Below are 144,179 nucleotides of genomic sequence, written 5' to 3' on the forward strand. Positions count from 1 at the left end.
TCCGCAGGTGGCTAGATCTGAGGAGGATGGTAGCTTGAAGCTAAACCCAGGTAGGTAATTCTGTGAGACTTTAACCAGTGAAAAAAAAAATGCCACAAGTGGGACTGAGGCTCAAGTGGTAGAATACTAGCTAGCCATAAGCCCCAGTACCCACTAAATAAATAAATAGGACACCCAGTTAAACTTGTATTTCAGGTAAATAATGGATTTTGTTGTTGTTGCCAGTTCTGGAGCTAGAACTCAGGGGCTGGGCACTGTCCTTGGGCTTTCTCAAGACTAGCACTCTTATTACTTGAGCCATAGTACCACTTCTGGCTTTTTCTGTATATATGGTCCCAAGGAATTAAACCCAGGGCTTTGAGCATGCTAGGTAAGCACTGTACTACTAGGCCAAACTCCTGGCCCTTGGACCTTTTTTTTGTTTTTGTTTTTTGAATGTATTAGTATGGTCCATGCAATATTTGGAATATACTTATGCTTTAAAAAATGTTTAGAGTTGGAATTTGGTTTATTTGGCCAACCTCTGCCCTGGCAACAGAGTAGTAGAATTGAGAGCAGTCTGGTCTAGATATCTTTCTAATTCCATCTCTCTCTGTTTTTATTTTGCCTTTCCTGTTTCAATATGAATGTGATTGGAATGTGTATAGTATTTATAACTTTTACTTTAAAGAAATCAACTGTATTTCTACGTCTATCCATGTAGCTATGTCTTCCTCCATGTTGTATATTATCCCTCCATTTTTCTTTCTTTTTTAGTTCCAGTTCTGAGGCTTGAACTCAAGGCCTTGGTGCTGCTGCCTCTGAGCTTTTTGGCTCAAGGCTGGCATTCTACCACTTGAACCACAGCTTCACTTCTGGCCTCTTGCTGATTAAGTAGGCCTAGCTAATATTTCTAATTAATTCTACCCAGGTTGACTTTGATTAATGATCCTCAGATCTCAGCCTCTGGAATAGGCCACATGCCTGGCCAGGCTATACCACCAATTTTTTAACAACATATTGAAATGCATTTAGATGGGAAAATACTTTAAAAAAAAGTTCTCTTCAAGTGAGAAAATCTTACTAGGATAAGTTCTATTTTAATTGTCTTAGGCATTTAATTATACTAAATTATCATACATTCTATACTTCTGACAGCTTGAAATTCTTTGTGCGTGATGCTATTTACATGCTCTAAAGAGGGACAGAGGGTTTCAGAACACTTTCCCCCCATTTGCTCTTCCATTCCAAAATGAAAGAAAGATCTGAATATTTTGACAAAGCAGGAACAAGTCACAGCATTTCTGTAGGTCACTTGGTAGCCGCCAGCAAAAGGAGATTTCTACACTAACATTGATGAAGATCATTTCTGCAAAAGTCATTTTTCTTTTAATAACCCAAAGGGAAGTCACTTGTAAATTTTTGAAATATTTATGCTAAATCTTGGGGAAGCAATGAGTATGGAAGATTTGTTTTTCAAAGATGATTACCTATGTGCATCTAATCATATAAAATTATATTTATTGAAATGAACTCCAGGAAATGGAAATAAGAGGGGTTTTTTTCCTTTGTTGCTGTTTTGGTTTGTTTCCTTTTTGTCTTGTGTGTCTTTGGGTAGGTTAGGGAGAGCACAAAAATGGAGGAACAAAACTGAACAAATGCAGAAGTGGTACAAACTAGACACTGTGTTGAAAAGGAATTGTACTTGTGAGTGCGGACAGGAGGGAAAAACTAGGAGAGAACAAGGGAAGGGATGACATTGTCTAAAAAAATATACTTGTTGCCAGACTTATGTAACTGTAACCTTTATAATAACAATAAAAGATTTTCTAATATAACTAGCTAAGAGAAACCAGGAGGTCCAGCATAGAAAAACTCTGAAGAATCTGGGAATGTGGCCTAATGGTAGAGGGCTCACCTAGTATGCACCAAGCCCTAGGTTCAATTACTCAGTACCACATATACAGGAAAAGCCAGAAATGGTGTTGTGGCTCAAGTATAGAGTGCTAGCTTTAAGAAAGCTCACAGACAGTGCATAGGCCCTGAGTTCAAGCCCCAGGACTGGCAAAAACAAAACAGAACAGCAACAAAAACACTAAGAGTCTTTTAAGATTAAACTTGGTCTCCTTGCCTAAAATTACTGAATTAATAAAGTATCTAAATAATATACTAACAAAACCAAATGAAAATGAAGCGCGAACATGTGTATTGTAAAATGGTGAACCAGAATGATCAATTTAGAAAAAAGAAAAGGAGAGGAGGGTGGGATGAGGGAATGAAAGATTATACGTGGAATTTTTTTTAATGCTAAAGATTAAAAGGAAAGCTCAATAGACTCTTAATGATTCTATCAACAACAGAGGATGTCAGTCCAAAGCCAGCCTGAGGAAGTCCTTGAGATTCTGTCTTCAAAATGACAGGCAGTTCTTGGGCTAGGAGTGTGGTTTAAGTGTTAGCGTACTAGCAAAGGCATACAAGACAAGCACGCATGAGGTTCTGAGTTGAAGTGCAAACACCAATACCAGCAAAAAAGAGCTGTTAGAAAGAATGAAAAGTGCCCTGCTTTGAGATATACAGGCTAAATTAAATAAAATATCACTAAGGAATAGGCCAAAAGAACATACTGCGGGCGGGTTGCTCATGCCTGTAATCTTAACTCATCAGGAGGCTTAGCCCAGTTAGGAACATCTCTGAGGCTCTTATTTTCCCATTACACACACACACATACACACACACACACACTTAAAAAATCCAGAACTCCAGCTGTGGTGCCAATCAAGTGTCCTTTGAGTGAAAAAGCAAAAGGACAGTACCCAGGCCCTGGGTACTGTTCAGTATCCGCACAAAATAAGACATACTTGTCAGTAAAAGAGAAAGAAAAAGATAAGCATGTTGGAAATTTAAAAATAATATTTATACAAAAAAGGTGTGATAGACTGGGAAGAATAAACTTGCTGGAAATGTGTGATTTCTCAAGTATGAGAAAAATGTCAACAGGCAAATGACAATACTTGTATAGTCATATGCAGAGGTCTCTAAATGGCTGTTCTCACTAACCTGAAATTCAATAAGTGCTTTAAAACCTGCCCAGGTGCTCTTGATAACCGCCCAAAGAACTCAGTGTAATGGGTGAGCAGACAATCGCACAGCAGAGAAATGTGAAGAGCTCTATGGGGTGGTGAGATTGGAAGGTTTCACTGGGTGCTAGGACCCAAGTTGTAGAATGCCAGGCCAAAAATCACGAGGAAAAATCAGCAAAGATTTGGCAAAAAAAAGACTTCTTTTTTCTTTCTTTCTTTTTTTCTTTCTTCTTTTTGAAATGTTCTGAAGAACAAAAGAGCAAAGATAAACAGGTGCTTTGTAAAGCTGAGGCTCAAGGCTAGCAGAGCCTGGAGATTGCAGACTGTGGTTCTCAGCGGAGTGTCACTGCCCCCAGTGGGCATTTTAAGTATTTCTGGTTGTCAGCAGTAATTGAGGTTCCAGAATTTAGTGGGTGGAGCCAGGGATAGTAGAAATCCTATAATTTACCTGGTGCATACCTCTAATCCTAAACTACTGAGGAGGCTGAGATCTGATGGCCTAGGTTTGAAGCCAGCCTGGGCAGATAAATCCAAGATACTCTATCTCCAATTAACCAGAAAAAAAGCTGGCAATGGAGACAGTGCTCAAGCTGTGAGTGAAAAAGCCAAGTGAAAGTGTGAGGCCCTGAGTTTTTTCACTTAGTATAATTAATTTAAGATTCATGCATGTGCTTACAAGTAGCAATAATTCATTACTCTTTCTTTGTTGGCACAGTCTTTCATAATATCGACGTAGGACATTTTGTCCATCTTGTTGATGGATTTTGACCATTTTCATTTTGGGACGTTCACATAGAAGTCTGGGCCATGACAGGCATATATATTTAAGTTTTTGCATGGACGTAGGTTTTCATTTCCCTTGGATAAATACCAAAAGGTAGAACCATTAGGTAGACTTACTTTTAGCGATTTGCATTCCATTTGGGCAACATTGGACTTAATCTGGGTTGGATATGGATAGAAGATCAGCTAGTCTGGACTTGCTCAGACTCCTTTGGACTGCCTAGTAGACTCTAATTCTACTGTGTTTGACTGGCAGGTAAACCATGTTTGGAGATATTTCTATTCCCAGTGGCATTCCCTCCTTTCTTGACTGAAATAAGAAGTATGAGTCTCGGTCTGCAGTCTAAGCACAGGAACAAGGATGCCTCCTCCAGGAAGGACCCTTGAAGATCCAGCATGTACGATGTCTGTGAAACTCCAATAAAACAGCAGATCACCACAATGGAATTCTATACTGCTGTCAGAAAGAACAACATCGCCCCATTTGTTAGGAAATGGAAAGACTTAGAAAAAAATCATATTAAGTGAAATAAGCCAGACTCAAAGGAACTTAGGCTCAATGGTTTCCCTCATTTGTCATAATCAGTAGAAACCTTGGGCTCTCCTAGCAGAGATTTGCAATAGAGCAAAACCTTGATACATAAGGCCTTATAGTATGACGCTAAATGAAAGGACCTCTAGGATATAGAAACAAAAACCATATAATGAGTGATTGTTGTCCTTAATGTCCTTTGTCATCTCTCATCTCTTCTCCTGTCCCTTGGTTATCTCATATTGTTACAGTATCTCACTTTGTTATCTGATATATCGGATGTATTTGTATTTGGTTATTTGAAATTGGATAGGGAAGGGGGGAAAACAAGATAAGGGGTGGGGGGGAGGGAAATGGGGACCAAGACATGTGAAAGGGTATCAATGTATATGAATTAATGCACCTTCTATCGGGCAAATATCATGTAACCCTTCTATTAATTACAATAAAAATATAGGAAAAAAAGAACAGACACAGAAAAAGGAACCATTGTGAAAAGTCTCATCTTGTCCAGTTTGCACATGGAAAACCCACCTGAGTATTTATCAAGTTTTATTAAGGATAAAGTAAAAGCCTTTGGCCCAGGGGGGGGGGGGGGGGAAAACAGCAGATCACACGCTGAAGTGAAAAAGTAGGGAAACATCTGCCCCTAGGATCTGGCGATTAGCAGTGTGGCATGGGAAGAAGCTTTTGTTAAAGGGAGGTCTGAGGAAATGGAGATCTTGACACAATAGGTGCACCATCATTTACTCAGGTCCTCCCTTATCGTGTCACCTGCCATCACAAACCGTCCACCAACCACTGCATACCTGTGCCAACTTCCTCATATGCCAGACTCCCCATAACATAGATCCTTAGAAACAAAATTCATTGGGTTGGAGGCATGGCTCAGGTGGTAGAGCGCCAGCCAATGAGCAAAAGCATCAGATACTGAGTTTGACTTCTAGTCTCAGATTGAAAATAAATAAGTTAATTAATTTACTTATTATTAAAGAATAGGATATGGAAAAAAGAATAGGATGTGGGCTATTGTTTGAAAGCTATTGCTACAGCACTGTTCAAAGGCAAAGTCCTTGTAGTAATTCAGAGTCTCACCAGCATTTAGGGACTAGGTTATCATATTTTACAAAATTCTTTGTCACATTCAAAACTAATTGCTTTTAACTTTAAGTTTTATTTCCTCATTATAACTTTGATGACCTTTTGTGTACTTTACAGTCATTTATGTCAAAAAAGTTTTGCTGTTCTTATATCATTCTTATTTGTTAAGAAATATCTCATTTATATAATTTTCTTTAATCTTTCTAATTCAACTTTTGCCCATTTTGTTCCAGTGAACTTTTTTTAGGGTTTCCCAATTTATTTGTATATATTAAAGAAATTAGCACTTGATTGAAGCTTCACTTAAGATGAGATGAGAGTGCGAAATTTACCCACAGAGGAATAACTGGACAAGAATCAAAAATCAATGAATCTAACCTCAAAGGCCTAACACGTTCTTTTCTAGATCAAAGGGGCCAGTTTTCTCCCTCTGTATCTCAGAGGGGGTTGGGTCTGGATTAGGAAGAAAGAATACAAAACCATCCAACACAGAGTTGATTATTACTGGCTTTTCAAGGAAGGGACCTTCCACTAGGACCTGTCCAAAACCAGGAGCTTCTCTGTCGATAGAGGGGAATGATGGTGATGACTCATGCCTGGAATCCTAGCCTACTTAAGAGGCTGAGATCAGAGGATTATGGTTCAAAGACAAGCACAGGCAGGAAAGACTGTGACACCAAAAAAGCCAGACATGGTGCTGTGGCTCAAGTGAGAATGTGCTAACCTACCAGACCAAGCTCAGGGACAAGGCCCTAGCCCTGAGTTTAAGCTTCAGAACTGGCATAAAGAAGAAAAGAAACAAAACAAAGGAAGTGGTGCTGTGATTCAAGGGGTAGGGCAGTAGCCTTGAGCTAAAAAAGCTCAGGGACAGCACCCAGGCCCAGAGTTTAATCCCCACAACCAAGCAAAAGAAAAAAAAAAGAAACAAAACAGCATAAGTATGTGTAAATAGTTAACAATATTCAACCTCCTAGTAGAAAATACTCTAACCCCTAAAAATAGAAGGCACCAAACACAAAACAACAAAACCAGCTAACATGGCGCTTAACATTGAAATTTCAATTAAGTCATTCACAGAGTCTATAGAGACCCAGCAATGATTTTTGTGTCCTACAACCTTGCTGAACTCTTATTTGAACAAGGAGATTTTTTAAAAATAAATTTTCTGGGAAAGATTTGGTGGCTCACACCTTTAATCCTAGCTACTAAGAGGCTGGGATTTGAGGATCGTGGTTTGAAAACAACGCAGGCAGGAAGTTTGTAAGATATTTCCAATTAACTTTGGAAAATAAAGGAAGAGGAAGGAAGGAAGGATGGAGGGAGGGAGGAGGAAGGCATGGGACTTTTCTCCCCACATTGGCTTAAACTATGATTTTCAGATCTCAGCCTCCTAAGTACCTAGGACTACAGGCGTGTGCCACCGAGCCGAGCAGTAATACACTGTGCATGACATAGATTCTCCGTGGGGCAGTCACTATATCAAGAGATAATTTTTTTTTTTTTGCCAGTCCTGGGCTTCAGGTCAAGGCCTGAGCACTGTCCTTGGACTTTCTCAAGGCTAGATCTCTACCATTTGAGCCTCAGCACCACTTCCAGTTTTTTTCTATGTATGTGATACCGACGAATTGAACCCAGGTCATTGTGCATGCAAGGCAAGCACTCTACCACTAGGCCAAACTCCTGGCACCAAGAGATAAATTTTTTAACACAGGGCTCCTGCAGCCTGTTGAGTGGCTCCAAAATCAAAATGGGGCTTATCAAAGGTCATACAATGAAAAACATGGAACCAAGCGCTGGTGGTAGTTCTTGTCTCTAATCCTAGCTACCTGGAAGGCTGAATGAAATCAGAGGACTGCTGTTTGAAATGGGAGGACTGTTGTTTGAAGCCTGCCCTCTAGAATACATTTTGTTCTAAATATATAAGGTGGGTCTAAATATAGGGATTAAAAAAAATCAGCAGTTCATTATAATTTTTTTTGTCTTTGACAGAAGGAAAGAGTATACTCATTAAATTACAGGTTGCATCTACTATGAAAAGTACAAAGTAGTTTGCGATATGAACAGGAAATATGATTTATTATCATTTCTAGTAGCTTTGCTGAACTTGATTTTCTATTATATTTTATTATAAATTCTTCCATGTGCATAACCTTATTATAACTTGATTTTTAATTAAAAGACAAAGTACACAATATGTAATATTCCATTTTTTGATAAAGTGCTTATTGATAAACCATCTTTAATTTAAGAAAACCATATGTTGTTGACCAAATCACTGCAATAGTTTTGTTAACAGTGCTTTCTTTTAAGTTTTAAAAGGTGTATTGTTTAAAACTAGGTCACAGTGCCTTAAGTATTCTGTCTTGTCTGTTGAAGATATTTTTAAGAACCCAATGGAGTTGTCACCAAAGTGAAAACAACTTCCCTGAAACCTTTCTGTCTTTTCTAAGGCCTAATCTGCTTTTACTAACTCTTAGCTGGGTGGGCTAGGTTCCATCTCTTTTTTTAGGCTATGGGTATAGCTCAGCATATGAGATCACGGCTTTGACCCTTAGTACTGAAAAAGAAAAGAAGGAAGGAAAGGAGGAAAAATGTAGAGAATGGATTATGGCTAGGTTTTGTTATTATCCCAAGAAATTGTAAATGTATCATTATCATTATTATTATTAAATAGCAATGTATATTATTGCACAAGTAAATATTGCATAAATAATTTCTCAGTCTTAAAATGTGTACAGAACTGATAGCTTTTACCTCTTTGTCTTATGATTATTTATATAGATTGTGTGTAAGGGATCAGTTTTACTAAAGTGCTTTTTTAGTTTTGTTTTTGGGGCTTTCTTTTGTGCTAGTCCTAGAGCTTGAACTCTGAGACTGGGCGCTGTCCCTGAACTTTTTTGCTCAAGGCTAGCACTCCACCACTTGAGCCATCCTCAGATCTCAGCCTCCTGAGATTAGAAATGTGTGCCACCAGCTTCAAGTGTTTAAAACAAAACAAAATCTCGTAGCCTTTTTATTACAAAGGCCTAGCACATAGGAGGTACCTATTTGACAGCGACTGAATGTCAAATGTTGAGTTAATTTATCTAAATTTGGATATAGAATTATTCAGAGAAAAATGAATAAAAGAATTTATTATAAATACATCACAGATACCAGAAGCTGCTCTGTAGGGGAATGTATGTGCCTCTCTCCAGCACACTGGCGTGAGACCAGTGCAGTAACTCCTGTGTGGAGCCATCCCTGTTGTAGTCTCAGGTCTCCAGTGGATGTGGATGCCTGGAGAGTAGGCAGGGGCCTCCTGAACCCAGTTTTGCATTGGAGGCAAAGGATGGTGTGACTTGAGACAGGTGGCACATGTTCACAGGACTGAGGCTGGTTTGGGCAGAGTAGAGAGCTCAGACCTCCAAGGACTAGACCACTGGCTTCCCACTCAGAGCTGCTCATTCATCAGACACCCTGAGACAAACCGGCTGACCTGCACAGTGTAGCAACAAAACACTAGAGGTTTTACTTACACACTGTCTATCCACATATAAAGGAAATAATACTTTGTGGACATTCAATACAAAGACTGCCAAAATATGCTTCTTGGTATATCCTGAGGCAAGACTAGGAGAGGCTGGCGCTCCAGCATTCCTTTCATTTCTCCATTCAAATAATCCATTACTAGGCCTAACCCAACCTGATCTGATTGGTTACTAAACGTGACTTAACCATAACCATCACCAACATTGTTCTGCAGCTGCCTGCTAGGCCCATGTGAATTCCCCTCCCCTGAGACTGCAGCATCTCTCCCCTTCCTGCTTCATTGTCACCACGGGAACTTTCTGTGTCATAGCCAGGGCTATGAAGTGGGGGAAAGCTAGTGCCAGCAGAGACAACCATTGAGCAACAGGGCATGTAGAGTAGAAAATGAAGGCCTGGAGCAGGTGACTCACCCCTGTAATTCTAGCTACTCAGAAGGCTCCTATCTGAAAATGATGGTTTAAAGCCAGCCTGGGCAATCCAGGAGATGCTATCTCCAAATAACCAACAAAAAGCCAGAATGAAGGTGTGACTCAAGTGGTTCCTTCATCACCAAGCAAAACAAGCAAACAAGGAAGAGCTCCAGACCCTGAGTTCAAAACCCAGTATCAGCCTCTGCATCCTCTAAAAAGGAAAGATCCACTTGCCCCAAAGACTGAGTAAGATGAAGGCTGAAGTTTGAGCCTGGTGGAACTAGGTGATAGTGGGCTTCAGTGTGTTGGCGGGTGCTGTACGCCCTGAGAATTACCCCCAGCCACTAGGCATGGCCTGTGGAAGAGAACCGGACTGTCTCATAACAAGCCAGCCGCCTCTCTCAGTGGGTGGAACAGTGGAATGTACTGATTCTCTCCAAGCCCCAGTGTGCAGTCTCCTCTGTTCAAAGGAGACTACCAACAAGACCTCCCCGGACTCTTGGAAGAGAGAAATAGATACACACCAGTTGCCCCATGCCTGGCACTCAACAAATGCTAACTATTACTATGGAGGGGGTGAAGGGGCGATGAGAAGAGTATTTAAATGTTCATTTGCTCAACTTCAGTTGGAGCAACAATTGCTTAGAGAAACAGGAGACTGTTGGAAGATGGTGGGAAGAAACGGACACATGAACCATCTGAGCGAATTAAACTATATGAAAGCAAGGTTTAGAATCCTGAAATTGCCTCATATTTATGTGGACCTTGAAGTTGTCTGTTCCTCATCAGAATGCTGTAGCTCCTAAGTGTCCGATCGTGGCCTTTGCACTTCCTCCAACAAAGTGGAGCTTGGTCACACCTCTCTATTTGAATCTCAAGGCTCCATGCCAATGCTTTTGTATCATTGATCTTGCCACTCAAGCTGCATTGATCAGAATTCCTGTCGCTCTTCTTCCCAATGATAACTGTTCAGTCTTTCACGCTGACAGTCTTGATTGGGAGATTTCTTTGGGGATGAGATTTTTACAGAAGGGAAGCACTTATTCCTTTCTGGGTCGAACAGAGGAGCCTATGTGAAGTTTTGTATATTTGCTTCTTTTGGTGTTGCCCCATGGTAAAAGAAATAAATCGCCTCACTATTTCAAGATTCTAAGTCAGAGCCCGGTGCCAGTGGCTCACACCTATAATCCTAGCTACTCAGGATGCTGAGATCTAAGAATCAAGGTTCAAACACAGCCCAGAAGGAAAATCCAAGGGGCTCTTTTCTTCAATTAACCACCAGAAAACCTGAAGTGGCACTGTGGCTCAAAGTGATGGAGCACTAGCCTTGAGCTGAAGAGCTCAGAAACTGCACCCAGGCACAGAGTTCAAGCCAGTTCATGACTGACAGACAAAAGCAAAAGAAATCCCAGGATTCTGGACCAGGAGTTTGGCCTAGTGGTAGAGTGCTTGCCTAGCATTCATGAAGACCCAGATTCGATTCCTCAGTACCACATACATAGAGAAAAGCTGGAAGTGGTGCGATGGTAGAGTGCTTACCTAGCATGCACGAAGACCCAGGTTCAATTCCTCGGTACCACATATATAGAGAAAAGCTGGAAGTGGTGCTGAAGCTCAAGTAGTAGAGCTCTAGCCTTGAGAAAAGTCCAACGACAGTGCTCAGGCCCAGGACTGGCAAAAAAAAATACCCAAAAACAAAAAAACCAAGATTTTAAGTGAGCATCTTCTCACAAATTCAGCTAGGAAACTCCAACGTTTATATATATGTAAACATATGCATATATATAATACTATGTATAGTATATATATATATATACTATATACAATATGTACTATACATGTAGACATAAGTATATGTATACATATATACATAGTATATATGCTATATATGTATATATACAATATAGGATATATATATCATTAATTACTATTAATGAAAAGATTACAGCTAGCTGTGGGAAAAAATAGGATGTTAGAAAACACATTTTTTAAGGAATTTTTGAGGCATAAAAAAGACATATTTCCTCCATTTTGATAGGAAACATTGTCCAAGGAGAGTCCTTTTTTTCTAGGATAAAGGCTTGAATATGTTTTTAGACCGAAGAGAAAGAGCCAGTTGAATAGAAATAATACTGTTTTAAGAAATAGAAAGTTTTTTATTTGGAGAATAATATGACAAATTCAATAAATCAATATTAGAAGGTAACATGTGGATTGAAACATCTCAGGATGAATCTCATTTATGAAACCACCTACAATTCGTTGGAAAGTGAGTGTTTCTTTCTTGGGTATTTTCAACTTACATTTCTTCACTGCTTCTGTAATGTGAATTTGTAGACAATGTAGCTAAAGACTATCAGCAGGTGTACCTCCTTTCCAACAGCTTTTCTAGTGTTGAGGGGGATAGAGACAGACAGACAGACAGACAGACAGACAGACAGACAAAGATAGTCAAGTCTCCTCATGTACCCTGAGGGGATTTCAGGCTGCAGTAGAGGGTACTGGAGAAAACAAACTGCCTTGTGTCCATAAAATTCGCAGCAGTCAACAACCCTCTTCCAAAATGGGCAGAGAGAGTGGCCCCATAGTGGTTATGGAACTGGGAAGACAGAGCAGGGGTATGCTCATTTGAGCCTGGATCAAAAACTAGTTTATTCCCAGCCCTGAACTTCAAGGAAGTGTGATGAGACACTTTTGACTGCTATCCATGGCCTTTGCCAAACCTACTAATCATTCAGAAAAATGTCACAGCTGTCTTTGGACAGAGTTCACCCTGCAAGCAAAGGGAAGAAAACCATTGGCTCTATTCCTTACATCTTTCCTGTCCTAGAACTTCTTATTCTAAAGGGAGCCAGAGCCTTTAGGTCAGCAAGGGAGGTAGAGGCTGGGAGAAAGTGCCTTGCCTGGAGGCAGAGCCCAGCTGACATCCATGAAAGCTGCTCTAAGGAATCCTCCCCTTGGCCATCCACTGTCACCAGAGGCACCTCTAATGGGTCCATACACTGGGAGTTGCAGATGACTGATAATGGTTTATTATGATATCCCTTTAGGCTATTTACATTTGAGGCTGAAAATTCACAAAAGTTTTGCCTCTGAAGCTAAGAATTTTAAGTACCTTGGAATGCTGTGAGAGAGATGTGTGAAGACTTAGAACTCTTCCTAACACTTCACCAATTATATCATGTAAACAACAGCCTACCCTCCGCTCTGACAATTCTTGGCAGGCTACAAAGCTGAGAGTACTAAGAATAATAACCATGTGACCAAAGTCTCAATCCTAAACTCTGCCTTTGAAAGAAAAGTCTTCACAAACTTAAAAAGCAAGATAAAATTGCCTCTTTCCTTTAGATACCTTTTATCATAGATAGTAATTGTCAGTGATAAACAAAGCTAGTCTTGTACTGACTTGTTTTCAAATCCACTGGATTTATAGACATGGCTTCACAGCAATGGAGACCGTCAGGCCACCTGCAGGAAATAAAGAATTTTCATTGATGAGAAATTAGCCTTAAAACAGCCAAATGAATGAACATGTGTTAGTCAGGTAGACTTGTTCATAGAAAACACCATAGTAACTAAGGTGGGGAAATAGAAGGGAAAAGATAACAGGAAATTACTAAAAATATACAACATGAACATAGGAGAAACAGCCATATAGCCTTGTATAAGTAAGAGGCCATACACTGGGGTAGAGGATATCATAATGAAGTTTCAAGGAAATATTTTCCTCCTATCTCCATCTGTCATTGCTGGGTAATAATATTCTATGGGCTTCATTTTGCAGACTGCCTGAAGATAATTTCTGACAGCACTTACATAGCCTTTATAGTTCAGGACTTGAAATGAGTAAATAACCATCTCTCCCAAACCATCCACACAGGTCCTTAGAAGTCACACTGGCTCTGCTTGGATAATACACTCATCCTTGAACTAATATTTTAGAGAAAGTGTAATCTACTTGTTGGCTAGCCTGAGGATCACCTCTAGTGCCAATGGTGAGGCCATGTGAGTGACAGCTCTAATGGTTCTATAAAGAGCTTACCCTCAAACCAAAGGAAACAGAACATGCATGCATGCATACATACATAAATAGAACAAAATAGGAAAGTTTCAAGGGTACAAGAGCTCTTTAGCTCAAGACTACTGCCCTACCCTTGAGCCAAGCCCCACTTCCCATTTTCTAGAGGTTATTTGGAGATAAGAGTCTCAGGTCCTTTTGTTCCCCGGGACTGGCTTTGAACCTTGATCTTCAGATCTCAGCCTCCTGAGTAGCTAGGATTACAGGCGTGAGCCACCGCACCCAGCCTAAAGTATTATTTTTAAGCTGTAGAACAATGGTGCTGGAAAAATCACTTCTTTTTCAAAAGCTTCCTCTTCTTTTTCACATGAAAATCATGGATCTATATAAACATCACAGCCTTGCGATCACAGCCATCACATCACTACCTTGCAAACAAAAACTGCTCGAAGAATAATTATTACCATGTTCCTACATGGAAAAGAGAGAGGAAATATCAGTATCTCAAGTCAAAGTCTGCTAAGGTGAAACCAAGCTTTCTGTACCTTGGAAACTGTGATGGCAGATTTCACAACTGGCATCTCTGCCAGGAGGGTGTCTCCATTTTCATCCTGTGGGTCCTTCTCCACTCCTCCCTCTGACCACCCATGCCCAGGATATTTGTATGAAAAAGGTAGTACTATAGATAAGCCAGGGCCTTCCGCCCTTCTTCATTCCCTTCCCCTTCTTCCTTCAACCACTTGGGCAGCTACACTTCCAAATTATGCTCAACTAGCATCCCTTCTGTGTCCTATCAGCGAAAGAACTTTTCCTACCTTGTTTCATTTTTGTTGTGTGTTATCTTTCCCCCATTTTCTTTGATTCTCTCTCATTGGCAAGATAATGATGCTTGATTTATTCAAGTTTGTTTCATGGGAGTTTTTGCTTGTCTAATGTGTAATAGGCACATGATAAACTTTGAATGAATGGAGAACTTGAACATCATTTGTACAACAGTGATTCTCTTGCTTAAGAGACAAGTAATGTTTCTGCAAAACACATGAACTATGGATGTTGAATTTAGACAGCTAAATACACAACTACATACTGAAGCCTCAGATCTTATTATGGAAAAGCAGTGATATCCTCAAATGTTTAGGAAGGCAGGACAATTCATAATTTTAAATAAATTTTAGAGCCCAACAACCCAGATCCTATTACTAACTGTTCTGATTGTTACTAGTACCTAAGGAATGACCCCACACACACGGTGATGTAAAACAGACCCCACGGGATGTGTGTTTGAATCTCTCATGCAACTTAGCTACACATGGGATTGTCGGCTCTGCCCTGCTGGGCATGCCATTGGTTCAATCCCGTGCCTGATAGATGCCAGGTAGCTGACCCGTGGCCTCGGTGTGCCCTGCTTAGCATGGTCTCAAGAGGTCAGCTTTCTGCTCATTAGTGTCTAGTAGGAAAAATACAAGTGAGCTGGTAGAAACGCCATGTTCTTTTCTAATCTAACTTCAATAGTCACATAGTGTAGGCAAGGAAAGAGAAATGGTCTGGTGGCCGGAAGGCTATTCACCAGGAGAGTGAATAAAGATGAATTTCTGCATGCATGAAAGTGGACAAGGAGACCTACTGGCACTATTTGAGGAAGGAGGTAAGGGAAATTGACAGAGGGGTTGAGACCAGTGGGGACGTGTTATACACATGTAAATATCACAATGAATACTACCCTTATATTACTAATGTATACTAATAAACATGGACAGAATCTGGAAAATGAATAGGAAAGTGACACAGTCATACCCTTTAGCTTCTGTGATTTACAAGTGAGTCACCAAGGCCAGGTGAGTTTCCAGGGAAAGGAAAATGTTTTCAGTTCAGCACCCAACCTCTGTTACTAAGTATGTGAATAGCCCAAGGGAAGTTATTCATTTGAATTTTTCTATCCAGGAAATGTGATCATTGAAGGATTAGATAAGATGATATATGTGCCCCACTCACAATCAGGTTTCAGATTCTCCTTTATTGCTGAGAGAAAATATGTAGTGGACATGCTTAGAATAAGGGGAATGGCATGCATAAGCTATATATACATCTAGAATGGTTCTGAAAAGGGGCATTATTCTCTTTCACTTTTCTGTAAGAATTCCTTGTGGTACACCAGTCCTCCATTACAGCTGATTATTGTAAACATTTGATTCTAGGCCTGGAGGCATGGCAGAGTACCTCACAAGAAAGTGTGAGGCTTGAGTTCAATCCCAAGATCACCAAATAACCCCCACCCCCCAAAATTACAATCTAACAATATTTTAGGTACAGATATGACCAAATTCATGTGATTTTTAACAGAAAAGTAGCCTCTATATATGTGTATGTATAACTAACTATAGTCATGTACATCACTGTTTGTCAGAAGAATAAAAGAAAAAAGCCTGCCAGAAAAAAGCACCTATTAGTTATTGAATAATGTGCCTTTCTGGTTCTCTAAAAATATGTACCAGAAGAGAGACTGATGGATGATCTACATTTAACATGAAAGCAAGAACTCAAAAGGAAAAAAGATGTCCAGAGCATGTGCTAAAGTATCACACCACTTCAATAGCCAGAAATACAATTAGCGAAGAATAGAAAACTAACTAATATTGATGGGAACAATCATCCTTATAATCTTTAACAAATTCCCTGTGGACAAAGGGAAAAGAGAGAGAGAAACACAGAAGGAAAAATAAATGACAAAGGACCCTAATACTTCTCCACAATTTCCCTAGATGCGAATGGGCTGAGCAATCCAATCAAACGACACAGAACAGCAGATTGGCTTAAGAAACACGACCCATCAATATGCTGTCTCCAAGAGACCCACCTCACTGCCAAAGACAGAAACAAAGACAGAAAGGATAGAAAATCATTTTCCACTCCAACGCACAGTGCCAAAAAAGAAGGAGTAGCAATCTTAATCTCTGACAATAGTAACTTCTCAGTAAAATTGGTACATAAAGATTAAAATGGCCACTACTTATTAGTAAAGGGGTCAATTTACAACCAGAATATTACAGTTATAAACATTTACTCCTCCAACATGGGAGCACCTAAGTAAGTCAAGCAAATTCTCTTAGAGTTACAGGATAAAATAGACTCACAGTCATAGTGGGAAACTTCAATATGCCACTCTCACCAAAAGACAGATCAACTCAGCAAAAGATAAGCAAAGACACCTCTGTGTTAAATGACACCATAGCCCAGCTGGGCTTAACAGACATACACAGTCTTTCACCCAATGGCAAAACACTGTACATTTTTCTCAGCAGTCCACGGAACATACTCCAAAATAGATCATTTAATAGTCCACACTAAGAACTTAAGCAGATACAAGAGAACTGATTTATCCCCTGCATTCTATCTGATCACAGTGGAATCAGACTAGTTCTAAACAACATAGTAAAGGGTAAAAAATATTGAAACACTTGGAAGCTGAACAATACACTTCTGAATAAATCCTGGGTTACAGAACAAACCAAAGAAGAAATTCAAAACTTTCTTGAATGTAATGATAATCAAGGTACATCACAATGAAACTTATGGGACACAGCAAAAGCAGTCTTAAGGGGCAAATTTATCACACTAGAAGCCCACATTAAAAAGACAGAAGAAGGGCCGGGAGTTTGGCCTAGTGGTAGAGTGCTTGCCTAGCATGCACAAAGACCCGCGTTCGATTCCTCGGTACCACATACATAGAAAAAAGCTGGAAGTGGTGCTGAGGCTCAAGTGGTAGAGTGCTTGAGAAAGTACAAGGACAGTGCTCAGGCCCTGAGCTCAAGCCCAGGACTGGCAAAAAAAAAAAAGACAGAAGAAACTCATGTATTGCTGGTATCTTCTGTATCTGTGGACTCCCAGGGTTTTCATATGAATTATTTCTATTAGAATTTTAAATTTCCTTTCAATTAGGCTTTTGGAAAACCAGAAGTATAAATGTTGTTGGTAGAAACTTTTACTCTCCCGATTTTCACAAAAATTAAACAGATATGCCTGAGACACAAATGTCCAATGAATCTCAGCCATATTATAATTTTAATTAGATTGCTAAACTTTAGTTCACATTATTTCATTTCAAAATTATCAAAACTACATATTAAATGTTAAGAAATCTTTTATGCTTAAAATACTTAAGTTAATATTGTTATACTAGCATATACTTACCAAATATAGAAGGCTAATAATTCTTTCAGATCTTGGAACAATAATGGTCATTGTCAAACTATCATGGAATTTTTTGGGGGGTGTCATGGGGCTTGCACTCTGGCTTGGGAGCTGTCCTTGAGCCCTTCAGCTCAAGGCTACCTCCCTACCCCTTGAGCCACAGCCCCACTTCCTGTTTTCTGGAGATTGATTGGAGATAAGAGTCTCACCGCTTTGTATTGCCTGGGTTGGCTTTGAACCTTGATCCTCAGATCTCAGCTTCCTGAGTAGATAGGATTACAGCCATGAGCCACCATGCCTGGCCATCATGGAAAATTTTAAAGGCAAAAAACTCTAAGTGTATTTGGATATTGCTTTCTTTTTTTTGGTCATGTATTTGTGTATTCTTTCATTGTGGAGGCGCAGCAGCGGTGGCGGCGACTCCTCCTCCTCCTCCTCCTCCTCCTCCTCCTCCTCCTCTTCTTATTCTTATTCTTATTCTTATTCTTATTCTTATTCTGTCATAGGGCTTGAACTCAGGGCCTGGGCACTGTTCCTTAGCACTTTCACTCAAGGCTAGTGCTTTACCACTTGGAGCCACAGCACCACTTCTGGCTTTTGAGTGGTTAATTGGAAATAAGAGTGTCATGGGGACTTTTCTGCCTGGGCTGGCTTTGAACCTAGATGCTCCTGAACCTAAATTCTCCTGACTAGTTAGGATTACAGGTGTGAGCCACTTGCACCCCACTTTGAATATTGCTTTTGAAGCAAGCAAGATCAAAATGATTTTAGAGATGAGTAAGGTAAAATATTTCCTTCATCTTTTCAAAGTTTTCCTTATGAAAATAAAGAACTTGTCATCTATGGTACCAAAGGAAAGCCTATGAGCTTAATTATAAGTTCCTAGGGGGAATCCCATGTTAATGAAATCACGTTGGGAGAGGGGAGTGTACAGGTGTGTATGCATGCATGTACTCACAGGTATGTGTTTAGGGAGTCATAGTCTCCTTTGGGGGCTCCTTTTATTTTCTGAATCCAGCTCTTGGCAAGCACATCTCCTCTGAGCAGACCCATCATGGATAGCCAGGTCTGGAAGAGGAATATAATGTAGAGTAGTAGTGAACATACAATTGTGGGCTAGAGCGCTGATGAAGATGCCCAGAGAAGAACAGGAAGATTTCCCAGGGCAGTGATCATGTCCAGCTATCTGGCAAGTGGCGAGAACCAACAGAAAGTGGTTAATAGTTGCCAGGTGCTGGCCTGGCCCATGGCCCCTTTTAAGCCCTGCCTCTGGGCAGAAGGCAAAGGGGTGCGCTATATCCCAGGAGTGAGCCAGTAAGTGGACGAACATAAAACACTTCAGACGTTATTTTAGCTAGCCAGTTAAGTGTCTGTGGTCCTGCCACTGGCCTGTACACTTCAAAAACCACTGAGGATGTTATATGTGCTTTATCAGATGATTTTACTGTGCCTTATGTATTACTTTCAGCTCTGGACAGATTTAATGGGGTGAAAACTGCACCAAGTGCCACTTAGGGGAGGGAGAAGAAACCAGCCACGTTAGCCCAGCAGACAGGGATGGTGTTTCCTCTAGAAAGGGTGAGGAAAAGGCAGCTCACCCCAAAGCTCCTGGTCTTCATCTGAGCCAGGCACAAAGTACAGGGCAAGGTATCAAGATAGGGTTGGTTTTAATAGAGATGTTGTCAGGCGTCTCCCTCCCCCAACCTCTCTCTCTCTCCCTCTCTTTCTCTCTCTCTCTCTCTCTCACACACACACACACACACACACGTCCTCACTCACCACACCCTCTGAATACATCCTTCTACAGGAACAAGTGCTATTCAGGGGATTTAGCAGGGCCTGTAGCCAGGTTTCCATGGCCCATGCCTAACCCTGCTCGGTCAGGACATAAGGCTGGCCTGGGGCCTTTAGGCTTCTGTGGACTTCTCCACGCCTTCTATCTCTCATTCTTTCACTCCCCTCCCCCAGTTATAAAAACTAAACAAGCTTGCATATGTGATTATAATCGAGCTAAAGTTCTAACCTTGAGCATCACCCAAATACACAGATGCATTTTCTACTAAAATTCCTAAGGCTTTTTTTTTTGCCAACTTTCCTTTCTTTCAAGGGTTCTTCTTCCCATGGAGTAGTTTTAGGTTTTAGACAGGACTTGAGGCTGGAAGGATTTCTTCTGAGTCTCCAAACATGACATAACCCTATCCACTCTCATCTCACTAAGAAATACAATGAGAACATGAGACACTAGCTTTTTGTCCCTACAAATCTCCTTCTAAAACAAGGGCACCAAAGTTAGCCATGGAACTCCAAGCTCCTGCTAACACTCAGTTTTCTTCAGACAATCCCTTCTTTCTCTGAAAACCCTGTACCAGGGATGATGACTTAGTCCCAGCAACGATAACATTCTCCTTGTGGATAAGCAAATGAGAATTACTGCTTGTCCTTGCTTCTGCATGCATATTTCTCTCTACCCTTTGTGTATCAACCCACGTTTATAGAGAATTAATTAAGGGCCAAGCACTATGCTTGATGCTGTGGATGCAAAGAGATAAATGAGAAAAGAGAAATCTGTGTAGAGCTGGTCATATGAAATAATATCAAAATGAATTTCAGGAGATGGAAACAGGAGGATTTTTTCTTGGTTGCTGTTTTTCTTTTCTTTTTGTCTTGTTTGTTCATCTGTCTGTCTTTGGGAGGGACAAAGGTGAACAAATGCAGCAGTGGAACTTACTAGACACGATGTTGAAAATCAGCTACAAAACTTGTGGGTGGAGATGGGAGGGGAAAACTGGGAGACAGGGAGGAAGGGGGGACACTGTCCAAAAAAAATGTACTCATTATTCATTACCTGACTAATGTAACTATAACTCTGCTGTACATCACGTTTATAATAAAATAAATAATTTTTAAAAGAATGACATGATATGTGCTGGTGGCTCAGGCTTGTCATCTTAGCTACTCAAGAGGCTGAGATCTGAGGATCATGGTTCAAAACCAGTCCAAGCAGGAAAGTCCGTGAGACTCTTATCTCTAGTGAACCAGCAGAAAATTAAAGTGGCGCTGTGGCTTCAAGTGGTAGAGCATTAGCCTAGAGCAAAAAAGCACAGGGACCGTAACCAGGCCCTGAGTTCCAGCCCTAAAGAATGGAGGAATTCAGAAGAGGGTGTCAGGAGGTTGCTGTGACAGAATCAACCAACTTTGTCTTGTAGGCCTTTGGGGTGCAGACAGGCAGTAGCAGCATGGAGGATCAAAGATGGGGGATCAGGTGGGAGGGAAAGTGCTCAGATGAGGAGTTGAGGTTTGGGATAGAGGGATTCATTTCACACTCTACCAATCTTCACTTTTTCTTCCTCAAAATTTCAGTCTCACAAAGTATTTCCCAGGTATTCTTTAAAAAAAAAAAATCCTTGTTGGGTGCTAGTGCCTCACACTGGAAAACCTAGCCACTCAGGAGGCTGAAATCTGAGGATCAAGCGTTAGAGCCACCTCCTCCCCCGACCCCCACCGAAAATCCCATGGGACTCTTACCTGCAATTGATCAGCAAAAGGCTGAAAGTGGAGGTGTGGTTCAAGTGGTAGAGCACCAGCCTTGAGTGATAAAAGGTCAGGAATATTGCACAGGCCCTAAGTTCAAGTCCCAGTACCAGTTTAATAAAAGAGAAAACAGTGTTCATTTAAAAATTCAACTACGATTACTTTCATTTTTAATTAGTGGAGATATCACTGTTTCATTACCCTTCGTCATCTGGATGTTAGGTGGTAGTTGAACAGATTGTGGACACTTTAGTAACTCTCTGCACTATGTTTATTCACCACAGCATCTATTTTCCAAGGGCAAACAGAGTGATAATTGATCGTAAAAAGTCAATTTATTTTTCCAGTGCTGGTGCCTCCTAGTCTCTCTTAGAGCCCTCATAAATTCATCCACACCATCTATCCTTGAGCCTCTTGCACAACCCTCTGCCAGCTCTCCATGTCATAAAATTCAGCATTCACATCTCATTTCCCTGCAAAATTATGAGATGTGTTGAATGAATTCACATTAATAATATTTTAACTAACAACGCTTTGAAGAGTCGACAGAGCATTTACCAAGGGAACTAAATTATTTCAACTACTTATGTCAAAATAAATGAACCAAAGTAGTTGTAAAGTACTAGCCGAAGGTTTTATTGGGAGTTATAAACACAATTCACTAATCCCCCCCAAATTCAACAATCCTTATTAAGTTCTTTCTTCATTAGTGAGAAGGGGAAACATTGTTCTGCCATGGGTTTTTCCTTAACTTGCACGAATAAAAGAGGCCGTTGCTTTGTTAAAGTAATTCAAATGAATGAGACTCTTTTCTAATATAACAAATGTCTTTGGAATATCTTGGAGTTATTGAAAATGATAAGTTGAATTTATTAAGGTGATGAGTCAGAGAAAAATGTTACTTTTGGTCACCTAAAAAACATTTAGACATTCATCTTTTCCTAATTTTTTTGGCTTAGCAATGTCTGTTTTTCCTTGTTTGTTCTCTTTTTAATTCTCTTGTCTTCATAGGTTCTCTTTGGTTCCAAGGTATTCCCAGCCGCTGAGTGTCGCAAATTCTGTCTGAATAGCAGGGTGACCTTTACAGAGAGCAGCCAATGTTTGTGAGCTAAAATACAAAAGGGAGGAAAAGAAAGCGTATTGACTAAATGTGTAGTAGAAGCAGAAAGCTTGTTAAATCAGTCCTCTTCTACCCCTCCACCAAGTCCTCCCTCCTCCCTGATCTTAGTAATGGATGGGTGGGACTACAGGACTGCTATCTAGTCAAGCTGTCCTTGTTCTTTACAATTCTCCCTGGGTGTCAGCAAGTGGAAAACAGCCCACTGCTCCAGGGACAGGGAGAAAGCAGCCCACGTTCCTTAGGAAGGCAGGTGACCTGGGCTAGCCCTACCACCCCCAGTCACAGACCGTATTTCATCTGGGAATCACAGATGTCTTCAGTTGTTAACAGCTTCCTAGGTTTCTCTTCTCCTCCTCCTCCTCCTCCTCCCCCTCCTCCTCCTCCTCCTCCTCTCCTTCTGCCTCTTCTCCTTCCCTTCCCCCCTCCTCTTCCTCGTCCTCTTTCTTCTTTCTTTTGTCAGTTGTGGGGCTTGAACTCAGGAACTGAGCATTGTCCCTGAGCTTTTGTGCTCAGGCTAGCACTCTACCACTTTGAGCCACAGTGCTACTTATGGTTTTCTGGTGGCTCATTGGAGATAAAAGTCTCACAGACTTTCCTGCCCGGGGCTGGCTTTGAACTGTGATCCTCAAGCTCTCAGCCTCCTGAGCAGCTAGGATTATGAGCATGAGCCACTGGTGCCCAAGGCTTGAAACACTTCAACTTACCATTCTCCAAATTCATTTGCATTTCTTACCTATCCCTTCCTCTCCTCCATTCCTGATTCTTAAAATAAAATTATAGACGCTGAAGTTATCATCAATCTTCAGGCTTTTTTAATCTGAACTTTACATGTTCCTTTTAAATATTCTCTGCCTTTCTTCCTTTTCTTCTCAACCTTGCAATTTTGATTTTTTTTTGATGACCTACCAAAGATTTTTATGTTTGGCTTGAAAGAAATATTATGAGCTAAACTCTCTTCTGGTAAAAGAGTTATAGAACTATTTGCATATGTAATCTCTTCCTGTGCCTTCCGTTACCATGGGCCTTTTCATCTCTAAGCCTCATGATGTAACAAAAGAATAAATCGTGGTACTGCTGATAGAACATTAAGCTGGCAATCTTTTGAAACACTGGCTGTGGTTTTAATGGAAACCAAAGAAAATTCAAAACTATACGCTTTTTTTGTAAACGTATTCTTTTTCTTATCTTCTGTCTCCTATATTATCAGTTTTCTTGACTTCCTATTCAGTTTCCTGTTGGGCTGATAAGAAACTTAAAGCAGTTTTTGAGCAGTTTTCAAAGTTCATTCTGAACTTTTGGGTAGAGGAATTAGATATTGACAAATTGGTTATAGAGTGTATAGATTTTAATAATTAAAGGTTTAGTTAAATTAATAAACTATCAATTAAAAAAAAACTAAATGGATTTCCTTACTTAATATTTTGCTTTCTTACTGAGTATTTCTTTGGGAAGATGCAGAAAGAGGGGCATAAAGGCACTTCTCTAGTGCCACCTCGTGACCACTACTGTGTAAAACCATCAGCTAGAATCGCTCAAATCCAGCGATCAGGCTTGGCTTTGAGGTCTTCAAGGGGAATTTTGGTCTGATTCTTCCCCTCTCTATGAGGCCAAACCATCTCCGAGGAGCGAGGGCACTAAGTGAGACAAAAGAGAAGTGAAAACTCCATATCTTGAGGAATTTCTTCCTGGGTTTTGGAACATTGGACTGCTTGTCTGTCACAAAATGAAGTGCACTCTGCTTAGATGAGGGCAAAGTTAATAATCTTAGCAAATAAAAAAATCGCGCTCACTTAAGCTGTAACGCTGCTCTCCTCTTTAAGTTCTTCCGCCTTAAATCTATTATTCTTAAATTTTCCATATATGAATGTGACAAAAAAAACCCAAAGTTCTCTTCAATTATATTTACTAGCTAGATACACACCTACAATGACAATAACAAAATCTTCAATTTATTTATTTATTTACCTATTTATTTATGTGTCTCCTTAATTAGTTGTACAAAAGGGTTTCAATTCAAAAGTTGGTTTGGGGGGGCTGGGAGTTTGGCCTAATGGTTCAGTGCTTGCCTAGCATGCACAGAGAGGCCTGGGTTCGATTCCTAGGCACCACATACATAGAAAAAACTCGAAGTGGTGCTGTGGTTCAAATGGTAGAGCTATGCCTTGAGAAAGTCCCAGGACAGTGTTCAGGGCCTGAGTTCAAGCCTCAGAATTGGCAAAAAAAAAAAAAAGTTGGTTTGGCAGGGTGCCAGTAGCCCATTCCTGAAACCCTAGCTACCCAGGAGGCTGAGGTCTGAGGAACACAGTTCAAAGCCAGGCCAGGCAGGAATGTCTGTAAGACTTATCTCCAATTAAGTACCAGAAAACTGGAAGTGCCGCTGTGGTTCAATGTGATAGAGTGGTAGCCTTGAGCAAAAAGAGTTTTGGGACAGAGTTCAGGCCCCAGTTCAAGACCTACAACAAAAGTTGGTTCATTGGGCTGGGAGTTTGGCCTAGTGGTAGAGTGCTTGCCTAGCATGCACTAAAACCCGAGTTCAATTCCTTGGGTCCACATATATAGAAAAAAGAAAAAGCTGCAAGTGGTGCTGTGGCACAATGGGTAGAGTTCTAGCCTTGAGAAATCCCAAGAATAGTGCTCAGGCCCTGAGTTCATGCACCAGGACTGGCACCAAAAAAAAAAAAGTTGGTTCACAAATAGCAAAGTTCAAATTAGTAAGCAACTTTCCCAATATATGTATGAAAAGAACACACAAAGAAAAAAATAATATACAGATCAGAAAGTGTTTATTTCAATGATTTGTATTTTATAAGTTCCTCCTGCCCTTACAGAAGCTGGTTTCTAGTTTGTCCTTGAGGCTGGGTTTGCTTTGACTGTGAGACATTTTCCAGGCTCAAGTCTCTCTCCTGATCTGACTGGACTTGCCAGCTATTCTGTCTCACTTCTTTCCCATCACACCCTCATCCTGTCCCATCTGTGTCCCATGTGCCTGTGTCTGCAGCAGGCCTCCAAGGCTGCTCTCAATCTGCTGGCTTCAGAGACCTCAAGCTTTTCACCTCTCTCATTCTGCCATGATCTTGTGGCTAAACTAGCAGGCATGAAAGTCAACTGGAAAATAAAACATGCTATCTCAGGCATCGTATGATGTTTGCAGAAATGTTATACTATGTAATTTAATATATAATATATAATGGGCTGTAATATATGTTGTAGCATTATATATAATATGTTGTAATATATATTGTAGCTACACAAACACACACACACACACACACACACACACACGGACAGAGACTCACCGAGTCAAACTTCTAATTTGTCAGTACATTCCCATGAAGGAAATTTCTCCCTCAATAAATTTCTTCTTCCTTTTGAGGTGGAGGTTGGGTGCTTGAAGAATAGGGAAAAAATTTTTGTTGGTTTTTTTTTTTCTTTGTCTTTTCATTGTTGAGATGCAAAAATGAACGTGCTTTTTTCTGATGGCAGAGTTTAGAACAAATTGCCACTCGACTGCATAAGAGTAAGTGAATGGACTGTGTGTCTCCTGGAGCAATTTCAGTGAGAAAAGACTTAATCTCTACCCTCGCAATCTCAGTGGAATGACCTCAGAGTTCTCCTGTCAGAAACACCCTGGTGATTCCTTGATCTGCATGGTTCTCCCACCAGGGCCCTTACTTTCAGGTTTAAAGCCTCCGGTTCTTGAATGGCATTAGCCCTGATTTCACAATTGGTAGTTAGAATTGACATGTAGTGAGGGCTAAGTGGTTATTGGGATCCTCGATGGTTAAAGATTTTTAAATTAAATACCAGTTCAGAGCTCGGTGGTATTGAAAGAGCCAATCTTGCACAGCAGGAATTTCTGTGGAAGAATGCCAAGCAAGGCTCACTTGATATCTCACTTCCAACCTTCTCTCGTTGGTGCCAATTCATCATGGATCAGAAACTGAATGAGATTAAGAAGCCTCTTTCTAGAATGTGATCATTTGATTTTTTTCTATAATTGTACAAAGGCAATTTAATTATTTTATAGTTCCATAACAAGAACCTGATATAATACAAGGTCACGATGGATATACCATCTTGGAACCAGAAGTATGGCAAGAAAACAAGAGCCAAATAAAACCTAATCAAGTCATCTAGGAAGATTTAATTAAAGTAGTGAATAATCTGTGCTGGCATACATCACTTTCTCCTTTCTGAGTGGGCATTCACTCACAGATTTCCTGGATATAAAGGTTGTGTTCTTTTTTTTAAGTATTTCTTCTATGTAATTCTGATTTCTCTTTAGTTCGTGAGCTTTCTAGTAACCTGTAAGGCACCATTTTGTGCTGCTTATAAAAGTAAAATAATGAAACAGAATGCTGCTGTCCCCACCCTTGGCTCCCCTCCCCCACCTCTGGCCAGGTTTGATCCTAGCTATACAGAAGTCTGAGATCTGAGGAGCACTTGACACCAGTGCTCTACCACGTCATTACACCTCCACTCCTGGATGTTTTACTGGTTAATTAAAGATAAGAGCAAATCCCTGAGATTTTTCTGGTGGAGTTGGCTTTGAACTATGATGCTCAGATCTCAGCCTCCTGAGCAGCTGGGACTACAGGCGTGATCCACCAGTGCCTGGCCTTTTTTCTTCTTTTAAACTGAAATAGAGTTGGGACTGTGCTGAGCTGGCAGCCCAGTCTCTGAAGTCCTTCGTGGTCGTCCTTTTTTTCTTTGGGCATTACTGAGAATTGAACTCAGGGCCCTTTTGATTGCTGGGCAGATGCTCTTCCACTTAAGATGTTCCTTCAGACTCTTTATATTGGATATTTTAAAGAGAAGATCTGGGGTTTAAGCCCTGCCTGGCCTGGGCTGCTCTTCTCTGAGGGGTTGAGGATGAAGGTATACACAACTGTGCCCAGCTGTTGGTTAAGATGAAGTCTCTCAAACTTTTTATCTTTGTGCTAGGCTGGCCTTGAACCATGGTCCCCCAGTTTCTGCCTCCTAAGTAGCTCAAATTACAGCCCTGAGCCATTGCCTTCATGACAGTCATTCTTAGAATGAGATGGCTTCAGTAGTATTTTCTCTGGTGAAATTAGGTTCGAAGATGCTCACTGAAAAGCATGAATAAAACTATTTAAACCTGATTTTAATAATGGCTCTTAGCTTTTGAAACATCTGATCATGTCCACTTATTATTTATGGGTTGGTATTACATTGAAATCTTAGCGTCATGGGGTATGTGAACAGATTGAAGAAATTTAAAATATTGCCTTCAGAGCTAGAAACAATTACATTGAGATTCAGAAACAGTAGGAGTCCTTGCAGGAAAAAAAAAGCAACTTAGTCCCAATTATTTCTGCCATAAATGGGGTGTAGAATTCCAGATTAAATTACCAGTAGTGTTGATGCAATTACCTTTTTGATTCAATGCCTACATCTTTAATGATAAAATGACTCCAGGAAAAGTTGAGCCCTGGAAAAGTTTTACCTCATGAAGATTCCCCTGAAGGGAGAATGTGAGTCATACTGTACTTACATTGGCAAATAAAACCACAGGGCATGTCTGCTCCCTGCGGATTTTAATTTGCAGCAACAATAAACTCCAAGTAATGGGCCCTAGGTTAAATGGATGAACATCAAGTTCAAGCCAGAATTAGGAGCCAAGGTGCCTTGAAAAGAGGTGAAGCAAAAGTCACAGGCTAAATGTTCTGAGAAGCCTGATAGAAACACCTCCCCTCCTACATGGGCAGAGCCAGCCGTTACCCTGTGCCCCAGTGGTGTTCATACAAGTCTTGACATTTTAATTAGTTCTTTAACTTAGGCATTGCACTTCTAGCTGCAGGGGAAAAGGGAAAAGAATATAAGCAGTACAAAAAATTTCCATTGTCCAAAGTTGAATTTTGGACTGAAGAGGGGACAGTATTCAAACAGTGAAGCACTTGTCTACCTCGCTGAAGGACCTGCGTTCAACACAACATTGTCCAACACAGACAAAAACAAACCACTATGGATTACCAATTGGTGTCTTCCTTTTAGGTATGTTTTTATCTTCAAATACAGTTCATGACATTTTCTGCCATTTATTTATTCATGGATCGATTCTTTTCATTTTTCCCCCTTGTTTGACTTATTCGTTTACATTCCTTCACTGATTCTTAAACAATCACGTTTAGAAACCTATTATGTGCCAGCCACTGGTGGCTCATGCCTGTATTCCCGGCTGTTCAGGGGCCTGAAAGCTGAGTATCAAGGTTCAAAGGAAGTCCAAGAGACCCTTATGTGGAATTAACCCCCCAAAATCCAGATGTGTAGCTGTGGCTCTGTTGATAGAGTACCTCCCTTGAGTGACAGAGCTCAGGCTCTGAATTCAAGCCAAAGAACCAGCACCCACCAAAAAACAAAAACAAACCCTACATTGATTCCTAATGGTCATGCATTAGTATTGGATGAGCTGCTGCTTTGAATAGGGCTGTCCAGTGTACTTTAAGACATATATTGTGTTTAGGTGCCACCTACAAAAGTATGGCTCCATCCCTGAACAGCTTCACCTCCTTGCCCAACTTTCCTTTCTAGTGGTTTTGGGAGAACGGACTTCACATTTCTTCTACCACAGAAGACCTCTGCCCGAGAGCCGCTGCTGAAGGACACTAAGAAGATGAAGAAAAGCTACTGAGCCCCGGAGTTCATGAGGAAAAGACAGACGTTAATACAGTGATGTATGATGTGCTTCCTGCCAGACAAACACAGACTAGTGTCTCCCAGAAATGGTCAAGGTGGCTTCTCAGAGAAGGAAACACCTGAGTGTGTAATGCTGGAGTCAAGTCTTCAAGATAAGTAGGATTCAGCCAGATGAAGATTTCTAGCCTTTGAAGCGATCCAGAGCATACACCATTGTTCTGAAAATTGATCTGGAAGAGTCTGGAGCCCAAGCTTGTGGGTAGAGCTGGATTCAGGGGGTTATAACCTTAATACAGGAGTGGGGAGGTTTCAATCAAGAAGACATCAAAGCCAGGGCTAACACACCTGGCCTTTTGTCTTAAGAAGATAGAGGCTTAAGTTGGATGATACAATAGCATCTTCATTGTAGAAGATGCTGGTGGCAAGGACTCTGAGATATTAATTGAAAGTAGTAAGGCTGTATGCAGAAAAAACCATTAGAGGATAGGTATCAGAATCATCCACCAATGAAATGAAGAATATCCCAGTAGATTACGATGCATCTTTCAGTGGTTTTGATAAGGACTGCCCAAGATCTCCCATCAGAGACCATTAAGAATCCATTTTTAGTTGAACAAGTTTGTTTCATTGCTCATGGCAGAATGAGAGAATAGTCACTGTGAAGGAGTGAGGGGTGTTTTATCAAGAAGGTATTAGTCTGTTTATTAGATTTGAGCGTCTATTGGGTTGTTTGGGGGCTTTCTATCCACAAGCAGTGCTCTGAGGCGATATCTCAATAAATCTCATCTGCATTTGATTTTGAGGTAGGCTTTTTCTCCCCCCCCCCTTTTTTTTTCAGTCCTGGGGCTTGAAGTCAGCTTCTTTTGCTCAAGACTAGTACTCTACCACATGAGCCACAGCACCACTTTTGCCTTTTTCTGTTGATGTGATACTGAGGAATACCCAAGGGCTTTGTGCATGCTAGGCAAGCACTCTACCACTAAGCCACACTCCTGGCCTCAAGACAGGACTCTTCTGTGTAGCCCCATCTGGCCTTGAACTTAGAATCTTCCTGACTCAGCTTCCCTGGAGTTGGGATTACAGGTATGTACCACAACATCCAGCTTTGTTCACCTTGTAAACCATTACCTTTCTTAAATGAGTGAGCTTGGTCAGTTTGAGGCAACAATTATGCTCCTCTCTTAACAGGTCTTCTTTTCTTTTTTTTTTTTCCAAGTCCTGGGGCTTGAACTCAGGGCCTGGGCACTGTCCTCGGCCATTTATTTATTCATTTATTTACTCATTTGCCCAAGGCTAGTTCTCTGTTACTTGAGCCACAGCACCACTTCCAGCTTTTTCTGTGTATGGTGTACTGAGGAATCGCACCCAGGCCCTCACGCATGCTAAGTGAGCATGCTACCACTAGACCAAACTCCTGGCCTATCTTCTTTTTTAAAAAAATCATTTATTTTTATTGATTTCTGGAAACTTTTTAACATTATCTTTAAGCAGTTGTACAAAGGAGTTGCCAATCAACAAGCGATGTATAAATCCAGGGTGTCTTTTCACATTCTCACCCACTCCAACCATTCTACCCCTCCCCTCACTTTTCCTAACAAGTGATTTGTATATACAATGCACCTTGATGCCTTCAACATCTTCAGCCCCTCCCACCAACCTCTTCCTTTATTTTTCTCAATTCTGTGGTACACACATTATATTCTTGCCTGCATTCTACTCCTTTCCTCCCTTCATTCTTCTGTCCCTCTCCCCTCGGCCCCACCCTCTTTCAAGTACCCATTTCCAGGTACTTACTTCGTTGGGCTTTGACTTAGTCCTTCTAAAGAATTATACTATTTGTGCTCACCATAGAGTCTATTCTTAGATCTTCCTTTATCATATTGGTTCCTAGAGGGGTCCCCTTTCACACAGAGAGAAGATGGCAGCACATGAATGCCAAATCTGCCACTGTGCTCCAGTAATTATCATTTGCCACTGTTTTCAGTGAAACTTCATTCAGTCTCACAACCATCACTTGAAACAAGTTTCATATTGTATAATTTTATATGTAAACATTAACGATTCCTTCAAAAAACAACAACAACAAAAGAGCCTGCTGCTGGTGGCTCACGACTGTAATCTAGCTACTCAGGAGGCTGAGATTTGAGAATTGTAGTGTGAAGCTAGCCTGGGCAGGAACATACGTAAGACTTTTATCTCCAGTTGACTAGCAAAAAAACATGGAAGTGGAGTGTTGGCTCAAGTGGTAGAGTACTAGACTTGAGCACAAAAGCTCAGGGACAGTGCCCAGGCCCTGAGTTTAAGCCCTAGGATGGGCACAACCAATCAAAATATGTAGGTGTAGGTGTGGCTAAATTCTTTGTATTACTTACAGAAGTGTAAAGTGAAGGATTATGGGACAGATGGACCAAAAGCATTTACATAAGCTTGAAAGTAATGAGCTAGTAGTAAATAGTGTTCAGATTTCCCTTAGAATCTCATAATTAATTTTTTATATTTGATACGACTAAATCACAATCCAAAGGGCCTTACATTGGAACTGCCTTACATATTTATAAATTGATTTTATTAACACTGATTTTTTTATATCATATTTCAAATGTCATGTTTAACAAACAAGTATTCAAGAAGGGAATCTTTATATGCAATCACTGGCACATACATTTTAGAACATAATTAAAATTAAGCTGAGAGTTTGTATGTCATAGATATATATCAATCTATATAATATAGATTCATTATATTATATAGATCCATATAATCTATAGAATATATATCCCATCATAGATTTCTTTATTAAAGAATTTATTAACGTTGATTTTTACATCATAATTTAAATGACAAGTTTAACAAACAAGTGTTCAAGGAGGGAATCTCTATTTACAATCACTGGTACTTAGTATTTAGAACTTAATCCAAATTAGGCTAAGGGTTTGTATGTCATAGAAACATATTAATTTATGAAATAAAACATTATGTCTAGGTTTTTATGTCTATATAGTTATGTTTATATTTCTATTACCATGTCCATAGCTTTGGGTATGCAGTTATTGAGTCCTCGCTCTTATACTCTTTGGATTTAATAGCCACATATTAAGGATACCATGCACCTTTTGTTCCTTAGGTCTTGACTTGTCTCACTCAAGATGATTTGCTCTAGATTCATCCACTTCCCTGTGAATGCCATTATTTTATCTTGTCTGTTGGCTATGTAGAATTCCATTGTGTATATATACCACATTTTCTGTATCCATTCATCTGCAGTAGGGCATCTGGGTTGTTTCCATCGCCTGGCTATTGTGAATAGTGCAGAGATGAACATAGCTGAGTAGGTGTCCTTATAATATCTTGGGTCATGATGTTCAGGATAGATGCCCAGAAGTGGTATGGCGGGATTATAGGGAAGGTCTATTTTCAGTTCTTTAAGAAACCTCCACACTGCTTTCCAGAGTGGCTGAACTAGTCTGCTTTCCCACCAGCAGGGTAGTAGGGTTCCTTTTTCTCCACAACCCTGCCAGCAACTGTCATTGTCTGAGTTCAAAATCTTGGCCATTCTTGTTGGGGTAAGGTGGTATCTTAGGGTTGTTTTTATTTGCATTTCCTTTATGACCATAGATATTGAACATTTTCTCATATGCTTTTCTGCCATTTTAATCTCTTCTTCTGATAAGTCTCTCTTTAGTTCCCTTGCCCCCATCATAGATTTTTATGTTTTTATATTTATATCTCCAAGACCGTGTCAGTAACTTTGGATAACCCCAAATATTGAGTCATTGCTCTTGTACTGTTTGGATCTAATATCCACATATCAAGGAGACCATATACCTTTTGTTCCTTTGGTCTTGGCTTATCTCACTCAACATGATTTGCTCAAGTTTCATCCACTTCCCAGAGAATGCCATTATTTTATCTTGTCTGCTGGATATGTAGAATTCCAGTTTATATATGTACCACATTTTTTGTATCCATACATCTGCAGTAGGGCATCTGGGTTGTTTCCATCACTTGGCTATTGTGAATAGTGCAGAGATAAACATAGCTGAGCAGGTGTCCTTATCATATCCTGGGCTATGATGATCAGGGTAGATGTGCCTTACATATTTTAAAGCGATGGTATTCCAGTCTTTTAATTTGAGATTTTAAATGTATAAGAACTTGAAAGAATTTTATTATACACAGCTTTATAATTTCCCAATAATATACCACCACTATTGCAAATACGTTTTCCCCATTTATATATTTCCCCATTTATATGTTGCCCTTTATTCATCTTATCTTTCTAGACACAATTTCAACTTGTTCCTTACCATAGCTGTCTTAACCAGTTAGACATAAAAATTAACACTAAAGTTCTTATTGTTTGTTCTTCTCTTCTTTTTGAAAGAAAACATATCATGTCCCACTTGTATATTTACAAATTTCACTTATGTATTTATTGAGTCTTAACACATTCATTTACCTACATGCTCTATATTTTACATTTCCAGCACCTCAGAAACTTCCCTCAAACTTCTTTTCTGTCAGGTCTTGTCTCCAACAACTCCAAAAGAGCCACTCCCTTTGTTGTTCTTTTTGTACCAGTACTGGGATTTGAACTCAGGTCCTCAAACTCTTCTTGGCTATTTCATTCAAGACTGGAGTTCTACCACTTGAGCCACAGCTCCACTTATTGTTCTGCTAGTTCACTGAAGCTACAAGGCTCATCAGTTTGTCTTCCTGGAATGGCTTTGAACCAGACCCTTAAATCTCAGCCTCCAATTTAGCTAGAATGATGGGTGTGAGCCACAGATGCCTGGCTCCTTTTTGTTTTTTAATCTTAATGTCCATAGGATCTTCAGTAATAAGTACTTTTAATTCTGATATTGTTACCTGGCGCTTTTTTTTGTGGGCAGAGACAACTTTCTATAGGTCTCCAAATTTCTGCATACCTTCTTTGTGTGCCCTTACATGCACGCGCATGCTTGTGTGTGTGTGTGTGTGTGTGTGTGTGTGTGTGTGTGTGTATGCACGCGCATGCACTGGGGCTGGGCCTTGAATTTGTAACCTGGACATTGGATTTTCACTTTAGCCACTGACCTACTTTTTAAATCTATACTTGAGCCCTAATCTATTTTAGTTTTTTTGGTGGCGTATTGGAGATGGGAATCTCCCAGACTTTCCTGCATGGACTAGCTTCACACCATCAGTTCGTATCTCTGTTTCCTGAGTCATAGCATAATATTACAGACATGAGCCACTGCCACCCGAATGCATGTGTTTTGATTGGAGACATTAATGGCCATTTTAGAGGATTTTTTCTTTTCAAGATGGGTTGTATATTGAGTAGTGTTAGATTATTTTTTTTAATCACTGTAATAAAATACTTGACAACTTAGTAGGAGATGTTTATTTTGGTCATTTTCAGAGCTGGCTCTGAGAGACAGAAATGTCTCTGGGCAAGATAATGCCTCTGACTCCCCACCCCCTCTGCTATCTGCTTCTCCCACTGGGTGCTATCTGTAAATGTTTACCAAACCACCTGAAACAGTGCCACTAGCTCAGGGATCAAGTCTTCAATACATGAGCCATTCTGGGAGACACTTCATAGTCAAACCCTACCCCACAGCACTGGGGACACTTCACATCCAAACCATAACCTACAACACTGGGAAATCAAGACAGCAGCTCCCTCTAGAGCAGAAGTTTTTTCTTCAGGCATTCTGAAGATAACATTGGGGCTGGAGGAGTCAGTCCAGTTTGCATGCAATCTATTGCAAAAGCTTCTGTTTCCATTCATCTGGGGTTTCAAAACTGTGGCAACCTCCCACGACATTTTGGACATTTTGCATACCTGCTGGGGCCACCAGGTGTCATTCCCATGGGGCCCAAAGGAACCGAAGTGGGTGTGAAAGTCATTGCTGACCAGGAGGAAGGAGGCCTTCATCTCTGACCCAGGAATCTTATCTAGGATTAGCTCAGCATCTATAAGTACCAGGAACCTTCTAGCTTTGCAAGTAGGTTACTGTGCTCATTACTTTTAGTCAGTGTGAAAAAACAAGGAAACAAAACTTTCAGGAGGAGGAAGGATTTATTTTGGGCCATTTGTAGTTGGCTGGCTTCATTGCCATCTGCCTGGGGTAGGGCATTCATAGCTTCCATTTCATGTATAACGACTTGTTGAGCTTTTAGTATGCTGTGCATATTCTTTCTCCTTTATTTGCCTTCTGTTTATTTGCCTTTGTAGTTGTCACACAAGTCTCTAGACATCTGCTCAGGTTCAGTTTTTAAGCATCATTCCTCATTCTCACAAGGGAAACACTAGGCTTGCAGGCTATTTTAAAGAGTGAAATTAACAAAAGGTACAAAAAAGCAAATGTCCTGGTCTTTCACCTTGAGTGTACAGGATGAGACAAAGGAGAGACAGAGAGCACCACCTCATTTCCTGTCCACTGGCAAGGTGCTAGCAAGGTGTGGCTTGGACAATTATTTTGCTGTTCTACACAGGCTCCGGAAGCACTGTGGAAGTACTGAATTTGTAAGAGGTGTCTGAAACCTGTTTGGCTGGACCCATGAGGTCACAGAAAGCTTATCTTGCTTTTAGTTAGACACTCTGTCCCTGCTCTGTAGCTGTGTCCTCTGACTTGAGCTGTTTTCTTCTGTAGTCACTTTGCAATCACCTTGTAACACAAGGCAACAGACTGTTAGATAGGCAGCATTGTCCTAGCATCAGCCTGTGGCAAAGGCAAAACAGCATCCAAGGAAGAGAAGCATGAAAAGCTCAGGGTAGACCCCTCACCAGGCAGGGTGACTGATGGCTTCAATTCCCCTTAAGTGATAAGTGCTAAGAAATTTCCCACAACTGATCCAGAGACAAAGACTGAGATACTGGACACCCAGGTCCAACTTGCAACTGAGACTGTTCAACTCTGCATCTCCTTCTTCTACAGCCCCCCTTCCTTGTCTACTTGAGAATAACTCATGTCTACCCTGCAGACAAGCTGAATATGGCTACACTGTGGTGCCATGTAAGAATATTGTCTTTGTCTTTTGCCAGTCTCTCTGTCATGGGGGTAGGGGGATGGGAAAACATGACATGTAAAACTACTGAAGTCTGGGTTTAGGGGATCTAAAAGTTTCAGTTGCATATTCATTGGGGATTACAAAGAAACATGTGACAAAAAGAAGCATTTGAAACTGTGGAATCTGTGAGTAATGAGAACCAGATAATTCCATTTCTTTTTTTCTTTTTTTTGTTAGTTCTGGGCCTTGAACTCAGGACCTGAGCACTGTCATTAGGCTTTCTCAAGACTAGAGCCCTACTACTTTAGCACAGCACCATTTCTGGCTTTTTTCTGTGTATGTTGTACTGAGGAATTGAACCTGAGTCCTCATGCATGCTAGGCAAGCACCTTACCACTAGGCTAAACTCCCAGCCCCAGATATTTCCATTTCTATTCCATTCTTTCCATCCTGAAATTCCCAGTTTCCATCAGAAGCATTCTCTTCAGGTGAACTTTCTTGAGCACTGTTGGTGGGGCAGCTCTGCAAGTGACACATTCTCTTAGATGTTAGGTCTTTGAACCTTTCATTTGCCTTCATGAAATCTGGTGATTAAAACCATGATTTCTTCTATCGAATACTTTTATCTGAATGGTTTCTATTTTTCTGTGATTGCATTCTAGCAATGTGATCCTGATTTTTCTAGGCACAGTTCACTTGGCATTTATCCTGCCTGTCTAAGGCCAACTGTGCTTTAGATTTACACATTTCTACCTTTCCGGGTTGGTTTTCTGGAAATATTTAGTGATTCTTGACTTTGTGTTTAATCTGTGTATTTCAGATCCTTTTCATTCCTTCCCTCTTCTGTTTTCCTGTCCCTTTCCTCCCTCTCTCCTTCCCTTCTCTTTTTCTCATTCTTTCACATTCCAATATTTAACTAAGTAGAAAAGAAGTAGAAGCAATTTTATATTCAGTGAAGGGAGGAAAGAACACAACACAGCTCAGTCACTAAAAGAGTTTTGGGATTTCAGAGTGTTCTGATTACAATAGAATATTCTTCCTCCCCAGTTGACAGAATTGATTTTGTTCAAAGTTTTGCTTGTTTTCCCCAGTATTTGCTTTCATTTCCTAAGATGTGTTCCTGTTACTTTCTGAGCACAGTGTTAATGTTGTATGACAACACTGTCATCTTGTGGTGGTTTTGTCTTGCTCCACATCCTGCCTTTAAAACACTCCATGGAATCCAAGAGATGTTTCAGTAGAAATAATCCAGCCATAATGTATGTCAACAAAACATTAAAAGCTGTAAGATGAGTTTTTATCATGTCATGTAAGCTTCACATTAATTTTATGAAAGAAGTACTTACTAAGCCTGTTTTAAACATGAGAACAGGAGGCCCACAAAGTTTCTGGGACTTGTTTGGGGTCTTACAGTTAGAAGACTAGGACTAGCCCTTAATCATAGCTTGTTTCCAGGGCCTTACTTTTTTTTTTTTCCCAGCCCTGGGCACTCAGGACCTGAGCACTGTCTTTGAGCAAGGCTAGTCCTCTATCACTCAAGCCACAGTACCACTTCTGGCTTTTCCTGTGTATGTGGTACCCAGGAACTGAACACAAGGTTTTTTGCATGCTAGGGAAGCACTCTACCACTAGGCCATACTCCCGTCTCCCTCCCCATTTTTAACCACATTTACTTGTAAAACACTCATTTCACATCTAAAGCCAAAACAGTGACACCAAGGTTATAATAGCATGGAGGGAGTATCATGGAGACAGATTCATTTAGACTTGATAGGAGGTGGTTCCTTAAAAGGCAGAATTTGAAGGATGCTCATTATATCAACACGTATCATCTATTAGTCACCTATTTGCCTGTCCAGCACATCGTGTTTTCTTGATAGATATCAAGTCCTCACCTATTTGTCTGTATGACTCTAATGGAGACTCTCAGTGATGACCTTAACTACTCTTTGAATCTCAGCCAATCGGGACTCAAATTTGTGCATGAGGTAGTGAGCTCAAGCATTCTCTTTCTTAATGGCAAAGCCGAAGTGTGTGCCACAAAGCCATATCCAGCTGAGGGCTCTCCTGTGGGAAATGGAGAAGAAAATAAGGCTTAAAATTAACAATGAAGTTCTGGTCATTTCTAGGCCAATTGCTGTTTTTCCTCATGAGGTTTGCATGTCTTTACATGTTCTAATGTCCTGTCTTCTGCTACTTGGCTGAAGTAGACATGGCAGTTACTCTTCCCTTACAGAACTTGAGAAACAGCACTGTGTATGAGTTAGCATTTTCAGAACTGAAGCATGTTATCTTGGAAAAATGGCATCTGAGTGTTTATTACAGATGCTGTGTGGCTTAACATTTCTGTCTGTTCCCCCTCTAATGACTAGTTTTCTCCCACCAACTCCTATAAAGCATCAGAACTTTCTAAACCATCCCTAGTTGTATTTCTTCCTTTAAGTCTATTCTCTAAATCCCATTTTTCCAAACTTTAAGCAAATAGTATTTATTGAAATAAAAAATTCCAAAATGAAAGTTAATCCCACACCACAGAAATAAGTCTTGCTATGGGAATATTCCAACCTATGCTTGTTAGAGGTATACTCCAATCCATGCTTGTGTCTGTGCTGAGCCTTCAGCTCAGACTCAGCTCTCAGCCTGCACTCTACCACTTTAGCAGTGGGGTTTAACTCTGGATTCCCCCCTTCTCTCCTGCTCTTCTTTAGTTTTTTATTCCACTGAAGGTTGGCACTCTATTGCTGAGCCATATTGTTTGAGCTTTTTGGTGGTTAATTGGAAATAAGAGACTTTTGGATGTGATTGGAATTGCAATTCTCATATTTCAGTCTAGGGTTACAGATGAGCCACACAGGTCCAGCTCTGGCATATTTGTAAAGGTTGGAATTTACTTGTTATGTATTATGGTTATATAGACTTTTCAGGACCTTGACACCTGGCAAGTTTTAGATAAATAAATAACAGCTTGGAATAACTTGGCTGTTAAGAAAACCTTCATAAAAATGTTTGAATGTTTAATGTTACTGTGTGCTAGGCACTTTGCTAAGTGCTGTTTATCTTTCTCACTAGAGTACACTTTATTTATTTATTTATTTATTGGCAGTTGTGGAACTTGAACTGGGCGTGGGAATTGTCCCTGTGGGCGTGGGAGTTGTCCCTGAGCTCTTCAGCTCAAGGCTACCACCCTAGCCCTTGAGCCACAGCACCACTTCCATTTTCTGGAGATTAATTGGAGATAAGAATCTTATGGGCTTTGTAGTGCTTGGGCTGGCTTTGAACCATGATCTTCAGATCTCAGCCTCCTGAGTAGCTAGGATTACAGGGGTGAGCCACCCTGCCTGGCTAAAGTACATTTAAAAACTCCCAGATGCATTATTATTCCAACCCTCCAAGTGAGGAAATGGAAGCCCCAGAAGAGAATTAACTTGCCCCGATCAAGAGACCAGTAAAATATTTTAACACAAGCCATTAACATTATCTTTGCCATTACTGGCTTTTTTTTTCATATATTTTTATTGTAATTAGTAGAAGGGTTATATTATATTCACCATATAGAAGGTGCATTATTTCACAAACATTGATACACTTTCCCATGTTTTGGTCCCCATTTCTCTTCCCCTACTCCCACCCCTCATCTTGTTTCCCCCCCTTCCCTATCCTATTTCAAATAACCAAATAAACATATATACAATATATCAGATAACAAGGTAAAATACTATAACAATATGAGATAACCAAGGGACAGCAAAAGAGATGAGATAACATAGTACATTAAAGACAACAATCACTCATTATATGGCTTTTGTTTCTATATCCTGGAGGTCCTTTCAATTAGCATTATACTAGATGGCCTTATGTATCTAGGTTTTGCTCTACTCTGCTTGGAGTATGACAAATGAGGGAAACAACTGAGCACATGTTCCTTTGAGTCTGGCTTACTTCACTTAATATGATTTTTTCTAAGTCTTTCCATTTCCTTACAAATGGGGCAATGTTGTTCTTTCTGGCGGCAGCATAGAATTCCATTGTGTATAAATACCACATCTTGTTGATCCACTCATCAACTAAGGGGTATCTGGGTCAGTTCCATATCTTTGCTATGGTAAATGATGCTGCAACGAACATCGTTGTGCTAGTGGATTTAGTATGTCCTTGTTTCTGGATGAGTGGGTAAATACAAGTAGTAGAATTGCTGGGTCATAGGGAAGCTCTATGTTTAGTCTTTGAGGAACTGCCATACTGCTTTCCATAGTGGTTAAACAAGTTTACACTCCCACCAACAGTGTAGTAGTGATCCCTCCTGGCCACATCCTTGCCAGCATCTTTTTTTTCCCCCCCAGGGTCATGGGGCTTGAACTTGGCATAGGTCTGTCCCTGGGCTCTTCAGCTCAAGGCTACCACCCTACCTTTGAGCCAAGCCCCAATTCCAGTTTTCTAAAGGTTAATTGGAGATAAGAGTCTCAGGTCCTTTTGTGCCTGGGCTGGTTTTGAACCTTGATCTTCAGATCTTAGCCTCCTGAGTAGTTGGGATTTACAGGTGTGAGCCACTGCGCTCAGGTATTACCGGCTTCTTGTACACCAGTTTTTAACTTGTTTTGTATTGTTCAGTTTTATATTTTGTGTGTGTGTGTGTACACGAGCGCGCGCCAGTCCTGGGGTTTGAATGTAGGGTCTGGGAATTATCCCTAAGTAATAACTGGTGTTATACCACTTGAGCCACAACTACACCTCTAGCTTTTTGCAGGTTAATTGGAGATGAGTCTCTCACAGATTTTCCTGCTCAGTCTGGCTGTAAGGAGTTCCTCAGACCTCAGCTTCCAGAGTTGCTAGGATTACAGGTGTCTGGCTTGGATAAGTTTTTGTGTCCAGGAGGAGTAGGAGAGCAGGACTCCCGCACTTGACAGGAGAAGGGCACGGGTCTGGTCAGTCTCCTTTCCTACAGGGCAGCTGTGCAGCTCTGGGTCAGCTATGAAGGCAACAAAACAAGCAGGGAAGCCAGACCGGCTCCCAGGCAGGAGTAGGTGGAGTCTCGGAGACCTATGAGCCAACTCCAGCTTCCCGGTGCGCAGCACCGCCCTGCTGGGTGGCAGTGTTTACTGAGCGCCACCCGGGTGGCACCCCGCTCCGTCCCCACCTCCGCCTCCCTCCCTCCCTGCCTGCCAGTCTCCACTCAGCCTCTTAAAATGGCCCTTTGATCCTCGGTGAATCAGAGCTAACCCAGTGCCAGCCTGGCGCCTGGCACCGCGGGCCGTGACCCGGGCAGCTGGTGGCGGACACCGAGACCACTGGGGGAAGCTGGGTGGGCACCCGAGCCTGGGGCGCAGGATCTGCGCGTGCAGGGGCGGCCTGGCCTGTTCTCCGGGGACCCCGGCCGGGCCCGGGTAGGGGGAGAGCCCGCGCGCGTGAGGGGCGTCAGGAAACGCGGCCCGCTCTGCGGACTCCACGCGCCCTTCCCGGCCCGCACCGCCTCCAGACCCCTGCCATCCCTGGGCATCCTCCGCCCCACCTCGGACCCCAGACTCCCCGCGTCCGTCCCCACGGGGCGCTCCCGCTGCGTCGGTCCCCCGGCGCCCACGGGGTCAAGTTCCCCGGGAGCGCCGGGAAAAGGCTGCTGCTGCCACGCTAGGTGTTCTGGGCAGGCGCCAGCCAATCACCGCGAGGCATACACAAGCACCAACCAATCACTGAAAAGCACACACGAGCGTCTGCCAATGAACGCGCGTGTTATTCCCGAGCACCGCCCCCGGCTTTCCCCTAGGCTCCCTCCATCCCGGTTCTCGCAGTGGCGGCGAGTCCACGTTGACGGCTCCGGACGGCCTGGCGCCCCTCGGCTTGGCGGTCGGCGACCATTGACGATGAGCTCTTGGACGGCCGCGTGCCCACTCCGCGGGGATCAGCGGCGCCGCCTCATCTAGCGACTGGTGAGGGGCTCCCCGCGGCCGCCACGCGCCGGCCGCGGCCTCCCGCCAGCCTCGGGCGCGGGCGGGCACCGGGCTCCCCGAGGGCGCGAGGCCGGCGGGGGCGACGGCGGGACGGGGCGGGGGCCGAGGGCGTCGCGCCTGTCCGCACGGGCCTCCCCGGCCTCCCGTCCCGGCCTCCGGAGCTTTCCCGGCGCTAATGAATGGCGGGCCCCGGGGCCCGTGACGTGGCTGCGGCCCGGCACGCCCTCCGCCGAGGCTACCGGCGCCCCATTCCTTGGAGCCTGGCGTTCTGGGCCCTGCCCTTTCCTCACCTATCCCTTTCCTTAGTTTCTCAAAGTTCGAGTTCACGCTGGGTTCTGTGGGCAGGAGGTTGGGAGACCGGGGAGAGGTCGTAAGTAGTTAGCTGCCCCGTTTAAATACTTTCAATTGAGATGGAAGCTAGACCAGATAACCCCAGGCCACCGGCCCTCTTTAATTCCTGTGTTCCCAAGTCAGTGAAACTCAGTGGGGGCGCTGATGCCTGCCTGCCTGCCTGCCTGCCTGCCTGCAAGCCTTGTTACTCCCGAGGGAGGTGGAGAAGCCAGCCCCGTAGGAAAAACTTTTGAGTCTTCCCTTAAGTCAACTATTTGAAAAACAGGAACTGGAAGTGTGGCCCAAGGATAGAGCTGCAGCTTTGAGAGAACAAACTAAGGGTCAGTGCACAGGCCCTGTATTGGCACACACCAAAAAGAAAAAGAAAAAAAAATCAAATTAGCCAGATATTAAGATATATTTTTCAGGGAGCAGAGACTGAGTAGTATTTCTGATGTTATGTATGCTTCAAATTACTGAAAGGATGCTACTTGTGGTAGTTCACATCTGTAATCTCAGTCTCAGGAGAGTCAAGGGTTTGGTCTAGTGTAGAGTGCTTGCCTAGCATGCACCCGGGTTCAATTCCTCGGTACCACATACATAGAAAAATTGGAAGCGGTGCTGTAGCTCAAGTGGTAGAGCGCTAGCCTTAAGAAAGCCCAAAGACAGTGCTCGGGCCCAGAGCTCAAGCCCCACGACTGGCCAAAAAAAGAAAAGAAAAGAAAATATACTGAAAGAACATGACTTTAACAAATGGTTAGTGTATTTGTGCCCATAATTCCTCCCCCCCCCCACCTTTTTTTCTTTCTATTTTGAGTTCCTTGATTTTTGTTTTACAAAACTGAAGTGTGGTAGGTAGGTGAGGATAAAAACTACAAAAAATTATATTGCAGATATTTAGTTCCACCGTTGAAGAAAAATTTTAAAAATGGATGTCATCTGGTGGAAAAATTGAGCTGTATGAAGATTGAATGTGTGAAATTCTGGTGCTGAACTTACTACATAACAATTCCCCAAAGCTAGGGCTCTGAAATTCAGTAGAAAATCAGTGAATGCATCTGTTATTTTAAAAAGCACCAAATACAAAGTATATAAAACTAGTTTCATAGAGCAATAACTCTTTACCATATTTAGGTATGTGCTTACCTCCTAAGATTTGGAGCAATTTTCTCTTGTAAAACTGTTAGGAACAGATAACACATTGCATGGAGGCTTCTGACTTATACACAGAATATCTGAAAAAGCATTTGAAGAAAATATATCTATACACTTAAATTACTAATGTCCTAAACTTGTGTTTGCATTTTAACACCTGTTTTTTTAGGGCTCACATAATTTTTCAAGTTTCTTGGTTATGTGTTACTATGATCTTGTAGCTCTTTACATTTACTGTCAATACAGATTTATGGGTTATATACTTTTTTGTTGTTGTTGTTTGTTTGTTTGTGGAACTTGAACTCTGGACCTGGGCGCTGTCCCTGAGTTCTTCAGCTCAAGGTAGCACTCTACCCTTTGAATCACAGCACCACTTCTTAATAATACACAACTGCCCTAGGCACTGCTAGAATTTGAACCCAGGATCTCCTACTTTGGTTTTAAAGAACACTTAACTGCCTGCTATATTTTGTGAGAAGTATGAGGTACACCATTGGAACCTCCTCCCAAGGATATTAAAATCTCTTTGTAGGCAAGCTATGTACTTCCAAGGCATTTACTGCCATTTCACAAAGAAATCAAGGATTAATGGGCTTAGTTTAGATTGTCATGGCTTTTAGATGTTGCATCCCTGGTTCTTTTTGTGTGTGTGTGCTAGGTGTAGGGGCTTGAACTCTGCTCGAGCACTGTATGTTCAGAGCTGGTAGTGCTACTGTTGGAGCTATAGCTCCATTTCTGGCTTTTTGGTGGTTAATTGGAGTTAAAAGTCTCATGGACTTTCCCAGCCAGGCTGGCTTGTACCGATCCTCAAATCTCAGGCTGTGGAGTAGCTACAGTTCTAGGCATTAGTCATTACTGCCAGGTTGCATTCCACTTCTTCTAACCAAAACTTTAAAAGCAGTTTTTCTCTGTTACAGTATATTGTTTACTAAAGGTTTCCAAATTGCATTTTATAACAGCAGTCTGGTAGCATATAGTAAGTAGTACCTAGAGAACACCATCTTTTCTAGTGTCTGTCTTACTTGATATTTAATATCTCTAATTTATAAGATCTAGACATGTTCTAAATTAATATTTATTTTCTTTGTTTTCTTCCTCTCTAACAGTACTGGGGGCTTGTACTTGCTAGGCAGGTGATCTACCATTTGGGCCACATTCCAGCCCTTTTTGCTTTTCAGATAGGATTTGTGCCCTCTGGGCCTGGAATTTGGTCTCCCTGTTTATCTTTCCTGGGATGACAGACACTCGCACCACTCCTCCTAACTTTGGTTGAGATGGAAGCTATTTTACACAGGCTAGCCTCCTGAGCAGATAGGATCATAGATCTGAGCCACAGTATCTGACATTTTTCATATATAAAGAGGATTTAACTTAGGTACTATAAATGTGGAGCCCAGAATCAGGATAGATGGACGGGAGGTGGATTCAGGAATTTTGAGTTGGAGGGGTAGACGTACATGTTAAAAACATCTAGGGGGATAGCCTGGAGAGTAATAGAAATACAGAGGATAAAGATTCTAGAAGCAGGAGGCCAAGTCCAGATACAGATGTGGAGGTAAATCTTATCCGCAAAGTATAAAGGCAGGGCGAGGATGACTGATGTTGCTATAGATACTGTACAGTAAGGTAGAAAGGTATAGCTTTTTTTAGAAATAAAAATTAAGGATATTCAAATCTAGACAGTTTTATTGAAGAATAATCCTACCTTTTTTGTAGATTTGTTATAGACCGTGTTGATGAAGTGATCAAAAGATGATAAAGAAATTTCATAATAAAGGACTGGAGTTGAAATCCCTGTAGTACCTCCTCCACCAGCCCCGTAAGGCCCCTAAAGCATATAATGCAGGCAATCTAAGCGATGCAACAAACGTTTCAGCTTTGTTGAAAGGCAGCCTGTTTTTCGAGGAAGTTAGTTGGGAAATCCAGCCCCCACAGGTCAGTGCTGCATCCTGAGCGGTCATGGTGCTTCCGTTCTGATCTGCCTGGAACCACGCACCCATGGGTGCCTAGGAATGACTGTACTTGAGGAGGATGGGAGGTTTGTGGTTTCACCTTGTCTTTCTTCTTCTTCTAGGTCACCCTCGCAATTATGGAGATTTAAAAGGCTCTGAGGGTGTGGAGGGGGAGGTCCCCTCATCACTCCCCCTGGTGCCCACTGCAGGAGTCACTTACAGACTGTGCAATTGCTTTTCTAATGAAGAACTGGTATTTGATACAGACTTTATACAACTCTTTGTAAGTTTTTGATTTATGTGCCAAAAGGATCACATAAAGAGATATAGTTTTATACTATTGTAAGAATTTAAATTATAGTCCAAAGAGAGAGTCATTTATTCTCTAGAATCTTCCTAAGTAGCACCTTTGTGCCCTCTTTTGCATTTTTGAAAATCAGTCTTCCGTGACTGTTGTCAGGAAGTAGGGGGCGTTCAGACTGCGAGGATGAGTTCTGCAATCCCTGACTGCACTGCCCGGTGCCGGTCCTTGGAGCATGCTTTGGACATCCTTTCTGTTATAACAAAAGGGAGTGAAAACCAGATCAAGGCCTTTCTCTCCAGCCACTGTTACAATGCTGCCACAACCAAGGACGCCTTTGGCAGAAATGCCCTCCACCTCGCTTCCTCCTGTGGCAAGAAAGGAGTGCTGGATTGGCTTATGGAGAAAGGTGTGGACCCACTGGTGAAGGACAAGGAGTCTGGCTGGACTGCATTGCACCGAAGCATTTTTTACGGACACATCGATTGTGTTTGGTCTCTGTTGAAGGTAAGGCATCCCTTCAACTTTGAAGTTTCTTAATCTTGTTCATCTATCCCAATTTCTAAGTAAGAGTTGTGTTTGCTCTCACCATGCTTGATATATCCTAATATTGTAACTCATCTTTGGAACTAAAATTCTGTATATCCTTTTTATTTAAACTTTTGGTAGTGTATTTAATGAATTATTAATTGAATTTTTTTAGTGAAATGTTCGTGAATGTTAGTTTGAAACAATAGAGAGGAAAAGACTTAAAAAGAGGGGGGAGGGGGAGAAGGGCGATAAAGAAAGTTCTGTTAATGAAGAGAAAGAGGATACCTTAGGTAGCTGTTAGTTTTGGATTGGTTGTTCTCCAGCTTTTGTGTGTGTGTGTGTGTGTGTGTGTGTGTGTGTGTGTGTGTTTTACTTTACATTGGGCTTTTGTTTGCTTACACAGGAACATAGCATCAGAGTTGTTCCATTCTGGTTTAGTGTCATTGCAGTGAAAAGATGAACAAGGGGCAAACATTCCTAAAGTACATGACACTGATCTATGGAATCAGGAGTGATAGTCCTTCATGCTGCTGATGCAGGCGAATAAAAATAGTGAAAATGAAAAATAATATCTTTGGGCTGGGAGTTTGGCCTAGTGGTAGAGTACTTGCCTAGCATACATGAAGACCAAGGTTCAATTCCTTGGTACCACATAGAAAAAAGCTGGAAGTGGTGCTGTGTCTCAAGTTGGTAGAGCTCTAGCCTTGAGAAAGCCCAAGGACAGTGCTTAGGCCCTGAGTTCAAGGTCTAGGACTGGCAGAAAAAAAAATAGTATCTTCTAGTTGCTTAAAGAATACTTTTAATTATAATCAAAACTTTGGCAAAGTAGCAGGGTATAAAATTAACCCTCAAAAATCAACTGCTCTCCTGTATGGCAGCAACAAGGGAGGCAGCAATCAAGAAAGCAACTCCTTTTGCAGTAGCTTTAAAGAAAATAAAGTACTTAGGAATTAACTGAGAATGTAAAGGACCTTTATGATGAAAACTTTAAGACCTGTAAAAGCAGGAAGTGGAAAAACCTCCCATGCTCCTGGATTGGAAGAATTAACATTGTGAAAATGGCAGTTCTGCCAAGGGCTATCTACAAATTCACTGCAATACCCAGCAATATCCCAGTGTCATTCTTTAAGAAAATAGAAGAAGCAATCCAAAATTTCATGTGGAATAATAAAAGACCCTATATAGCAAAAACAATCTTTAGGAGAAAGAACAGCACTGGAAGAATATCAATACCAAACTTTAGACTCTATTACACAGCTATAGTAACCAAAACAGCTTTGTACTGGAACAAGAACAGACCTGAGAACCAATGGAATAGAACTGAAGACCCAGAAATCAACCCACAGACTTGTGGCCAACTAATCTTTGATAAGGGAAGCCAAAAAAATAGAATGGAAGAAAGACAGCCTCTTCAATAAGTGGTGTTGGCAGAACTGGTTTAGTACCTGCAGAAAACTGAAGTTGGATCCTTCTATGTTACCCTGTATCAGGATTAATTCTAGATGAATCAAAGACCTTGAGGTAAAAGCAGATACCCTGAAAACTTTACAAGAAGGAATAGGAGATACACTAGGTCTCCTTGGCACAGGTCGAAACTTTCTTAATAAAGACCCAGAAACACAAGTTAAAGTTTGGACAAATGGGACTGCATTAAACTGCAGACCTACTATATGGCAAAGAATATAGCTAGCAAGCTAAGTAGAAAGCCCACAGAGTGGGAAAAGATCTTCACTAGCCATACAACAAAGTCCTCATATCTAAAATATATCTACAGCCAAAAAAAAATTGAATCTCTCAAAATAAATCTTCAAAGAAACAACCATCCCATTAAAAGATGGGCCAAAGACTTAAAGTCTCTCTTTAAGTAAATCAAAACAACCTTTTGATATTCGCCTCACTCCAGTTAGAAGGCCATGATCAAGAAATTTAATCACAACAGATGCTGGTAAGGATGTGGCCAGGAGGGATCACTACTACACTGTTGGTGGGAGTGTAAACTCATTCAACCACTCTGGAAAGCAGTATGGTGATTCCTCAAAGCACTAAACATAGAGCTCCCCTATGACCTAGCAGTTGCACTCCTTGGCATTTACCCAATCGTCCAGAAACAATGACATACTAAAGCCACTAGCACATCGATGTTCCTTGCAGCACTATTTACCATAGTGAAGATATGGAACTGACCCAGATGCCCCATAGTAGATGATTGGATCAAGAAGATGTACTTACAATGAAATTCTATGCTGCCACTAGAAAAAACATTACCCCATTTGTAAGGAAATGGAAAAACTTGGAAAAAAATCATACTAAGTGAAGTAAGACAGACCCAAAGGAACATAGGCTCAGTTGTTTCCCTCATTTGTTATAATTAGTACACATCTAGGACACTCCAGGCAGAGGATTACAATAGCTCAAACGCTAGGTACATAAGGTCATATAGGATGAGACTAAATGAAAGGATCTCTAGGTTATGGAAACAAGAGCTTTATCATTTGTGATTGTTGTTCTTAATGGACCATGTTATTTCTCTTCTCTTTTTTTGCCCTTGGGTTAATCTCATATTGTTTGTTACTGTATCTGACTTTTACCTGGTATATTCTATATGTGTTTATTTGTTTACTTGAAATAGGAAAGGGAAGGGGGAAAACAAGATGATTGGGAGGAGGTGGGGGGGAAGGAAATGGGGACAAAAACATGAGGAGGGGTATCAATGTGTGAGAAGTGATGCACCTACTTCCTGACAAATGTAGCTGTAAATTTTTAAACAAGACAAAAAGAAAAAGAATGCTCTTAATCTATTAGCTGCTTAAAAGTAGTTATATATGGCTTAGGAACTATGGTTTAAATTTAATACTTTTTGTTTAGGTAGGTTAAAATGTAATATAAAAATTGATCGCAATGAATTTAATTTGTATAACGTTTCCTTTTTAGTAAATTAAGTGTTAACTTTGCCATGTGAATAGCTGGAAATAAAGTGTTTTGAGATATACCTTAGTATGATTATACTAGTGATTGAAAATTAGAACTGACCATTAGAAGCCACAAATTGTAAATGTAATATGTTGATTTTGTGTAGGTTTTTTTTTTTTTTTCACATTTGTGCTAGTCCCAGAAAAGAAAACAATTTTTATCCTCAAGGAACTTGTAGTGAAGTTAGGAAGCTTACCTTTAGGATCTTTATCTCTGACTTAAAAATTATTTACATGATGTTTCTATTTGTAATAAAACAATTTTTTTATTTCGCTTAACAATACAATATCTTTGTTTTGATAGATAAATTGTCTAAATGTATTACTTAGTGTCATTCTTAAATCTCTATAATACTTATAAAAGGGAATTATAAAGTTCCCTCCCTGTGTCAGCACTTCCTAACCCTTCTGCAGCTCCAGTGAACATCATAAAGAACATACTTTAATAAGTTTATATATTCAAAACCTTTAGACAGCTATTCAGGTCCTTAATTGTAAGCTCTTATTTAGGGAAAGCTGAGCCAGTAAAAGTTAAAGCATCAGTCTGCTCTACTCTTAGGCTTCCCCACTGTGAGCCCTTAGCTTTTTTCTAGTTTCTGCTGCTGTATTGTTTCTCTGACAATCTCTGAACTTGAGAGAGTCCCTGATTTGTTTTAATTTTTGTATTGACAAGGTTGTCTTTCATGAGTCAGAGCTTTGGTTTAAAATGATGGCCGTCTGGCCTGGATTTTAGTCTTTCCCTTCCTTTGATTTTTCATATGCTTTTAAAGATTCTCAGTCGTTCTCAGCATGTTGGCTAGAAGAAATGAGGCAGCTATGCTTTGGCTGCTTTGCCCTGAGGTTGTTGTCTTTCATTATTTTCATTGCCCAGCTGCTCAGTGAGGGACACTCAGCAGTGGTGACTTCTCCTGATTAAGCTTTCTTACAGAAACCTCTTCTGTTGGAAGGAGGCTATCAGGTTGGTTCAGTACATCTTTCTTTTTTTGCCCTTCCAACTTGCCTGTAATGGGAAGAGGTACAGTGCTAGGCCCTCATAGAGGGCCTTCATGTTAGTTCCACTTACGGTCTTATCTCTATGGTGTTTCAGGTATTGTGAATTTCTAGTAAGAGACCATACACACAGAGAATTTAAGTGAACTTGCATTTGATAGAATTTCATAGCTACAAAACTTTAAGTGCTAAAGTACAGTACAATAAAGGTACACTGTCAGATACTAATTACTAAACCTTACACGGTTTAGAAATTCCTGATATGAAACCTTAGAAGAAGAAATTTGTTTATGGAAAACTGAACTAATGATGGCATATTTATGTAGCCTTTCTCTGACTCCTTTATTCCATGTTGGGGTGAATGGAATACAAAAGCAAGTGAGACAAAGTGTTTTTGTTTCTTATTTGTATTATAATGATAAATCACTAGGACTTTGGTATATAAGAATAGGAAATTATAGATGTACCTTTCTCCACTTTTTTTTTTTTTTTTTTTTTTTTTTTTTTTAGCATGGTGTTAGTTTATATATGCAAGATAAAGAAGGCCTGTCACCTTTGGATCTTCTAATGAAGGATAGACCAGCTCATGTAGTATTCAAGAATACTGGTAAGAAAAGTCCACAAATGCATTAAGTTCAGCTTAAAGAATTTTAGTGAAATGATAGGGAAAACTTATTAATGCATTGAAAGAACTTTTACCATGATAGATGTTTGCTTATTTTGCTTTTATACTCAAAAAAATTTGTTTTTCAATTTCCATTTGTATATTTGTCTACAACAGTAAAAAACAAACAGAACTGTAGCTATTATAATTAATGATCATCCAGAAAATAGTATTAGCATTTGAAGTGGATGGAGAAAAAAGAAGTCATTATTACCACACATTAAAAAAATTATTTATTTTTTTGGGCTGGGAATTTGGCCTAGTGGTTAAAGTGCTTGCCTAGCATGCATGAAGACCCGGGTTTGATTCCTCGGTACCACATACATAGAAAAAAGCCAGAAGTGGTGCTGAGGCTCAAGTGGTAGAGCTCTAGCCTTGAGAAAGTCCAAGGACAGTGCTCAGGCCCTGAGCTCAAGCCCAGGACTGGCAAAAAAAAAAAAAAGAAAAGAGAAAAATTATTTATTTTTTTAGTATACATTGATAGCACAAAGCGTTGCATTGTGGAACTTCTGCAGATGCATATAGTGTATTTTGTACAAGTTCACACAATCCCTTCCCCTCATTTTTTCAAATATGTGGTATTCCTCCCTTCCCCTAATTTTTCTTTTTGTAGTACTAGAGTTTAGGCAGGTACTCTATTCGTAAGCCATGCCTCTAACCCTTTTTGCTCTATTTACTTTTTTTTTTTGCCAGTCCTGGGCTTGAGCTCAGGGCCTGAGCACTGTCTTGGACTTTCTCAAGGCTAGAGCTCTACCACTTGAGCCTCAGCACCACTTCTGGCTTTTTCTATGTATGTGGTACCTAGGAATCGAACCTGGGTTGAGTGCTAGGCAAGCACTCAACCACTAGGCCAAACTCCCGGCCCTCTATTTACTTTTTAAGATAGGGTTGTGCTCCACCCCTTGGGCTCACATGAACTGCCATCTGCCTATTTATATATCTTCGCGTTGGTGGGGTTACAGGTGTGCTCTCCCACTCCCAGCTTTTTTCTCTTGAGAGATGGAGTCTTATTAACTTTTTTGTCTTAAAAAACTTGGACCCATAATCCCCCCCACCTCAGCCTCCCAACTAGCTAGGATTATAGGGAACTGGAAGAAAAGAGGAGATTTAAATGGGGGATCTGTGTGGTTTACACCAAAGTTAAGAAAGGATGCAGTCATTTTGATTTGTGTTTGGAATGCTGCTTTGCAGGCAATAGCCATTATTTCATCTTAGGTATTTATCCATCTTGCAGAATGAAAATGAAGATTTATATAACTTAGCTGTGATTAAGTTTGACCCCAGCATAATGAGATCTTACCCTAAACTTTACTATGATTTTTGCCCATCAAGAGCAAACTGCTGGAAATGCATTATAGATATTTTTATGGAAATGAAGTTAATATAGCTGGTGGTTGGTGTTCACTTAGCAGTTAAAGTTCAGTGGCTAAACAAACAAAAATGTTTGATTTCTTACATTTTGGATAGATTTTTTTTTTAATAATTCGGGCTTTCTGATTTCTTTAATTCCCTAGAATTCAGTTATGTATTAATAAATAGCTTAAAAATTATTGGCATGTTTCTAAATACTGTAGCTATTTTCTTGTTAAGAGTCAAGTTTTAGATAAATTGGTAGGCACTGTATATCTAGAATTTAACTGATACGTTTTGAAAATGGAGAAATATAAAAATGTATTTTCATTTTAGATCCCACCGATGTGTACACTTGGGGCGATAATACAAATTTTACTCTGGGTCATGGAAGTCAGAATAGCAAGTACCATCCAGAGCTGGTGGACTTCTTCTCCCGGACTGGGGTCCCCATCAAGCAGGTACCTGGAGCCCTGTGCTGCCAGATGAGAGAAAGCTTTGTCTTGACACTGACATATTTTGATGTAGAAATCTCTCAGAAATTTAGTAATTGTTCTTTTTAAAATTTATGTTGCTAGCTTTGTTTATATTTGACTGCTTAAAATGTTCTATAAAATGAGTTTTTTGTGCAAGAATATTAGAAATGAAAAAGACGCAGTGTATATATTTTAAGAGGGCAGAGTTGATCATTTTATTTCTGTTGATGAAAAACTAGTATTTATGGGGCTGTGAGTTTGGCCTAGTGGTAGAGTGCTTGCCTAGCATGCATGCAGACACAAATTTGATTCCTTGGTACCATATACATAGAAAAGCCAGAAGTGGTGCTGTGGCCCAAGTGGTAGAGTGTTAACCTTGAGAAAGCCCAAGGACAGTGCTCTGGTCCTGAGTTCAAGGCCCAGGACTGGTTAAAAAGAAAGGAAAAAGAAAAGAAAACCCAACGGTAGTGCTCAGGCCCTGAGCCCAAGCCCAGGAGTGACAAAAACAATAAAACAAAACCCCTAGTATTTTTCAGATTATCAGTAATAATTTCTTGGTTTTCTCTCTCAGATATTTTGTCAATTCATGTATATTTATATAACAAATTCCTTTACATTTAAAAAAATTAGTATTTCTCAAGGTTTCTTAAGTAAGCTGTGGAAGCTAAGTGTTATTTGTGGTAAGTATACCCAGATTCTTTCTTTTTTTTTTTTTGCCAGTCGTGGGCTTCAGCTCAGGGCCTGAGCACTGTCCTTGGACTTTCTCAAGGTTAGAACTCTACCACTTGAGCCTCAGCACCATTTCTGGCTTTTTTCTATGTATGTGGTACCAAGGAATTGAACCCAGGTCTTCGTGCATGCTAGGCAAGCACTCTACCACTAGGTAAAACTCCTGGCCCCTAGATTCTTAAATGTAAATAGCTGTATAATTTTGGCTGGTGGGTTGGTCTTAACATTCTGGTGCTGGGTAATGCAGTTTACCCCCAGATTCTACTGTTGTTGCTATAGTTTCTTGCTAGCTACTTTTGACCCAAGATTGGCTCTTGAGGCCTTTTCTTTCTTTGCTGTTTGAATCAATATAGGACTGAAACTTACTAGCTTTCACCTATTGTTCATATATTATATCCAAACAACAGTTAGCTCAGGTTTTGAGATTAAACCATCAGGTTTTAGAACTACTTTTCACTCTCCATGTCTGATTTATCTAGGACAGTTCTGGTATAACTTAAAAAGTGTAGGAAATCTTGATAAGTTATATGATCATTATAGTTAGGTTGCTGTAGAACACTACACAATTTTAGTTTTTAAACAAAAATCCATGATCTAATGGTAATGTTATTTTTAAAACATGGAAGAGTTAAATTCTAAAGAATATTAAATTTGAGAGGTCAAAGCAGGAGGCTACTATAGGGATGAAGGAAAACTGACTGGAGCAGTGCAGCGTTAGCCTAACAGCTAGAGATCTGTAAGTAAGCCATGTCAGCAGACTTCAGGAAACTTAGAGCAAGGGGAGATTTGGAATGGACAGGAGGCAGTCCAAAGTGGATGTGAGGGAATGGGTGAGGAGAGCAGGGTGGCCGAACTGTGCTGACACAGTGCAGGGGGCAGGTATTGCTCATATAATATATGTCATGTCATGTATTATTATATGTACCAATGAGTTCTGTGTGAAGAACTGTGCACATCCCCCGTGATGGCGTGATGGGAGAGCGGCAGACACCCTGGCTAATGCTGGGAAGTTGTATTGTTTTATGAATGACAGAGGGATTTTATTTACTTCCTAAGGAGAGAGTAAAGCAGGTTTGAAAGGTTTGAGAGAAAGAAAGCTGTGAATTTTACTCAGGAAACTAGAAGCAAGATAGGAATATTTGCTGAGTATTGATTAGATAGAGATCCTCATTAGTGCAAAAGCTGATCTGGGGTATAGTACCCAGTTGTACTCAGTACAAAGATCGTCTTGTTCAGAAAGTCAGGTGTTGAGGACTTAAACTGGTAGTATTTATTGCTTGTTTAAGAGTACAAGTCTGAAATATAATTCATTCTAATAATGAATAAAATTGGACAAATATATTATTTCTGATTCTTAAAAAGTGACTTTTTATTTAAGAAATTTAGGTTTTAGCTGTCAGTATCGATGTTTTGTGTTTTCTTTCAAGATATTTGCTAAATTAGCTTATGACCTTTTTGCATTCCCTTTTTATTTTCATTTTTTGATAAACATTTATCGAACTTTGTAAAGGGTTTAAGGATATGTGTAAATATTTAGAGGTTGTGTTATAATTTTATTTTCCAAAGGATCTTTACTATGGAAAATGATTTTAGTATTTCTTTTTTTCCATTGGTTTTGGAGCTTGAGCTTAGAACCTAGGTGTTATCCATGAGCTTTTGTGCTTAAGGCTATTGTCTACCACTTTGAACCACAGATCTTTCTGTCTCTATCTCTGTCTGTCTCTGTCTGTCTGTCTGTCTGTCTGTCTGTCTGTCTGTCTCTCTCTCTTTCTCTCTCTCTCTCTCTCTATCTCTCTCTCTCTCTCTTTAAGTGGTTAATTGGAGCTGTCTCACAGACTTCCCTGTCCCAGCTGTCTTTGAACTCCAGTCCTCAGACCTCAGCCTCCTGAGTAGGATTATAAGCATGAGCTACCAGCATGCAGCTCTTACTTCCACTGTTTTTTGTGTCTTTGTCCTGTGGTTATGTGTGTGTCTCAGGCAGGCAAAATGCTGGGGGTAAGGCAAGAAAAGGAAGTAAGAAAGAGAAAAACTGGGAAATGAACTCAAAATTGCTTAAGGCCCAAATAAGATATTAAAGATATAGTTACTGAAACTAGACATAAAAAAGCATGTACTCCCAGATAGAGGTGGCTCGCGCCTATAATCTAGCTACCAAGTAGGCTAAGATCTGATGATCATGGTTCAAAGCCAGCTCAGGCAGAAAAGTCTCCTTGGGACTATTCGATTAACCATGAAAAAAAAACGAAGTGGTACTGTGACTCAAAGTGGTAAAGTGCTAGCTTTGAGCAAAAGAGGTCAGGGACACCCAGGCCCTAAGTTCACGTCCCATGGCTGAAAAAAAAAAAACAACCCAACAAACAACAAAAAACACATACTCTCCCTTCATTATGTATCAATGGCATTATTATTATTATTATTATTATTATTATTATTATTTGCCAGTTCTTGGGCTTTGAACCTCCGTCCTCAGATGTTAGTCTCATGAGTAGATAGGATTGCAGGCACAAGCCACTGGTGCCCAGCAGCACTATTATTAAAAAAAAAAATACTGTAGGTCTTCTTTCTACTTTATTAATAACATATATATTACTCTTCAGTAATCTTATTCTTTTTGCATTTGCTCCACTCTAACCTTGTTTCTTGGTATTTCATTAAATTGGAAAATGAGTGACAATTACAGATTTAAATTTATTCTGTAGGTAACATGTACTTCTTCATTCTGTCTCACTATCAGTGTTCATAGTCATAATTTAAAATAAAGCATATATATGGGTTGTGTGTGTATATAATTCTTTGTACAGAAAAGTTTTAACAGAACTGTACAGTGAATTACCTTATGCCCATCATTTATCTTAACAATTAGCAGTATTCATCTTTATAAAACAAAAAAGGTTGTTCCTAGAAGTTTACTAGTATCCTCTTCTTTACCCTCAGGTGGTGCTCTGCAAGTTTCATTCGGTGTTTCTGTCTCAGAAAGGTCAAGTGTACACCTGCGGCCATGGTCCTGGAGGACGCCTAGGCCATGGAGATGAGCAGACATGCCTGGTAACCGAAATCTTATTGCACAGGTTAGGGAGCTGTAGCCAAGCTTTCACAGTTGGAGAACTATACACCAGTGACTAGTGAGGAAACACATCAGTTTGTTGGTGTATATAATGCTTAAATGAAGAATTCAGCTGTAAAGCAAATGTCAAAGAATACGTTGTCCGTGTAGCAAATACTGAGTCATGGTAAGAATGCTGACTGTTTTTAGATAAGGAAAATGAGGTACAGAGAAGTTAAACAAACATTTGATTGAGATCAAATAGCTTACTAAGTAGCTGAAGTGAATTTTGAACCCGAGGCAGATGACTAAGCAGTGTGATAGTTCATTTTTAATGCACTCATGCCCTGTGGGATCTAATATCATCATATCCTGTCTATATTTTTAGGAAATTGTTCAATGCATAGTAGTGAAATCTGTTTTATTGTTTAGGTTCCCAGGCTCGTGGAGGGACTGAGTAGTCAGGACTGTGCCCAGGTGGCGGCTTCTAAGGACCATACTGTGGTATTAACTGAAGATGGCTGTGTTTATACATTTGGCCTAAATACTTTTCACCAGCTAGGAATTATTCCTCCACCTTCCAGTTGTAATGTACCCAGACAGGTAAACCCCTCTTTTATGAATATTTTAAATATATGGTAAAGCCTATGTGGACAAAACAATTGATTGAGGAACTGTTTTACTTAGCTAAGTTTCAGTGGTATATACCTCTCATAGTTTTTCATTGGAGAAACAAAATATAGTAGAAATTGACATTTATTTGGAGTAAGAAGAGGAGCAGGTGAGAAATTAAGTACAATACTATCCAGGATTCAACTTTAAAGCATTCATAAACAAAGGGAAAAACTGATTTCACTTTTTATTCTTTGTTATTGGTGTTGGAGGGTAAACACAGGGCATTTCATGTGTGAGGAAGCACTACCACTGAGTGACTATCACATACAGAGCTTTTGTGTTACAAACAAGTTTTTGGTCTTCCTGAAAAAAGAAATGAGGAAGTGGCACTGTGGCTCAAACTCAGAACACTACTAGCTGCTAGCTGTAAGCAAAAGGAGCTCAGGGCCAGCCCCAGGCCTGGAGTTGAATCCCCAAGGCTGACAAAAAGGACCTATGTTCAACTACTTAAAACTCAAACAGAAAGAAGGTTACTAATATGACCTGTGACTGTGCAGGTAAGACACAAAGAAACAAATGTTATTTACTTCATTAAGTTTGTCTCTTTATGAATGTCATACTGGGTGAGTTGATGTGAAGAGGCTTGGTTCCCACCGTTCTTTGTTCTTCACCACTACTGTCTGTGCAAAATGCCCTTTTAACAGAAGGTATTCTGTCTGTTTCCAATGTCCAGGGATCCCTTGAACATAGTTTGGTAGAGCCCACCTGAAAGAAGTGTTCTTAGTTCACCCAGCTTTTCAATTTAGATGTTAAATTTCTTTACTGGTTAAATGCTCCTATTATTAGGTGTACATTTGTATTAGATGTTTAATCTACCATTTATCTTGGAGTGAGTGGGATTCTTCTAAAATATCTTGTAGTATCTCCTATCTCATACATTCTTAAACTTAATTAGCTAATTAATTTTGTACTGGTCATGGGGCTTGAACTCAGGGTCTGGCACTCTTGCTTGGCTTTTTTGCTTAAGGATAGACTTACAGCATTTGAGCCACATCTCTGCTTCTGGGTTTTGACACTCATTTAGTCCACATTCCCCAAGAAACTGTAATTTGTGGATATGTAGTCACTTTGTAGACTTCTTTAAGAATGGCAAATTAGTCCCATTTCTATTCTCATTATATAGCTGCCTCTCTAGTGTTCTCAGCTCAATTCTTGGTAGTGTCTGCAGATACCTTCATTGTGAAAACTGAGTGGAATGGTGGGTATGGACAGCTGCGAGGTAGAGTCCAGGTGTGCTACTTAGCATCCTGTAGCACTGAAGGATGTCCATCACACCAAGGAAAGTTCTGTCTTGAAATGTCACTACTGTGACTGTTGTTAGACCAGAATGTGTCCAATTAAAAAGTACTGTATTTCCTGAACATGTCTATTTTGTGTGTTGCAAAAAAAAATGAACAAAATTAAAGAATATAGCGATATCAGGCCAGTCTAATGGTCTGTGTTAAAACTGCTGACGGGAAGTGGACACCTGAGGATGTGTTGTGTTCTGAAGGGGGTGTGGGTGTCATGGTGAGTGTGAGCATCTATCTGTTAGCAGTAAATGTATTGGCTCTCGAAGAGTGGGGGTAGTCTTGTTAGTGGTAGACATGTAATAAATTGTGGTCTTATTTGTCTTTTTAAACAGATACAGGCAAAATACCTGAAAGGAAGGACAGTCATTGGTGTCGCAGCAGGCCGGTTCCATACGGTGCTGTGGACCAGAGATGCAGTGTACACCATGGGACTCAATGGGGGACAGCTCGGTAAGGAATCTCCCAGGCCAGTACCTGCAAAATAAATTGGCCTTAAGACAGTTATATTCTGACTTACTTCTTTGTGTAACTTTTTAGGCTATCTTCTAGATCCTAATGGAGAAAAATGTGTGACTGCCCCTCGCCAAGTTTCTGCCCTTCATCATAAGGACATCAACCTGTCTTTGGTGGCCGCAGGTGACGGGGCCACCGTGTGTGTCACCACCAGGGGAGATATTTACTTACTTGCGGACTATCAGTGCAAGAAGATGGCATCCAAGTATGTGTATACTCTTCCAGCAAGCCTATGACCGCCAGCCTTAGGCTGTGCTTTGTAAATGATGAGAGAGAAAAAATCGAAAAGGTCTCTGATGATCTTTGTCTTTTAGCAAGGATCCAGTGAATATAAGATTTCTTTGTAAGTTATAAAACAGTATTTCTGCGATATAGTTAACATATGGATAAATGGAACCAAAACATATAGTTAAATGTCCTTTTTAAAAAATATATATCTGGCATACTGTACAAGAATAATCATAATTCCTGGTTTGTGACAGTTGTCATTCATCTGTAACCTTTTATATACTGTGCACACTTATTTTAAAGAAGTAACTGAATGTGGTATATAATTGTATATTGTAAGACTTCTGTCCAGGTCCAGTGCTTAGATTTAATTGGTCCATGTCTTTGTACTTGCATAGGCTATTGTTACCTGAAGGCATCTCACAGTACTATGTAGTAAACTCATAGTTGATTGGGTAGTCAAAAAGTTTGAAAAAGTCATCATGAAGTTTTAGGTATGCATAGGTCCACCAATTTTTAGTTCACCATATTTTGCTTATAAATGATGCTCATAATGTCTCACTTGTGATTGACAGGCAAATAATTGAAATTATGAAAGTAATTGTGGATGAATTTTATATTTTTAACATTTCAGTCTCCTATAATGGATTGATCCACATTTTATTGGACTGCAGTGTTTTGCTATTGCCTTGTAATTCAGTCATTCCCAAGTATTTGATTTCTGTAGAAAAGGGTTACCTTTTGTAGACCAATACTTGATTATATTACAGTTACCATAATAAAAGTACAGAAATAAGCCTTCATTCCTGAGACAGAATAGTTGTAAGAAAGAATTCTAGAGAATTCTGGCGTCTAACTTTTAAAGCAGTTGGTGATTAAAATTTAAAAAAAAAATTTTTTTTTTTTTGACACTCATGGGGACTGAACTCAGGGCCTGGGCACTATCCTTGGGCTTTCTCAAAGCTAGAGCCCTACCACTTGAGCCACAGTACCACTTCCAGCTTTTTTCTTTTATGTGGTACCAAGGAATCGAACCCAGATCTTCATGCATGCTAGACAAGCACTCTTACCACTAGGCCAAATTCCCGGCCTCAGTGATTTAAATTAAAGCTGGGCACTAATGGATTATACCTGTAATCCTACCTACTCAAGAGATTGAGATCTGAGGATCAGAGTTCAAAGCCAGTCTCAGCAGAAAAGTCCATGAGATTATTATCTCTAATCACCAGAAAACCAGAAATGGTGCTGTTGCTCAAGTGGTAAAGCACTATCCTTGAGCTAAAGAGCTCAGGGACAGTGCCCAGGCCCAGAGTTCAAGCCCCATGACAGACCCCCCCCCCCCCAAAAAAATGCAGTCACACTTAGGAAGTTATAACCTCACCCACTATTTGGCCTCTGAATGTTTGTTAGCAAAGGGGATTTAGTTATTGAATGTATATATGTGTGCAAGTACAAGACTGAGAGGATGTAGCCTAAACAGAAAAAAAACAGCTGCTTGAAAGGAGAGGTTGAGGATTCCCAGAAATGGTATCACTTTCCTTTATTTTTTCTAGTCACCTATTGATGATTATTTGAATAGCTATTTCTTAAAAATTATGTGTAAATGTGTGTGTTAGAAAACAGAAATTTAGGGGTTTTGTTTGTATTTTAATCCAGACAGCTGAACTTGAAAAAGGTTCTAGTGTCAGGGGGTCGTATGGAATACAAAGTTGATCCTGAGCATTTGAAAGAAAATGGGGGCCAGAAGATCTGCATTCTTGCAATGGATGGAGCTGGAAGGGTACGTATATTTATGTGCAAGTATCCTAATCTCATTGTCATCTGAGACAGTTGTCAGGAGATGCCGTATCAGAAAACAGTTACTGTATCAGGGATGTTTTCTGTTGATTTTGTTTTGCTGGTTATATCTGATATCCAGTACTAATTACTATGGAGCTAGTGTTTCAGGACAAATATGACAGTTTAATGTTGCAGAGTCTCTAAACCATGAAAGAGTGTTTCTCTATTAAAGTACAATTTAAAATTTCACGTGAGTCTTACTGAAACTGAATAAAGAACTTGGATAAATGACTTGGAATGTACATTCAATATTGATAAATGATGTTAAATTGCATAGATAAAGGGTTTTTAACTGCTTTTAAACTAAAAAAAGCAGGCAGGTGACTCACACCTGTGATACCAGCTACTCAGGGTGGCAGAGATCTCATTTGAGACAGTCCAAGCAAAAAGCAAGATGTCTTCTTGACTAGATTGGTGTGTGGCTCACACACACCCCTGCTGCTCAGTCATGAGCAGGACTGGTGTTCCCCTGGCTCAGGCAGAAAGCCACACCTTGTTTAGAAAGTAACCCTGAGCACAAAAAGGAGCCAAAGGTGTGGCTCTAGTGGTGTGAAGGCTCTGAGCTCACACCCCAAACCCCAACACGACAAACCAAAACAGAATCAAAAACCCATTAGGAAACCACTGTCAATACTAAACTTGGTGCATACTTGGGAAAAATTTCCTTCAGACTTTGAGTTATATATGTTCAGAGTTTATAAATATTGACATTCTAAGTATAAAAATGAATCGCTCAGCTCTTTTATTAGAGTTCTAGTTTTAGTACCCTGTTGAAATGTGTCATTATAGTTCTCTAATAAAGTTGAAAATTTTAAATGTTTATATTTAAACATATGCTTAAATTGACATTACTAATTAAATTATAAACGTGTTTTTAACAAGTTTAGTAAAGCTGAAATATTTAAATTTGAAGTTGCATTTTAAAATTGGTTTATATTAATTGAATAGTTTAAACATGTTAGCTAGAAAAAACTTCTTTGTCCTTTTCTTATAAAACAAAAGAACCTTTTATGAGTCATAAAAAGTGCTATGAAATTTGTCATCTTAGAAACTGTAGAATTAAAGCTTGGGTACTGGTGGTTCATGCCTGTCATGCTAGCTACTCAGGAAGCTGAGATCTGAGGATTGTGGTTCGTAGCTAGCCTAGGCAGCAAAGTTGTGAGTCTTTTATCTCCAATTAATCCCAGAAAAAGCTGGAAGTGAAGCTATGGTTCAAGTGGTAGAGCATTAACCTTGAGCATAAAGAAGCTCAGGGGCATTCCCCAGGTCCTGAGTATAAGCCCCAGGTCCAGAAACAAATTAATTGAATAATTAATCATAAAGCTCCTTATACTCGTTCATTGTGTGTGTGTGTGTGTGTGTGTGTGTGTGTTTAACTAGTTTGGCCTTGGCAGATTCCATTTTGTGCTTTGTTCATATAAATTTGTTTATGGGGGCATTTTAGTTTTAAAAGTCCCTCATTTTTGCTGGTTAGCTGTGGACAAACCAGCTCTTAGAGACAGAGGCCAGAAGGATTGCTTGTGTGCAGCCAGCTTGGGCTGGTTATAAACAAAGAAAACAAACACAAGTAATATGTGGAATGCTAATGAATGGATGAAGCTGAATGGGGAAACCCAGCACCCCTCTCTGGTCACTTTTCATCTCAGATTGTCTCTGACCTATATGTTGGGAATACTAAGATCTGTGTAATCATTTGCAGCCGTTGAACTCTTAAGATTTTGTTGTAGTGATGTAACTGGGTTATATGCTGTTTCTTTCTTATGAAAGTTTATTAGGAAGAGAACACACTTTCAATAGACTGAAAATGAATAATCTTTAGGGTGAGAATGATAATTACTTCGCTCTAGCAAGAGTTTTTATTCTAAGTTTTTATATTATTATTAAGCCCCTCCTCAGAACCAGGTACAATTTAATGATGAATTAGTATATACTCCTGAAAGAGTTCTTTGAAATCATCTTGACTTATGTATTATCTATCTTTTCTAAGAAAGAATGTTCACAGAAATATACTAATTAGAGCTTTTTTGATTTATATTTTAGTTTGGAAGCTATTTTGTTTTTTATTGTGGTATGCTTTGGTTTTATTTTAGGTGTTCTGCTGGAGATCAGCGACCAGTTCTCTTAAGCAATGTCGATGGGCATATCCACGCCAAGTCTTAATTTCTGATATTGCCTTAAATAGAAATGAACTTCTGTTTGTCACACAGGATGGGGAAGGATTTAAAGGGAAATGGTTTGAAGAAAAGCGAAAGAATTCTGAAAAGAAAGGTCAGTTTATATAGATGGACAGCACACGAAAGTATCCTTCAGCAAACCTTTAATTTTATAAGTATATACCTGTGGCATTTATGTATTTTTTATTATTAATTTATTTCCTGATGCTTAAGTATGCTGATGGCAAAAGACATAAATATCCCGCTTGGTTTCTAGCATTTGGTATATTCCCTCACTAAATCTTTTTATTTATTTATTTATTTTGCCAGTCCTGTGTCTTGAACTCAGGCCCTGAGCACTGTCTTTGGGTTTTCTCAAAGCTAGAGCTCTACCATTTGAGCCACAGCACTACTTCCAGCTTTTTGTGTGGATGTGATGCTGAGGAATTGAACCCTGGTCTTCGTGCATGCTAAGTAAGCACTCTACCATTAGGCCAAACTCCAGGCCCACTAAATCCTCTTTTGAAAGAATAAAAAGATATGAATAGATTTCCCTTTCAGAAAGCTAACTTTGATTATAGAATAGTAGTGTTTGTTCACCGAAATGAAGTATGGCTAAATAATTAGCTCACCACAAATCTCCTGTAGGTAGTGCCTAATATGTTGAAGGTAGAGGTTCTTCAGGATTTAATGTGTATGAATGATATTTCCATACTTTAAAGATTGTTTTTGATTCCAGCTGTTAGATCTTTTTAATAATGTCTGTGAAGCATAATTAATGATACTCTATTTTTTTTTTACCAGACATTTTATCAAATGTGCATCATTCCTCATCAGAAGTCTCATGTATATCTGATACAAATAGTATGTATGAAAGAATTCGGCTTGAAAAACTTACTTTTGCCCACAGAGCTGTTAGTGTCAGCACGGATCCAAGCGGCTGCAACTTTGCAATTCTGCAGTCAGATCCTAAAGCAAGGTATAGTATAGCTCTCTTTATTAAATGTTATTGAGTTCTGTTAGTTGGAGGTAGGCTAATAGAAACATCAGGGGTACTGTTGAAGAGGGAAGGCCAGAGAGTAGGCTGGCATCCATCCTCGTTTGCCCAGTTCTGTTCCAGGGTTAAGCACCTAGGAAAACCTGTATTATGCAGCAAGTCAAAAAGATTTGTCTCCTGCCTGTAGGTGGACCTGTAGTTGGAAAGTTGTGGCTGAATTCTTACGGTACTGAAAGAACAAGGGTTACAGACAAGTGTTGCTTAGTGTTGACCGTCCTCTATCTGGGACCTGAAGTATTTGCATAGTCCATAGTTTTTCTTTACTTGTGAAATAAAAGAAAAGAGAGGAAAAGTTGGGGAACTGTACTTTTCATTGAGTTTGAATATTTTTAGTCATATCTTTAGTGATTCAAAGAATTTTTAAATGAAATAAGTCTTTTGAAGTTGTTCTGACATTTACTTGTAGAAAAAGAGAACATTGGGGCTGGGAGTTTGGCCTAGTGGTAGAGTGCTTGCCTTGTGTGCATGAAGATCTAGGTTCGATTCCTCAGTATGACATACATAGAACAAAGCTGGAAGTGGTGCTGAGGCTCAAGTGGTGGAGCTCTAGCCTTGATAAAGTCTCCAAGGACAGTGCTTAGCCCCTGAGCACAAGTCCAGGACTGGAAAAAAAAAGAAGACATTGACTTTAAAAAAAATTTTAATTCAGATCATTTTAGTATGAGAGAAAATACATGAATATGAAAAGGAGTTAGAGGTTGATGTGATATGTAATACTTGATGCAACAATTTTTGTTTTATGAAATACCACATTAAAATTTCTGTTTAATAAAAAAAATTGATTTTCAAGAGAATCAGCTAGAGATGCTTCCTCTCACCTCAGAATCTTGAAAGTAACACTTAGACTTTTACTTTACTTCTAGCCTTTATGAAATTCCAGTGGTGTCATCGTCCTCCTTTTTTGAAGAGTTTGGCAAACTCTTGAGGGACACAGATGAAATGGACAACATCCATGATGTGACCTTCCAAGTTGGCAATAGAATCTTCCCTGCACATAAGTACATCCTGGCAATGCGCTCTGACTTTTTCCAGAAATTATTTCTTTCAGATAGTACTACTTCAGAGTCTACAGATATTTACCGGAAAGATGAAGATTCTTCAGGGTGCCATCTCTTTGTGGTAGATAAAGTTCATCCTGATTTGTTTGAATGCCTTTTGCAATTTATATATACAGATACTTGTGACTTTTTAACTCATGGCTTCAAACCAAGACTACTCTTGAGCAAAAAGTCAGAAGAGTATCAGGATTCTCCAAATACTGATATGAACAAAATAAGTTGCTATGAAGATGATAATCAGAAATCAGCATATGCAGTTTACAAAAGCAATCAAGCCCATACAATTAGTGAAAGGCAGAAAAGTAAACTCAAGTCTTCTAAAAAAGGAAAAAGTGGAGAAGATGATCCTGTAAGAATGCTGCAAAATGTTGCAAAGAAATTTGGCCTCAGTAATTTGAGTAGTAGGTAAGACTTCCTTAATATCTGTTGTATACTTTCCTAAGTTCTCTTTTTTTTTTTGGGAGGGGGGGTCCAGGAGGTCTGCAGCCCAGGTAAAGACTGCAGCCCAGTTTATTTCAAGTTCTGACCTTAAATACTCTGATTAAAAGTAGGGAACTGCCAGAGGCTACATTCATACAAAATACTAATCAAGTCACAAATAGGATAAATGAGAAGCGATTAACATTGCCCAAAGTCATCTTGATAAGAAGTGATTGACATTGCTTAAAGTTATCATGATAAGAGCTACTTCGTTGTGTACACAATTGTGCTGGTCCAAGGTCACTGACCCCATAGTCATGGTCACTGACCCCACAGTCGGTCCCCAACATCTCCTCCGTCTTTATTTTAAAAGATGCGAACCCTTCTGTCTTAGGATGGGTGGATCTCTGCCTCTGCCTTACCCATCATGGGGAACTTCTTCAGATCAAGCTGAAGGCCCTGTCTTAGGTTGGTCAGAGCGCATCCCCATCTTTGACTGTGATTCCTCTCCGGGGGGATCTCAACCATCTGGGGCTTAGATCTATGGAGTTGTCCTGCAAGGTTTAGCAATGAATTTTGCAAGATCTTTACCACACAAGGCAGGCAAATAATAATTATTAGAAGTAACATTCCTGGACCAACAAAGGTCATCAGCAAGCCTTTTAGGTTATTCAAGGAGGGAACATAGTGCTGAGACTGTTCAAATAACTCTTTGGCTGTCTCAGTGTCAAGAGATGGCACCTGCTACTATTAATCCAATAAACCTCCTAGGGCGCATTAGGTAAGACTTTTCCTTAATATCTGTTGTATACTTTCCTAAGTTCTCTTTTTAAATCTTTTTTTTTTTTTTTTAATTCTCTTACCCCCATCTTTCGTCTTACTTTTTTGGGGGGTGAGATACATGGATGTGTACTTGCTCTGCTTTAGGGTAAGGTTATCTCTGGGACTTCCTAACTCAGCCATCTAAGGATAGGAGGTTTGTTGTAGCATACTAGAAGGATATTGGGTGTTAGGCCCATCCAGTATATAATTCTGCCACTGCTATTACTAGTTAGAGCAAATGCCTTTGCTTCCTCAATTTCTCAGTATATAAAATAATTGGTATAATATTCACTTCAAATTGTTGCTAAATGTTGGTCATATAGCCTGTATAAATGCCTTAACAATGAACAATGTTGTCACATAAAACAGATTTTTTTTTTCTTCAAGGCACTTGAGTTGCTTGTGGCAGTATAACACTGTGGTGAGCAGGAAGGATATATATCATGAAAACAGTGACAGACATAGTGTTCTGGCTTTGATTTGGTATTGTCAGTAATGATTGAAGTTTTATTTATCTTGGAATGGATTGTATGGAGTAACCTTCAGAAAATAAAATTGTTGGGTTCAGATCTAAACATACTTGTTAGCCTTGTTGTTGAGACTTTACCTTGGTTGGGGAATAGATTTACCCATTGTTAACTTACACTTTCTCTTGATAGGTTAGATGGTGTCAGATTTGAAAATGAAAAAATTAATGTTATTGCCAAGAAAACTAGTAATAAACTGAAGCTAAATCAGAAAAAGTGGTAAGTTGAGAAGTGAGGATACAGTTTTCATGTCTTATCTTTGATAAGAGCATGAGCCTGGGAATGAAGCACCTACCCATGTCTGAAGCCAAATCTGTAGATAGATGCCCTCTCTTACCTGTTCTGCTATTTTAAATGATGAGATAACATTAGGAAGATATTAAAGGATAACATCAACTGTTTTGTAAGACATGAAGAAGTTTATTATTGTGATTACTTTCTAATGAAGAGAAATTTTTTTTATTAAATACTTTATTAACATTGATTTTTACATCATATTTCAGATGACAAGTTTAACAAACAAGTGTTCAAGAAGGGAATGTCTATATACAATCACTGGCGCTTAGTTTTTAGAGCTTAATCCAAATTAGGCTAAGGGTTTGTATGTCATAGAAACATATTAATTTATGAAATAAAATATGTCTATAGAGTCATAGGTTTTTAGGTCTATATAGTTATGTTTATATTTCCATTACCATGTCCATAGCATTGAGTATGCAAATATTGAGTCCTCTCTCTTATACTCTTTGGATTTAATAGCCACATATTAAGGATACCATGCGCCTTTTGAGAAAATTTTTTTATTTTTGTTTTTCTTTGTTTGAATTTTTTCTGCTTTTAAGGAGGGTTTGATACAGACCACTAAACCAATCTATTTTCATTATGATAATTTCCTTTAGTATAATTTTTTCCCAGGAATAATAACACTATTCTAAATATATAACATATAAGTATGTTATAAAAAGTTTTGTGTTGAATATTTGTACATTTTTGTTGAAAAGCTTAGGAGAAAGAGATCTGATAGATTTCTAAACAATGCCTGGTACAGATAAGAGTTAAATATGATCTCACTTAACTGTCACTAATAACCCTATCTGGAAGAGGAAAGAAAAAACAGGCAAAAGATATTTTTGAATATATATCTCTCTCAAATGCATATTAATTTGCCTGAGGTGGAGGGAGGTGAAGAAGTGTATTTGTATGTATATAAGGTTTTAATTCTGCCTCCTTTTAGCTAAGTTAAACCACATCATTTAATATATTTGATGTGCGTATGTAAAGAAATTTCTCTGATTTTAAAATTGGACATCTACTTGCAGCTCATTTCTGTGTGATGTGACCATGAAGTCAGTGGATGGAAAGGAGTTTCCCTGTCACAAATGTGTGCTGTGTGCCAGACTGGGTAGGTCACTTTAGATTAGCACCTGATTTCCTTATTAGTATTGCTTCATTCTTACTGTTCTGAACTTTATTCCTTTCAGAATATTTCCATAGTATGCTGAGTAGCTCGTGGATTGAGGTAAGATTTCAATGGAAAGTGCTTAGTAACTGTGAGGAAATTATATGCCAAAGAAATTCAGAATTAGAAACTTAATATTTTAACATAGTTTTTCATTTGTATTGAATTTGTATTTATGCTAAGGCCTTCTAGAAAATAGCAACCTTTGAAAGTTAAAATTATTGCTTTTCAGCTACTTAAATAAAACTTTCCTTCTTATGGTTTATATCAGGCATACCTATCTTTTTTCTGAATTATTCTTTATTCTTATTTTATACCATACTTTAGAATTATATATGTCTCAGTTTTCTGTTTTATGTTTGAGAGCTTTTGAAATTTTTCCCTATCCAAAGTTTTCATATTCATAACTCAAGTTAGAGTTACTTATATTACATTATTTGAAATGAGTTACTTTGATTTTTTTTTTTTTTGTATTCTTATTCTACTTAGGGTTCCAGGTGTGCATCTCTGGGAATGCCCATACATTCTGAAGTTCTGACAGTTATCTTGGACTACCTCTACACTGATGAAGCTCTGCTGATAAAAGGTACTAAAAGGAGTGTACCTGAGGACATGATTTACAAAGCTTTATATACTTCAGCATTTAGCTAACAAATTTCAGATGTGCAGCGACCAGTATTTTCTCAATTCAGAGCATTTTTACTACCTCCCAGAATAATTCAGTGTTTTAGCACTCATTAGAAACCCTTTAGTAGTCACTGTTCTTTGTCTGGATCTGCCTGCGCTGGACTTCCTTGTAAACAGAATCAAACATTAATGGAATCAAACATTACATAACCTTTTTCCTCTAACGTCTTTTCTGTAGGATGTTTTCAGGGCTCACCTATGTGATGCCAGCTGTGCCTCTCCTTCCCATCCCCTCTCCTGTTTACATTGGTTTTTTGTTTGTTTGTTTGTAATAAGTTTGCAGTGGTTTAGGGGAAATTGTTTTAAGTCAGTTAGTACTTGGAATTAAGGAGATTGTTTTGAATTAAAGAGTTCTTACAGTTGTTAGATGATAAATTCTGTTTTAAGTAGGAAAGTCTTGAGAACTCCTTTGTACCCATATATATCTGTGATTATGTATATATATCATATTTATCTGTCTATATGTCTGTATCATCTATTATCTTGCAGTATGTAGCCATTTCGATATATGGAAAGTAATCAAGAGTCCTTTCTTTACTAATGTCTTAATTTTTTAAAATTTATTTTTCTTTACTAAGTGTAATGGTTAGAAAGTAAAGAGTAAAATTTCTTTTCTTTTTCTTTTTGTTAGAATCTCCAAATGTGGATTTTATTTGTAGTGTTCTTGTGGTAGCTGACCAGCTTCTCATAATTCGATTGAAGGAGGTTTGTGAAGTAGCACTAACTGAAAAACGTGAGTAATTTTAAATTAGAATTTTAGTGTATTTTAGATTGATACAAGCTTACTTATTGACCTTAGTTTTGCATTATGGTAAAACAGTAATGATAACAATGATAATTATTATACTTTTGTACCTGTACTAGGACTTGAACTTGGCCTCATATTCTTGCTCTGTTTTCTTTCTCATAGCATTTATTAAGGTATCCTAAAGTCATGTATACAAATGTTACCAAACTGAAAATTTCAAGAGTTAAAAAGGAAGATTTTTTTTACCTTTACTCTTACTTTGGTTGTTACCTCTGCATTTAGCTGCCCAGTTTCTACTATTTACTCTAATCCTTTCTTTCTCTTATCCCTCCCTCCCTCCCTCCCTCCCTCTCCTCTTTCTTGCCCTCTCTCCCCTCCTTCCCTCTTGGAAGCACTCTTGCTTCCATGGACATTTTCTACTACTGACAACTGGCACTCTACCAGCTTGAACTGCACTTTCACTTCTGGCTCTTTGCTGGTTAAATAGTTAGTTGGAGATAAGAGTCTCTCAGATTTCTCTACTAGGGCTGGCTTCCAACCTCAATTCTCAGATTTCAGATTACAGAGGAGCTAGAATTACAGGTGTAAGCCACTACTTTGTTCCATTAATATATTTCTCCTTTTTTCTTAAATTTGTGGCTACTCAACTTTGAAACCCAAAATTATTTTGTGTTTTTGTTATGTGTTCTTTGTGTCCGCTTCTTTCAGCTGTCAAAACTGACACCTCTTCACTGTTACTCACATGTCCCGCCTTCTGTCCCCACAGTTCCTCTGGCAAGGACAGTGTTCACCTTACTTTTGTACAGTGATTAGTCTTTATATGCTTTTCATCCTTCTGCTTTCTTTAATCTATCTGTAGGAAATAATTGTGTCTTTTTCATGTTTATTAAAAAATTTGTATTTAGTTTGCTTTTTTGTTTCTTTAGGAAGCATGAAGACATTCCTATCCAATTTTTGTAATATGTTCTTGCTAAGAGTTGCATAGCTGTTGTCTTTCCTATTTTTCCATGAGCACTAATAGAAATGGATGAAATAATTCTACAAACTGGACTAATGTTTACTAATTTACAAGTTACCAAAAAAACAATACCCTTGGTCTTTTATGAGCAAGAAAAGAAACATTAAAATATAAGCATATAATAGGATTCAGATTAACATCCAGGTGATAGTGTTCCCTGTTTCACTTCCTGGACCTCTGGATATTCTTTCTTTGCACCTCTGCCCAGTTGAATCTATTGAATGAATTCCATGGTCTTTCTAGAAATTAGCAAAAAAAGTTTGATGGAATGTTGGGCAATGTGCTGGTCTTAGGCCTATTCAACAACTTTAATGATACATTTTTTTAATATATTTTTTATTGTAATTAATAGAAGGGTTACGTGATATTTGCCAGATAAATGGTGCATTAATTCCCACACATTGATACCCTTTCACATGTCATGGTCCCCATTTCCCTTCCCCCCTCCCCCACCCCTCATCTTGTACATTTTTATTACTCTGTAAATTGTGACTTGCTTTCATCATCATTTGAAACTTGAGGCTAGTTAGGAGTAAAACAGAGGCTTATTATTGTCTGTAATTTGAACTTTTGACAAAATATAGAGAACAAAGAAGTCATATAGAGAATAGCTGTGTTCCTGTGTTGACAAAGATGCAGAGCAAGAAAAAGAATAGTTTCAGAAAGCTGCAGTTAGTGGCATATATATGGAATGTAAGTGGAAGGTTTTTAGCAAAACAGGGCATTTCATATATTAGTTACTAAATTCAGGTTCTTTCAGTGTGTATTAGATCTTGTACTGGAATAGAAAATGTTAAGATGTATTTTTCAATTATATACATATATATATTGTGATAGATTAGTAAGTAATATTTTATAGAATTAATCAGTTTTTCCTACTTTTAAAATATTTCAATCTTATATAAGAGAATAACTACTTCGTGCTACATAAATGAAAAGTCATCAATGAAAGAGAAGTATTCAAAAGTTTTTAGAAAGAATATTGTTCTCATGTCTTTGCTTTTAGGTGATTTTAATACCTCTTTTAGGTTTTGTTTAAATTTTTTACTTATTTATTCATATTTTTAATTGTTGGAGTGATGTACAGAGGAGTTACAGGTACATTTATCAGGTAGTAGTTACATTGTTTCTTGAACACCCCTTCCCGTTTTTTCTCCCACTTTCCCTCCACTACCCCCTCCTACTCATCTTGTTTTTCCCTTACCTTCCCATTTTCAAATACACAAATGAAAGTATATACAACATACCAGATACCAAAGAAAGATACAGTAACAACATGAGATAAACCTTAATGGGAAAAGAAAAGAAATAGCTTTACTTAGTACATTAAGAACAACAATCACAAAGGTAAACCTCTTGTTTCTATATCCTGGAGTTCATTTTGCTTAGCCTCATCCTATATGGACATATTGTACATAGCTTTTGAGCTATTATGATCTTCTATTAGGAGAATCCTAAATTTCTTAAAATTTTAATGTGTCTTTCTTTGGTTGATTGTGGGGCTTGAACTGAGAAGCCTGCCTGGTCACTATCCCTAAACTTTTTCCATTCAAGGTTTATGCTGTACCACTTTGAGCTACAGCTCCACTTTCTATTTTCTGGTGGTTAATTGGAAATAAGTCTCATGGATTTTCCTGCCTGGGATGGCTTTGAAATATGACCCTCACATCTCAGCCTCCTGAATAGCTAGGATGACAGGCGTGCGTCACCGCTGCTCAGTTTGTGCCTTTCTTTTTAAACTACTTCAGCTAGCGTGATAGGAAATGAGTTCTATGTTTGTTCCAGGATAAGTTGGTTTTGATAAGAAAATACTTTGAAATATTCCTTGTTTTAAGTTTTCCAGTCTTATAAGTGTCAAAATAACTGTCTTGTTGTAGTAACTTGCCTTTTTACATGTGTTGCAACTCCTTTCTTTCTTTGTAGTTACCCTTAAGAACTCTGCTATGTTGCTGGAATTTGCAGCCATGTATAATGCTGAACAGTTGAAACTGTCTTGTTTGCAGTTTATTGGGCTGAATATGGCAGCTTTACTTGAAGCAAGGTTGGTTGAGTATATTATATGACTTTTACAAGAGCAGATGCATAAATATTGTAATAGAAGATACATTAATAATTTGAAAGTGAATAATACTTAGAGAAATTTTGGAAACATTTGTCTATCAGTTACTTTGAGGTTGGTTTTTTTTCATTTCTTTTTTCCTTTGGAGACAAGGTCAGTTTATGGACTGACTGACTTTAAACTTAGGCTCCTCCTGCCTCAGCTTCCTGAGTGCTAGCATTATAGGTATGTCACGACACCTAGCAAATAGGGTTTTTTTTTTTTTTGCCGGTCCTGGGCCTTGAACTCAGGGCCTGAGCACTGTCCTTGGTCTCTACTATTTCAGCCATTGCACCATTTCTGGCTTTTTTCTATGTATGTGGCACCGAGGAATTGAACCTGGATCTTCATGCATGCTAGGCAAGCACTCTACTACTAGGCTAAACTCCCAGCCCCGGGATTTTTTAAATAAAACTTTAATAATCTTTTTTCTTGTTGTTACTTATGGGACTTGAACTCAGGGCCTCGGTACTGTCCCTGAGTGCTTTCACTAAAGGCTAGTGTTCTACTACTTTGAGCCATACCTCCACTTGATTGTTAATTGCAGTTAAAAGGTTCAGGGACTTTCCTACCAACGGTGGCTTATAACTCAGAGTAGCGAGGTATCTCAGCCTCCTGAGTAGCAAGGTTTATAGGCATGAGCCACCAGTGTCAGTCTTAGTACATTTTAAAAATGTCAATCAGAGTGTTGTTTTTGCTCACTATAACATCAGTGGTAATGAATATGGATGATTAAGGTCAGACTTCTCAGTGTCAGTTTATATATTAAGGTTTTATATTTATTTCTGTATTTTGTTTCACTAATAACAATAATGGCAACAACTAATACTTAGTATATACTTTTGTGTTTTGTTTCAGCAGTTACAATAATTGTAAGGTAATGCTTACTTTAAACTGGACATTTTTCTGAAAGCTGTTATATAAATCCCATAACTTTCATAGAAATGTTACAAAGTAGGGTCTATTACCATTCATCATGCTGTTGAGAAAAAAAATCCAGAAACTCTTTCCTTTTGGGCAAGGAATTGAAAAATCTTAATTTATCTAATTGTTATAAAGTTAACAGCTTTTTAATAACACTTTTTTTTTGGGGGGGGGGGTTGACTCTGGTCCTGGGGCTTGAACTCAGGGCCTGAGTGCTGTCCCTGAGCCTCTTTGTGTCATAGCATTATTTCTGGTTTTCTGGTAGATAATTGTAGATAAGTCTCAGGGATTTTCCAGCCAGGCTGGCTTTGAAATATGATCCTCAGTTCTCAGTCTCCTGAGTAAGATTATAGATGTGATTCAAAAGTGCTCAGCAAGTACATCACTTTTTAAAGTAAAAATCATTTCAATTAAATTAATTTGGATATATGAGTGAAATGAGATATTTTGCTTTTTTTGGAGTCAAATTGCAACTCAGAAATTGCCAGGTAAGCTCAACTTTGAGAAAATTCGTTTGCCATTTAGTCTTTATTAGTAATTTTGCAAATGCTTTTAAATATAAATGTTATGAGATTGTTAAGACCATGTTATTTTAGTTAGGCTTTCAGTCTAAACTAATTTCAGTTTTGATATTGTTTTACTAATACTACTGGAAACAGTTATTACCTGAATTGCCAAATTAATATCATTATCCTTGTCAGATGAAATATGCAACCAAAAAAATAAAACATAGGCTGAGAGCGTGGCCTAGTGGTAGAGTGCTTGCCTAGCATGCATGAAGCCCTAGGTTGGATTCCTTGGTACCACATTTACAGAAAAAGCTGGAAGTGCTGCTGTGAAGTTTTCAGGCCCTGGGTTCAAGCCCTAGGACTGGCAAAAAAACCAAATTCTGCTGTAAGAGTTTTGCTTTTATTTAAGGTACTCCTGTATTGTTTGCTATCTTGAAAAGCTATTGAAAGCTATCTGTTTTCAAAATAACAGTAAACATAATCTTTTTTTTTTTTTGGCCAGTCCTGGGCTTGAGCTCAGGGCCTGAGCACTGTCCTTGGACTTTTTCAAGGCTAGAGCTCTACCACTTGAGCCTCAGCACCACTTCCAGCTTTTTTCTATGTATGTGGTACCAAGGAATGGAACCCGGGTCTTCATGCATGCTAGGCAAGCACTTTAACCACTAAGCCAAACTCCTGGCCAGTAAACATAATCTTGAAAAATAACTTTCTTTTTTAGCAACTTCTAGTATCGTTACCTGTTTTTAAAATATTAACAGCGGTTAAGTCATTTAAAATACAGTTTTTTTCCTTTTCTATCTAGATCTCTTGATGTTTTAAGTGAAGATGTTTTGAAGGATCTTTCTGTATTTTACCGGAAAATGGTAAGAGTTTTGAATTCCTAGCGAAGAATTCATTGGCTGTAAAGTATCATATTAGGTCTAGTTTCACAATGAGAAGAATTTCCTATGGCTTTAAAATACATGGAGCCTTTTAGAACTGAGAATTCTTCTTTAAGAATTTTCTAAGTGTTGGGGCTGGGAACGTGGCCTAGTGGCAGAGTGCTTCCTCTAGCATGCACAGAGACCTGGGTTCAATTCCTTGGTACCACATACATAGAAAAAGCCATAAATGGTACTGTGGCTCAAGTGGTAGAGCTCTAGCCTTGAGAAAGTCCAAGGACAGTGCTCAGGCCCTGAGTTCAAGCCCCAGGACTGGCAAAAAAAAAAAAGGAATTTATAAAGTGTAACTCCCATGTGCAATGTTATCAGAACATGTGTTCTCTTCTCCATTTTTGCACAGTTTACCCTGTTATACTTCAATAAATCCTTGCTGAAACTTAAAAGAAAAAAAATGAGAACATAGGATTATTTCACATTTATACATAATACTATGAAATCAAAATTGAAGTTACTTAATACAGTTAGCATCAATTCTTAAAAACATTGTGATTTAATTTTTAAAGTTTTGGTTGGTTGTGGGGCTTGAATTCACATCCTGTACACTGCCCTTGAGCTGTTTTTTGCTCAAGGCTAGTACTTTGCCACTTTGAGCCACAGATCCACTTCTTGTTTTTTGGTGGCTAATTGGAAATACAAGTCTCACAGACTTTCCTGACTGGACTGGCTTTGAACGCTCAAATTTTTTTTTTTTTAATTGTAATTAGTAAAAGGGTTACATGATATTTGCCAGATAGAAGGTGCATTAATTCACATACATTGATACCCTTTCACATGTCTTGGTACCCATTTCCCTCCCCCCCCACACCCCCCAGCCGTCTTGGTTTTCCCCCCTTCCCTATCAAATTTCAAATATCCAAATGCAAATAAATTCAATATATCAGATAACAAAGTGAGATACTATAACAATATGAGATAACCAAGGGACAGCAAAGGAGATGAGAGAAAACATAGTACATTAAGGACAACAATCATTCATTATATGGCTTTTGTTTCAATATCCTGGAGGATAGCTTCACATTATATGGCCTTATGTATCAAGATTTTGCTCTATTGCAGATCTCTGCTAGTAGAGCCCAGGGTTTCTACTGATTATGACGAATGAGGGAAACCATTGAGCCTAAGTTCCCTTGAGTCTGGCTTACTTCACTTAATATGATTTTTTCTAAGTCTTTCCATTTCCTAACAAATGGGGCGATGTCATTCTTTCTGAAAGCAGCATAGAATTTCATTGTGTACAAATACCACAACTTGTTGATCCACTCATCAACTGAGGGACATCTAGGTTGGTTCCATATCTTTACTATGGTGAATAATGCTGCAATGAACATTGTTGTGCTAGTGGATTTAGTATGTCCTTGTTTCTGGATGGTTGGGTAAATGCCAAGTAGTGGAATTGCTGGGTCATAGGGGAGTTCTATGTTTAGCCTTTTGAGGCACTGCCACACTGCTTTCCATAGTGGTTGAACGAGTTTGCACTCCCACCAACAGTGTAGTAGTGATCCCTCCTGGCCACATCCCCTCTAGCATCTATTATTATTTGTTTTCCTGATCCTGGCCATTCTAACTGGAGTGAGGTGGAATCTTAGAGTTGTTTTGATTTGCATTTCTTTTATGACCAGAGATGTTGAGCATTTCTTCATGTGTCTATAGACCATTTTTGTTTCTTCTTCAGAGAAGACTCTCTTTGGCCCATTTTTTAATGGGATGGTTGTTACTTTGGAGGTTAGTTTTGGAGTGATTCAATTTTTTGAGTTGTTGATATATTTTAGATATGAGGCCTTTGTCCGTTGTTTGGTTGGTGAAGATCTTCTCCCACTCTGTAGGCTTCCTAATTAATTTACTAGCTATGTCCTTTGCCATACAAAAGCTCTGCAGTTTAATGCAGTCCCACTTATCCAGCCTTTCTCTGATTTGTTGTGATTCTTGTCCTTATTAAGAAAGTTTCAACCTGTGCCAAGGAGGCCTAGTGTATCTCCTATTCCTTCCTGTAGAGTTTTCAGTGTGTCAGCTTTTACCTCCAGGTCTTTGATCCATTTGGAGTTAATTCTAGTGCAGGGTGACAAAGAAGGATCCAACTTTAGTTTTCTGCAGGTGCTTAGCCAGTTCTGCCAGCACAACTTGTTGAAGAGGCTGTCTTTCTTCCATTCTATTTTTTTGGCTCCCTTGTCAAAGATTAGGTGGCCATAGGTCTGTGGTTTAATATCTGGGTCCTCAGTTCTATTCCATTGGTCTTCAGGCCTGTTCCTGTGCCAGTACCAAGCTGTTTTGATAATTATAGCTCTGTAATAGAGTCTAAAGTTTGGAATTGAAATTCCTCCAGCGCTGTTCTTTCTGCTAAGAAGTGTTTTTGCTATACGGGGTCTTTTATTATTCCATATGAAATTTTGGATTGCCTCTTCTATTTCTTTAAAGAATGACATTGGGATATTGATGGGTATTGTGTTGAATTTGTAGATAGCTCTTGGCAAGATTGTCATTTTCCCAATGTTGATTCTTCCAATCCAGGAGCATGGGAGGTTTTTCCATTTCCTTAGTTCTGCTTTAATTTCCTTTTTTAGGGTTTTAAAGTTTTCATCAAAAAGGTCCTTTACATTCTTAGTTAAGCTAATTCCTAGGTACTTTATTTTCTTTGAGGCTATTTGAAAGGAGTTGCTTTCCTGATTATTGCCTCGTTCCTCTCACTGTTGGCGTAAAGGAAGGCAGTTGATTTTTGAGGGTTGATTTTATAGCCTGCTACTCTTCCAAAGCTTTGAATCAGCTCAAGGAGCTTAGGAGTAGAGTCTATAGGATTCTTTAAATACAGAATCATGTCATCTGCAAAGAGGGATAGTTTTATTTCCTCTTTCCTTACTTGGATCCCCTTTATGCTTGCTTCTTGCCTTATTGCACTGGCTAGGAATTCTAGTACTATGTTAAAGAGTAGTGGAGAGAGTGGGCATCCTTGTCTCGTTCCTGATTTTAGAGGGAATGGCTTTAGCTTTTCACCATTAAGTGTAATACTAGCAGTGGGTTTCTCATACACAGCCTTTATTACATTGAGGAATGTTCCATGGATTCCTAGTTTCTCCAGAGCTTTTAACATAAAGGGGTGTTGGATCTTGTCAAATGCCTTTTCCGCGTCTATTGAGACAATCATGTGATTTTTGTCCTTGCTCCTGTTGATGTGTTGAATGATATTAATTGGTTTGCGTATGTTGAACCAGCTTTGCCTCCCTGTGATGAATCCAGTTTGATCATGGTGTATAATTTTTTTGATGAGTTGTTGTAGACGGTTGGCCCGTATTTTGTTGAGAAGTTTTGCATCGATGTTCATCAAAGATATAGGTCTATAGTTCTCTTTCTTTGATGAATCTCTGTCTGGTTTGGGGATGAGGGTTATACTGGCTTCATAGAATGAGTTTGGTAAGGAACCTTCATTTTCAATTTCGTTGAAGAGCTTGAGGAGTATTGGTGTTAGCTCTGCTTTGAAGACCTTATAGAATTCAGCTCTGAATCCATCTGGCCCTGGGCTTTTCTTAGGTGGAAGTTCTCTAATTGCCATTTCTATTTCAGAGCTTGAAATAGGCCTGTTGAGTTCGCTTAGTTCTTCTTGGTTCAGTGTGGATATGTTAATATTGGCTAGGAATTCATCCATTTCATCTAGATTCTCAAATTCGTTGGCGTAAAGGTTTGAGAAGTGTTCCCTCATGATATTCTGGATCTTGGTAATTTCTGTCGTGATATCACCATTTTCATCTGCGATTTTGTTTATTTCGATATGCTCTCTTCTTTTTTTGGTAAGATTTGCTAAGGGCTTGTCAATTTTGTTAATTCTTTCAAAGAACCAACTCCTTGTTTTGTTGATTCTTTCTATAGTTTTTTTGGATTCCAAATCATTTAATTCTGCTTTGATTTTAATAATTTGCTTTCTTCTACTGGGATTAGGGTTGGTTTGTTGCTCTTTTTCCAGGAGCTTAAGGTGAGACATTAACTTGTTGGTTTGCAATTTTTCCAACTTGTTGTTGTAGGCACTCAGCACTATAAATTTTCCTCTGAGTACTGCCTTTGCTGTGTCGCAAAGGAGTTGGTATTTTGTGTGCTCCTTACTGTTAAATTTCATAAACTGTTGGATTTCTGTTCTGATCTCTTCGATGACCCATTGGTGATTCAACAGTGTTTGAACGCTCAAATCTTAATCCTTTGATCTGAGCCTCCTGAGCAGCTAGGACTTCAGGCGTGACCCACCACCAGCACAGGGCAGATGTTTTGTTTTTGGCATTATTACTGGATATTAGTGATATAATGAAAATAAGTTTCTTTTCTAAATTTAGAAAATCATTATGCATTATAGAGCCTTTGCAGTTAGTCACTATTCTTTTTTTAAATGTAATAAATATATATTTTTTCGTATATTTTTTATTGTAATTAATAGAAGGGTTACATTATATTCGCCAGATGCATTAATTCACATACATTGATACCCTTTCTCATGTCTTGGTCCCCATTTCCCTCTCCCCCACCCCCATTAATGTCACTATTCTAAAACGAATGATATTTTTTGTCTACTTTGTGAAGTCTTTAGAAATTGTGTATTTGAATGTGGCACTTTAATTACGCAGATTCCAGCAATGGATAGGAGAATCATTACACCATATCAAGAAGGACCGGATATTAGTTATCTGGAAGTAGAAGATGGGGATGTCTTCTTGAAAGAAGAAATAAGTGTGGAACAAAATTATTCGTAAGTTCTTTTCTTCCTTTCTGTCTTCCTTCCTCTTATTGCTGCTTGGGATACATGAAACTTATTTGCATTTGAATAATAAATTGAGGAATTCCAACACAATAAATATTTATGTTCTTTTGTAGTTTTGGTTTAAGGCAAAGTAATATTTATTGTACATAAAGTATAAATGTGAAAAGTATCATACAGTGATCAGGTTAGACAGATTGTGCAAATACACTGATCTTACACTCCTCTCCCAGACCTGCTGAGCTTATGGAAAAAGATGCTCTGGGGCAGAGAGCCTAGGAAGGGAACATACAGTTATGTGGAGGTGTTAATGGTTTGTGTCTCTTTAGTGCCTACTGTGGCACAAGTCAGTGTTTTGTTTTCCAGAGTATTTTCCTTTATGCCATCTTGGTGTTCAAACTTTCTTTTGAAATCTAGGTTTAAAACAAGCGCACAGTGAAACCATTCGCTGCTGCCACTAGACCCTACCTGTGTTTGTCCACAACACTTTTTTGTTCACTAACATGCATTATTTTTCTAACTTAATTCATTAAAAAAAAAAAAAACACTTTAACATTTGCTTTTTCCTAGGGAAACTATGTTTAAGAAAGCAAAAGCTAAAGCTAAAAAGAAGCCACGTAAACGCTCAGATAGTTCTGGCGGTTACAACCTTTCAGATATTATTCAGAGCCTGCCATCCACAGGTCAGTGGGAAGTTTTCAGCATACATTTTCACTTCTGGTCTTTGATGTTTCTATTTATTTTCTAATTCCTCTAACATGATTAAATACTATCATATGCTGCTTTCTGGGGCTACTGAAATAGAAGATAGTTCTTACAAGGCTACAGAAAATGCTAACATACTGTGATAAGTACTCTGACATTTTCTTTGGCCACTCAGAAGAGGTATTCCAAGTAATCTGAGATCAAAGAGAACCTCTTAAAGCAACGTGATACTCAAGGTAGATCTTGAAGAATGAAGAGATAAATATGAAGATGGATGTCCTAACAAAGGGAGTGACGTTTAGCCTAGAGATCATAGAGTTAGCCGAGCATCATTAGCATATATAGTGTAGCCTGGCCTGGCTGCATAGTGTAAGTCCAGATAGAGTCAGGTTTGATAATGTCAGATTTTGGAGGTACTTTATGGAATTTGGATTTTATTCTAATGATTGTGGGCAGCCATTGGTAAATTTTAAAATAATGTTTGACTACATGTTTTTAGAATGACCAACCTGTCCAGTGGCATTGAGGATTAGAAGTGCGCAAAGTATAGAAGGGATAGTATTATGTTAAATCAGTTAAAATTTGTCATTTCTCCAAGGAGAGGCCATTTATATATACAAAGACTCTAGTAGTAGAATACAGCACGTTTTGTATCAAGGCATTATTGTGAGCCAAGTAAAGTTTGGAAGTAAAGGTTATATAATTGTTCTCAATCTTTTAATTTACTGAAAAGAAGAAAAATAACATGCAAGTGTGTATACTCTTTATTCAGATTCATTTTTAATTCCTTACATTAGTTTTTTCTTGTCTGTATTTGTGTGTGTGTGTGTGTGTGTGTGTGTGTGTGTGTGTGAGAGAGAGAGAGAGAGAGAGAGAGAGAGAGAGAGAGAGAGAGAGAGAGAGAGAGAGAGAGAGAGAGAGACTTTTTTTGCTGGTCTTGGGGCCTGAACTTAGCCTGGGCACTGTCTTTGAGTCTCTGTGCTAAGCTAGCACTCTACTACTTGAGCCACAGTGCCACTTCCAGCCTTTTCTGAGTAGTTTGTTGGAGGTAGGAGTCTCACAGACTTTTCTGCCCAGGCTGGCTTCGAACTATGATCTTTAGAACTCAGCCTTCTGAGTAGCTATGATTATAGGCTTGACCTTTTCATTCACTCAATAAATTGTAGGCATTGTCTCTAATATTTTTATATGAATTCATGTTTTATATGAATCTCTTGAGAATTAGAACATTCTTCTGTACAACCAGAGTATCAGCAGAGTATCATGCCTAAGATAGTTAATGTAATTTACCAGTACTACCTAGTATTACATTTTATATCCATGTCTCCCTAATTATTAAAAAAAATTGATATAGCCTTTTTTTGTTTTAATCTTTTAAAAATAGAATCCATTGTCAGGGTTAACATTGCTTTTTCTTATTCATGTCTCTTATTTAGAACCATCTCCTAAGACACATTTTCATTTTGTATTGCAGTTTTAAAACGTGTAGGCTGTGTGTGTTACAGGCCACATCTGTCTGATCTATATTAAACCTTCTAAAGTTCCAATATTTTTGTCAGATAAAACATGAGACTGCATTGTGGCTTTTGGAAATGAGAGGTGTGTTCATCTATGCAGTAAGGCATTACCTGGAATGATTTTCTGTTATAAGTACTTTTATCGTCGGTTACTTCTGTTGGAATGACTTGGAGTAGAACAGAAAACTGTTGTTTTGTGCCTCTTGACTATAATACATGTATGTTTAATGCTTATTTCTTTCTTTGTTCATGACTTAGGATTGTTGAAGTCTGGTAAGACCAATTCTGTGGAATCTCTTCCGGAACTGTTGACATCAGACTCTGAAGGAAGCTATGCTGGTATGGGCAGCCCGAGGGGGTTACAGTCCCCCGATTTCACTGCAGGCTTTCATTCAGAAAACATGGAGGTTTGTTTTGTAAACAAAGCCTTTTTACCTTTAGTGTTTACTTCCAAAGACAAGTTACCTTTAGATTTTCATTATATTTGATGTGACATAAAATACTTTCCTTGATATATGAAAGCATGAAATTACGTAGTGTTAGTTTTCTCACATCCATGTGACCATTATGGTTTTGAGTTCTTCATTAATATTTCTTTTTTGGTTACACTATGTTTACATATATGTATATATTAAATTGTATTTTATTGCCAGGTGATAGATAGAGGGGTTACAGTTACATTCTCCTGGTAGTGGGAACATTACTTCTTCAACATTGATACCCCTTCCCATGTTTTTCTCCCACTTTCCTCACCCCCACCCTGTTAATATTATTTCTGTAAATGAAATATAATGTTTATATAAAATGTTGACATAAAATATATGTGTGGTTAAATCACTGAAATATATTTAAGGAAATGTCAGTCCACGTAGATTTTGAAAATAAGTCACATCTCAATATGTAGTCTTTTTCTTTCATGGTATTGATTAGACAGAACAGTTTGGGAAGACTGAGTACTTTGAATCCAGTATAATTGAGCTGAAATATTCCTAGTCTGAGTAACTCTTGGGGAGACATCAGTTAACATTTTGTTTCACAGTCCTTAGTCACTAACAGTGGAAATGTCTAGCTTATTAAGAGGTAGAATCAATTAATTCTAATCTAGGCCACCTCAAGGTTTGATTTTTTGTTTGTTTGTTTTTTAATGTAACATAGAAGATTATAGAAGGCAGTTGTTGCAAGATAAGTCTTGAAGTACCAGAAGACTACCCTGGCAATGCAAAGACCATTTAGCACCTTACTTGACTCTTTTTTTTTTTCTCCTTGGCTGGTACCGAGGCTTGATTTCTGGGCCTCACCCTTAATCGCCTTGCTTATTTACTTTACCAATTGACCTTGCTTTCAGCCCACTTGTTTCTGGTTATTTTGGAGCTGGAGTCTTTCAAACATTTTTGCCTGGTCTGACTTAAGTTGCAGTCCTCCAGCTTCCTGAGTAGCTAGGATTACTGATATGAGTCATAAGCACCCCTTAACTGAGTAGCTTCAGGGTCCACTGTTCTTTGATTTTAATTCAGAATATTTTTACTATATTTACAATTACAGGAAATTTCATTCTCTTTTCTATTTAATGTCCTGGACATTAATTTTAAATTTGAGCAGCATTTGTTTTTTAGCATTTTATTTTTATGAATAGGAATTTATGTTTTTCTGATTATTCTTTTGTCAATCATGTGGCTTGAACTCTGAGCCTGGGTGCTGTCCCTGAGCTCTTCAACTCAAGATTAGCACTCTACTACTTGGGCAACAGCGACACTTCCAGTTTTCTGGTGGTTAATTGGAGATAGGAGTCTGACGGGGACTTTAGTGTCTGTGCTGGCTTTGACTATGATCCTCAAATCTCAGCCTCCTGAGTAGCTAGGATTATAAGCATGAACCACCGATATCTTGCTAAAGTAAATTATTTTTGTTATTGGTCGTGGGGCTTAACTCTGGGCCTTGGTGCTGTCCCTGAGTTCTTCAGCTCAAGGCTAGTGCTCTACCAGTGAGCCATAGCACCACTAGATAGGAATTTAATACCTATGCTTAATACCCTACAGATTATTCTTCAAGCTAAATTATCATCAGTGATGTGGTTTAAGTATTGGTTAAAGTGATTAACTATAAAATGTAAATTGAAAATGCTAGGTGATTTATTTTGATGAGATTTTAGTAGCTGGGCACTGGTGGCTATGTATGTTAACCACTGAAATAGAGCCTGCCATTCCTAACTTTTTAAATTTATTTTTCTTTCCCACAGGGGAAAATTAAACCTTATAGTAATGGTACCCCTCCTGTATATACTAGGGAAGATTTAAAGTCATGGGAAAAATTGTCAGGGCTTCCAATGACGGCTCCACAGTCCATTCCTAGCAACAGGACTGACACCACGAGTTCTTCCAATTGGGTTTCCGGCTCCTTCAGGTAAGGTTTTTCACTTTGTTTTGTACTCCTGAGGCATTCCCATCCAGGGGTCAGTCATTGACACTAAAATATTTATTCTAATACACAGAATTACTGTATGCATGCAAATTTCTAACCTTCTATAAAAATAGGTCTCTCTCTACTCCCTAGAAAAAGTTGTTGCCTGTGTATTAAGTCTGTGAATAACAAATAATAAATGCTGTAGTTTTACTTACTCTGAAAATCTCTTTATGTATGATATGTGTGTGTTTATGTGTGACTTATTGATTCATTTTCTTCTTAATTAATACATATTAGTTAAAGCATCTCCTAGAGGGAGCTAAGGGTTAGTAAAGGTGCTAGTTGTAGTTAGGAGAAAGTTCTGATCTTCTTAATTCATTGCAATCTTAATTCATTAATTTATTACAAAATAAATGAAAGTAGACATGGAAAGTTTATTTTCACCATGAAGTATTTGAGATGATGGCTTTACTTTCGTATTGAACATTGTACAATGTGGACATGTATGGAAACACCACGGGCTATCTCATGAGTATATATATTTTTATAGGTTGAAATTAAAAATTAAATAAAATTCAAAAGCAATAGTGACTTTCCATATCCCTCTTGGAAAGACTTTTTTGTCATTTGTTTGCTTAATTCATGTTTTGCAACACCTTAAAGGGTGCTTAAAATTTTACAAAATGTATTGACCTGGAGCTGGGCGCCTAGCCTAGTGGTAAAGTGCTTGCCTAGCATGTCATGTACAAAGCTCTGAGTTTGATTCTTCAGTACCACACACACAGAAAAAGCTAGAAATTATGCTGTGGCTCAAGTAGTAGAGCACTATCCTTGAGAAAGCCCAAGGATAGTGCTCAGGCCCTGAGTTCAAGACCCAGGACTGGCAAAAAAATAAAAAAAGAATGTATTGGCTTTCACAGGTAATTTTCTGAGGATATCCACTGAGATTATACTATCTCTTGGCTTTGCCAAGAGATATGGCTTTTCCTGTGTATAGCAATATCAAGTGTAGATGTAGTTAGTTGTGAGTAGAATAGTCTTGTTCTTGCTGTTGGTCTTGATGCATGTCCCACAGTGATGACCTGCTAAAACTGAAGCTTGACGGCTGATGGTCATTAGAACCATTTGTATAATTCTTTTGACATATGCTGTTTCCCACAGTTAGAACAAATACCACAGTATTACTTCATGGTCTAAAGGTTGTTCAGAAATTAGCCTCAGGTATTTTGCTATTCTAAGTAAACAAATTGGAGCATAGGCAGCTTGTTACAATGGAAATGTCTTCTAGTTACCAGTGTTAGAATACCCTTAAGCATGTTACCTAAGCAACTTGATATAGCTTGGTAGCAATGTAGTTTGTCTATTTCAGTACCTGCCATCAATAAGGGTCACTCTTGTCAATATTAATGCATATATAAACATTCCTACATTCACTCTGAAGTATTACCTAGCAAGAATAAAGAGTGGGATTTACAACTAAAAGGAAACAAAATAACAGGACACCCTTGAATATGTCAGTGTGATTTACTTATAACTGTATTGAGGATTTCATTAGATAAGAAACTATTTCTAACCATCATAGGAGTATGTTTTTATGATACATCACTTTGAGAAAGCCTCCAGTATTGTAGAATATCCTCCAGTTTTCTAATGAATGTGTTTTTGCTTAATGTAGTAGTAAGAACTTTATTTGTTAAAATAGATTGGGAGGAATACAATTTTAAGCTTCATGCATCCCGAAGGATAAAAATCTAATTAGATCTTTAATGAATTCTTTTTGCCTAATTTAAATAACATTCCAAATTTGTCTTTAAGTGTTTAGCTTTTATTTCTTTAGTAAAAGAATTCTAGGAATATCATGTAAGTTTATTAGTTTGGTTATATAGTCATTGTTACTGTGTATGCATAAATAAAAGTAGCTATCATTCAAATGCGCTTTTTGATTGAAAGGGGCTATGGCTGACAAATCAAAATTATATTATCAATTCTACATGTAATTTGAGTTTCAGTTATTTCTGGGGTTTACTTTAGTAGGTAATCAAATGCTTTATAAAGTAATTTTTTTTTCTTTGTTTTAGTCCTGTCAGTCCTCCTGTTGTGGATCTCAGAACCATCATGGAAATAGAAGAAAGTAGACAAAAATGTGGAGCTACACCAAAATCAAATTTAGGGTCGGTTAAAGCATCATGAAAAAAAAGGAAGCCATATACTACTGGTTTTTTGTTTTTCCTTGAAGAACTAGAAAAGGCTCCTGGATCTTTCCCATTATTCTTTTGCATTTATTCTAATAGTTATAAGCCAGTTTACACTTAATCTAACCTGTATAACCTTTATTTAAACATGTAGTAAAGATTGAATTGGTAGACCAGCTCTTGCTGAATACAGATTACATGCTATAAACTTGACTCTAAATGGTCATTGTAATCTATTTCTGAACAAAATCTAAAGATTTGGGTTTGTGGTTGAAGCTCCTCTTGAAAAGTATGATATGTAGGTGATATATCTATTAGCTATTACTTGATCATTTATAATGTAGACTGATATTATCAGACTGTTGGAATTGTGAACAATTTGATCCCCAAATAGTAAAATCACAACAGATAAATAGGAAATACCATTATCTAAAAACATTCATTAAGCAAAAATGATACAAATTGGTTTAATTTCATTTTTAGCAAATGATTTCTTTCTTTTTTTTGTCAGTCATGGGACTTGAAGTCTGGGCCTGTGCATTGTCCCTGAGCTCTTCTGTTCAAGGCTACTGGCCTACCCCTTGAGCCACAGCACCACTTCCAAATGATTTCTTTATAAAATAGGCTTTCTCAGAATTAGTGAAACCAGTGGACTAATTTGTTTATTGTAATTGAATTTTTAGAAAAGTAATTTCCCATGGAGTTAAGCTTTCCCAAAAGCAGCGAAAAATGATTGCATTGACTACCAAAGAAAATAATTCGGGAGCCAGTGGCATGGAAGCAGTTTTAACTGCGCCTTCAAAATCCCCCAAACCTGCATGGTATGATTTTCGTTTTTATTAAAATTGACATAGTGCTGGCAGCTTAAGATGGTTCTTGACTTGTATGTTTATAAACTGGCTTCTGTTAAAGTCTTAAAATATCTCATTCTCTACTTGTTGTTAAGCATTAGAACTTGGGAAACAATGACTTTTTCTGTTTTTGTTCTTGTTCTACTTTTGAATATATTGATAAGGACTTAGTGGTTCGATTACTTTTCAGGTGTATATGTTGTCTTCTCTTGGTATCTGTCCTATCCCTTCCCTTGCTCACATGACTTCCCAGCTGGCACCTTGGGGATTTCCCTTGTCTTCCTCTAGTGCCCAGTCTTGTTTCCTGTCTTCTGCCTTCTGTCTGGCTTGTTCTTTATTTCCAAGTACTATGACTCCAGTGGTTTTCTGATAAGAGTTTTGGAGATTTTATATCCATGGAAATGTTTTTTTTACTCATTTATTATTGATGTGGGGAAGGGAATATGTGAGTTTTTGTTTGTTTTGTAAATTCACAACTGGTACTCTACTACTTGAATCACAATTCCGCTTTTGTGTCTGTACGGTTTATTGATAAGTCTCACCGACTTTCCTGCCCAGACTGTTTCAAATCATAACCTCCTGAGTTGCTAAGATTATAGGCAGAAAACCGCCAGTGTCTGGCTAGTGGTGCCTTTTTTATAGTATTCTATTCTGGTGTCATAGATCCATGTACGAAATATGTATCCATCAGGAGTAGGAGCAGAAGCATGGTTTCTTAGAAGACAGCTTAACAGGGAAGCTAAGTGAGGGCCTAGGGAACTTTACTTCAGACCTGGTACCACTTCCCAATGAACAAACAAAAGTGTACATGTATGTCGGCAACATGTGTAAGAATGTTCTTATCGGGTTTGTTTTATTTTGTTTTGTTTTTTGCCAGTCCTGGGGCTTGAACTCAAGGCCTAAACACTGTCCTTGGGCTTGAACTCAAGACTAGAGCTCTACCGCCTTGAGCCACAACACCACTTCCACCTTTTCTATATATGTGGTTCTGAGAAATCAAACTCGGGTCTTCGTGCATGCTAGGCCAAACTCGAGGCCCTGTTCTTATCATTTATAATAGCTAAAACTAGTAACAACCTGGTTGTCAGCAGTAAATAAATAAGACTTTTCTAAAATACTAGAACATTTACAGTGATTTAAAAAAATGCATTATGACTGAATAAAGAGATGTGTTTGAATCTCAGCAATATAATATTGAAAAAAGAAACCAATCAGAAATAAAAATTATACCACATAATTTGATGAGTGGGCAGTTTGAAGTGTCTGTTGATGGACGCTGATGTGTGTTCATTGTTCTCTGCATACCTTGTCCCTTGTGCTGGAGTGCCCATGCCTCCGACCAGGGGTGGCCATGGCTCCTGGCATTTTCCTTGTCCTTTGGGGCCTGGTGATTGTCTGCTAGGTTTTCTAAAGAAAAGACTAAGTTTTCTTAAATGGTGTGAACTAAACTGTCATCCTCCCAAGACTTTCATGTCTCCCATCAAAGGTGGGAGAGTTTTTGGCTTCTGTTTCAGTCACACCCTCAGCCTTCTGAGTCCCACAGCTCACCAGGCTGGCTAAAGTTTTCTTATGCATTTCTCCGTAAGATTCAGAAGCTTCATTTTGTGAATGCACTGTTGAGTCTGCTAAGTTTTTCCAAGTAAATTTGTATTTTAAACATTGTGTTACAAGTCTTGAAATAACACTTTGTTTTCTTTTTAGCTCCATTTGATGGAGCTAAAAAGATATGCCTGTTCCTTAAGTCATTCTTAGTATATTTTTTGTTATTCAAAGAATAGTTACACTAACTACTTTAATAACATGGCTAACTCTGACATCTTTATTTCCTTTTTGTTTTTCCTACCTCCCTCTGTTCCTTCTTTCTTTTGTTTTTGGAGTACTGGCGTTTGAATGTAGGGTATCATGGCTCTGTGCTGTCTGTACTTGCTTGCTTGGCTGCTGTTCTACTCTTGAGCCACATCTCTGGCTACCTTTCTGCTATTTTGGAGATGGAGTCTCTGAAACTTTTCTGCCCCAACTGGCTTTGAACCATGATCCTCTGGATTTTAGCCTCCTGAACAGCTAAAATTACATGCATGAGCCTCTGGCACCTAGCTCATTGTTTTCTTCTCATTTTTACAGCAAGAATCAAACTCATATAGAAAATTGCATTATATATTTTTATAAAGTTTTGGGTTTGTGTTCTGTAGTGTACAAGACCAGGACTCAAACTCATTCATTGGCTATTACTCCACCAACTGAGCCATGCCTCCAATCCTCAAAATGGATTTTAATGCATGATCTCTCCTTTGTTTTACAGGGCCTCTCCTGTGCATTCAGTTTCATCCAAGTCATTCCGGGATTTCTTGCTAGAAGAAAAAAAGTCTGTTACTGGCCATAGTTCAGGAGACCATGTCAGAAAAGTTTGTTTTAAAGGAATTGAAAGTTCTCAGTCTTCCAAAGTTGTAAGGTAACCAAGTAAACTTAAAACTTAAATATTTTCTATGCTGTAGTCTTCTCTGAAATAATTTTTAAACTTTTATGAAGCAGATTACACATTCAGAGTTAAAGTTAGCATATTTTCTTCCTCTTTAAAAAAAATACCAGTTTACCTCAGCTAGTATTATGCATGCATTTGAAATAAAATTCAAAGTTTTGTCATGTCATCTATACCCTCCAAATCTTTGTCTTATTCAAGACAGTGTAATCATCATTTGCAGAAGTTTCCGTGTTCCTTCTTTTTTCCCTCCCCTCCCCTCTCCCCACTCCGGAGTTGAGCTTTGTCCTGAGCTTCTTTTGCTCAAGGCTAGCACTCTACTGCTTAAGCCACAGCTCTACTTCCTGACTTCAGCCTTTCTTATTTTGAGAAATTAGTTTTGCATCATACTTCCCTTTTCCCTTCCTTCCTCTCTCCCTTCTCTTCTCTCTTCTCTTTCTCCCCCCCCCACCCCTTTTTTTTTGTAGTGAAAGTGGCAGGGAAGTTTATTAGGAAAGACGGAAAGCAGGCCATCTCTAGAGGGAGAATAATCTAGCTCTTTATTTATTCTTTTTTTCTTTTTCAGTTTCAATAAAATAGGGAATTTTATTGTGATATTTCCATGTACACATATAATGTACTTGGATTACATTCACCCCCTGTAGTGTTCACTCTTCTTCTGTGTCTTCTCTCCACTTGTGAGAGCAATTTTTATTAACAAGTTTTATGCTGTTCCCATATGTGAATATGAAGCACTTTGATTGTGTTCACTCCCCTTTGCCCTCCCCCTCATCTCCCTCAATCCCTCAATCTTAACCCTTACACAATTATTTATTTGTTTGTTTGTTTTCTGGTCGTGGGCCTTGAACTCTGGGTACCTGAGCTCTCAAGCTCAAGTCTACCACCTTACCCCTTGAGCCACAGCACCACTTCTGGTTTTCCAAGGGTTAATTGGCGATAAGACTCTCAAGGACTTTACTGTCCAGGCTGACTTTGAATTGCCATCCTCAGATCTCAGCTTCCTGAGTAGCTAGGATTTCAGGTGTGAGCCATCATGCCCAGTGCTGTTCATTTTTTAGGGTCTAGATTATGCATATGAGAGACAGCACCCATGGTTTGTTTTTCTCAGTGTCTTGATCTAGCATATTTCACGTAGCACAATAATTTCAAGTTTCATATATTTTCTGGCAAGCAATCCTTTTTTTTTTTTTTTTTTTTTGCTAGTTCTGAAGCTTGAACTCAGGGACTGGGCATTGTCCTTGGGCTTTCTCAAGGCTAGTTCACTACCACTTGAGCCATAGCACCACCTCTGTCTTTTTTTGTGTATGTGGAATTGAACCCAGAGCTTCATGCATGGTAGGCAAGCATTTTACCACTAGGCCATGCTCTGGGCCATGCATCCTTCTTAATAGGACCAATAATCCATGTGTGCTGATAGCACATTTTGCATCTTCATCAGCTGATGAACATGTTGACTGATTCTGTTGTTGTAAACTATTGTGAACAGTGCTGTTACACACATAGGATTGCCAGTATGTCTAGTGTGTGATGTCTTAAATTTCTTTACATCTCTGACCAGGAGAGAGTGATCTAACAGGGTCACATGGTTTTTTAGTTTTTGAGAAGCCTTCATCAGATTTGGAATTAAACCTTTGAGAGCTCCATGAATCCTGCCACCCATGAAGTTGTTTTTTTTTTTTTTTTTTTTTTTGCCAGTCCTGGGCTTGAGCTCAGGGCCTGAGCACTGTCCTTGGACTTTCTCAAGGCTAGAGCTCTACCACTTGAGCCTCAGCACCACTTCCGGCTTTTTTCTATGTATGTGGTACCAAGGAATTGAACCCGGGTCTTCGTGCATGCTAGGCAAGCACTTTAACCACTAGGCCAAACTCCCGGCCCTGAAGTTTTATCTTTCAATATGATTTTTCTCTTGTAGCCTGCTGGCCTCCTCATTGTTCCCAAATATATTTTATTTCTTTCTCTTTCCCTTTTACTAATTCTGACTCTTTCACATTCAGTCATGGTTTAGAGAAGTCTGACTTCCTTTAGTGGCTCAGAAACCCATTATTCCTCCTACAACTTTTGTGTCTGTGCCAGGGAAACTGGAGGTTGAACTCAGGACCTTGTGCTCATGATTGGCCTTTTTACTTATGAACGATGCTCTTTCACTTGTGCTCACCCCCAGTTTGATTTGTTTTTGCTGGCTTGTTGGAGATAAAAAGTCTCCTGAATTTGTGTGTACTATCTGGCTTCAAAGTGTGATTCTCAGTTCTCAGCTCTTTGAGTAGCTAGGATCACAGGCCTGAGCCACTGGTGCCTGGCTATCTTTTATAGCTTAACATTTGCCCATTGGTAGTATTCTCATGTCTTGGCACTTAACCACAGATTCCCTGAGAGCCAGGAGAATATCTGTCACCAGTGCTTGGAATGGTTCCTAGCAAGGACTGGGCCCCCAGTGAAAATTTGGTAAAAAACCACATGAGTAAATGTGTGCAAACTGTAGCTAGTTTCAAATAACATTTGTTTTTTGACATATCTCAGTTTATAAATTTAAAACTCTGAAAATTAAGTTTATTTTTTGAAATTTCTTGTTTACTGTATTAAGTTAATGTTAATTTTGTTAATTATTAAATTTTTCCTTAGATTAGTTGCTATTCCGAAACAAACTCTAAAGGCTCTGTGGTTCTGTAGCTGATCACTAGAGTGTGCTGCAGCATTAGTAGTCTTGATTGTGGGAACTGGCAGTAAGCTGCTTGGAAGGTTAAATGGGAGGAGTCAATAGCTCAGGGCTATGGTTGTTCCTGTTTTTAACAGCTATGTTTGGTATTGCCAGTCACACTCCAGAGTTCTATTTCACCACAGTAAGTATATAAGTAAAGAGCTAGCTTTCATAACAAAGGAAATGTAAACATTGTAGGCAGAGAAAGCTGTTTATTCACAAAGTCTTGGTATACTTACTGGCAGCACATTTTACTTTCCTCTGCTGAATGTGTATGAAAATAGGATACACAAGCCCAGCCTTAACTGGATTTGAATTACTTGATAAATCCAAATGCACATATATATAAGTTAAATGAGAATAAGAGTGAAGTTGCAATGTAGTATTATTGTATGGATGAGATCACAAGGCCATGGATGAGCCATAATAAAACAGTGTGAAGCCACTTTGTACTAGTGATGAAGTTCTTTATGGAGGGGAAAGAAGCTGATCCAGAGCCACTCTTTTAAAAAAAGAAAAAAGAAAGGAAGGAAAGGGAGTGCAGGCTGGCAGTTGTAGCTACTTGGGAGATGAATAGATTGGGGACTGTGGTGAGACCACTTCTTGTCCAGTGGCTGAACATGATGGCAGGGGACTGGAACTCCAGCCACACAGGAAAGGATCAGTAGAAGAACTATAGCCCAGAAAGTGAGACACTCCTCAAAACCAATACCAAGGCCAAAGACACCAGAGACATCCCAAGTGACAGAGGAACAGGCTGTGAGGAGATACCCTGATTCACACTCCAGTTTATACACACGCACATGTACACACACATGCACAGATTGAGAAGATCCTTGTTTGGTTGGTTAGTTGGTTTTGTTTTAAGTACCTTTTTGGCCATTACTGAGACTTGAACTCCAGGTCTTGCACTCTTAGTTTTTTCTTTGGGGCTGGTGTTCTACCACTTGAGCCACACCCTATTTCCAGATTTTTTTTTAATATATTTTTTATTGTAATTAATAGAAGGGTTACATGGTATTTGCCAGATAAATGTTGCCTTATTTCCCACACATTGATACCCTTTCACATGTCGTGGTCCCATTTTATTTCCAGATTTTTTTAATTTCACTAATTGGAGATAAGTATGTGTTGTCTGCCCAGACTGGCCTTGAACTTTGGTTCTCAGCCTCCTGAGAAGCAGTGATTAGAGTGTTAGCCAGTGGCCACTTGGCTTCTATTTCCAAGCCTTTTCTGTTTTTAAGACAGAGAAATTTGAAGTAGAATAGAATGAATAGCATGTTTGTAATAATAGAAACAAGGCATCTGTGTTCTTATAGAAGACATTCTCTGCTCTGAGTGAAAAATCCCAATTTGAATTATCTCTCTGCTACTTATTAACTCAGTTTGAGTCAGGCACATTCATATTTGATTCTGTTAACCTTAGATTCCTAATTTGAATAATGAAAATAGTGTATTTTCTTCACAGATTATCACAAAGATTAAAAGAGATAATGTACATGAATGTATTTTAGCTCGCCTTTAAACTTGTTTGTCCATATATCTAGACCAGATATTTGTTTTCAGTGAATCTTATAGTCTGGTCTTTATTGTTTGTGTCTTTATTTCACTTTTAAATTTCTTCCTCACTCACTTTATTGAATGAAAATAGCTTGCTTTCACATGAACCATCAAAATTTTTGACAATTCTCCATGTATTTGTATAATCAGAACTCTACTTCAGAGCTTCTATCCACTTTAGTTATCTGTCTTCTGTGAAGGCCCTTGGCTATACTGCTCCCTTACCTGTCTCTTAAGTTTCTCTTGTGACCCCTCACTTTCTAATAATACGTACTCTCCTACATTTTTATTTACTGTTGCTTAAATAAAGAAAATATAGAATATTTAAAGTCTTTCAAAATTTTTTGGAGGGTCGGAGTTAAGTTTTAATTAGCTTGATCTTTTTTTTTATCATCTTCCACAGTACTGACACATGCCCAGTAAATTATGTGTAAACAAATTAGCAAGTCGATATTTTAAGTCTTATTCTGCTCATACAGACTTCCATTTGCTCATTGTTGAGAGTATTTGATAAATCAAAAAATCTGTAGCTCTAAATTTTTTCTCCCCCCTCCCCCTTTTTTTGCCATACCTGGAGCTTAAACTCAGGACTTAAACACTTGTCCTTGGGCTTTCTCAAGGCTAGAGCTCTACCACAAGAGCCACAGCATCACTTCCAGTGTTTTCTGTGTATGTGATACCAAGGAATTGAACCAGGGTCTTTGTGCATGCTAGGCAAGCACTCTACCGCTAGGCCAGACTCCCAGCCTATAGTTCCTTTAAAAATAAATCATATGTTCCACTTACTATAGATCTTCCTATTTCCTGAATTACTTACCCCTTTATCTTTGGCTTTCCCGTTCTTCCCTCCAAAGTCCTTCTCAAATGACAGATGTTCTGATTTTGGTTTTATAACGGTAGTGCTTGGTTTGTTACATGACATTTTGTTTTTTCCTCATCTGGCTTAAGAATTTTAACAAATCATATTTTTAATTCCTGTTATATCTGAATTCTAGCTTGTCAAAGTATGTTAATCACCTACAAAATTTGACTGCTAACTATCTGATTTCTCTGTATTTTGAGACTTAGTGCTAAATTTGCATTCATGAAATACTAACGTAAAACATTCTTTGAAAAGTTTTCTGTACTTTGATTATGTATTAAACCTTTATGAATATTAGAAAAAAACAGGCTTTTTCTTTTTTTAACACAAGTAGCTACAGACTATTTTTTTACTTAAAATTTAAAGGTAGGCCCGATGGCACACATTAACTTGTCACCTGAGCCAGGGCCTTACATTTCCTCCTCTGGTAGCTATCAGAGTAGTGAGTAATATTACTAGAGCTTTCATCCTCAGATTTGGTGTTTGTTTTTCAGGAACGCTGCTCATGTTGTCCCTGGACCAGAAGACAGCCATATTTCAGATTTACCACTTCTAGAAAGTCCCAAGTAAGATTCATTTAATAACATTGGACCTCTAAAGCTAAACAGCAGTTTAGAGGATATTAAGAAATCAGAAATACTATGATTTAAATAGAATGAATTATTTGAATACTCTAAAGTTTGATTTTTATTCCAAGTTATATTAATTCTGCTCCAATCTACTTTGTTATTTTCCAAAATTTTCTCAGTGAGGCTGATATAAATAAACTAGTAGTTCTTCTTTTATTCCCCCTTATCATTCTATACTTTTAATCTCCGCAGAGCCTCTAGGCCATCACTCACACTATTCCCGTCTCGCTGCTTTTTGCAGCCCCCACTTCTACCCAGTGTGAGTAGCATTACTAAAGAGTATTTCTGGGGGGAATTTTGTATTGTAAAAATGAGAGGAATCCTAGCTACTCAGGAGACTTGAGATCTGAAGTTCTGATATGAAGCCAGCCCAGGCAGGAAAGTCCATGAGACTCTTACCTCCCATCAACCTCCAGAATACTGGAAGTGGGGCTGTGGCTCAAAGTGGTAGATGGCTAGCCTTGAGTAGCAAAGCTTAGGGACTGCCCAGGCCCCGAATTCAAGACCTACAACCAACAACCAAAAGAACAGGAGAAGTGAATGAGCTGGTTGTGGTTGTGGTTGCAGCCCGTGGTTGTCTTCTCTGACTCCGCCCCCTGCCGTGGCCCCAGTCACCTTTGCATCCATCGTGGAGGAGGAACTGCAACAGGAAGCCGCTCTTACTAGAAGCCGAGAAAAACCCCTGGCTCTCATTCAGGCAAGTGACATACAACCTAAAGAAAAACCATGCTGCAGTTCACTTTTTGGATATATATATATATGTATATATATATACACACACACACACACACACACTAATCTTTGATAGGTGTGTTTATTTCCCAAATTTAAATTTAAATTTTATGTAAGATTAGACTGACATATCCAGTCATTTAAGTATTGATTAATGGTGTTCAGGATAATTAGAATTAATACATTTTGATGAAATATGCATTTTGGCTTTCTCAGGCTTTGACCTCTTAATGTTAGACGTAAATAGAGAATTTGGCAATACCCAATGCTTTATAGTTAATTTCTGTATGAGGAATTTCTATGTGAGGAATGTTCAGTTTCCATAGACTTGGCTGACATGCTAGAGAGCTGGGCGTGGCCACATGGAGATATGTGTCGAGTGTTGTATAGTCTCCTGCAGAGCCCAGGCAGGTTATGGAAAGCATTTCACTAGGGCTAGGGCAGTTGGATTCAAACCCTGAACTTTTGTACTAGTTTTCTCTCTGCTTAGATGCAGGCTCCAGAGGGCAGATATGATTATTCTGGCTCAGGCTGGGTATGTCTTTGCCATGGGGATTTAATTCTGCTGCATTGTATCCATGTGAAATTGGAGTCCTCCAGAGAACCTGGAGTGCTGAGATACCCTGCTTGGTTTCTCCTTTCTCTCCCTCTTTCCAGGTGGAAGAGCGTGCGATACAGGAGTTAATGGTGTTTTACGAGGCCTCTGGCAACCCCGATGAGTTTGTCATGGTGGAAAGGACACCGCAGGGGCCACTGGCAGCGCCCATGTGGAACAAGCATGGGTGCTAGCTCCCTGGGTACCCGAGCCCCATTTCCCATGTGCCGACTGCTGTACCAGCACAGCGGAAAGACTCTAACCCTTCCTCTACACAGAGTGACAGGATGAGACAGGCTTGGATTTCTGTACTGTAGGTGTTTGTTTTTGAATGAGTAAAAACAGTTTACTAGAATTGTGATTTTAGTAATGTATGTGAAATGTGTTGAAGAAAACTAGATTAGTATTACATAGGATTGTTTCTTCTGAATAATCTTAAAAAGATGAGTGAAGTGTAACATTGAAGAGTGATAATTAAAAGCAACTTTTATTTGCGCTAAATAATTTAGAAGATTTAGTCACACACCTGTCACTCTGCTTTTTCACTGTGACGTTGCTGAGCCTGAAGTAGCAGCCTCAGTCCTGACCCTTCCAGCGGTTCCCAGAGCTTGCCACCACAGCTGTTCTGTTCTCGTTGCTTTTTTCATCAAGCTGTTAATGTCGGGTCTGTTGAAGGCTCAGCTTGCTTAAGTGCCATATTTCAGTTTGGACAAGATATTGTCTGTGTTACAGTAGGTGATCAATTACAGTAGAAAGACAGTTTTATCAAAGATAATAATTGCTTTTAAAATTTTTTGTGAATTGCTTCTTTGGGTAGGGAGGGGGAAGACATTACAAAAGCCTAATTGTGAAAGAATCAATTTTGTCAGAGTGTTAAAATGCTCTAAACCAAATTTTTAATTATACATAAAAGATTTGAATAGATAGAAAGGAGATTGGTTTACAACTATCTTTATACTACTGTATAATCAGAAGGTTTAGGAGTCTGGATTATGTGAGTACCGTCCATATAAACCTTGTTTTGTTTACAGTGTGCTGTTTGGTTTGTTTCGGAGCATTTAAAGTTTTAAGAAATGAATGTTAAAACTGCCCTCTAGTACATAGCAGAAGTGGGAAGATTGATGCACTTGTGGAGCATGAATCTCAGGGTGCTTAGAGGCTGACATTCAGTCCACAGAACAGTGCCTGAAAGGAACTCAGTATTTCAGCAGGCATGTAAGCAAAAGTGCAATAAAAAAACAATCTTGATCCATTTCTTACTAATGTGTGTTTGCTGTCTTATCCTGTATTGCTAATAATTCCTCCTGGCATGCTATGTTAATAGCCAGTATCCTGGTAAGCTGATATTAGAACTTGACAGTTTTCCAAATACCTCAAAAGCTGTGTATGTTTGAGTGATTTAAAGAGCGGACTTGCATGATGTTTTACTGGCATTGCAGTGGTTTCACACAGGGCATCTCTAGTTTCCAAGGGTGCTATGACTGGCAGCTTCTTGCTGTCCCCCAGGACGCCAGGACCACACCCGTGGGGGTCTTTGTACATGTGGGCAGAGGAAGAAGAAGGGCTGAGCCAGTCTGTGAGGCTGTAATCTTTCACAAACCTACATTTATAGTCAGAGCAGCTACATTTTATAGTCTGTTTGATATAGTGAGTATTATTATCTAAACTTCCATCTGGAGAAAAGCAATGTTTTCAGTAGGAAATGAGTGATAAACCCAATTATAAGCCTTGTGACTTCATAAATGAGTCCACAAAGATGCCAGCTGATACACTACCACCCAAACACAGGAAAATGAAGATCTTTCTAGAAGTATCATTCCTCATCTCTAATGCCATGACCTTTGAAAAAACAAATGGAATTGAGGAAAATGTAGAAGAAGCCAATTTAAATGATCTATGGCTGGCAAGGTCTTTAAGGTTGGCCTAAGCAATTCTAACACTCAAGTCAGGAAACCCCACTGTGGGGTAGACTGGGATAAAGGCGTGTAGAGGCATAACACGCGTAAATTTTGCAAAATCTAAGACTGCCAGTCAACTCTTGCCTATGGAGTCTGGCTGTCATGGCCATTCGGGGCATTAACAGTATGTTAGTGGGAATGTTCATTAGCTTCCTGTGGTTTGCTGGGTCTTCCTCCCCACATGTGTGGTACATCTCTGAGTCACAGCCTGGGTGGTCACAGTCCTATCAGGTGACTGGTCTGGGACCACTGCCTCCCCTTGCCCCACCTCTGAAGGAATGACCAAGATTTCTCTCTGGTTCTACTTCTCCACTCACTATACCCGCTCACTATCCAGTACACACTTTATTATAAAGAACCTGTTATAATTTATACCAGCTCAAGACCTTATTTGCTTTCTGCTTGGACAGTTAGTGGATTCCAAGATGACTGAGCTGGGCAAGATTGTGTACTTGGGAGGAGAGAGAGAAGGATCACAAGTTCGAGGCCAGCCAGAACCACAAGCCCTGTCTTAACAGTCTCTTGTAGAAGAGACTGGAGTTTGGTTGGGAAACAGCTGCCTAAGAGCCGTGAGCCAGGGGTGTGCAGTCCTTGGTTCATGGTTTTAGACGTAGTGCTGGGGCTTAAACTCAGGGCCCAGGCACTGTCCTTGAGCTTTCTCAACATTAGTGCTCTATCACTTGAGCAACAGCACTACTTCCAACCTTTTGTTTCTGTATATGGGGTACCGAGGAATTGAACCCAGGGCTTTATGAGTATTAGGCAAACACTAGGCCACACACCCCACCCAAGGAATGATACAGTTTTTAAATTGTTTCGGATATGAGTTTATTTATTATAATGTACTTTAACTGGAGCTCAATTTGACTATTTGGAATGACTGATAACATTTGAGAAATAGACTTTAAAAATAAATGGCATTTGAAATAGAGGGCAACACCTTTTATAAACCAGACTGAAGACATTGCCTTCGATTGCACTTTGAAAGGATGAAAGCAAGACTTGAAGGGATGGACTGAAAAGAAACAGCCTGGTGGAGGTTTTAGAGGATAGTTTGGAGTAGAGTAGGATTTCTGGTTTGAAGGTGGCAGGAAAGACATCAAGACAAGAAGAAACACATCACTTAATCTCAGATCAGGTGGAGCATTTCCAAGGCAGGACCACTGTGGGAAAAGTCACTCCACAGAGTGAGCACGGTCCACAGACTGTAGAGCAGGATCAAATGGAAGGGAAAAGATCCCTGACTCCCCAGGGTCAAGGTTCCAAACAGATTGTGTAGGGGGCTATACAGAAGTGAGTTTTAGCCATATAAGCACCCGGGGCTCTGTCCCACCAGCAAAGAACACAGAGGTTGAAGAAATGGAGTTTTCAGCCTTGGGGTCACCAGGCCCAGGGGTCTACCCAGAGACGCATGGCAACGTTCAGAAAGCTGACATCTGATAGGATATAGCTGACATTTTCAGTGGCTTGGCTACCCAGCCACTATATTGGGAGGTTCCCTAGCTGAAAGGAGTCTCCGAACCAGACCTCTTCCTCCTAGCACTGAGCCTTCTCAGCCTTTACCTGTGAATGAGTGAGTGGGCAGCCCTAAGGGCCATTAAAACTTTCAGTGTGAGCTGGACCGGTGGCTCACTGCCCTAGCTACTCAGACCGAGATCTGATGGAAGAGGTTCTAAGCTTGTCTAGGTAGGAAAGTCTGAGACTTTGTTCCAATAAACCAGCAAAAGGCCAGAAGTGAAAGCGTGGCTCAAGTGGTAGAGTACCAGCCTTGAGTGAAAAAGCCATGAGTGGGTGAGACAGTTCAGTCACCAATACCAATGTATTTTTTTTAAAAAAAGGAACCCAGTTGGTAAGTATTTTAAGGAACAGGAGAAAGTGTCAAATAATCCACAATGAGTGTCTTTGGTGGGCATGGAGACACTGCATGTATAAACTGAATGGTAGGACTCCAGGAAGAACTTCCAAAATCAAATGTGATAATCAAGGATTTTTTGAATGAACAGAAAGCATAAAATTTTTTTGAACTGATTTTTTAACCATAGAAGAAAAGGGGATGATGGATAATTTTAACAAAACATGCAAAAATAATTAAAATATCTTAAGTTCAAGTTATAGCAACATTCGCCTGACTGTGTTAAATGCCTTAGTTGAAGCCTTATAATGTATTTCAGAGGGCATTACTGCAAGTTGTTCTAATACCAAAGTGTTGTTTTCGTTCTTAGCTCAAATGGGAATTTATTTAAATTTTAGAAAAAGTGAATGTAGAGCTATTGTGTTTTTTCACATGCTGTTTAGCTCATATGTCACTGAAGTCATTTATGAGCTTTAAACGTATTTCCCAAACAAGTTATTAGTTGCACGTATCAATGGTTCTCTATCTGTATCCCATATTTCCAGCCCCAGGAAATGGAAATGCCAGTAAGCTGGAATAAAAAAGCGAATTTATCTTTTTCTTCTATGAATAACAGTGGTGACCAGCTGAGGTTTTCTCAGTACTCTGATGCTGCTACTGCAAAATCTTGACTCAGAGCACTTGTGTAAGGAAATGCTGTAGGCTGATTGCGTGTTAGACAAACATCCATTATCTTGTGTTCTTCCATTGAGGATCACCACTCTTCATCAAACATTCATTTACATGGCTGCAGAATCCAGGGGCGTTGGGATGCAGGGACTCAGCTGAAGTTGCAAAGGGCAGAGAAAACACATTTGATTGCACAAGTTCTTCCTGGTGTCTTACTGTTCAGTTTATTGATCCACCATACCCACCTAAAGGCATGCATCAGGGATTATTTGACCATTTCCTGTATTCTCATTTTATAGATGCAGTGTCAGGAGTGGATGTTTTACACGAAGGTTGGCGTACAATGTGTGCTACGCCAAGGCATCTCTATAAAATGAGAACCCTGGCCAGGAGGAATGCTGATTGACTTTAATACAAAAAAAAAAAAAAAAAACAACCTGTGATCAAATTAATCTTTTTAACGCTGCTAACCAAAGACTTCTTTTTGCAAGACTCCTTGGAATCTGTACTGTGCTAATGTACACTGCAGACTCAAGATTTTTGCTGCGTGTTTTTAAAATGTGTCATTAATAAATTTAATAAATGACACCTTTGGTTTGAGCACTATCTCCAAGGAATGAAACTCTAGGAGATTATTCTGCATCAGACTGACATTTGATTTAGAAAAGCTCTGGAATTAGAGTCACTTTATGTCTTCAAGCTCTGGAGTTCTTGCTTGTGTATTAGGAATAATAATTCCTAATTTGAGAACTAGATATTGCTGATTCTTATGAGGAACATAGCTTATTGTGAGAGTAAAAAAATTCATCAAAGCAGTATTCAGTGAAGTTGTACAGACTACAAATGCAGAAATATAACTCTTCAGCAAATCAGCCTGGAAAAACGGAGTGATATGTCACCAAAATCAGCTGTATCATAGTAGCCAAAATTAATATATTTTATACTTTTCCTTGGTCCATAAGTCATTAATAAAGTGCATACTTTTGCTTACACCACTTAATTTTTATGGAGATAGTGTTGAGTTTGATAGCAATTTTTTATATTTAATTTTTCAGATGAGAAAATGAACTTTCCTGAGGTCCAAAAACTAATGTGTTATGTTTGTATTAAGACTCTGATCTGACTCTGTTCTACTTTTAGAAGTAATGCATTCCTGTACTTCAAAAATGAAGTAATATTGAAGACGAAAGCTCATCTTTTCCCTGCCCAGCTCCTCCTGTTCCTGGCAGGTGCTGCCAGTGCCTTCACGAAGACTCAAGCACACAAATATATGCATTCTTAGTTTCCCTCATGAAAAGTTAGACAGGACATCAAAAGCATTGTGCATAATGTTTTGTTTTGGCCAGTCCTGGGGTTTGAACTCAGGGCCAGAGCACTGTCCTTGAGCTTTCTCAAAGCTAGTATTCTACCATTTGAGCCACAGCACCGCTTTCAGCTTTTTCTATGTGTGTGGTACCGAGGAATGGAACCCAGGGCTTCATGCATGGTAGGCAAGCACCCTACCACTAGGGCCACACCCCCAGGCCTCGTGCATAATGTCTTTTTTTTTTTTAAAGTAGATTGGAAAACGTGCCACAGACTTATTAAAAAGAAAGAAAATCTACAGACTACATCTGAAATATATTAGAGGCAATGCTTTAAAAAAAACAATTAAAAATTGTAAGGCCCTGTGCAAAAATTAAAAGAAAAAACTGAGGCAGAGAACATGGCTGCTCAAGTAGAGGACCTGCCTCTACAGAAAGCATGAGGGCCAGAGGAAAACAGATAGCATTACATGGCTACTAAATACTTAAAATGGAAAAAAATCTCGAACGTTGGCAAGATGTATGAGCTGCTTTCGCAGAAATGGAAAGATACCTTAGCTCGTGGTGATGGAGGTGCCAGGGCATCTGGGTCAGCTGCGATGCTTCTGGACCCAGGGTGAGGTGGGGCAGCATGAAGGTGGATGCCAGAATGACCGAGGCCACCCCTGACACCCACGAACCTTCCCTTACCACATACGCCCTCCAGCAGCCCACAGATCCAAGTTTGAATCCATCCACTATGGGTCCTGAAGCATTGCTCTCATGATCTCACTGTCTCTGGAAATTGTCCCCAGATACATCCAGAGATGTGGTGTGATTTATTACTCTTATGCTCCCCCCATCCCTCTCGTGATGATTTGGGGCTTGAACTCAAGGACTATGTTCTGTCTCTGAGCTTCCCCCACCCCAATGCTCTCTGTTACTTGGGTCACAGCTCCACTGTCGGCTTTTTGATGATTAATTGGAGATAAGAATCTCACAAACTTTCCTGCCCAGGCTAGCTTCAAACCACAACCCTCAGATCTCATCCTCCTGAGTAGCTTGGATGACAGGCGTGAGCCATAGGCACCCAGCCCTTGTACATTTTGAAATTCAAACATTGACAAGATTATCCATCACACCACAGAGAAACTGAGTCTCCCCATTGCTGGGGGAGAGGTGAAATGCTAGTTTCTTGTAAAACTGAGCATGCATTTACCATGCTCTTGGAAACGTATCCTAGAGGAAAAAGGACATATGATCACACAATCTTTATGTGAATATTAAAGTAGCTTTAATTAGAATAAGAAAACACTGGAAGTTAGGAAAATCTTCTTTATCCTGAATAATTGTCTTACATTTCAAATAGTTCTCTGTCTCTGCTATTTATTTGGAAAACAGCATAACTTCCATTCCTGTACACAAATAAACGGACACATTCACTCACTAGTGAGTGAATGAACTACAGTATTGGTGGATGGCAGCACCCTAAATAGACCTCAAAGACTTCATGTCCAGTGGGAAAAAGTCAATAGAGAAAGATGGCCTGCTATATGGCCTGGAGAATGCATTGGCGGGTTGTAGAGAACAAAGCCAGGAAACTGATTTAGAGAGGTCAGCAAGATGGAGAAGTAGCCCAAATGAGTCCTGAGCTCATGGACAATCCAGCGTCTGTGGTGTATGTTCCATGAAAATATACATGGGATAAAATTCTGTAGAGATAGCTACGTACACACCTGAATAGATACAGGCCCACAAATAAAAAAAAAAAGACAGTAAGCACTACAGCCAAATTAATAAACTGATAAAGTCCTACTTTCAATCCCAAGCTATGTTATTATAACTGAATCTCTAATAATTGGGCTATTTTTTGACATCATGCTTTAGCTATATTTTGATTTTGCCATTTCAAGAAGTTGGTTGAAGGCTACAGGGGACGCTACCATTTTAACATCTTTCTGGGAAGCTATGTTTAATTGAAAATACTAGTGTTTTTCCAAGAGAGAATGTAAGGTGCTAAGAATTATCAGAGACAAGTTACACATTCCTTGCGACTAAGCAGGTAACCTGAGTGCACTTAGGTAGACTTGAGGAAGAAATCCCAGCAGGGAGGGTCTGAGCCAGAGCAGCAAGAGCAGTACGACTTTATTATCAAATCCTACAGCTCTCAAGGCAGAAAAACTTACACAAGTTCCTGAAAGGTCCCTGAAATTGGGGCAGAGTGGAGCTCTCAGAAGACAGAGGAAAAGCAAACCGTGGACATCCAGTGAGAATCCAGGCGCTCTGAGAAAATAAGCATGTTCCCTTTCCCAAAGAATCCTAAATTTTACCTCCTTTCTCTTACTATTACATCTCTTGCATATGTTTCCTATTAAGAAATGACTGTAGATTACTAGATTTCTTTTTATAGGACTAAAATACCCATTTACTAAGAAATTTAAAGTTATACTTAGCTGGAATGAAGCACGTAGGGAAACTGAAGCCATTCTGTTTAGGAGAGGGGTTGGTGGAATGGCAGTGTGTTTTATGGTCACAGTCCTTGCTTTCTCCTTTTGAGAAGAAGAAAAGAGCTTTTGGATTAATGTCCAGGTATTAACCCTCCATCTAAGCTATAGCAATAGGAAGTTTTTGTTTGTTTTTGATGCCAGTGCCTTGGCACTGTCTTGTAGCTTTCTTTCTTTTTTTTTTTTTTGCCAGTCCTGGGCTTGAGCTCAGGGCCTGAGCACTGTCCTTGGACTTTCTCAAGGCTAGAGCTCTACCACTTGAGCCTCAGCACCACTTCCAGCTTTTTTCTATGTATGTGGTACCCAGGAATCGAACCCAGGTCTTCGTGCATGCTAGGCAAGCACTTTAACCACTAGGCCAACTCGTGCATGCTAGGCAATCACTTTAACCACTAGGCCAAACTCCCGGCCCTCTTGTAGCTTTCTAACTCAACTCTGGCACTATACTGCTTGAGCCATGACTCTACTTCTGGATTTTTGGTGATTTATTGGAGGGAAGTCTCACAGACTTTTCTGCTCAGTCTGGCTTTGAACCCCAGTTTTCAGCTCTCAGCCTCCTGAGTAGCAAGGATTCTAGGTATGAGTCACCAGCCTCTGACAATACATTATTGCTCCTTCTTGTACACTAATGTATAAGATAGCCTCTGCTTCACATGCTCAAGTTCACTGTATTACTATCGTTACTAGAACATTCTCGTAAAAATCAATTGACCCATTTATTAATTGGATTATTTGTTCTTTGATGATTATCCTTTTGAATTCTTTATGTATTCTAAATCTATTGGGAAGCACTTGTAGAGATGTTCTGTGGGTTATCTCTGTTCTGCCAATTGCATCGGTTGTCATGTAGAAGCTTTTTCATTGGACACAATCTCATTTGTCAATTTTTGCACTTATTTCCTGACTGTGGAAGTCTTATTCAAAAATGTCTATGCTTATATTGTCAAGAGTTTTTCCATGCCTTCTGGTAGTTGTTGCAAATGTTCAGGCGTTAGATGATGATATTTAGTACATGTTGAATTGATTTGTATACAGGGTGATCAATGGGGAATCTACTTCCATGCTTGTGTATGTGGACAATCCCTTACTGATGAGGCTCTTTTCTCCAACCTGTACATTTGTTCCTATGCCACAATTAGATGCTCATAGCCTCATTTCTGGGCCTTCACCTGATGGAATAGAATGTAGGAAGGAATTTAAGACAAAGTCATAGAGGGAATGAATGTGATCAGAGTACCTTGTGTGCATATGTGTACTTATCACAGTGAAACCTCTTTGTATAATCAATGTACATGAATTCAGAACTTGAAATCCTAGCTACTTGAGAGGCTGGGAGCAGATGGATCCAAAAATAACCAGCAGGACAGAGCAGGAAGAGCCTAAGTAGTAGAGTGCCAGCTTAGTCAGCTCCAGGCTCTAAGTGCAAAGCTGATGGGATAGCCGGTAAAAATATGCAGACTTCTCAGTTCTTACAAAAGCTTTATTGGTAAAGGCTCAGTGGTGGCCTGGTGTCCGACGTCTGGTCTGGTCTGGGAACCAGCTCTGAGATGCCGGTCCACAGCCACCCTGTGGAATTGGAGGAGGTAACTGGACAAAGCTTGCTGACTGCTGCTCGCACATGTGCACATTTCTGAGTGCTGTTAGGAACTGGGAAGAATCCCAGGCATATTTTCTGGTATCCTCGAAATAGCAGCCAATTCTTCAGCTAACTAACTGCAGGCACAAAGAAGGACGGGAAGCAGTAGGTAGTATTGTCAGTGAAATCTCAGCGTACGGCAAAAGTTAAAGACGGGTGTCCTTGCAACTATGAGTTGTAATCCTGTGAGTGGGTCTCCCAGTTACCAACTGCAGAGATCTTTGATGTTTGGATTTCAAGCTGAAACTTCCTGCCATTTGCTTAAAACTGGCATTGAAATGTCTTGGACTACTTTTGGAATGTACAGTTGTCCTAAGGATGGCAATATCATAATGTTGACTTTGCTTTTGAATTGCATCATGATGTATTAGGAAGTTTTACAGCTTCCATTAATATTCAAGCATAGAATAGTATGGACTCACTGAGACTCTCACTATTTTCTCATTGGATCTCGGAGTGTGTGTGTGTGCACGCGCGCGTGAGCACGCTCATGCATGCATTCGTTTGTTGGTTCTGGGGCATGAACTCAGGGCCTGAGCACTGTCCCTGAGCTTTTCTGCTCAAGGCTGGCACTCTACCACTTGGTGCCATGGTTCCACTTGGGGTTTTCTGGTGGGTAATTGGAGATAAGGGTCTCAGGGACTTTCCTTCCCAGGCTGGCTTTGAACCACAATCCTCAGATCCCAGGCTTCTGAGTAGCTAGGATGACAGGCGTGAGCTCCAGCACCTGGCTTTGATACTTGGCAATGTAGGGCATATCCACCTACTTATAGTGACATGAAGAGCCGGACAATCCTGGTTTCCCCTGAATCCGCTGAAGCTGTGATTCTGTGGGAATATTTATAATATCACATTTTCTGTTCCTGGTCTCCCCAAGGGCAGCAGAGGGAAGCAATTCTTGTGGGTTTTGCGAGAGTGAGTCAGCACTCAGCCACTGGGCCCCCACCTCATCTTTGTCATCTCTTCAAAGCATTCCTTGTGTGCATGTGCGCATGTGTATATGTGTGTGTGTGTGTGTGTGTGTGTGTGTGTGTGTGTGTGTGTGCACATGTGCATTCATACAGGGACATGTGTGATTTTCCTGCTTCAAATTTCCTTCCATTTTGTAGGGGATCACATACTATTTCCAAGGAGACATCCAGTGAGAAGCAGATTTCATGAAAGAGTCTAAGATGACAGGAATGGTTTAAATGGAGCCAGCATCGCAGAGGGAATGCTATCCTCTAGGTACCATTCGACTAAAACAATTCCAAATGTTTCCTCTGAGGCCAGCTGTGCAGCCCTGTGGAGAGATGTTTCCACACACATCAGTGTGTGGAGTTCCGTGCAGATGTCTTTCCCTGCCTTGAGCTAAAGACACGAGGCAGCTCCACATCCACTCCATGGAAGGAGGCCGCTCCCTTGCCCTGCTCTCCATCACGCTTCTCACCCCGGCACCTCATGCCTTCGCTGCCATGATGACTAATAAACTCTGCCCTGGGAACTGAGTTTCCGTGGGAACACAAGCCACTCATGCCTAGTTAGTTTCTCAGGGACACGATGAATCATCTCTGTGCTCTGTGCCTTGTGTGACTCATGTCGGGTGAATTTTTCTGTCCAGTCTCAGCCTGGTGGCTAGATTTTGGAGGGCCCTCCATCTTTGTTAAAGGTCACAGCTCACAGCAATGCACTTGGTAGGTCCTTAGTACTGCACGCTCACTGCACCAGATATTAGGGTTGGCTCTGATCCTAGCCACCTTGGGAGGCTGAGGTTGGAGGACTCAGGTTCAGAGCCAGCCCAGGCAGCAAAGTTGATGAGACCAAAAAGTTGAAAGTGGAATTCTGCCTCAAGTGGTAGAGTGCTAGCCTTAAGAAAAAAGAAAGAAGAAGGAAGAAGGAGGAGGAGGAAAGAAGGGGAGGAGGAAGAGGAGGAGGAGGAGGAGGAAGATGAAGGACAAGAAAAGGAGGAGGAGGGAGAGGAGAGAAAGGAAGAGGGAGAGGAGGAGGAGGGAGAGAAAGAGGAGGAAGAGGAAGAAGACAACAAAGCAATTTTTTAAATTGTATTTTTTTTGTCTTTTCTTTTTTGGTTCTTGGGATCAAACCCAGGACATTGCACTTGCTAGGCAAGCGCTTTGCCACTGAGTTACAACCCAGCCCAGCAATTGTTTTTGTGTGGGTGAAACTCCAGGATCCTAAGAACCTTGTTTTAAACCACATTTGCATATTGCTTTATGGTGATAACAGTGATACCTTTATAATTTTGTTACCTTTGCTTTTTATCAAGAGACATGTGTGTATGAAATGCACCGTTAAAGCCATCATCTGCTTGAGGAAGTGTTCTGAGTAAACATAATTAGTAATGGTTCCTGTTTCCTAATGACCTCCAGTTCTCTCCCCACTTCTGTTTTCTTTTTCTCTGTTTTGGAGGGGGAAAATATATTTTTCCATGAATACCCTTTCTAATTTCTGACAAGATAGGTTTTGCACAAGATTCATTGTTAAACTAGTATAATAACAAATGTCTAGGCATTTGTGGCTCAGGCCTGTCATCCTAGCTGCTCAGGAGGCTGAGATGAGAAGATTGCAGGCTGAAGTTGGCTTGGGCAGAAAAGTCTGTGAGCACCAAAATTTGCTGGAAGTGGAGCTGTGGCTCAAGTGGTAGAGTGCTAGCCTTGAGCACAAAGAGGCTCAGGGACAGCGCCCAGACCCTGGGTTTAAGTTCCAGGACTGGTGCATGTGTGCATGTGCATACACACACTCATATTCACGTGCTTAGTATGCCTACAATTAATAAAGTTCATCTTGTCTGGATGTCTGAGGACCTTTTGGCATCTCTCTTAGAAAGTAAAGAGGATAATTACTTGTACTGAAGGGCCAGGAAAAGACATAGGAACATCTGGCCTGTTTTTCTATCTTACTGATGACTCTTAATGGCTGGGCTGCCTGTGGCCTTCACACAAAGTTTGAATTTTCTCAGCTGAACGAAGGAAATATTTTTCCAATTGTTTTGTTTAATCAAATTTTAGGTTTTTGGGCTTTTTTTTAATTTAAAGCATGAGACTCAGCTTTTCCTAGATTAGGAAACAGATTGGAAAATATTTTGCTTGGTCAGACCACCTCATTCTGGGATGATCTTTGGATCTTAATCAAGGCTCAAATGCCTCAAAAAATTAGCTTTTATCTGCTGAAAATGTGTCGGGAAGCAACAGCATTTTCCAGCTAGACAGTTGCTAATGAACAAGAGGTGAGAGCTAATGTAAGCAGCAGCCTGGGTGAGCAGAGCCCACAGCTTCTCTCAGCACTGCCGGGCCCAAGCTGTCACTGGCTGGAAGACCAGCAGCCACCTGCAACTACAGCCTGGGGAAATGTAAGAAACAGTATGCTTCAGCTGTGTTTTAAATTAGCTTCGTCAAGCTATAAATATTTTTAGGAATTTCTTAAAAATGAAATGTCTCCGTCTAAAGCCAGAAGACTGGGCTTCACAATACAAATTAACTTCTTATGGAGGTGAGGACTGGATGGCCGAAACAGAAGTGTTTCTGATTCTAGCTGGCCAAGGAGCACTAATTAGAATTGGCCTGTATGGCGCTGAGGATTTCTCTGGCATGGCATTCACATTCTTGCCTGCGCTCTCAAGCTGTCCTCACCTGCCCACGATGGCCTGCCTTCCACACCTGCTTCTTGTCTCCCCAATCACATCTCCTCCTAAGGCACCCAAGCCTATCACCCTAGATGCCCTGAAACTGATAAGCAGAGGAGGTGTGGCTCCTGCAAAGAGTGGAGCACTATCCAGTAATAAGGAGAAATAAAGTGATGCCACTGGCAGAAAAATGGCTAGAACTGGAGATCATTATGTGACGTGAAATAAGCAGGGTTCAGAAATAAAAAATGAGGTCACATGTTTTCTCTCATAAGCACAACATAGACTTAAAATGTGTATATATGTATATGTGTGTAAGTGTCTGTATATAGTAAATTTCTTGCCCATCATGTGCTAGAAAGGGTTGTTTATTATTTTTTTCCCCAAAAGTTTAGCTACTCCTGAATAGGATACAGTGATGGTGGGGAGACAGCTTTTCCTTCCTTCCTTCCTTCCTTCCTTCCTTCCTTCCTTCCTTCCTTCCTTCCTTGGTGAAACCATCAATTTAATGACTGGACAAGTAGATTCAGAGTCTCTGAAACTAGATTTAGTAAGAGGGAAGTTAAAAAATAACTTGACACCTAAGATATTCATAAGCCAATGACATATACATTATTCCTTTTCCAAGATGGCAAGCCTACTTGCAATGGCCCAGTTACCTCCATCTGTACTCTTTATGGATACTCTCTTTCTCTTCTCCTCCTCCCATTAATTTTCCTCCAGTTCTGTGACTGGAAAAACCTTGCCAAAAGTTGAGTAATCTATCATTTATCCCAAAGAATAAACCATTTATACATTCTTAGTAGGCTGGATGATAAAATAGCAAATGCCATTTTCCCCCTGACAGTTTCAGAGTAAGAATCGGATTGAAAACTTACATGGCATTTTGAGATGTTAGCTATGATTAGTTGTATGTCACTAGGAGGTTCTTGTTTGTGAACAATCTAGCTGGGTTTGTACTCATAGTTGACAGTGGAAAAGAACTTGTTCTAAATCAAGTTACTTGAGGACTTGAAGGGCAGCCTCTTTCTTGTGGTATTGTGGACATCAAATTCACTTGTGGACCTACTGACCTCTGCTGTGCACAGAACCTCTGAGGGGACAGAAAACAACCCCCCTGTCTCTTTTTTCTTGGTCCAAGATAGGTATTCAAAGTTAGTACTTAAGCCAGGTGCAGTGGCTCACGCCTGTAATCCTAGCCTCTCAGGAGGCTGAGATCTGAGGATCAGGGTTCAAAGCCAGACCGGGCACAAAAGGACCTGAGACTCTTACCTTCAATTAACCTCTAGAAATCAGGAAATGGGGCTTGGCTCAAGGGTAGGGTGGTGGCCTTGAGCTGAAGAGCTCAGGGACATGCCCAGGCCGAGTTCAAGCCTCATGACCCACAAAAAAGAAAGAAAGAAAGAAGGAAAGAAAGAAAGAAAGAAAGAAAGAAAGAAAGAAAGAAAGAAAGAAAGAAAGAAAGAAAGAAAGGAAGGAAGGAAACCCCTCAGAACCTGCTGTTTTGCTCATTGGCAAACCAGCTGAGCCACACAACCAACCCCATCAGTGCTTCCTCGGATAGGGTGCTTCTGTCTTCTCCAGTCATTGCAGAGCCAGCTTTTCACAGCAACAGAGTCACCACAATAGATATTTAATATCAATCACAACCTTTCATCATAATCATGAATCATGTACACTGATTACAAATCCAAACCTATCTGAGATGTCATTTCTTTGAGTTATTTATAATACCTCAGAGATCACCAAATTAAAAAAAAACTCATTCCAAGAAGTGAAAATATTTTTTGTTGTTGTTGTTGGTCATGGGGCTTGAATTCTGGGCCTGGGAGCTGTCCCTGAGCTCTTAAGCTCAAGGCTAACACTCTAGCCCTTAAGCAACACCACCACTTCTTGTTTTCTGGTGGTTCATTAGAGATAAGAGTCTCACTGACTTTTCATACCTAGACTGATTTTGAACTGTGATCCTCAGATCTCAGCATCCCGAGCAGCTAGGATTACAGGTGTGAGCCACTGGCACCTGAATAAAAATAATTTAAAATGAGTTGAACTCTAACAAATTTGATTGCTAATTAGTGCTCATGCAAGTCCTTTGATGCTACTTGTTAAGTCATGGGGGGAAAGTAGTTTTTTTTTTAATCATTAATTAAAAAGTTTACTCGAATAGTCATAAATGTAAAAGCTAACAAAGCCTCAATCTATTATTGTCTGCGATACTTAAATTGGTGAGCAGATGTGGACATGAAGTTGTTTTGTTAACTCATCATGAATAGGATAAAAAAGAAGAATCTAAAGAAAAATAATGTATAAACAAAAAAGAATAATGTGTTAAGAAATTTGAAATGAATGCTTTTGAAATTAGTATACTTTGAGAATAAAGACAAACAAAAACCAAAACTTTGCTATTCTGAGCACTCTATCGTTGGAACCAAAGCTTCTTGCCTGGCTTCTTGCTGGTCAATTGGAGATGGAGTCTTATAGATTTTTTGCTTTGATTAACTTTGAATCACAGTCCTCTAGCCCTTAGGCTCTTGTATATCCAGGATTACAGACTTGAGGCACCCATTCCTAGCAATGCATTAAAAATACTATTTTGATTTTATTTTTCAATGTAAAAGTTCTGTAAAGAACTATGGAAGTTTCAGAAAAATTTAATGAAGATAAAACTCAGCAGAAATCTCATTACTGCAGAGGAATGTTACTAGTCTTTTGTATACTTATATGGTCTTTTTTTAAACTGTCACCACATGTGTAGGATTACAAATAAAACGGAAGATGTACAATTAAATGTGAATTTTAAATAGTGAATATTTTTTGATGTACATCCCCAAGATTGCTTGTGTTACTAGAAAAAGTATTCATTGTTTAGTTGACATCACAATTTAGAGGTTGGGGGTGTGATTCTTTTGCTAGAGTGCTAGTCAATAAATGAAAGCAGCAGGTACCAAGTTTAAGTTCTAATTTCTAACTTTAAAAAATAATTTAACTGGATGCCAGCTATATTCTGTTTTTATTTGCTCAGCCGAGAAACCCTAGTATATAATTCCCATTGCAAAAACATCTTAAAAAGTGAGAACAATGGGGCTGGGAGTTTGGCCTAGTGGTTAAAGTGCTTGCCTAGCATGCATGAAGACCCAGGTTCGATTCCTCGGTACCACATACATAGAAAAAAGCCGGAAGTGGTGCTGAGGCTCAAGTGGTAGAGCTCTAGCCTTGAGAAAGTCCAAGGACAGTGCTCAGGCCCTGTGCTCAAGCCCAGGACTGGCAAAAAAAAAAAAAAAAAAAAAAAGTGAGAACAAACAACAAAAACAATTCAATACCATAGGATTTTACTTGGATTGGAAAGCACACATATTTGCTCCAATTCTAGGAGGCTGAGACCTAGAGGATTGAGTTTTGAATCCAGCCTGGTCACCTTGCTTACTGAGGGACACGTGTACCTAGGTAAGAGCCTCCATTCTTTGTCTGCCTGAAATAAGAAGAGATCCAAGCGTTGAGAACGTTTCTCTTGCTGCCTGTCTTTTTAATAATCTAAGCAGGTTGTCCATGCACTCTGTGGGGATAATGAAGGAGAGCAGATATGGACTTCCCCAAGGATTCTGGTTCTGTTGTTTATTGCAGTGCAGGCCAGTGAGTAGAAGGTCCTGTGTGCACTGTCAGAGGACCCACAGTATGTCAAAGAGGGACAGAGAATGACTCTCAGAACAGAGACTGTTCTGAGACAGGGATGGGACAGCATGGTGGCAGGGATTTCTTTGAAGTACCTGTGTACATTTGTTAACACCAAGGAATCGAACCCAGGGCTTTGTGCATGCTAGGTAAGTACTCTACCACTAGGCCACACTCCTGGCCTATGAGTTGTGTTTTAGGAACTAATCATAATAATAAAGTAGGTATATTTGGTACACAGAGAATAGATCTCTAAAGGAGAGCTCAAGGCCAGGTCCCAAATTGTGGGTGCTGCTTTGTGAGGTTCTGGAAACTCAACCCTAGGGGCAGGGTGCTCCATTCCCCTGGGAGCTGGGAGGGGGGGACGTTGGTCTGCAGAGCTGGGAGCTGGTGCAGCACCAGAGAGGAAGGCGGTGGAGAGAACCCCGAGGGGGCTTGTGTTTACTTTGGCTCTTCGGATTCTGTTGCGCATGCCACTCAGGTCTGGGCATCAGGAAGGAACCGCTGGTGGACTTCTGGCCTGGGAAGGAGGAAGGAGCCTTCTGCTCACTGAGCTGCTCTTCAAGCTTGAAGCATGAGCATTCCTTTCAAATGTCATGGCACGGAGAAGGCCTATTATTAAACGCTCAGCCTGTTTTTAGCCGCCTGCTGGCCAACCTCAAGGTCATGCCTAACGAAAGAGATGCTTTTCCTGTCTGGGCAGCAATTCCAAAGAACATTCCTCTGTGAATGGGTCCCCTCAGGTCTTTATCCCCGGTTAGCATCCAGGGCGGCCGTTCTCTACTTCAGGGGCAGATGGGGCTGTTGGAGAGAAAGCAAGGACAGTCTCTCTACCTGCTCTTGGGAGCTTCCTGGGCAAGCAAGCTGATATGGAAGACTCTAACCATGGAAGTGGAAGATTATGGAGTGTGTGTGTGTGTGTGTGTGTGTGTGTGTGTGTGTGTGTGTGCGCGCTCTGGGAGTTACTGAGCTGATTTGCTAGAATATGTGGTGTTCAATCTGAGCCTTGAGAATCTGTAAGCATAACCTAACTACTGATACAGAAACAGCACAGGGCAGGTGAAGATGGGAGGTAGAGGGGTAGAGTCATTTTACAACTGGGGAACTGCAAGTCTGAATTTGGGAGAACAGGTGGAGACATAAGTGAAACAGCTCTGGGGAAAAAACTGGGGACAACCTTGAAAGGCTGGATGAACTTTGCCAAAGGAGTTTGGTTTTGTATTGAGATCCATGGCAAACCACTGAAGTATTTACAAGGGCATCATAAGTGGGTTTAAACTTTAAAAAGCTAGTTTGCAATAGCCATACAAATGTGGCCTAGTGGTAAAGTGCTTGCCTAGCAAGTACAGTGCTTCTTGATCCATGGAAGCTCTTCAGCCTTCTCCCCATCTCTCCAGCCCCCCTCCCCTCCAGTGACCTGCTTTCACCTCCACTGAGCGCACTGAGTATCCTGATGGCACTCTCCCTCCTTCCCGTCTCAATTCTACTTCACCCATCCCAGGCACATTTCTTTGTGTATCTTTATAAATTAGATGTCTGTGCAACATCATTATTTCCAATCGTGTCTTCTTTTATCCAAATAATGCTTTCTCAAATCCTGTTTGAAATTCGCGATGTGAAAGAACAGCCTCGAGCATTCGATGCCGCTTTTCTAATCAATAATAATGATGAGATATTAATAACGAGGTGACCTTTAACTAGTGTTTAGTCTTGGTTGGGTACAAGGCTTTTGGAGTAAGCTTTAGGTCAAGTGCCATGGAGCACGGCTTAGTGGAGAGCTTCCTCTGCCAGTCCTGACTTGTGAAGGGAGGCCAGGTGCCCGGACGTGGTGGCTGGTTCTGAGCTTACTGGGGTGAAATTTTCTTGGTCACCAGAGTGGACAGCTCACCTCAGAATCCCACCAGGTCAGAGCTCTCAGCTGCTATGGGCAGCGCTGATCCATGGTGGAAAAGAAAGCTGGGTATCATTTTAAGAGAAACTCTCACGCGATGCATTCTTTCCTGGTTTCACACAGTCCATTTTTGAGGCTTCAATGGACATGTCAAATCAAATACTCCCAAAAGAAGAGCATCCAGGGCCGGGAGTGGTAGAGTGCTCGCTTAGCACACACGAAGCCCTGGGTTCCATTCCTCCGCACCACATATACAGAAGAATCCAGATATGGTGCTGAAGCTCAAGTGGTAGTTCCCAGGCCCTGAGTTCAAGCCCCAGGACTGGCAAAAAAATAAATAAAAAGAAGAGCATCCAAGGAGACTGAGAACAGGAAGTTATGGAAGGACTAGTACAGTGTTTAGGAGCTCTTGGGACAGGCCTGTCAGAAACCCTTCTTGAGAGCTGACTGGGGACTGACCTCTGCCTGTAAGCCTGCAATAAAGCAAGAACTCTGCCTCAACCACAGTCATCCAACCCCTTCAAATTGTATTGTGTTAATTTTAGTGTAACCATAGTCTTTACAGTGATGACTTCCTCAAGTTATTTCGGGCTTTCAGCTGCTGTATTTATGGTGAGAAACATCCAAGTGTCTATCCTCACTGGATTTTCTCCAGGTGTCATTATAGGATTAACAGTAAATCCTCTGGAAGACAGTAGCTCCTGGAGAGAAGGGGAAACAGGGAACCGTGCATTGTATCATGCATTCCGAGTTTGGATTTTCCTCTCTAGAAGATTTTCATTCTCCTTTAGAGTCTGATTACAAATGTGATTTGGACTTTGGATGTGACTCCTGTGTTCTATGGAAGAGAACCAGTTTTAGTAATGTAAAATTAAAATTTGCAAACTACTTTCAAGAAAACATTCACTTAGGTAGTACAGTCGAAGGGGCAATGGAAAGTAAACTCTAGCTGACGCTCACTCTGTAATCACAGCTCCTGAGGAGGCTGGCCTCCAAAGACTGTAGTTCCAGGCCAGCTGGGGCAGATGAGGCTATGGGATTCTTTTTTTGCCAGTCCTGGGGCTTGAACTCAGCTCCTGGGCACTGTCGTTAGGATTTCTTCAAGGCTAGTGTTCTACCACTTGAGCCACAGCATCTCTTCTGGCTGTTTTGTATACAGAGGAATCGAACCCAGGGCTTTGGGCATGCTAGGTGAGTACTCTACCACTAGGCCCCCAGGCCATAGGATTTTTACCTTTAGTTAACCAACCAAAAGCCAGAAGAGAGGTTTAGCTCAAATAGTAAAGTATCATCCTTGAGTTGAAAAACAAAAAAAAAGGCCAAACAAGAACACAAGGTCATGAGTTTAAGCCCTAGTACTAGCACCAAACAAACAAACAAATCAAAGAACCTTGAAATCCACAGATTATACTGAAGCTGAGCAAGGGGCAAACAAACCAAAGGAGTGTTTTGGTTGGGTATTTTTCTCAGTCAGTTCCTCTATCATTTACTTACTCACAAACACATTTTTAAGCTCTGAGTCCTCAGTGTGGCACTGCTTATGGTAGGTCTAACAGTGAATGGACAGAATGGTGTCCAGAGGCCTCAGTAGCTACTGAGTAGCCAGTAGGCCACCTGTTGAATGGGTTCAGTTGCTCAACATCACAAAGCTCATTTTCCACAGCCTAAATTACACTTTGGCGTTCTTTCTGAAGATGGCTGTTGGATTGTGTGAAAATGTAAGAAAACCATAGCTTTTAGTACAGCTCTGCCTTTAACAATAATAATATACTACTACTACTACTACAAATAATGTTTAATAATCATGTTTCTCTTTGACAAGTGACTTTTACCTGTGTCGAGGACACTTGGCTCTCAAACATCTAAAGCATCTTTGAAACAAACAAACAAAAAGAAATGCTACACAGAGACTGGATGTGTTTAAATATATGTGAATGGCTTTCCTAAATATTCTTTAGCCAATGGCGTTATTGATTCACCCAACAATGTCTTCAATACAAACAATTTTACCTCCAGAGATAACCATCAAGTCATAAACTCATATTCAGGGTTGCCTTAATTTATGAAAGTAGTTATAGAACAATGGCTCTCAGGTGCCAGCCAGATTTGGCTACCTTACCATTTTTTTCATATATTTTTTATTGTAATTAATAGAAAGGTTACATGATATTTGCCAGATAGAAGGTGTATTAATTCACATACATTGATACCCTTTCACATGTCTTGGTCCCCATTTCCCTCCCCCCTACCTTACCATTTTTATTTTTCCTTTTGCATTGCTGGGACTTTAACCCAGAGCACGGGCACTGTTCTTTAGCTTTTTTCACCCCCTCAAGCCTGGCATGCTATCACTTGAGCCACACCTTTCCCCTTGGCTCAGCTTCTATTCTTGATCCTCAGACCTCAGCTCCTGAGTGTCTAGAATTACAGGTGTGACTCATAGTGTCTCAGAGTTAGGTGGCTCCTGGCGTTTTCTCCAGGGAAGAACCAGCTTTCTGTATAACCACGTGGTTGTTATGTGAGGGGGCTGCGCCATCAAGGACATCAACCTTGAGCCAGGCAGTTTTTGTCAGCTAATGCTGCTCACCATGAAGCCATGGAACAAGCCCGGCCCTTGGGAAGTTCTGGGCTAGCCTGTGACCTGTGAGAACAGGCCAGAGCCCTCCTGTTCCCTCTGGTGCCCTGCCCTGCCATGCCCAGGGCCCTTGAGTAGCCCAGCAGGGAGAAAAGGAATTAATGTAGACAGAAACTACAAAGAGGAGAGTAGGTTGTCTGAGAGATGGAGCTGAATCTTGGTCCTACTTCACACACACACTGGAGAAGCTCATCAGAGCGACAACAGAGAAATAAGAAGCATCCACTGTCATGTCAGGCTGGGGGTTGAACCCACTGCTGCGATGCTTGTCCAGCGTGCACGAAGTCCTGGGTTCCAAGTGTGCTCCCTTCCAAATAAAATAAAGGTTCTTGCCTTCGTGGAGTTTGTGGTATAAGCTGACAGAGGTGAAGAGGAAGGAAATTCTCAGGGGTCATGTTATCTCACTTGAAGGCTTGCCTCTCATTGCTCTGCCAAAAGAGTCGGTAAATATTGAATTAACACAAGAAATTCGATTCAGCGACAGATGAATGACACTCCTGCCCCTAAGCAAAGGTGAGTCATAAAAAAAAAAAATGGAAGGGACTGGAGGCCTTGGTTCCAAACATCCTTCAATAGCACCTTGTCATCCATTTTATTCTAATACGGTTATTTTGTTTCTTTTGCATCTTCGTCGTGAATAAAGATTTATTTTAGTTGCAATGTAGATGTTAAAACATGGATTTTATCTGCAAGCGTATTATGCGGTTTATGTTTGTTTTCTTTCAGCATTCTTATAATTCTTCATGATCGACCAAATACGTTTATTTATTTATTTTTGTGATGTTGTTGTTGTTTTTTGCCAATCTTGGGCTTGAACTCAGGGCCTGAGCACTGTCCTTAGGTTTTCTTAAGGCAAGAGCTCAATCACTTGAGCCACAGCACCATTTCCAGCCTTTTCTATGTATGTGGTACCAAGGAAACGAACCCAGGTCTTTGTGCTTACTAGGCAAGCATTCTACCTCTAGGCCAAACTCCTGGACCTCCAAATATGTTTTTTATGGGAAGAATTATTTGTATGTAAATGGATAAGCAAACTAAAAGTAGGGTTGGACTCGAGGTTCTGCACTTGCTAGGCAGGTACTTGCTAACTCTATAATGGTTCATTTCTTGTGCAGCTGGGCTCCACTTGCTTCTGAAGAATTCTGGGGACAGCTTCTTCAGGATTTTGATGGACTTTTTTTCCTGAGGGCAATTGTTAAAATGCTTATCAGTGAGATAAAATGTCTCCCCTGACCCGGAAATCAGCCTCAATGTCACAAGCAATTCAATGCCCACTACCCTAGCCAAGGGGGCATTTGGCTTCCATTTAGCATGAGTTAGCTCTTGGGAACTGGCAGCAAGTACAGCTGGGTGTTCAGGGGGCTGTCTTGGGTGAGTTGTGATCCTGTGAGGACCTCAAACCTAAATTCACTTGAGACTGGAGAAAAATACTCCTAAAGGAATTCCAAGAAGTGCTGATTAGCCTTAAGTTAAGTTATTAGCTATTGTCTCCTTCTATTAGTTTTTGCCCCCTTCTTTTCTTTTTACCTTTATGTAGTCGCTCAGAGGGGTTTCAATTCCACATGTCGATGTATTTGCACAATACATCTACTTACATCTATCACTGTGCTGGGAATTAGAGATATATGAACAAAACCCAATTTCCAAACATTTACACATTGTAAAACAGTAAAATATAAAATCAAGAGAATAAACAAAGTGATCTGAATTTATGGGAAAATGGTCACGAATGCATTTGTAGCATTGCTTAGCTTTGTAGGGGGGATTCCAGCATGTGGAGATGGACTTCTCTGGTTAGTTTCTTTCCTGTGTGACTCATCAACTCAGCCTCTGTGGGGCACACAAGCCCCTGAGGAGTTTCATTAGGAGAACACAGAGTGTTCTATTTTTTGTCTTTTTTATTTTTATTTTTTGTCAGTCATGGGGCTTGAACTCTGGGCCTGGGCACTGTCACTGAGCTCTTCAGCTCCAGGCTAGCACTCTACCCTTGAGCCACAGCGCCACTTCCAGTTTTCCAGTGATTAACTGGAGATAAGAGTCTTGCTGACTTTTAATGCTCAGGGTGGGTTTAAACTGAAATCCTCAGATCTCAGCTTCCTGAGTAGCTAGGACTACAGGTGTGAGCCACTGTACCCAGCCACAGAGTGTATTTCTTGATGTTGATAACAAAGTGCAGGTTTTAATTATCCTTAGGCTTTTTGGAGGGGGGGGGGACAGGGGCTTGGTCATGGAGTTTGAACTCAATAAGCCTGTGTGATTGCAGGATTCCTCATAACAAAGCTTTCTCTACTTCACTGTACCATTGAATAAAGATGGGAAATGACACCTGTTTCCGAGAAAAATTGCACTTTTAGCCAGCGTGTTGGACAGAAAGGGTGTAATTGTCAGAAGTTTGGGAATACCAGGCCATCTGTGTGTGTGGATTCTTTCTTTTTTTCTTTTCTTTTAGTCTCTATCATTTCCTTTCAAAGATGGTCCAAATATTGGGCTGATGTCCTCAGCGAGGTCTATAGACAAACTGACGGGTCATTCAGCCGTCATTGCAGCCCTGTTCTAATCATCAGGTGAAATGAAGCAGGAAGTCAGAAAAACCATCTGGGCACCTGCATGCTATCTGCACTTCCGAGGTCCTTTGTCTTGTGTACTTCCTACCTCCCAGTCCTAATGGAGCAGGACCTGCTCTGCTCCTCCTTTTCTGAGGCCTTGTTTTCATCAAAAGTCTGATCTTGAGCCGAGGCTGTAGCTCTGTGGCAAAGTTCTTGGCGGCATGAGGTTCCATTCCCCAGCATTGCAGGAAATAAAAAGGAATTACATTTCTCAGGGAACCACAATCTCTTTCTTTCTTTGTGTTATTATCACTATTGTTATTATTGTTGTTGCTGGTGTGTGTGTGTGTGTGTGTGTGTGTGTGTGTGTGTGTTAGTGGGGATCAAACTTAGGGCTTAGAACATACTAGTGCTTGGCCACTGAGCCACACCCGAGCTCCAACACAGAGACATAATCGTACTGACTTTGCAGGTGCGTCTGAAGATCTGAGGATAAAAGTGCTTAAAGTGGTCAGCAAATGATGAGCCATGAGTGACACCTAGTCAGATGGTTTTGTTTGTTCCCCCCCAATAATCTATCAACAAACCCTTTTTCTTTTATGTTTTTAAAATAAATTCATGTAAAATGGTTAAATATTGAGATACTATTCAGATAATGCCTTCAATTTTACCTCTGTGCCCTACGATCCTTTAAGATAAAGTTTGCCGGCCAGTGGCCAGTGTCTGAAATGTGGCAGGATATGTTTGCTGTGTTAGCTATTATTAATTATAGGATTAGTTATACTTACACCCAGGTATGATCTACGCTGTCTGAATAAATTGCTAAGTCTAAGGAACAGAGGCCTGGTGTTGGCTTACACTTCGGCTAGCCTGTCCTGTTGGCTCAAGAGGGTAGCATTCCCAATTTACAAGAGTTCAGAGACCTCAGACAACAGAACTCACCGAGATTCTCCTGTCTGTGCACACTGAACTAGGAGCAGCTCCTATGTCCAGCGTCTCTGGATGAGGTGGTAACTGCACAGCTTGAGGGGTGGACGCAGGCCGGAGTCGTCCCTGCGTCCCAGCAGCTGGGCTCTGCATTGGAGCCCTAGGCCCCAGCGCAGGCCTGGGACGCTGGTCCTGGTGGCCTCCCCTTCCAGACCTCTTCCCTGCTGGGCGCAGATCGGGACCTTCCCCATCCCCTGTCCCTGGGGTTACACCAACGTTTATCTTTCGCTAACCACCTCCCACCCCCAAGAAAAAGTTCCCTCTCTTTCTCCAGCCAGTTCTGACCTAGTGAAAATCTCTGTCACTCTACTTTATACATATGTTTACTTGCTACTTTTGTCACACTTCTCTGTCTCCTAATCTCATCGCATTTAGGTACTCTGTTTTACTTCTATCATTGCATGGCACAGATAGTATTTATTTGTAAATAAGACAAGGAAGAAGATGCTAAAGATACAGCATACAGGAGAAAATTGAAGGTCAAGTTAAAATTAGATATGGAACTTTTTGTTTGTGTTGAAACAAGGGATGGCATACCTTAATTAATCAATTAGAATTAATAATGCAAAAATATTGGAGAGGAGTGGCTGGACTTGAACTTGATAAATTCTTCTTGTCTCCATTTAACTAATCTTTACAAATTTTAATATTCATTCATTATAATATTCAATGTACTATGTGAAAAAGGAACTGGAGGCTCACTGGAGGAGAGGGGTGTGGCTGGGTGAGACAGAAGGTGGATGGGTCAAGATACACTGCATTCATCCACTAACATCGAACTGAAGACTCCATTAGTACAACTACATATGTGTAAAATGAAAAAGGAGCTTCAGCATTCAAACTGGTCAAATAATTTGACTTCATTCCTACACTCTGGTTTAGGGGAATAGAGTGTACTTTCACACTTTCATCATTTGATTTTAGAATTCCTAAGTGTTCTTTGCATAAACGAGATGACCAAAGAAATATTAGGAATATTTTGGAATACATTTTCCCATAGAGCTCATTGTATCTTGGATGAGTAAATGAACCAGTGATTAATGCTGCTGGTGACTGTACTAGCAATAGTTTCTCTCCCTAATTCTTTTATGCACCGAATAGGTTTTTTTTTATTGCTATTTCCATGTACTCTGGCCAAATTCTTTCTTAGTCCTTCACAATAATTTCCACTGAGGGCTGGAAAGCGAACAGGTATGAGCTGAAATAGAAACTGCAGTCTCTTCGGTTTTGTTGCTGTCTTTCTATTAAGTGAGACTTTACTATCTGGCCCCAAGGGTCAAGGTCAGTCATGAGTCATTTAATGTCCTTTACCTTTCTTGCCTTTTTTTTTTTTTAAAGTAATACATCAGAGGAAGCTAGCACTCTGGGTAATAAGAAAGCCACTGTTAAGTAGCAGGCAGGATGAGGAAGGGAAAGATGGAAGAGCTTTCTGGCCCTGACTTGTGTCTGGAAGGAAACAGAAACAGAAACAGAGGAGAAAGCTGCAGCCAGCTGGTCACCTGGACCAGGGTGGTCAGATGGCAAGCTGTTTCAGATCATAACATCTGCACACTTACCTTAGAAGAAGCTGGTCTCAAATCCACTGGAGCCTACCTCCTAAGAGGCTAGGAAGAGAACGAATAGTACAGAACATATGAATCTATCTATTATCTATCTATCTATATCACATCTATTGTTGCAGGTAAGAAAATATCCATTGCTTTGGATTTAAGGTAAATTCCATGAAAGAAATGAGAGGGTTTTCTGTTCATTTGTTTTTGTTTTATTTTTTTTTGAGAGATAGTTTTGCAAGCTGACCTTAAACTACTTATTTTAAAGTTTTAATCAATGATTTCATGAAGTTTTGCTAGTCCTGGGGCTTGAACTCAAGACCTGAACACTAATCCTGTGCTTCTTGCACTCTAGCACTTGAGCCACAGCACCATTTCCAGCCTTTTCTATGTGGTACTGAGGAATCAAGCCCAGGGATTCATGTGTGTGAGCCAAGCACTCTATGATTATGCCACATTCCCAGTCCTTATCTTTTTATTTTTGACCCTAAACTCTTGATCTTGATCTTTCTGTCTCAGCTTCCTGACTAGCTGGCATTATAGACATGTACCGACACACCTGGCCATTTCTTTAGTATTTTTTCCTTTGGTGTTGCTGGGGTTTGAACTCAAGACCTTTGTGTTTGCTAGGAAGGCACTCTACCACTTTGCCAGCCCCACGCCTGGCTTTTGAGTGTTTTTTTTTTTTCTGATATAAGAGAATCGCACCAAGTTGATGACATACAATAATTCAGAGTCTAGGTAAGATCAGAGTGATTTTATGAATGTGAATATGTTTTTTTTAAAATGTATCTGTCTTGTGCCAGGTGCTAGTGGCTCATGCCTGTAATCCTAACTACTCAGAAGGCTCAGATCTGAAGACTGAGGTTCAAAGCCAGTCTAGGCACGAAAGTTCATGAGACTGTTATCTCCAATTAGCCACTGGAAAACTCCAAGTAGCACTGTGGCTCAAAGGGTAGGGTAGTAGCTTTGAGTTGAAGAGCTCAGGGGCAGCACCCAAGACCAGAGTTTAAGCCCCACGACTGACCAAATAAATAAATAAACACACACACACACACACACATATATATATGTATATGTGTCTTGTGATCAACTAAAAAAACTTAGGAATTGAGACAATATTAAAAAAGAAATTTAAAAAATAAAACAGGGAAATAGCATTAGTGGACAGAGAGCCTGAAACAGAGGGAAAAATAATATTCATTTGTTTGATTGTTTGTGTGATTTGTCTACAGCTGTCAGGCAAATCAGATCCTATTGAATTCTGTTTTCTGAATTTTAATGGAATTGCAAGAAACTAATGCTATACTTACCTGAGCTCTATCGGGTTATTTTTGCCTTCCATTTCTCACTTATTTCTATCTCTTTTCAGTAAAGTCCTCTGTGACTTACAGACTGGCAATATTAAGTTAAAATTACATGCTTAAAGATGAAAAAATATAAAATTATTCCTTATAATAAATGATGTGCAGTCAACCAAAATGCAATTAAATTTATGTATGTGCACTGAGGAATAAAAAGGTAAAATACACGATTATTTTCATCACATTTTCTGTCACGTAAATCCAGATGATATATGTAAATATACCGCAGAATATGTAGGAAAAAATCTTTTTCTTTTTTTTGAGACAAGGTCTTACTAGGGGTCCCAGGCTGCACTGGATTTGAGACTTCCTGCCTCCATTTCCCACTTGCTGGTATGGTAGTACCTCTATGCTTAGCTGAAGTTTTTCTTCATATCTGGAAATGACATAACTATTTATGATACAGCGATCATCATCATAATAAGTAATATATAATATAAAATTATATATAATGTAATATGCATCTACATATGTTATAGAGTAATATATGTTGATATATACTATATATTTATACATTTCAAATATTTATATAATACACACTGCATATATTATATGCTTACTATTCCCCAATTTGCTTTTCTAAATACTGACAATGTGTTAATTAACTTAATCCATGACACTTTTTGAGTGAGGAGCTGCTACTCCTATGTTCCAGATGAAACGGAGGCTTGTGGCAGTTCAGTTCCTGGGCTTGGTGACAGAAGCTAGGACTTGCCTTGGAATCAAAGCTTTAACTCTCCTGTGATGTTTCCAGATGTGACACTCCAGCTTCTCAGTCTAGCATTTCAGAACAGACAGATGATTCCTGTGCCTTACACACAGCCAAGTGGAAAAACACAAACTTTTTACACTGTTGGTGATCTTTCAGTCGTAGTCGTGTAGGAATTTTACCATTTCCTTCTCTGCCTTGTGGACAAGTGTTATTTTTCATACTTACAATTCAAATTCCCAATCGAACAATGTTAAGAGGTTTTTCTGTTCTCTGGTAGAGAGCCAGACAGCTGACAGGAAATGCTCGCAGGAAGCTCAAGAATTTCAAGAAACAATTTCCAACGTTGCCTACCGATCTTTCCTTTAATTTACTTACTTTTTTTTTCTTCTACAGTTTTTCCCTTCTCCCTCACCCCTTTTGTCTGTCTGTCTGTCTGTCTGTCTGTCTGTCTAATGGGAGATTCCTCCTCTTTCCATTCCTTCCATTTCCCGTAGACTCATTTCCTCCTTCTGTCCAAACTTCTGAAAACAAACCAACAAGAAAGCCCTCTGTGCAGGGAAAGCGTCACAGCCATCTCCCCTTGCGAATGCCAGCTGAGTTTAAGAGCCAGCCATGAGGCCCCGGAGCTGGGTCGCTTCCCCAGAGCTGAGGCCAGGCAGCCCCAGAGCAAAGCTTCCCAAGCATGGGCCATAGTGCAGAAGGGCAAGGGGCTGCCAGCTGGGAGCTGGCACAGGGGCCAGCCATGGGAGGGGTCAGAGGGGGGGTAACCAGCGTGTGGGGGGGAGTTGGGGGGCAGCCATCGGGGCGAACCAGCCGTGGCCCTCATTCACTGAGCTGGCTAATTCGTTCAGCTTCGTTTGTCCTTCAGTCGCTCCTTTCTTTGGCTCTTTCTCCATTTTCACCTGGAGCTGTGGCCCCGCCTTTGCCCCATGCCACGTTTCTGATCCTCCACGAGGTGGCGCTCTCTACCGAGGGAGGCCCAGCATCTTGGTCAGCGCCTGCAAGGTCAAGGTCAAGTTCAAGGGCGAGCAGCTGGGGCGTGTTGGGGACTTGCTCAGTCTCAGCTCCATGCGTGGACAGAAGCCACGTGGAGACTGAGGGCCCTCTGAATTCAGACCTAAAGACCTGGATGTGGATACTGATCCCTGGGGGAGCGGGGGGGCGTATGCCAGGGAGTTCTGAATCCTTAAATATTATTCTTGGTGTTGTGAAGGCATCCTATGTTGTTATGTTTCCCAGGAGACTGGATTTACTTCCAAACGGTATGAAAGGAGTCGTGTTTTCTGCCACTTTTGCTTGAGGCTACTCTCGTTGTTTATTCATAAACTTTATAAAGACTTAGCCATAAGTTTATATGACTTCTGGTAGAGTTGTAAATGTGCCCAGGGCCTTGGGTCTGGGCGACAGATCCTGAGTGAGTGCACTCATTTCACAGTGGAGTGTGAGGAAGCCTTGCTGAGGCACAACCTCATTTATGATGTGGATGGGAAATGGAAACTCCACTTCTGTTTTTACTTCAGAATATTTCTTCTTTTATTTGGAGAAAAATATTTAGTTTCTATTCAAGTACTAACACAGTTAAATGCAAAATACAAGCAGGTTGCTTCCCCTTTACAATATACCTTATCTTGGGCCGGGAGTTTGGCCTAGTGGTAGAGTGCTTGCCTAGCATGCATTAAGACCTGGGTTTGATTCCTCGGTACCACATACATAGCAAAAAGCCGGAAGTGGTGCTGAGGCTCAAGTGGTAGAGCTCTAGCCTTGAGAAAGTCCAAGGACAGTGCTCAAGCCCTGAGCCCAAGCCCAGGACTGGCAAAAAACAAAAACAAAAACACAATATATCTTATCTCATATATAGCCATCTTACTATTAGTTACCTTTAGGATAAAGATCCTTAGAATAAAGGGTGCTGCTTCATGAATTTGAATCAAATTTTATTACCTGGTGATTTTCACCTTTTAATATTCCTCAGGTCACTAGTTTCAAGGTAAGCATTCAGAATAAAAATTTGCCTATTTGACTTAGTTATAATCTGTTTTCCCAAAGAATATTTTGATCATCAATATTGACTCTTGTCAGTGAAGCTTTGTATTATTATTATTATTATTAAGATGTATGATTGTTATTATTTGTTCAAAGTGGATTCATTGTGATATTTGCATACATGCTATACAGTGTAGCTGGGTCAGTGTCTCCTCTGTCTCCTCAGTGAAACCTCATAGTAGTGCCATGTGGTTTTTCCTAAAGCATTCTTAATGTGCTTAAACAGCTATTCTTAGGAAGGCCTTCATGCAACATCTGGCTAGCTATGCAGCCATAAGGAGCTTGACTCACAGCTCAGATGGCTAATTGAGAAAGGAGCTGGTGTTTGGTTTCCAAGTCAAGGGAAAGCAACGTGGGAGGTAATTATCCAATTTGGGATTCTGCTTGGTTAAAAGACTTACTGTGTTAATACAAATATAATGAAGCCCAGTTTCCTGCGGCTTCTGTGTACTTTTTGCCTGTCTTCCCCAGGAGGGCTGCCCAGATGCAAGATAGCTCAGGGAGGCCCGGCTTTACACTTGACCTTGACTCAATGAGAAGGTCGGCCTCTCTGCTTCCTGAGAACCCCATGCTGACAGAAAGTGAAAAATCAAGTGGTGTATGAAAAATCACAAGATAATCCTTTTTGTTTTCCTGGTCTGATTGAGGCTGTAATATTGTATCTTGATTTTTATCATTCTGTGTTAGTTTGAAGAGCGATGAACAATTAGGGAGAATAAGTGAATGAAAGTAAAGATTGTAAAAGTGGGATGTAGACAGGAGGGTGAAAGTGCCATTGCTGCTTGGGAGGAATTCTAGCTCTTCAAAGAGTGAACATGATGTCCACCATATTGCCAAGCCAATGGAATTAGCTCAGAACACAAGACATACCTAGGCCCCCTGTTCTCCAAACCTGAACAAACGAGAAAGGTTTCAAAGTAAAAGGCGTTTTGAGTAGAGGGCAGAATGGATACACAGGTTGGCCCTGGTCCAGTTCAGGCATTGTCTACCAGAGATCAGTGGGTCAGTCTGTGTCCTCTGCTTTGTTCTGGTTTACAGTACAAATCCATCTGATTCTTCCTTTGTTTCTTCTACCTCACAGTTCATTCCATTGCACTTGTCCATCTCTGTCCTCCTGCCCTTGTGTTCTTCTGTGCCCTGGAGGGGGCATCATCACACCCCAGGGGACTTCCACCTGCAGACCAGACAAGTGTCCTGTCAACACAGCCTCTCTCATTTTGTGGAACTTTCTTTCTTTCTTTCTTTCTTTCTTTCTTTCTTTCTTTCTTTCTTTCTTTCTTCCTTCCTTCCTTCCTTCCTTCCTTGCTTGCTTTGTTTCTTGCTTTCTCTCTCTCTCTCTTTCTCTCTCTCTCTCTCTCTCTCTCTCTCTCTCTCTCTCTCTCTCTCTCTCTCTCTCTCTTCTTTCCTTCCTTCCTTCCTTCCTTCCTTCCTTCCTTCCTTCCTTCCTTCCTTCTTTCCTTCCTTCCTTCCTTCCTTCCTTCCTTGTGAGGCTTGAACTCAGGGCCTGGGCTTGTCCCTGGACTCCTTTGCTTAAAGCTAGTGCTCTACCACTTGAGCCACAGCACCACTTCTGGCCTTTTCTGTTTACATGATACTGAGGAATTGAACCTAGGGCTTCATGCATGCTAGATAAGCACTCTACCACTAGACCGCATTCCCAGCCTAATTTTGTGGAACTCTTAACCAATCCGGAGCCCCAGGTAAGCCTGAGCCTCCTGCTCTATGCTGCTTTGCAGCTGGACCTGGCTGGAGAAGGCACTTAAATGAACTGTGGTAAATCTATCACCATAAAATATCAGTTCTCAGTTATTGGCTTCCACAGCCAGGAAGTGTGGGGCTGCCTCCTGAAAACCACTGACAGCAGTCTTGACATAGCAGAGGGAAGACCTAAGTGTTGCAGGAGAATTGCAAGATAGTGCTGCCTGGAGAGGCTCTTACGCTGAAGTATGCGCGCGCGTGTGCGTGTGTGTGTGTGTGTGTGTGTGTGTGTGTGTGTGTGTGTGTGTGTGTGTGTGTATGATGGTTGTGGGGCTTGAACTCTGGGCATGGGCTCTGTTCCTGAGCGCTTCAGCTCAAGGCTAGCACTCTACCCTTTGAGCCACAGCACCACTTCAGTTTTTAGTGGTTAATTGGAGATAAGTGTCTTATAGTCTTTAGTGTCTGGGCTGACTTTGAACCAAGATCCTCAGATCTCAGCCTGTTGAGTAGAGGGTTGCAGGTGTGAGCCAATGCGCCCGGCTGGAATTCTGCTTTAATCATTACATGTGAATTCTTTATTTTGATATTTTTCTTCTTCTCCAAATTAAGTTGCATTTAAATTTAAAGAGAGTTTAATGACTTAAAGAGTGACTTTTCCCTCTTTCCCTCCCTCCCTTCTTTCCTTCCATTCTCCCTCCCTCCCCTTTCTCCTTCCTACTGGCCAGTCCTAGGGGACTCAGTTGAGTCCGCACATGACTCAGTTGAGGACTGCTATTATAAGATTCAGAGAAGCCAGGGCCAAGGGCATCTGACGGTCATGCTGTAGTGAAGTGTTCCAGGCAAAGTAGTGACAGGATAGACTAGATTCAAGAGGTGGGAAGGTATGCTCCCTTACTTTCCAGTAGGGGAGGTGATGTCTGTGAGCAGTTTGACAACCGAAGGCTTCTGAGGTATGTCTGGTGTCCTATGGTGTCATGGCTGCCTGCTAGCACAGCACAACAGCTTGACAGCACGGACAGGCTGGGGGTGTAGATCTATGGTAGACTGCTTGCCTAGCATGTGCCAGGCCCTTGGGTTCAATTCCTCCCCACCACAGGAAACAAAAAAAGTAGTGATCTTGAGAGGACGAATGGATTACCCAGGGGTCTCATCATAATCACATAAGCCCTTACAAAGCTGAAGATGGTTAGAAATAGCAGTGCTGCTGGGGTCTTCCCGAGGACCAAGGACAATGACTCAGATGGCAAGGGCAACTTTACTTCTGCAGAAGCAGCAGCTTAAAATCTGTCAAGCGAGCACACAAAGAAGCCAGACTGCTTCCTTGTGATCCCTAATTCGGCCGGCCCTGCCCCTCTGCAAAAAGATGGGGCTTAATTAACGATATGCAGCCCAAACTTTAGGAGCCTTCTAACAGGATGTCTTAATTAAAGCCCAGCAGGAAAAGGATGTAACTAAAATGTAACTAGCCAGAGCCAAGCCACCTGATCCAAGCAGGAACTTTTTTTTTTTCCATTTTGGAAAAAGAAAAGCATTCTTTTATTTAAGCTGGGTTTTTTTTTTGAAAGATTTTATTAACACTGATTTTTACATCGAACTTCAAAGGTCATGTTTAACAAATAAGTATTCAAGAAGGGAATCTAAATGCAATCACTGGCATATAGATTTTAGAACATAATTAAAATTAAGCTGAGGGTTTGTATGCCAGAGATACATATCAATCTATATAGCATTATGTCTAAAGAGTGTATACCATCATAGATTTTTATGTCTGTGTAGTTATGTTTATATCTCCAAGACCATGTCCATAACCTTGGGTACCCGAATATTGAGTCATCGCTCTTGTACTATTTGGATCTAATATCCACATATCAAGGAGACCATGCGCCTTTTGTTCCTTTGGTCTTGACTTGTCTCACTCAACATTTGCTCTAGCTTCATCCACTTCCCAGCGAATGCCATTATTTTATCTTGTCTGTTGGCTATGTAGAATTCCATTTTATATATGTACCACATTTTTTGTATCCATTCATCTGCAGTAGGGCATCCGGATTGTTTCCATCGCCTGGCTATTGTGAATAGTGCTTTCCAGAGTGGCTGAACTAGTTTACATTCTCACCAGCAGCGCAGCAGGGTTCCTCTTTCTTCACATCCCCTCAGCATTTTTTGTTGTCTGAGTTCAGAATCTTGGCCATTCTAATTGGGATAAGGTGGTATCTTAAGATTGTTTTTATTTCCAAGCAGGGACTTTTAAGAAAAACAATTCTCTCAAGATTAACAGAGAAGAAGCAAACTACTTTGAAGGAAAGGATGCTTTTCTCACAAGATGATGGAAGAGTGGGTTAGAAAGATGGAGACACATGCCACACTGCTGGCTTTGAAGATGTGGGAAGCGGATCCTTAGAAGCTGGGAACTGTCTTCAGTGACACCCAGCAAAAGAACAAGGACCTCAGCCTATAATCTGTAATCACAAGGAACTGAACTCGGCCAAGAACTGAATTAGCAGGAAATGCGCTCTCCCCTAGGGCCTCTGCCTGCCAACACCTCTACATTCATCCAGTGAGACCCATACAGGGCTTCTGACTTAGGAGGAGAACTCTGACACAGTGACTTTCTACTTACTGGTTTAAAACACTACACTTGCAGTGATAAAAAAAACAAATACTTTCAGTTATTAAAGACTGTAGTCTCCACCTTCTAAATATGATACAAATGTGAAAAAATGTTTTACTTCTAGTTTAAAGAATAGGTGATCATTATTTTAAGAACCATTGCAGCATTCTATTCTTTGAAAGTCATGACACACCTGATGAACTATGAGTGTTGATCCATTTCTGTGTGAGTCAGATGTCAGGTCAGATGGCTGGATGGAGGAGGATAGGTGGGTCATCTCCAGTAATAGAAAGAAGAAGGTGGTGGTAGAATATTCCAGAATAACCTGCAGTACAAAGACTGACTACTGTCATTGCCTGGCACCAGTGGCTTCACATCCGTAGTCCTAGCTACTCAGGAAGGTGACATCCAGGATTGGCGTACAAAGCCAGCCCAGGCAAGAAAGTCCATGAGACTCTTATCTCCAATTAACTAGCAAAATGATGGGTATAGAGGTATGGTTCAAGTGGTAGGGTTCCAGCCTTGAGGCAAGAAAAATCCAAGTGAGAACATGAGGCTCTGTCAGTTCTAACATCCATTCTCATATGAGTTTAATAAAATTTGGAACGTGTACATCTTTGTTTTATTTTGCAATAGGCAAAACTAAGTCTTGCAACTACCTGATGCAGGATTTGGGGGGCATATCAAGTGTCCCCAAACAGCAACGATGAGAGGAAATTCAAAATACAGGAATATTAAATCCGTAGTTATGAAATCTTGGAGTTGGCTTCTGGGCTTCCCCTGGGGCCTACATCATAGAACTCTTGCTGTGGGCTGTGTTTCTGAGCTGATGGACAGATAGCAGAGGCGGCTGGAATGACAGAGGAGGCAGCTCTGTCACTGTGGGCGTGGAGATGTGGGCACAGATTGGCCAAGGGACAAGTTTCAAGGTTATCTTTCTCCCACGGTCCAACAATTCCCCACAGTGATGCAATCCATCCAGGTGCTGGTGGCTCAGACCTGTAGTCCTAGTTACTCAGGAGGCTGAGATCTGAGGATTGTGGCTCAAAACCAGCCCAGGTAAGAAAGTCTGTGAGATATTTATCGCCAATTAACAACCAGATTTGGAGCTGTGACTCAGGTGCTAGAATGTCATCCTTGAGTGATAAAGGCATGTGGAAGATGTTGAGAACATCTTGTTTGCAGAAATAAATAATAATGCATGTCTATTTTTAGTAAAGATATGAATAGATATGTTTCTTGGTAAAAATGACTTGTACATTTTATACATTATATTCAATGCATATTGAGTGTGTAAAGACATGTGCACAGATGGTCTCTAATTTAATGATGGTTTGACTTAATGATAGTGAAAAGTTAGCAGGCATTCAGCACCTGTAGCTCTTCATACTTCCATCTATTCTCAGGTAAATGATAATCAGTATGGTTTTTGTCATGTTGGCTGTGGCAGCAATCTGCAGCTTCCAGTCTCACACATGAAGGGTTAAACACTGGCTTCTCAGATAAGTGAGTGCTATAGGTCACTTTACCCAAGTGTAGGTTCATGTAAGTATCTGGAGTATATTTAAGGAATCTAGGCTAGATGAGGACATACCATGGGTTAGGCATAGTGCATGAATTTAGATTTAGCATGTTTTACTTGTGTTGGGTTATCGGGAAATGTAAACAGAGAAGCATCTATTATCTATGCATCTGTGTATGTAACCATCTCCTTTCTTCCTTCTTTCCTCCCTTCTCGCTCCTTCTTTCCTTCCTCTCTTTCCTCCTTCATCATAAGCAAAGAGCTGTGAGCAACTTGAGCGTGGTCACAATGTCTTTGCTCCTCTGAGCCGCCCCCCATCATCTTCCTGATGACTCACTCCAGCGTGGGGCTGCCTCGGCAGGACCTTTCTCTTCTCTTAGGGTCCCCTCTTCCTCATGTTCTGGGATGCAGCTCACAAAGCAGAAGTCTGAGGGCAGCATCTGGCCCACACATGTGTATACTGCTGGGCTTGCCAGAGGTTTGAAAATTCTTTCAGTCAATTGCTAACATGGAAAAATGTTGGGAATTCTCACAACTATCAAAATTCCCTTCCATTGTCTCATGCAAAGCTTCAGAGACTCTATAAGAGCAGCGCTGGCGTTTGCACTGGGCCTCCACAGGCTAGGCCTGTGAGCAAGAGTGTCCATCAAGTACAGGAGAGGAGAGGTCCCAGTTCTGCTCTTCCACAAAGCTCCCCCTGGCCTCCTCCCACCAGACCCCTCCCCCACCGAAGCCCTGGGTGGCTGAGTTTGCAACTGGGCTCTGAGACTGGCACTCACCCATCCTTTTCCCCACTGGCAGATGGGCTACCAACTCAAGAGCTGGACGGAGGAGAAGAGATAATAATGTTCAGGTCTTACCAATGATAGTGGCCCACTGGCCCCCTGAGCCGGCCTGTGATAAACAGAGGGCTCCCTCCTCTGGGGAAGTGACAGCTGCAATCACAGGAAGGCTCACCATTCTTCTTGCTTTAATACAATGTGCTCCTTTGCTAAGCACCCTCCAAAACGGTTTTAGTTCTCTTGCAGGAAAATGTGTCATAGGGAAGCCATGGTTTGGCAAGCCACAAAATACCTTCCAGAGGATTTTCCTATTTGAAAAACAAGTTGGCCCCTTGAGTTTGTCCCAGATTACTTATTAGGCAAGTGTGTTTTTTTTTCCTTACATGTCATAAGCATCATTTTGGACAAAAGGACACCCACAAAATGCATGCATTTCTGTTGTATGATCACAAAGAATGATTGCTATTTGTTATTAACATTGCCACAGTAGTGCCAGTACACAAGAGACACAGCTCACAAGAAAAGGGGGATCATGGGAGTGGATTTGAAAGAGCACTAGTTGTTTTGACATCTACTCTTTGAAAGGAGAATCACAATGTTCATAAATCTCCATTGATGAATTCTCCATTCGATGGAACTGGTCAATACTTTGAAGCATTGCAAGGTGTTTCATTACAATGTCACTGGAGCCTCTTCGCAGTTTAAATAACTCAGTACTCTATAGAAGGGAGAAGGAAAAAGGGAAGCAAGTGGCTGAAAAGATGACAGAAAATGTAAATATTTTGTATAAATATTCAGTGACACTGAAGCTGGGGTGCCTGCAGAGAGCTGGCAGACAAAGAAGACCTGCTAGGCCCCATGTGCCCGGAAGCAAAGAAAACTCTACTGTTGGTTCCTGATGAAGCTGCTGCTAATCCATGCTGCAGCTTCTGGGGGAAGTTCAGCCCCTGCAGAGGTTCTGGCTTGGTGAGGGGGTTGTGGCTGAGTTTCTAGAAGTGCTTCTGGGCAGGTGAAAGGCACAGCCAGGAGTCTGTCCTCAGAGGACGAGGCCTTCCACCGAAATTGGGCTGGTTAGGTCTCAGCTGAGGAGACTAGATGAAACAGGCTTTCAGGCTATGGAAAAAGAACACACAGATGAGGGAACAGTCAGGTGCTCAGTCCTATGGAGTATATAAAGTCAACCTGAGGGAGAAAGCTGCAGGACCACTTTGTACCAGAACCCAGGGCTCTCACCCAGGTTTCTTCAAAAGCTGGGCAATGGCTGATGGGAACCATAACTATTGTGACTTCACATGCATTGGCCCCAGAGGGGTTGAGATTTCAGGTAGCTATGCTTGCAAGAACACCTGGAAACACACACAGAGACAGACAGACAGACAGACAGACAGACAGACAGACAGACACACACACACACACACACACACACACACGCAAGCACCTCTTCGCTTTTTTGAAAGATAAACCTTAAGATATTGTTGGGGATTATGATTAGGTGGCAGAATTAGGAATGAGTTCTTGGTTGCAGTTTTAAAAGCAGTTTCTGTTCTTTTAATGTATCACACTGCTACAAACATTTTTGTCTGTTTGGCCCCTGGTAGTGTATATACATCTATTTGCTTCTATGAATCTGGGAAGGGAAAAGGAAAAAAAAAACAAGATGATGTGACAGAGACAAAGGGTGAACCAGTGTAAGAGGGATGTTCACAAAACAATATGGTGGAACTTTACAACTGGGGGGGGGTGAGGGAAGGGAAAGTGGGAGAGAATCATGGGAAGGGGAAACAATGTGCAAGAAGTAATGTACTCTACCTCATGACTGTAACTGGAACCCATTTAAAAGAAGATTGCAATGTCTATACTGTCTATGGTTACCTTCCAGATACTCTAACAAAATACCAGGTAGAGTAAACAGGTTTTTTTTTGCCAGAGAAAGTTCTTTATTACACAATAATTTATACTTTAATTGATATTACACTTAAAGAGGGATGAAAGGAGTACATTTTAAAACAAAAGCAAAAGGAATGAGGAAGGATTTCCCCCGTACAAACGGCCCTATCATCTTAAATCCTTTCTTTCAGACCTTGCAGTGTAGAGTGGGAATTATAAGGACAAAAGAGGAAGCTGAGTGCCTGTGGTTCATGCCTGTCATCCTAGCTACTCAGGAGGATGAGCTCTGAGTACCCCAGTTCAAAGCCAGCCCACGCAGAAAAGTCCAACTGAGGCTCTTATCTCCGATTAACCTCCGAAGTCCAGAAGTGGTGCCGTAGCTCAACGTAGTAAAACGCTACCCTTGCAAGCAAGAGCTCACAGACAGCACCCAGGCCCCGTGATTGAAAAAAAAAGTGAAGCAAGATATGCATTAAAAATATTTTTCTAAGTGTTGCTTCGGAATGCACTAAAACTTAAATTAAGGTATAAATTAAATGCTACCAAAGCAGGAAATAAAACATTCATACTTAGATTAAGAACGTATTTCATGAGTTTCATGAGTTAATGTTTTAGTTTCTACATCTAAGAAATGTATACCATTATTTCCTTTATTCATATTTATTCTGAGGCATTTAATTAATGAGTTTTTTTGGATGATGTCTTAGCAATATGGTAATTGCATTTTTAGAAAATAACAGACCAATTTAATCACTAATTAGTAATCTGAGGGCATCAGAGAGAGGAAAAAGCTACATCCCCTGGGCTCTTCAGCCAATTTCTCTCTATACTCACTCTTCTTGTGAGAACTGCAGTGTTGAATCATAGAAATGGAAATAATTGTTCATAATTGTGCTTCCGTATGCAATAGAACATTTCAGATGGTATTAGCACAGTATTAGCTCACTGGGAAAGTTTCCTAGGACAATGTGTGTCACTCGATTTATGTGTCTTGACTAAAGATGGAGTGGTAGACAGATCCCACAGTTAGGTTCTTCAGAGGGAGAGAAATCTGCCTTGAACTTTTGACTAGATGCAGTTCTAGACAGCTTGTTTATGTCTAGAACATCTGAGAGGACCTAAATATGAGAAGATACTCAGGATAAAAGATGAGATCATGTCAAAAAGATCCAGATTTCCAACCTTCTTATTTTCTTTTATTTATTTTTTAGGTTGAGCACTTAGGGAAGGGAAGTATCGGAGGGCATTTTCCTTTTTGGTGATAGATGATGAAAAAACAATTTTGTGGTTTTCCAACCCACTGTCTTTTCAACTTCTACAATGTCAAATCAAAAAAAACCTCTTTGGGTCATCCTTCTGAACTGTCTGTGGGATACTTATAAACAGTCACTGGGATTGATTAGATTGCTAGAAGAAAAAGACCACAGTGACAGAACTAGTGACAAGTGACATTGTTTTATGTACCTAGCCAATAACAGTAGAACTTATTGGTTAATTTTATTTGGAATAATTTTTCTGCCAGCACTGGAGTTTGGATTGAGGTCCTAGACAGGCCTTTGGGCTTTCCCTCAAGGACAGTATTCCACCACTTGAGCCACAGCTCCACTCTGTTTTTGGGTTATTAATTGGTGATAATAGTCTCATGGGATTTTCTGCCATGGCTTACTTCAAAGTTTGAGCCTCAGATCTCAGCCTCCTGAGCGGCCAGGATTATAGGTACAACCATGGGTACCTGGCTGACATTTTGATTTTGAACTTCATTCATATGTTTTTGGAATTATTAGAAGCAACAAAGACAGAGGTGACTGCCACCTCAATTACATTGTTTATGTCTATTTAGAATTTAAAAATGTAACATATTGAAAAAGAAGCATAATGTTGTATTCTGAAAATCACTTTTTTTGTCTGTTATTGTATTTGTTTCGATACCTGCTTCCAGTGGGAATTTCTTCTGGCCTTGGAATTGTCTGGTCCCTTATTCTTAGTTGAATCCTGTTGCGACCTCATGTACATGTTCTTTCTTGTTTAATTTTATTGTCAGGTTACATTTGTAAGGCAGTGAGTACATTACTTCTCAAACCTTGTTCTCCTTCCCATGTTTAGTTTTTCTAAGGAAGTTTTAAGCACTGTGAAATGTTGCACCCTTTAAAGAAGGAAAGGTCACATCCATCACAAGGGTACTGAGCATCTAGTGCAGCAGTGAACATATCCTGGGTAAAGACGTGAGTTCATCGACTGACTGTAGACTAGACATTTTTGCATAATTTAGCATGGTATTTCCTGTTGGGATCCTAACACAAAATGATAAAGCCATTTTCGACAGGCGAGTGAAGTCATTGGAAGAAGTGATGACCTTTAATTTTTTTGAGAAGCTCAGTCCTTTAGCAAAATGTATTTAACCAAAGTTGCTAATTTACCATTTATGTAACACCTGTAATTTTATTTTTATTATTTGCTATGCAATCTCCTTACCGAGATAAGGAAGCATGATGAAAGACTACACCCTTGGAGAAGGATGCAGTTTTACAGGAGATTATTTTTCTGGCCACAGGTGGGGATGTACCTGGGTTTCACCCTGTGGTTGAGGTCCTTTCTCTCTCCATGGGCCTCTGTCCGGGGCTCTCCTCATTCTGCCTCCTTGGCTTCCCAGGTCCTCACTCGAACAGTAGAGGTGCTAGGGAGGTGAGCAGATATGTGGGTGGGTGTCAGTCTCTGGGCCCCATGTGGTTGAATGAGTGACTGTAGTCCTGGCGGGCTGGTTGGGCTCTGTTTGGTGATCTTGTAAGGCACCAGTCTCCATGCTTTTTTAAATGACCGAACTTCCTGGCAGTCTTTCTCCTGGCCTCTCCTAGCATCTCAGAATTGGTTTTGGTGACAGTTTGCTCATCAGCAGTCACGCCGTGTAAGTAGCTATAACCTGAGCATGACAGAGACAGAGGATGGGTCCTGTATGTAGCTTTGTGAGTTAGGAAGAATGGAGTGTTAGTTGTACCGAGGACCATAAGAACTGGGTGACTGATGTGCTCAGAGTTGCACGAGTCAGCAAAGTCTCTGACACTGAGGCAAAGCCACTGAGATAGGGAGTGAGTATTTTGATATAAGATCCTGAGATTTCAGGCTGTGGATATATTACTGTCTTTTTTGCAGATCTCTTCAAGCTCATCTTTTTAGTAATCCCTGTAATTGAAGAAGGATTAAGAAGTAAGCAGAAGTAAGCAGGCACCAAGGAAACAGAATTCTGTGTAGAGCAGACGTGATTGCGAGGAGGGGGAGGTGAGGGAGAGATTGAGATGTCCAGCTGAATTCTGTGATGCCTGCAGATGCTGGAATGTCCGAGGGTCAGGACTAAGGGCCAGTGGGCGTGGGGCTGTCCATTCCTACTCCACAAGGACACTGCCTCTTCTGATTATCCACTGTGCTCCTTTTAATTGGCCTTTGTTTATATTTACCACGTGTTTGCTTTCCTTTTGTGTACCTGGAGCTTTCACCTAGCTTATTTGAGAATCCTTGAAGTCATTCTGCACTCTATACATGATCTAAAGCCAACTAATGTAACAGAGTGGCAAAGTGAATTCATGGGTTAAATAGATGGACTATACATTTTATTCTGATGATAAACATATTTTACTCTGTGTGTGTGTGTGTGTGTGTGTGTGTGTGTGTGTGTATGTGTCCTGGGGCTTGAAATCAGGGCCTGGGTACTCTCTCTGAGCAGTTTTGTTCAAGTCTAGTGTTTTACCACTTGACCCATGAACTTTTCTGTTGGCTTCGATCCACAATCCTCAGATCTTATTCTCTTGAGCAGGTAGGGTTACAGGCAAGAGCTACTGGTGCTCAACATGTAAAAAATACTTTTTATTATGCATCAACTAAATTAAAAATAATATCTATGTCCTGGCTTACATCACAAGGAAGTAAAACCAAATGGTAAAATGTGATTAGAAACTGAACCAAAAGGAGAAAAAAATTAAAACGCTCAAATAAGCTAACATGAAGGTTGAGATAAGGCTTTGTGCTTGACTCCTGGTCAAAAAGGCTGCATATTGAAGTAAGGGCTATTTTAATGACAGAGGAGAAAGCAAGAGCGTTGTTCAGTAGAAGTGAAATTTTATTTAGCCCTGAGATTAATGACATGGTTTTAAGAAATCCGTGAAGCAGACACTAAGTCAGGTAGTTTCAACCTGTCCTCAGCAGGAACTGGAAGTTGGTCAGGTTGTAGAGAGCAAAAAAGCCAAGAGAGAGCTCCACATCTACCCACACCCTGAGTTCAAGTCCCAGGACTGGCACAAAACCAAAACAAACAAAAGAGATAGATCTTCCACAAAAGTTTTATAATAAACTAGAAAATATTTTATTATGGTTGTCTCTCCAATCATCTATGTGAGTACTTACTGAAAAGAACCTGGCTTTTCCAAGAGCTTTATTATATAAAGCTTTTGAGGATTACATGACAGGTAGTATTTGTGGATACTTAATGTATTTCAACTTTAAAAAAGCACTATGAAAATAGTGCATGTATACCTATGCACAGATAAATGCTCCTAGAATTTGAAATAAAGATCCATCTCTCCCTGCATCCCTTCCAGTTAGTTTTGTTACTTAGGTGTAGACACATTGATGCTTTTTCTTTTTCTTTTTTTTTTTTTTGCCAGTCCTGGGCTTGAGCTCAGGGCCTGAGCACTGTCCTTGGACTTTCTCAAGGCTAGGGCTCTACCACTTGAGCCTCAGCACCACTTCCAGCTTTTTTCTATGTATGTGGTACCAAGGAATCGAATCCTGGTCTTCGTGCATGCTAGGCAAACACTTTAACCACTAGGCAAAACTCCCGGCCCTGATGCTTTTTCTTTTGGATGGCCATTATAATCCTAAATTATGCTCCAAATTCTTTTTTTTTTTTTGGTCAGTCATGGGGCTTGAACTCTGAACCTTGGTGCTGTCCACAAGCTCTTCAACTTAAGGCTAGCACCCTACCACTTGAGCCACAGCATGACTTCAGGTTTTCTGGTGGTTAATTGGAGATAAGAGTCTCATGGACTGGATCGTGTCCAGGCTGGTTTTGAACAGTGATCCTCAGATCTCAACCCCTTGAGTATGGTTAATGATGTTTGAAAATGTCTTAATTTTATTCTGAAATATGCATTGAAGGGGTTTCAGATTCTTTTATGTAACTTGTATGGTTTAGAAGAACTCTTTATATCCTTGGCTAATGGGTTTTATAGAGTACTTATCTAGGTTTGTTTCCCATACTCACTTTCCCCCACTTGTTGGGCTTGACTATTTGGCTATTAGTGGGCTTCCAATATCTGATTAAGATTTCTTTTTATCTGTAGCTCAAAGAACTTTTCTTCTGTCATTTTTGTTTTTTTTTTTACTTTCTGTATTCCTCCTCTTATTCTGTTTGGTCCCTACAATCTTTCTTTTAATCACAGCTATCTTTCACGTGTTTTAACTTCTGTCTTTTCCAGTGCTTTAAGTTTTCTGATTTGAGAGAGTGTCTCAATCTACCTTTCTACTCACTAAATTCAGTAATGGATATTTTACAAGGCAGTTCATTCACGTGTATTTTAATTACATAAATCTCTTTCCTGTTCTTTGCTTACCCACTTCTTTCTTTTTTTCACCAGATAGAAAGTGCATTACTTCACAAACATTGATACTCTTTCTCATGTTTTGGTCCCCATTTCCTTCCCCCCACCCCCTCCCCTCATCTTGTTTTCCTCTCCTTCCCTATCCTATTTCAAATAACCAGATAAACATATATACAATATATCAGATAACAAGGTAAAATACTGTAACAATATGAGATAATCAAGGGACAGCAAAAGAGATGAAATATAACACAGTATATTAAAGACAACAATCACTCATTATATGGCTTTTGTTTCTATATCCTGGAGGTCCTTTCATTTATCCTCATCCTATATGGCCTTATGTATCTAGGTTTTCCTCTATTGTAAATCTCTTCTAGGACAGCCTAAGGTTTCTACTGATTATGACAAATGAGGGAAACCATTGAGCCTATGTTCCTTTGAGTCTGGCTTACTTCACTTAATATGATTTTTTCTAAGTCTTTCCATTTCCTTACAAATGGGGCAATGTTGTTCTTTCTGACAGCAGCATAGAATTCCATTGTGTACAAATACCACATCTTGTTGATCCACTTATCAACTGAGGGGCATCTGGGTTGGTTCCATATCTTTGCTATGGTAAATGGTGCTGCAATGAACATCATTGTGCTAGTGGATTTAGTATGCCCTTGTTTCTGGATGAGTTTTACCCACTTATTTCTTAGCATTTTATTTCATGATAAAAATAGTACTCTTTAAATGCATCTGAGGACACTAATTCAAATGTTTAGAAAGTAATCATTGTTCTATGTGAACCTTCTGGCTGGCTGTCCTGTACTTTCATTTTAGACCTTTCTTATGATGTTCGCTTCTTGCACACTTTCTGGTAACCTTTATGATCCATGCACATTTGGTATAGATAATTGGAAATAATTGTCTCTGACATTCAGCTAATTAAACTTTCAAAAGCATAACACAATTTGTCTGTGTATAAAGAAACCATTGCTTAAAATGCATGAAATATAGAAAAATAAAGAGAAAATATACATCCCTTAGAGATACACCTCTAATATTTTTTATGTTTCTTTTTTATATTTTCAGACACATAGAGTCTGTCTCTCACTATTTCACGACACAGTAGTGCATAGTAGGCAATGTAAAATCCACGAGGCCATGAGGGTTCTGGTCTATTGGTAAGAAAAAAGGAGCATTGAAATAGTCACAGGTGAGAACATGATTAGCAATTACCATGAGATCCTTGGGGTGGGGGTGGGGGAGACATAGGGGCCAGGAGTTTGGCCTAGTGGTAGAGTGCTTGCCTACCATGCATGAAGCCCTGGGTTCGATTCCTCGGTACTAGATATACAGAAATAGCTATAAATGGCGCCGTGGCTCAAATGGTAGAACACTAGCCTTGAGAAAGCCCAAGGATAGTGTTCAGGCCCTGAGTTCAAGCCCTAGGACTGGCCAAAACCAATAAAACTTTCCTAGATAGATGACAAAAATTGTGTGTCTTGTTACTTTAGCCTAAACTTATAAGTGATATTCAGCACCTCTTTCTATATTTATAACATTTTTTTTCTTTTTTGAATGACAACCTATAGGGCTCTCAGGTCTCAAACTGACCTTTGAATTTATCCAAAACCACAGTGCTGCAGCTACTCTGAGCATGGAAGCTGAAACGCCCCAGGCCAGCCCTCCCCACGTTTATTCACTAGTTGCCACCCCTGGCTCTGTGTTCTCTGAGCTCCCCTGCTCCTCCCTGAACTTTTTCCTCTCTGTCTCCTGGACCTTGAGCCTATTCATTGTGATGGCGTTTACCAGCCTCAGCTCGGTGGTCACCAGTGCAGGCAGAGGCAGATCTAGAGCATTCTGCTCTCCCTTCCCTCCTCCCTTTTAATGCCTGACATTTCCTGTCCTAG

General features: G+C 40.1%; 1 protein-coding gene across 3 annotated transcripts; it reads left to right on the top strand.

Annotated features, from left to right (window-relative positions):
- The first annotated feature begins 41,680 nt into the window (after positions 1-41,680).
- Positions 41,681-98,524, top strand: Ibtk (inhibitor of Bruton tyrosine kinase). Of its 3 annotated transcripts, XM_090338518.1 has the most exons (30): positions 41,686-41,850; positions 45,431-45,591; positions 45,912-46,116; positions 50,610-50,706; positions 52,450-52,574; positions 56,253-56,363; positions 56,794-56,964; positions 58,661-58,778; positions 58,866-59,046; positions 60,726-60,849; positions 62,999-63,176; positions 63,866-64,040; positions 64,982-65,581; positions 67,078-67,164; positions 68,265-68,347; positions 68,427-68,464; positions 68,894-68,990; positions 69,723-69,824; positions 72,781-72,898; positions 75,191-75,251; positions 79,928-80,049; positions 80,629-80,741; positions 82,539-82,687; positions 84,517-84,680; positions 86,759-86,851; positions 87,556-87,693; positions 90,023-90,172; positions 95,811-95,882; positions 96,513-96,642; positions 97,335-98,524. In XM_090338518.1, exons 2-30 carry the CDS (start codon positions 45,551-45,553, stop codon positions 97,464-97,466), a joined length of 3,975 nt encoding a protein of 1,324 aa, XP_090194644.1. In that variant the 5' UTR covers positions 41,686-41,850; positions 45,431-45,550; the 3' UTR covers positions 97,467-98,524. The 3 variants fall into 3 exon arrangements, with proteins under 3 accessions (XP_090194642.1, XP_090194644.1, XP_090194643.1); XM_090338516.1 differs by having other exon boundaries at positions 41,681-41,850; positions 45,431-46,116; XM_090338517.1 differs by lacking the exon at positions 41,686-41,850 and adding an exon at positions 42,382-42,957 and having other exon boundaries at positions 45,431-46,116.
- The last annotated feature ends 45,655 nt before the right edge of the window (positions 98,525-144,179 follow it).

Source organism: Megascapheus bottae, chromosome 8 (genome assembly GCF_031878675.1).
Source record: "Megascapheus bottae isolate mThoBot1 chromosome 8, mThoBot2.hap1, whole genome shotgun sequence".
Taxonomy (NCBI): Eukaryota; Metazoa; Chordata; class Mammalia; order Rodentia; family Geomyidae; genus Megascapheus; species Megascapheus bottae.

What these genes read in the sequence shown, in the direction of transcription:
- Ibtk (XM_090338516.1), top strand. Translation starts at nt 45,796, where the DNA reads ATGAGTTCTGCAATCCCTGACTGCACTGCCCGGTGCCGGTCCTTGGAG. An exon ending in TTCATTCAGAAAACATGGAG is followed by an intron (nt 82,688 to 84,516) that starts GTTTGTTTTGTA and finishes TCTTTCCCACAG; the next exon opens with GGGAAAATTAAACCTTATAG. An exon ending in ACACCAAAATCAAATTTAGG is followed by an intron (nt 86,852 to 87,555) that starts GTCGGTTAAAGC and finishes TTGAATTTTTAG; the next exon opens with AAAAGTAATTTCCCATGGAG.